General features: G+C 30.7%; 9 protein-coding genes, 1 long non-coding RNA gene and 2 pseudogenes across 21 annotated transcripts in view; 5 read left to right on the forward strand and 7 right to left on the reverse strand.

Moving 5' to 3' along the window:
• The window catches only part of LOC111311022 (putative xyloglucan endotransglucosylase/hydrolase protein 32), a 2,111-nt gene extending 984 nt beyond the window's left edge, over positions 1–1,127 (reverse strand). Inside the window, exons 1-3 of the mRNA XM_022910397.2 lie at positions 800–1,127; positions 565–665; positions 202–419 (exon numbers count right to left, since the gene is read on the reverse strand). Of these exons, the coding sequence (XP_022766132.2) occupies positions 202–419; positions 565–665; positions 800–1,124 (644 nt within the window). The 5' untranslated portion in view covers positions 1,125–1,127. The remainder of the gene's footprint in view (positions 1–201; positions 420–564; positions 666–799) is intronic.
• Positions 1,128–27,790: 26,663 nt separating this feature from the next.
• Positions 27,791–29,769, reverse strand: LOC149520299 (uncharacterized). The gene is made up of 2 exons (XR_016341372.1): positions 29,271–29,769; positions 27,791–29,053 (listed from the first exon to the last, which is right to left on the reverse strand). It is a non-coding gene; the product is annotated as an uncharacterized LOC149520299 (long non-coding RNA).
• A 5,754-nt stretch (positions 29,770–35,523) lies between these two features.
• On the reverse strand, positions 35,524–36,730 carry LOC149520300 (thaumatin-like protein 1b). The gene is made up of 2 exons (XM_089760267.1): positions 36,583–36,730; positions 35,524–36,383 (listed from the first exon to the last, which is right to left on the reverse strand). The coding sequence occupies exons 1-2, from the start codon at positions 36,632–36,634 to the stop codon at positions 35,704–35,706; spliced, it is 732 nt and encodes a 243-aa protein (XP_089616393.1). The 5' UTR covers positions 36,635–36,730; the 3' UTR covers positions 35,524–35,703.
• A 20,476-nt stretch (positions 36,731–57,206) lies between these two features.
• Positions 57,207–60,568, forward strand: LOC111311814 (uncharacterized). 4 transcript variants are annotated; one of them, XM_089760290.1, is made up of 5 exons: positions 57,210–57,368; positions 58,294–58,497; positions 59,187–59,274; positions 60,112–60,178; positions 60,256–60,568. In XM_089760290.1, the coding sequence occupies exons 2-5, from the start codon at positions 58,389–58,391 to the stop codon at positions 60,307–60,309; spliced, it is 318 nt and encodes a 105-aa protein (XP_089616416.1). In that variant the 5' UTR covers positions 57,210–57,368; positions 58,294–58,388; the 3' UTR covers positions 60,310–60,568. The 4 variants fall into 4 exon arrangements, with proteins under 4 accessions (XP_089616413.1, XP_089616409.1, XP_089616416.1 ...); XM_089760287.1 differs by lacking the exons at positions 60,112–60,178; positions 60,256–60,568 and adding an exon at positions 59,820–60,003 and having other exon boundaries at positions 57,207–57,368; positions 58,289–58,497; XM_089760283.1 differs by lacking the exons at positions 60,112–60,178; positions 60,256–60,568 and adding an exon at positions 59,820–60,003 and having other exon boundaries at positions 57,209–57,368.
• Positions 60,569–60,688: 120 nt separating this feature from the next.
• LOC111311813 (pentatricopeptide repeat-containing protein At2g29760, chloroplastic pseudogene) lies at positions 60,689–64,076 on the forward strand (annotated as a pseudogene). Its single transcript, XR_016341895.1, has one exon. The product of XR_016341895.1 is annotated as a pentatricopeptide repeat-containing protein At2g29760, chloroplastic pseudogene (transcript).
• A 1,405-nt stretch (positions 64,077–65,481) lies between these two features.
• LOC111311815 (phosphoadenosine phosphosulfate (PAPS) reductase family protein) lies at positions 65,482–72,263 on the forward strand. Of its 4 annotated transcripts, none has more exons than XM_022911547.2 (17): positions 65,482–65,992; positions 66,174–66,281; positions 68,031–68,076; positions 68,156–68,313; positions 68,404–68,521; positions 68,666–68,748; positions 68,945–69,004; positions 69,196–69,450; positions 69,684–69,780; positions 70,037–70,087; positions 70,202–70,282; positions 70,462–70,533; positions 71,031–71,093; positions 71,227–71,379; positions 71,552–71,609; positions 71,700–71,752; positions 71,854–72,263. In XM_022911547.2, the coding sequence occupies exons 2-17, from the start codon at positions 66,181–66,183 to the stop codon at positions 71,929–71,931; spliced, it is 1,527 nt and encodes a 508-aa protein (XP_022767282.2). In that variant the 5' UTR covers positions 65,482–65,992; positions 66,174–66,180; the 3' UTR covers positions 71,932–72,263. The 4 variants fall into 4 exon arrangements, with proteins under 4 accessions (XP_022767282.2, XP_022767280.2, XP_089616400.1 ...); XM_022911545.2 differs by having other exon boundaries at positions 66,179–66,281; XM_089760274.1 differs by lacking the exon at positions 71,700–71,752 and having other exon boundaries at positions 65,536–65,992.
• A 1,206-nt stretch (positions 72,264–73,469) lies between these two features.
• On the reverse strand, positions 73,470–75,581 carry LOC111311025 (S-adenosylmethionine synthase 3). Its single transcript, XM_022910399.2, has 2 exons — positions 75,404–75,581; positions 73,470–74,985 (listed from the first exon to the last, which is right to left on the reverse strand). Exon 2 carries the CDS (start codon positions 74,981–74,983, stop codon positions 73,811–73,813), a length of 1,173 nt encoding a protein of 390 aa, XP_022766134.2. The 5' UTR covers positions 74,984–74,985; positions 75,404–75,581; the 3' UTR covers positions 73,470–73,810.
• Positions 75,582–76,085: 504 nt separating this feature from the next.
• Positions 76,086–78,183, reverse strand: LOC111311026 (translation initiation factor). Its single transcript, XM_022910400.2, has 6 exons — positions 77,747–78,183; positions 77,129–77,226; positions 76,928–76,999; positions 76,716–76,840; positions 76,547–76,619; positions 76,086–76,399 (listed from the first exon to the last, which is right to left on the reverse strand). The coding sequence occupies exons 1-6, from the start codon at positions 78,048–78,050 to the stop codon at positions 76,295–76,297; spliced, it is 777 nt and encodes a 258-aa protein (XP_022766135.2). The 5' UTR covers positions 78,051–78,183; the 3' UTR covers positions 76,086–76,294.
• A 554-nt stretch (positions 78,184–78,737) lies between these two features.
• LOC111311816 (protein PTST homolog 3, chloroplastic-like) lies at positions 78,738–85,413 on the reverse strand. 2 transcript variants are annotated; one of them, XM_022911548.2, is made up of 13 exons: positions 84,975–85,413; positions 84,761–84,880; positions 84,230–84,384; positions 83,787–84,140; positions 83,282–83,486; positions 82,936–82,999; positions 82,794–82,844; positions 82,617–82,670; positions 82,289–82,408; positions 81,890–82,014; positions 80,968–81,019; positions 79,944–80,092; positions 78,738–79,255 (listed from the first exon to the last, which is right to left on the reverse strand). In XM_022911548.2, the coding sequence occupies exons 1-12, from the start codon at positions 85,127–85,129 to the stop codon at positions 79,994–79,996; spliced, it is 1,554 nt and encodes a 517-aa protein (XP_022767283.2). In that variant the 5' UTR covers positions 85,130–85,413; the 3' UTR covers positions 78,738–79,255; positions 79,944–79,993. The 2 variants fall into 2 exon arrangements, with proteins under 2 accessions (XP_022767283.2, XP_022767286.2); XM_022911551.2 differs by lacking the exons at positions 78,738–79,255; positions 81,890–82,014 and having other exon boundaries at positions 79,954–80,092; positions 84,975–85,344.
• Positions 85,414–89,413: 4,000 nt separating this feature from the next.
• Positions 89,414–91,577, forward strand: LOC111311027 (uncharacterized). Its single transcript, XM_022910402.2, has 3 exons — positions 89,414–90,088; positions 90,226–90,355; positions 90,658–91,577. Exons 1-3 carry the CDS (start codon positions 89,953–89,955, stop codon positions 91,412–91,414), a joined length of 1,023 nt encoding a protein of 340 aa, XP_022766137.2. The 5' UTR covers positions 89,414–89,952; the 3' UTR covers positions 91,415–91,577.
• Positions 91,578–97,400: 5,823 nt separating this feature from the next.
• On the reverse strand, positions 97,401–99,941 carry LOC111311028 (D-tagatose-1,6-bisphosphate aldolase subunit). Of its 3 annotated transcripts, none has more exons than XM_089760311.1 (5): positions 99,600–99,941; positions 99,013–99,218; positions 98,799–98,912; positions 98,608–98,709; positions 97,401–97,752 (listed from the first exon to the last, which is right to left on the reverse strand). In XM_089760311.1, exons 1-5 carry the CDS (start codon positions 99,802–99,804, stop codon positions 97,582–97,584), a joined length of 798 nt encoding a protein of 265 aa, XP_089616437.1. In that variant the 5' UTR covers positions 99,805–99,941; the 3' UTR covers positions 97,401–97,581. The 3 variants fall into 3 exon arrangements, with proteins under 3 accessions (XP_089616437.1, XP_089616433.1, XP_022766138.2); XM_089760307.1 differs by having other exon boundaries at positions 98,799–98,915; positions 99,600–99,940; XM_022910403.2 differs by having other exon boundaries at positions 98,799–98,915; positions 99,118–99,218; positions 99,600–99,937.
• Positions 99,942–109,947: 10,006 nt separating this feature from the next.
• On the forward strand, positions 109,948–112,783 carry LOC111310596 (putative CoA ligase CCL10; annotated as a pseudogene). Its single transcript, XR_016326232.1, has 7 exons — positions 109,948–110,653; positions 111,181–111,328; positions 111,552–111,653; positions 111,798–111,970; positions 112,065–112,132; positions 112,315–112,417; positions 112,506–112,783. The product of XR_016326232.1 is annotated as a putative CoA ligase CCL10 (transcript).
• The last annotated feature ends 9,113 nt before the right edge of the window (positions 112,784–121,896 follow it).

The raw sequence follows: 121,896 nt of genomic DNA on the forward strand, positions 1-121,896 counted from the left end.
AACAACACTTTACAGCCAATAGTGACAACTCCACATCCTCCCCAACACCCATCAATTCCCAAGATATTTTTTATAGTTTTCCTATTAGACATTATAATATGGCTGGTGGTCATTCTTAGTTCAACATTAATTCACGGTAGAATATTAGACCACAATGTTCATAAACATGATTTTAGCATTGGCTGGTTTCTAGATACTTACATGATCTCTTTAGGAAGCCAAAGAATGGCATAGTGGTGAAAGTCTTGGGTTGGATCAAACCAAAGATGAAACTTCATTTCCCTTCCAATGATTTTTCCATCTCCACTCCCTCTGATATACACATTGGTCTGTAAAGTATAAGGCTTCCCAAATGTAGTTCCAAGGAACTCTATGTCCACTTCATCATGGAATCCTGGATGAGCTTCATTGTTTGATAGCTGCCATTTTTATGATCATTTGTTGATTAGAGAGCAGCTGGAAAACCTTATAGTTTCAAGAAGCTTTACAACAGAGCAACTGAAATCAGAACAGTGCGTTAAGGAACAAATGTAGTGAGAAATTATAGGTTAGTTCAATTCTCACATAGAAAGCTGTTATGACCCCTGCGGTGTAACCAGGTTGGACCTTAATAGAGACTCCAAAATAACCAGAACGAAATGGACGAACTGACTTGAATCCACTTCCTGTTAATCAAATAGAAGCAATAAAATAAGGAAAAAGATCAGATTGAATATCCCCATCATCTAAAAACTAAAAAAACATAATCAGATGAAGGGAAGGTATTGATTAATATAAGCTAATAATACTAAGTAAAGACCTGAAGTTCTGTCAAGCCAGATTGTTAATGCATTTTGGTCTACACTTTGATGACCAGGACCCCAAAGATTTCTAAACCCATTATTAAAGCTCATAGACCTAAATTTAGAGCTTGGCCAGTAGCCAGGAGAAGGTGGCCAGTCTGCATTGGTTGAAGGAAACAACAGAATGAGAAGAAGTGAGAGAAAGAGAGCCATGAATAATGAAAGAGGGAAAGCAAAGGTGAGAGAAAGAAACTCAATGGTGAAAGTGGAATGATTGGGAGTGTATAAATGCTTGGGTGTGACTTGTGAGAGAGAGAAAGCAATGGGACAAGCGGTGTACATGGAGGAAGAGTGTGGCAATGTAATTTGATATTTAAAAAGAAAGATAAGTGGGTCCCCAAAGGGAGAGAGCAAATGAGGAAGCTGATGAAAGGGTAAACAGGCTCAAACTAAAACGGATTTCTCATAAATATGGAGATAAACAGGTTTAAGGGTGTCGCATTTACCAACTATAGTTCCTGGAAAGTAGAAAAGTACGTACAAAGTTTTTTTTTTCTTCCCCAGTCACCAACTACTTCCCTTCTCATTCATTATGAGAAAAACTGTTAGCTTGGCTTACATGGTTAGAAAACTAGCAGGAAAAGATGATCGGATCAATCAGATGCAGAAGGGTAGATGGGTATCTCTTAAATGTGTTCTTTTTTTTTTCTTTTTCCGCAGGATATTGTGCTATTCGGTTCTTTTTCTCTCATTGAATGCAATATGCATCTATGTCTCTCATCCTTGAAAGCCAACATCCATTGTTTTTCTTTACCATTCCTCTCTTCTAGTGTGCTGTCCTTAGCTATGGAGGTTTTAGCTAGTGGGTCGCATTCTGATTTTTGGTCAATTTTTTGAATGAAAATGTGAGTAATAGTGCTTTTTGAACCTCTGAACTTAAATGGAGTGGGTCACCAGCTATCCTGTCTGGGGCCCTGTGTTCGATCTTGATTACTGATTGAGAATTCAGATAACTTCAGCTAAGTATACTTATTATCTACAATGAATCAGTAATTTGTTGCAATAAAAAAAAATTAAATCAGATGGAACTTGCCCATCCTTTCTAGTAGAATTGTCATTTTCCAGCTAGTCACGTTTCTATATTTCTATGTCAATGAAAAACACAGCAAACGGACTGCTTTATCTGCCTAAAGTGATTGATAATGAAACTGTTTTCCGATACTCCTGTAATTTTTTTGTGATATTCAATATCGGATGAAGAAAGATTGAAAGAATCCTAAAAACTCTGCCATTTTTAGGACCATTAGTAACTAAAATCAGGATCTCAAGTACATGTATACATACCATAAACATGCACACTTCTCCTTTTCTATGATAAAGAAGGTAAACACAGGCAACATATTCTACCCATTGAGTATTTAATAATACAGATACATGTGACAATCTGAAAACAAATACTTTGATCACATCACTGTATTCAAAGTCTCCATTTGGGAGTCCAGTGAGTATGCTCCCACCGCACCAAATGATTCATTTCAAATTGGACACTATCTTACTGTCTACAACCTACGTCTTTGTCATCAGGACCAGCATCCCAATTTGTACGTAGGTTGCGTATCCAATTTGATTGACTCTATATAGAACTGAAAATCCCCATGTTTAAAACAAAACTATAATACAATGAACGGTGGTCCAAAAAATGTGATGCTATTTTATATATACGTGCCTGCATAAATGTCTATGTGCCCACACGGGATCATAAAATTGCGATCTTATAAATAAATTTCATATATTGTTTTTCAATTAAAATAGCAACACATAAATTTGGTTATCCCACATAAATGGATGCAAGAAGACTTGGTTACGGATCAAAGCCATTTAATTTGGCTTTTGTCCTTATTATATGAGCTTTTCTCAACAGCTCTTTTATGAACTTTGATTTGGTGGACCATTGGCTTTAAGAAATACATATGATCAACGTAGACCGTAAATTCACTTTTTATTTTTTATTTGTCAAATACATATATAGTCTTGAAATAGAGTTCCTTTCATCGACCTATAATTAAGTTAATTATAATAGTATTATAAGAAAATGAAAAGAAAGTCACAATTGGAGGTAAAACTAAACCCTAATTATGGTTAAATACCGTACCAGAGACATAATTATTTCATGGTAACCATATTTTTCTATGAAAAAATGAATGCTTTATGTTGATGCAACGATTGTTGGACTGGTTCATGTTATGAATTATTCTGTCTTGGAGACCGAATGTGATCTCCTTAATGGTTTTGTCCTCTAAGAGAAAGTGCTTCAAGAGGAAAAAAGTGGTACCTTACTTAAAAAACTATAGTCCAATTTTGATTATTAGATATGAAATCCTTTTTCTCGTCAACATTAGTCTTTCTAATCAAGGACTGGTCAGTGGACCGTGTTCTATGAGGAACGGGTGTGGATTCTCGGCTTTTAAACTGAAGAATTTACGTCGTGGTTGTTGGAGGTCTAATTACAGCAGTGGAATTATGTCTTGCATGGTTGCTGGGGTTGTTTTGTTTCTCATCATCCGATGCTGCCACGGACATTCTAGTTGTCTTTCTGTTAGTTGGCATAAATGATGCCGTGGGCACGAAATTGGTGAGTCTTCACAATGGTGAACTGATCAGTTTTGGTGGACGTAGTGGTGGTTTTTCCACCATTTTAGTCTTTGCTGCTTGTTTAAGAAATGGTCTAGTAGAAGCAGCAGCAACGAGAGCCCCAACTAAGCTCAACACATGTACATATGGTGTTTCTGGAGGTAATCCGGGGGTCTCGGGAGCGGGTAACTTGATTAGATCGCACACAGGTGGCTGGCTTGTTGGGCTTTATGGCACATTTGGGTCACTGTTTTAATATTGTTGCGGAGTTGCAAGCTGCTAGGTTTGGAATATTATTCGCTTGGAGTTAAGGTTTTAAACATGTGGAGTGTGAACTTGATGCTAAAGTGGTAATTGAGTTGATAAATGGTGCTGATATTGATTTGCATCCTATGGGAATTTGATTGAAGATATTTGGGAGATTGGTCTCACACTTTTAATTATGCATGTTAACTTTTTTACCCAAGCTTTGGCTAAAGGGTAAGTGAAATATAAGCTAGATTTTGAGATACTACCATGGATTCCGTCGAGTTTTATAACGTCGTTTCTTCAGGCTGATGAGCGATCAGCTGTTGATTCCCAGGAAGCTTTAAAATTTCTTAATTAGTACTGTTTCTTTTATATCCCCTTTTGTAAGCAACAAAATCAAAATGGAAAGTTTCAACATAAATTTAGTAAATGTAGCAAACAATGTAAAATATAAAAATTTAACTATTAACATGAAAAGTAAGAGATTTGATCTCACGAACCTCCTAATAATAGTGTCCGACAATGCCACGTGAATTTGAAGGATCTCCAAAGATAAAAATCAAATAGCTAGCTAGCTTTGTCGTCGTCAATTTCTGACTTTTAAAATCCACCCTTTTCCAATTTCATTGCAATTAAAACACTGGTTATTCCTGTCTAGCTAGGCCTTTGTGGTCACCACTCAACTTGAAAAGGACTAATTCTTAGCTAGTGTTGTGAAAATTCCAGTTGCTTGAGGCCTCCTGCTGGGACGAAAATATTGACAAAATCACATACCTAACTAAAAAAAAATAGTGCCACTATTGTGTCGGTAATTGCTAAAGGGAAGAAGCAATGCCGCATGGATCATCCAGGATGGCAATGAGACTGGGACCCATTTTCGCCGACAAATCTAGGATGCTTATGTATGATGTGGGCAATTTTTATCATAAGTAAAACTTAGGCTCTTCCTCTTGGAGATCATCTAATATTTTTTTAAAAAGTAATTTAAGATAAATTTGTGAATAATTACATGATTTATAATAAAATATTAAAATTTTTAATTTTAAAGGTAAAAGTTTATATTTTGATAATTTTAATTATAAAAAACACTTAAGACAAATTTTGATTTCATTAGCTTTCTTTTTCACTCTTTTTTATTACGTATATCCTTAGGTTTCATTTTATTATGATTTTTATAGGAACTGAGTTTACCTAAAAACCCTTACTTTAAAAAAGTAAAATTTACCATTAATCACCAACAACCTTATATGATTTACAAACATTACCATAAAATCATCAGCAATAACCATATCATAAAGACAAATGTAGACACATAACCATATCATAAAGACAAATGTAGACATCGGATTTTATCCGAGTTTATATTTTTTATAATTGGAAAAAATTAATTAATTAAAAAAATTAAAATTTTAAATAAAAAAAAAAGAAGAAAGAAAGACAAATGAAAAATCCAAACAGAAGAAGAAACAAAATGGAAAGGGCTGGTGCCAACGGGTGTCGTACACGGCACCGCTGGCCACCTACTCCCTGCTAAGCTACCCCAGCCATCATACCACCCTTCGTCCAGTCCCTTTACTCCATTAGCACACGTAACCACCGTTTCTAACCTTATAAAATATTTTATCTCCTTCTTCCAAAATGGTCGAAGATCCCCTCACCAGAACACCAGAAAAAACGCACACTCAAACCAATAGCCACCACAAAAAAAACCTCTCAGACACAAAAAAAATGCAAACCAAACACCCTTCAAATACCCAAACAGATTTATGAAAATACAAAAAAAAAATAAAAAAATAAAACACAGTCCTCCCCACAGGGAAGAACCCAGCGTCGAGTCACTTGCACCAAGAAGAAGGGTATCAGTTAGTTTTCAAAAAAAAAAAAAAAAAGAAAAGAATACCGAAAACTTCAAAACTCTATCTACGCGAATTAAGGCCGTTTCCGGTGATGGAGCACCAAATCTGAGCTCAGGAGATTGAATGAAACCTCCTGGTCAGTTTTGAAGTTTTCGATCACCGACGTCCACCATCGACGATGGACCAGGTGGCGGCCGGTGCGATGCTCTGATGGTCGAACGGTGAGAGCGTCGGACCTTTCCCAGAACCCTTTTTCCCTTTTTTTTCCCTCAGAAACAGAAAAGTGAACTAAAAAAAAAAAGCTGACTTTTATAAAGAAAACATAAAAGCAAAACGATGTCATTTTGAGAATAGGGCCAAAACGACCCCGTTTCAAGCGTAAAATGATCCGCGCGTGGACCGAACCCGACCCCAGATCCACTCAAACCGATTCACCAACCCGTCTCAGCCACCCTCAAGCCGGTTTGGACAAACTGTTAGTGAATCGATCGAGCCGGTCCGAACCGCTGAATCACCCAAACCGCTTATTGAATCGTCGAACTAGTCAGAGCGGTCCAGACCAACATTGACCGAACCATTGACCTGTTGGGTTCAGGTAAAAATTTTTTTTTTTTAAATTTTTTATTTTTTTATACATATTATTATTTTTGTTATTTTAAGTTTTTATATTTATGCATGATAAAAATGTTTAAATTTATTAAGATAAATATCTAATTATTTTTAATAATAATAAATAATAATAAAAGTAAGATAATAATTAAAATATATATATTAAAAATGCTTAAAAAGAAAGAATAATAAGACTTTTGATTATTTCTCTGCCTAGATGTTGGAGGGAATAAAACATATTCTTAAAAAATAATTTTTGTCTAGATGTTAGGGAATTATTATTAATAAATTTTCAAAAAAATAAAATATATAAGAAATTTTTTATTAATTTTCAAAAATTATAGAAATTGAACTTGCTTCGAAAATTCGTCTAGATGTTGAAAATTTTTAAAGATGTTCACGTTTTAATTAAATCCCAAACTTAATCCCTAAACCTTTACCCTAAATCTATTTCAAAACCTTAAAGATACGTGCAAAAATCTCATATGAAATATTTTGTTCCCGAATGCTGCCTAAATGATGGGGTATTTAGGAAACTTTATTTCATTAAGTTTTTCACACGAGTTCTTAATTCACATTAATAATAAGATTAAAAAATAAAAAGTATAATAATTCAGGTAAAAAAAATTTTAAAAAAAAAAATTCTAATTTTTTTATACATATTATTATTTTTGTTATTTTAAGTTTTTATATTTATGCATGATAAAAATGTTTAAATTTATTAGGATAAATATTTAATTATTTTTAATAATAATAAAAGTAAGATAATAATTAAAAAATATATATTAAAAATAATTAAAAAGGAATAATAATAATACTTTTGATTATTTTTCTGCCTAGATATTAGAGAGAATAAAACATATTCCTAAAAAATAATTTCGTTTAGATGTTAGAGAATTATTATTAATAAATTTTTTAAAAAATGAAATATATAAGAAAATTTTGATTAATTTTCAAAAATTATAGAAATTGAACTTGCTCCGAAAATCTGCCTAAATGTTAGAGATTTTTAGAGATGTTCGCGTTTTAATTAAACCCTAAACTTAAACCCTAAACCTTTACCCTAAATCTATTTCAAAATCTTAAAGATACATGCGAAAATCTCACATAAAATGGTTTGTTCCTGAATGTTGCCTAAATGATGAGGTATTTAGAAAACTTCATTTCATTAAAATTTTCACACGAGTTCTTAATTCACATTAATAATAAGATTAATAAATAAAAAGTATAATAATAAATTGAGATCTTAAATATAAATAGTCATACCTAAATTCTGCCTAGATGTTGGAGAGTCGAGGTGGTCTCATTGTACCTAAGAACCCAATTTTTAAATTGCATTTCATTTTACATGACATCCATTAGCATACATATGTTAGCGTGTTATTATCAATAATTATCGACATTATTCTCTCTTTAATTTACTGTTTGATGATAAAATATTTTATAATAAAAAAAGAATAATACATTTTTAAAAAAATTTTTGTGATATTATAAAATAAAATAAAAATAACATTCTGAAGAAAATAATTTTTTGTACTATGTCTAGATATTAGAGAGTTACTAACAATTATCTTCTATAAAGATTGTTATTTCATTTTAAAGATTATCGTGTTAAATCTTAAGCGAAAAGAGTTATTTTAAATTCTGCCTAGATGTTGAAGAATTTTAAAATAATTCTTTAACTTCAAGATTTTCTCGATATTCTTAAATAAAGAGTTTTAGCAAAATTTTATTTTTTCAAATGAAGGGAATTAGTATTAAATTTCAAGTCAAAATCATTTTTATCCAACATCGAAAATAGCACATAATTAAATGGTATCAATTTATGGGCGTTGTGGGGGTGCTAATCTTTTCCCACATGTAACCGACTCCCGGACCCAATTTATTTTTTTCGTAGATCAAAATTTATCTTTTTGATAAACTTTAAATCTGTTTTTATAATTTTATTAAAAAGATAAACTTTTAGGTGACCAATTACACTCTAAAAAAGATTGATGGCGACTCTCTTTTCATTTACTTCGATTTTAAAACTCTTTTACGATCAATTACACTCTAACAAAGATTGGTGGCGACTCTCCTTTCATTTACTTCGATTTTAAAATTCTTTTACGTCTGATGATCTCAAAACCGTTACGACAACAAAAAGTGGCTCATAATAATCATTAATTTCATGATTACATTCATATAATGTGAAGAATTAGGTAAAATATGATGCTTAATATTGATGGGATCCAATCTTAAAATAACAGAATGGTGTGATAAAAATCTCTTTATACCAACCACTCGAATGACGCTTGAGTACATTTTGGATCAACGTTCCAATGTTCTTCAATATAAATTTAAGATAACAATCATTTAAGTAGTTAATTACTACAGGTTATTACCAATGGGAAAAGTGAACTTTTTTTTTCACATTTTTAATGTTGATTATTTATATATATATATATATATATGCAGCTTAGAATATATATAGGATACCGAGAACATCAAATACAGTTCACTAGTAAAAGATTTGCTAAAGAAATTATAAAAGACTGAAACTTCTTTTTTTTTTTTTTTTCTTCAGGTTTGTCTGAATTATTGAAGAAGAAAAAATGCCTTAGCCGACACAAATGTTTCCTTTCCTCTTTGGCAATTTCAAAGTTGCTTCCAAGAGACAATTTAAAATAAAACAATATAAGTTAGACAAAGATTTATTATTCACTAAAATTAGATAAGGCTCACTCTCTCTCGCCTACTTCTCTTTGGGGTCTGAAATCTTAGATTACCTGAAATCCTACACATAAGTCGAGTGTCCTTTAAGCGACCATAATTTTCCCTTGCGAAGGGAACGGGTGGATACAGTAACGAGGGGGAGAGATGGGGGTAACGTCCTTTTTAGTCCCAAGTCCTCTGTTCTTGACCATCTACCTTTTAGGGAAGGAAAAGAATATGCACTTGACCTTATAAACTAGCTGCCTCAAGCCTCTTATTCCATCCGCATACTTTTAAGGGATGAAATAGAAGAGGGACTTGACCGCTTCGTTGTTCTTTGCTTTCTTTCGATCGGTTGTTATCTTTCTTTTTTGTTTTCTCTTCCCTTCCTAAACTATTAAGCCTAAAAACCAAATCCCTCATATTCTAATTTTTTAGAGATATATAATTTATAATATACTAGTGAGTTAACTTGAAGAAAATACGTATTGAAATGACTTAATTTTCGCCACTTCAATAGCTTATAAATAATGATATTGCACCTTTTTTTTTTCATCCAAATGTCAGCATATAATAATGCAATTAGTGGTGATGTCATTTCACTGAGATTTTTCTAATTTGGACTTTGACTTGATCAGATTTATTATATTATGGTGTCTGAGTAAGTTTAGTTTCACGACTCAAGTCATATTAATTCACAAAAATTAAATAAAATCATAAATCAAATAATAAAATAAAAATATATATGATTTTTATTTTTAAATGCTCAAAAATATATTATATGTTTTTTAAAAAAATATTTTTTTTTCCTTCAAAAACTACTGCCTTGGCCTTTAAAAAAACCTATCCATTTCCTTCTCTCTTTAAACAATTTTTTGTCACATATATTTGTTTCTTTTTCCAAGTGTGGGTGTTTGTATTTCTAGTAATAGTAAGTAATAAAAATGTTAAACAAGTAATGAGAACGTTATGGAAGTAGATTTACGACATTTTATCATCTAATAATAAAAAAATACATATTTATTGTATAATCTTTTAAAACTTTTATTGCTTTGTTCAAAATGCACTTAAATTTTGCTCTTTTGTAAAAATGAAAAACGTCCAATAAATTGAATCTCAATTTAAAGATTCTTCCTTTTTTTTTCCTTAAAGGAGTAGTTATAATTCTTTATTTTTTTAGTTTCTTTCATTTTTGAAACTAATATCATATCATGTATAATATTATATTATAATACATATCGTAAATGTTTTGGGATCTTCAGACAAATTTAAAAAGAAAACAGAAGTTGTCACAAATTTTTTTATTAAGTGTGATTGATTACTTATTAAAATTTATCTTTTTAATAAAATCTTAAAATTTATTAAATTTATTAAAAAAATAATTTTTAAGTCTACAAAAATAATTTAGGCTCGAAAATATGTTACGTGTGAGAAAAGATTAGCACTCTCACAACATCTATTTTAAAAATCATACTAATTAATCATGCGTTATCTTTTATTTTTGACAAAGAAGTTTTTATTTTGTATTTAAAAATGATTTTCATAATTTTTCTTGTTATAATAAAAAATATTTTTTTAACTTTTGTTTGAAAAATAAATAAGAACCTTATGTATTGAATATTTTTAAAAATATTCTAATACTTTGACGATATTAGAAGAAATTTTCTTACTTAAGTATCTCTTAAGAATCATTATTAACAATCATTACTCAAAATTCTCAAGAATCTCATCATTAGCGGTTCATATTTATCTTTAAAATTAATATTTACTATGTGCATAATAAAATATGATATTTATAATTTAATCTAAATAAATTTTATAAAAATTCATTTCTTATTTTATTTATTAGAAAAAAAATTTTTATTAAAAATTATTCTAAATACTTGAATACATTAACGGCATTTTAGATAATTTTTCTCACATAAAAATTTTTAAATCATCAATACTCAAACTTTTTTAAAATTTTATCCTCGAAAATTTTCATTTTTGCTTCTTTTTTTAAAATAATCAATTTTTTGCAAATAATATTATTCATGCATTATCATAGATAATTTTATTACTAAACATTTTTTCTTTTGTCAGTTTTTATTTAATTATTTTTATTTTATAAAAATCTTTTATATTGAATATTTTTTAAAATATTCTATTATTTTAATAATATTTTATAAAAACAATCTCACTTCAAGAATTTAAGGAATCACTACTGGGACTTTCTTAATATCTCAATTTTAAAATTTTTTATTTTTTATGTTTTTATTATTTATTATATTTAAAAAATAGAATTTAAAATTTATTTTGGGGCATAAAAAGATTGAAAAAAATAATAATAGTGAAAAGATAAAGAACTAAATTAAAAAAAATTAAAAAAAAAATACTTAAACCAAGCCTCTCAATGGCCTCAACGGTCTGGGCTGTTCGGGTAGTTCGGCTCATCCAGAAGCTTTCTTCTGTTGTTCGATCGATTTTTGAATGGTTTGGGAGTGGCTTAGATCGGTTTGCAATTGGTTTGGTTAGACCGGTTAAAAGTTTGTCAGTAAAGCTGGTCGTGGGTCAGGAGTGCAAATCCAGTGTTGGATCTTGGTCGCCGGGTAGATCCCCTCCCCTTGAAACGACGTTGTTTTCTCCTTTTTTTCATTTCTTTTAAGCTATAAAACCCAAAATTTTTTTGGTTATTTTCTGTTTCTGCTTTCTTTCTCTAAAGGAAAGTGCTTTTCTCTCTACAAAAGAAACCTAGAAACTCTTAAACCTAGTTTTTGGTGGAGTGCAGCTGTGTTGGCTGACGTTTCTCACATTGTCGTGCCGTCATCGATCCTTGCCGGTGCCATTATTGGTTGTCAAAAATTTTCGATAAACCCACAAAAATCCTTTCGACCTCTTGACTCCCAATCTGGCCTTCGTTTCGTCTAAAACTAATCCCAAATTCCTAGATCTAACCTTAAAGGTTTTGGCCAAAAAGATTTTTTTTTCTGGCACTTTTTTGTAGGTTGGTTTCAGATGGTCTTTTTGTGTGTGTGTGTGTGTGTGTGTTTTTTTTTTTTTTTTGGTGGGGGAAAGGCTATAGCGGTAGGTTGTGGTTTTGCATGAGTAGAGTCAATCAAGCATAAATGAGGTTCAGTCAACCTTGATTTTTTTTATGATGGGTGTATGGTGAGCGATGGGCTTGGTTTTGAATTAGTGATGGCAGGAGATGAAAAGAAGGATTGTGGTGGTAGGTTGTTGTTATGGAAGGTCGATTTTAGGAGGGATAAGGTGGGGCTGTGGGTTTGTAAAGGGTGTTGGGTTTGAAAAATAAAAGGGGTTAGGTTGAATTTAGTGGTGGTGTAGGTGGCTGATGATGAAAATGGGGGTTGTCAAGTTTTGGTTCAAGGTAGATGGGCAGTGGGAATTTTCTTAATGGGCATTACTTGTTGTTCAGCTGGGTGGTCAGGGTGAGGCGCTGGGGATTGGTGCGAGCATCAGTGGTGGTCTCGGTTGAAGCCTTAGGAAAGGATGCTAAAGTTTCGAAAAATTTTTGTTTCTCCCCCTTCTGTCTGCGCATTTTTTTTGCTTCCTTCATTGGTACGATCCTTTCTGGGTTCTTGTAGAACCACAAGTCAGATTGGACACAAAAATTAAATTAGTTTCAGAGTTGCAGCAGCAAATGCTGCATTTGAGATAATGTAGCTTGCAGATTTTGAGATACTGGGTTTATGATGGTTTTGGGCTGGGATTAGAGGGTAAAGCTAAAGGTAAAAATTGAAAAGCTAAAAGAATGGTGCAAGGAAGGAAAGAGAACCTAGGAAAGTTGGTTGCCATGGTTGACTAGTTTTAGGTTTTTTTTATTATTATTTTTAAATTTTCAATTAATTAAAATAATTACTTTTAAATAAAATTAAATTGAGCCTTCGAAATTAAAAAGACTCATTAAATTTTAGACTTTTAAACTCGAATAATTTAATTTTGAATCGATTCAAATTAAATTAGATTAAATTTTACATTATGTAAATTGATTCAAAAATAATTAATTTAAGACAAATATGAACGAGTTTAATTTAATTAAATTTAATTAAATTACTTTAAATTAATATGTTAAAATTAAATTTGAATAAATTTAAATTAATTTAGATAAAATTAGATGTTTATAACATATATAAAAATTTGATAAAATATATTTATGAGAACGTTTAAATAGATGATATTTTTTTTCTAACACGTAGAAAAATTCTTAAAATTTTTTTTTGTAATGATATGTAAGATATTTCCTAGTAATATCTAATAATAGTAATAGTAAGCAATAAAAATGATAAACAAGTAATGAGAATATTATAAGTAGATTTACGACATTTTATCATTTAATAATAAAAAAATACATATTTTATGCATAATCTTTTAAAACTTTTATTGCTTTGTTCAAAATGCGCTTAAATTTTGCTCTTTCGAAAAAAATGAAAAATGTCCAATAAATTGAATCTCAATATAGTTGTAATTTTTTTTATTTGTGTTTCTTAAACATTCTTCCTTTTTTCTGAAAAGAATAGTTGTAATTCTTTATTTCTTTAGTTTCTTTCATTTTTGAAACAAAAATCATATCATATATCATATATAATATTATAACACACAGAGAAATCTGATAAGGTCTATTTACACGAATACTTAAATGAATGGTTTCTTTTTTTAACATGTAAAAAAATTCTTAAATTTTCTCTTTATAATGATATGTAAGATATTTCCTAATTGAAGCTATTTATCAAAAAATATATATTAAAAATTATTTAATTATCCAAACTTTCTTTAGTTTCTTTCATTTTTGAAATTAAAATCATATCATATATCATACATATTATTATATTACAACATATATAAAAATATGATAAGATCAGTTTACATAAACACTTAGATTGATAGTTTGTTTTTTAACATGTAAGAAAATTTTTAAAATTTCTCTTTATAATGATATGTAAGATATTTTCTAATTTTAAGTTATTTATAAAAAATATTAATTTAAAAAGTATTTAATTATCCACAACTTTCAAATTTAAGTGGGATCAGTTCAATTATTTTTAAGTTGTTAGGGAAAAAATCTAATTTAAATATATATTTAAAATACATTTCCAAATAATCTAATATATATTTTTCAATTTAAAATTTTCAAATAATGAGATATTATCTTTTAAAATAGGTTTTCTAATAATATAAATATATATCTTTTAAATCTAAAAATTTCAAATATAGTGATATATATTATAAAGTGGATTTCTTAATAATTTAAATATATGTCTTTTTAAATTTGAAAATTTAAAATATGAATTTTATTTTTAGAGATTTGATAATAATCCTTTATTATTTGATTATTTTTAAATTTAAAAAGACCAAATATCACATACATTAGAAGATAGTTTATTCTTTAACAATACTCTCAATGTTTATTTTATTATTATTATTTTTTTACATTTATACTTGTAAAGAAATGATATTTTAACCTATGAGATGCACAAAATTTTTCATTATATTTTTATAATTTTGTATATAAAAGATGCATAATTTTTATTATAGTTTTTTTATTATATGTGCATTACATATTAAAAAGTTAAAATCAATATTTTTTTTATTTTTGAAATTTTTATGAAAACTTTGAATACTCTGTTCGTTCCATACTATATACATGGATTTTATAAAAAAATTTTGACAATTCATGGATGTTGGAGCGAAGAAGGAAAATCGATTAAGCACAATAATGACTTTTTTGAAGTATTTTGACAGTTGATGGTAAAAATTATTAATCTAATTGTTTAGCCATTGTTTGTTGATTTATTTATTTATTTATAAAAAATTGTATAGGCTTATTTTTAATTGTTGATTTTGTTACTCTTTTCTTTTATATTTTTTAATTTATAAATAAAGGAAAATGATTAAAATGTAGTAATAATTCTAACATAATTATTTTATATAAATGGAAAATCATGTTTATTTATTTGAAATTAAGTTTTTATAATTTAATTTTTTTATAAAGTATTATTGGTTTTTTTTTCTTAAAGTGAAACATAAATAGTAAAATATAAATATAAATTCTTTTACCTTTGAAATTGATTATAAAATATCGTGAACGAGAATTGATATCTTCTCGCTGAAACTTTTTTACAATAGATTTTAAAATAATTGTTTAAAATTTAATACTATTACTTAAAATAAAAAACTATTTTATTTTAATTTTTATCGTAATACAATTTTGCATTAAATATAAAACTTAAAATAAGTATAAAAATTAATTTGATAAATTTTATAGATGTTAAAAGTCAATATATTATTAAAACTCATGCAAGAAATGTGCACACAAGTTATTGCGCACATTATTTAAACATTTAAAATTATTATTTTTTAAATAAATAAAATTTATCCTAAAATTATATAAATATGTAGATGTATAAGAATAATTACATAAGATGAAAATAGCATAAATTAAAGAAAGTTAAATTGAAGTGATAAATCTTTTAGTTTTTAATTTAATATTTTGTTGGTGTATTCAATAATACTAGTTATATATATATATATATATATATATATATGTTTTGGATATTTTATTTGTCCCTAAATATTATTACATGTTTTGAATTTTTTAAGTTTTAATTAAAATTAAAATTTTCTTATGTTTTAATATTTTAATTATATTATTTATAGTTTATATATATATTAAATATTTAAATAATATTAATTTATATATATCTAAATTAAATAAATAAAAATAATTTGTGCATTACGTGGATAATAAGTTAATAATTAAATATTTTAAAATTACTTTTATAGTTACAGCATTGGCCAAGTCAATCCAAATCTTGTGCTTAAAACGTGTCTCTAGAGGTGTTCATAGGCCGGGTTCATATTTAATATTAATAGTTTATATGTTTGTCTAGATTCGATTTGGTTCGAAATTTTGGACCTCAAAATTTTTTTAAGCCTAACCCAAATTAAAAAAAATAAATCTCAAACTCACTCATTAAACTTTATTTATATAATAAAAAATAAAAAATGATTAAATTAAATTTAATGGTATTATATTCAATTTACACACATATATATAAATTAAAAATGAAAATTATATATAATTAATAATAAAAATAATATATATAATTTTTGTTATATATGCATGTGAATTAATGTATATATAATTCACATATATATAAATAAATAATTTATATATATATGTGAATTTAGGTTAGAGCCAGATTCGAGTTTTAAATCTTTATCTAAGGCTCAACCTGAAATTTAAACGATTTTAAAAATTACGTCCAAAACTGTTTAATGAGTTTTAATTTTTTTATCCAAACTTTTTCAAAATTTAGAGAAGCTTTTGAACTTGGACAAATTACTCGACCATTGATTAAGTCTACATATCTCCTATTCCTTTCATGTTGACATTTTCTTTTTTATTCTCAAGGTAATATCAAGTTTTATTTTTAACAGATTTTATTTTCCATCCAAATAAAATCTGACATTATCCCTTCATTTGTTTTATATCGTAACCTTCACAGCATACATTTTTTTTAAAGCCAATTGAGCTAACTAGCTGTTAATAACATTGTCTGTCTACACCTTGTTTGTGTAGTTAGCTTTTAACAAGTAACATAAGTAAAAAAAAAATCTTATAATGCATTTGATTCAGGGAAATTCACAAATTTTTCTTAAAATCTTGATGGTGGATATTTATTTCTCATGTTTGGTTTAAAGTAATCCGATCACAGGAGAAAATGTTAGATTCCTAACAGCACCCAAAATCCTATAATCAAAAACTCACATCTTCTTATAGTATTTTAGGATTTTGAAGGAGAAAGTTGCCTTATTTTCAAATTTGACTTAAATAAAAAATTTATTACATATCCGTTATCCATTTAAAAAGTAAGCCTGGAACTTAATTTTAGTTTTTTTTTTAATTTTTCTTATTTAAAATTCAGTTTTAATATGTGGTAATTAAGGTGTTTCAAGGAAGAAACGCCTTAATTGATAAGAAGTTTCAAGGAATAAATGTCTTAATTGATTATCAATTAAGGTATTTGTTCGAACAAATGCCTTATTTGATGCTTTTTTAAGAATCTTTGCAAAAACATTAAAAAAGACATTTTTTTTAAACAAACGCCTTATTTGACCCATTCAAATAAGGTGTTTTCTTTTTACAAATGTCTTATTTGATTTTTTTTCAAAATATTTACAAAAGCATTAAATAAAGTGTTTCTTTGAACAAACATCTTATTTAACCTATTCAAATAAGGTGTTACTTTAAATAAATGCCTAATTTGATTTTTTTTCCCACATATTTACAAAGTCCATTCAAATAAGGCATTTTCTTTTTACAAACTCCTTATTTACTAGACGTTCTTTTAGAATCTTTACAAATTCAAATAAGGCATTTCCTTTGAACAAACACCTTATTTGATAAGTTTTTCCAACATATTTACAAAAACAAATAAGGCACTTAGCTCTTTCAAATGCCATAATTGATTTTTTTTATATTTTAATATAGTAATTATGGCTTGATGGCTAGTTAAAAGCCATAACTAGGTATATTTAATTAAAAATATTAAAATCTTTTTTTCTTTTGCTGCTAAAGACATCATTTGCCATTAAGGTATTTGTTATTAAAAAAAAAATAAAAGGTTGCTCATAGCTTGTCAAAGAGATTATGATAATTATACATGAATTAATAAACCAAGATTTCTCCTAACCAAACAAGTGAATTTGATTAGGGATACCCTAAAAATCAAATAAAACCTTAGGTATCAAACTTTTTCGGGTATCATACTTTACCCTGAAATTTAAGATTTTATAAACCAAATGCCTTCTTAAATTTACTTGGTTGATTTTTTTATAATTTTTAATAAATACAAACTAAAAAAATAAAAAATAAAAAACCAAAAACAAGTAATAAAAAAATTAATCAAACAAAATTTCATATTGACCTTAAGCAACAAACTTCTTTTAAACTCACCCTTTAAATAATGCAATTAATTTTTTATTTTATTTGATCTTCAACACTTACAAATTTTTTTTAGAATTTGATTTTCTATGTAAAAAAAAAAAAAGGCCTAGAAACCATAAAAAAATTAGAAGAATTATGCTTAAAATATGTAATTTTTTAAATAAGAAAATGCATTATTCTACTTTTATGTAATTGTATTTTGTTAAAATTGATGTTATATTTTAATTACTTGTCTATTTTTCAAATCAATTAAGATAGTATTACTTTTACCTTTTACTTTTACTAATGATTTGAAAATAAAAATCAAGTAGTAATCAAGTCATACTTTTCTTAGTTACTTAGATCATGTTTGGTATATAAAATAATTGATGAAATAGGATGATAATCATTTTATATTATGCTTGATTTGTATCTAAAGAAAGAGATAGAATTATAAGAAGAATTAATCATCTTCTTGGTATAGGATGATTCAATACTTCCAAAATGAAAAAGGATTATTTTTAATCCATGGGATTGAAGTTACACATTCTATTATGCCCTTAAAAAGTACTCAATAATTTAAATTGTACAAACTTTAAAGAAGGATAATTTTAATTGATAAATAAATTATGCTATTCTAATCATTGCATATATCAAACACAAGATATAATGACACTATTTAATAATCCTATTTATAATATCATCTTATCTTTTTATTTTATAATCTGATATATCAAACACATCTTTAATTGATCAAACTAAATTTTCTCTTGCATTTTTTAATTAATTATTACATGTATATTTTATCTTCATAATTTTACCATTTTTTTTTATTCTCTGGATTTTTTTTTGGTGTAACTCATTTTTTATATGCACTTGATATGTTGTCAACAGAAATGAATGTCATCAATAATGTTCAAAAAATTATTGGTTAGAATTTATCAGGACTAACTATAAGCAGTCAAATTTGTAGCCCTAGTAGTATGCATCAATATGCATCATGGTGGGGCTTCATTATTTGAAATTAGCTGTTAAAAAAGGCCAGGTTCGAGTATTTCTTCAAATGGTTCTAGAGGACTAAGAGGAAGAATTATTAAAAAATGAATTTGGACCTTTTAAGCTTTAGGTTATTAAGATCATATGACCTAACTTTAAATCAATCCAAATTAAAGTGGATCGGATCTAATTCATTCAAAATGATCTCACAAAATTGATTAATCTAAAATAAAACCCAAACAAGCTCAATTGGATAATCTAATTAAAATGCTTAAATTAGTCCAAATCAAAATGTTTGTCATAACGTATAGATCCATAAACCTATCGTTAAACATAAATTTAAGGAGTCATCACCAATTTTTTTTATTTAGGTGTAATTAGCCACCTAATTGAATTTATCCCATTTTAAAAAGGTGTCTCAAGTTTGACTAGGTATGTTTAAATGGTATATTCTAGTCTATGAAATCATATTTAGGTCCAGAAGTACGGTTACGCATAAGAAAAATTATAGCACCTTCACAACGTTTATCCAAAGAATGGTATCAGTTTGATTTCAAATTATTTAAGCTTTAAAACATCTTTATAATTTACCAAATAATTTAATTATTAAAAATTCATCTTAAAATTATTTGAATAATTTGGTAGTAATTTAAGATAATTTTCTTACCTTAGGAGTATTCACAGAGATTAATGTTTCACTTTAAAGAGACTTCATCATTGGATTCATTAATATATTTTATTTGAAAAATAATCGGTAAATTCTTTCAATAATTTGACAGGATTTTACTTCAATGTAGATCTTCCAATAGTTTGATAAGATTTTATTTGAAAATCATTTTATAAAATTTATTTTAAGAAAACTTCACTAAATTTTTTAATAGTTTGGTAAAATTTAATTCAAGATTTTAATCCTCAAATTATTTGGTAGGAACCAAAAAATATTTTTATTAAAAAATCAATTATGAATTTTTTCAATAGTTTAGTAAAATTCATAATAAAAATAATAAAATTAAAAAATAATAATAAACCTATGAAATTCTTCCAATAGTTTGATAGAAATCATGAATTTATTTAAAAAAATTTTAGAAAAAAATTAATTAAAACAAATAAAATGTAAATCAAATAAATTAAATTAATGTAAACACCATATTTCGTTCTGAGTTATTTGAGCTTTAGATCTAACCCATTTGATTTTATATTTTGTACTCAATGCAAACCCATTTTTTTTATTATTATTTTAGAAATGAAAAAAAAAAAAAAAAAAACAAGTGATAAGATTCGATGGATTAAATTTTTAAAATTCAATTGCTCCTTAAAATCAAAATTCAAATTGAAGAGTATAGGATGTTTAGTTTTTGAAATTGAATTCCTATCATCATTATTGTTATATAAATTGTTGTTCATAATGGGAATTAGAGGGCAAAAAAAAAAAATTTACAAAGAAACATAGAGAACTCAGAGAGGAAGAACATTGTAAATTCAACCTTCACACCAATACAACAACCCGTGTTCATCACTACCACTTTCAATTTTACTATTTTTGACTTCCTCATCAACCGCTCATAACCAAAGACCAATATTTTCACCATTGCCAACACCAATTTCATCACCAATCCTGCAATAAAAACCCAACTTCCAAAACATACCTCAGCTAAAACAATTACACCACTAGTTACTGCAACCCTCCACATAAGCTAAGACCATAGAATCAACAACAACAGCCCATAACAATTCAACATTCAACACAATACTCAACAAGAAACAAATTATAGACAGAAGAAGAATTAGCAAAATACACAGGGTTAATAATCAAAATCAACAATGACGCAAAAACAAAGAACAAAAGTTTGTAGAGATAGCCTTGTTGGCAGTACTTGTTTTGATCTAATTTTGTATGTCATTTTTTTTTTATGTTTGAAGAGTCTATAGTCATGACCAAAATCACCATGGCCAGCTAGCTTTTGGGTGGTCTGATACAGTGAAAGTGGAGATCTGAAGAAGAAGATAAGCATTTCTTGAGTCGGCTACCATCAGAGCAGCAGAGGATGAGTGGAGCTGCAAATTAAATTTGCAGATCTAGGCTATTTTGGACATTTTCAAAGGAAACTAATTCGAGAAAAAGAAATAGGAGACTAAAGTAAGCTTGTGGAGATCTTTTGGGCTTGAACGGTATTAGCGACAGTGGCCAACAGTGACCAGTAATGGCGACGACAGTGATGTCTCACCGGAATCTGAAAACCTATGGAGTTTACAGTCGGTGTTGATATGCTTCCTGTAAAGAAAGGGAGGAAAATATAGAGTTAGAGAGAGAGAGAGAGTAAAAATCTAAGAACTTAAAGGAGAAAGAAAAGATCGGAACAAATCAGAAGAAGTTGAAATTTGGGCATTTTATAAGCAAGGTAAAACGGTGCCATTTGGGTTAAAAGAGGAGCCAAGCAGCTACACTGAGTCACTAGCCAAACTGAGCCAAACTCTGTTTCTAAGGCCGAGCCGCGACAAGTTTTTTAAACCGAGCCGCAATTTATTTTTGGTATTTATTTTTATTTTGGTATTTATTTATTTATTATTTCTCTTGAACAAATTTTTAAATATATAAAAATAAAATATTTCAAAAAACAATGATGAATTTTGGAACACTAATATTTCCTTAATAAAAAATATTTCAAAAAAATATTTGAGGAAAAGTTGAAGTGTCAATTTTTCTTAAATAAAAAAATATTTCACAAAAATATTTTGAGAAAAAGTTGAAATATTAATTTTTCTTAAATAAAAAATTTTTCAAAAAAATGTTTTGACAAATTTTCCTTAAATAAGAAATATTTCAAAAAAAATATTTAAGAAAAAATTAAAGTATCAAATTTTCTTAAAAAAAATTTCAAAAAAAATTTTAAGAAAAAGTTGAATTATCAATTTTCCTAAAATAAAAATATTTCAAAAAATGTTTAAGAAAAAAATTTAAGTATCAATTTTTCTTAAAACAAAAATAATTTCAAAAAGATTTGAGGAAAAGTTTAAATATCAATTTCTCTTAAAACAAAAATTTTCAAGAATTCGAGGAAAAAGTCAAAGTATTGATTTTTCTTTGAAATTAAAATTTTTTAAGAATTTCATAAAAAATAAAATAAATATTAAATGATCTGATAATTGAGTCTTTACAAAAAAAATAATAGTTTTTTTGCATACTCTTGAGATAAGGGAATTCTCTTAATTTTTTACCAAAAGTGTTGGAATAAATTAAGAACAATTTCAAATAATTAACTATTTGGTAATAGTTTTTTAAGGTTCAATGGATAACACGAATCAAGCTAGTACCATCATTTGATAAGCATTGTGAAGGTGCTGAAATCTTTCTCACATATAATCGTACCTTCAGACCTAGTTCTTATTTCATAGATATTGAATCTATCTTTTAATGATACCTGAGTCAAGCTTAAAACTTATCTTTAAAATAAAATCGATTCAGTTAGGTGTCCAATTGCACTTATACAAAAATGATTGATAGCCACTCTTTAAATAAATATCTAGTAATATGTCTATGGATCTATACGTTATGACAGTTTGACGACTTCACTAAGGATATGCACTCTTTAAATAAATTTGTGTTATACAAAAGCCTAATAAAATTAATTTTTTAAAAAAGATTTTTATTCATTTATTTTATTTATTATGTCATCCATATGCATGTACATTACATGAGCTTTATACCTAAGCTTCGTCCCTCTAAGAAAGCGTAAAGTATCTACACTTTCATGAGATTGTAATGCCTCTGTAGTAGCTAACAAAATACTCTCACTCAAATTAATTCTTTTTTTGCTTGAGCCTATAATGGGTGAGGATTTGGGTGTCTTGCTAGTCTGTGATAGACAAAGATACAAGAAACAATTTGGAAACTTTTAGATTATCAACCTTAAACCATATATAGTGACCATAAGGAACCTAACATGTAGTTAGAGTTTTACTTTCCCCTTTGTAGAAAAAATCCAATAGTTAAGTTACATTTTTGCAATGATTAATTTTTCTTGCATGGAAATTAACTTTTTTATACATATCATGTTGCATGAATTGTCATTTTGAGGTATATGATAAAGTGCATGGATTTCTTCCTTCATCTATTTTTCTTTGTTGAAAGCAAGATAATATCAAGTTGCATATATTTTTGCATTCGTTTCATATGTGTTGGCTTGAAATCTTGGTGGTTACATATTAAGATGATTTTTATAATCTTTCCTTCATGGCATAAACATGTAGTAATGCAAGCATCTTAATTTATAGTAATCAAAGGTTTAGGATAGCTCGATTGTTGAAAACTCTTATCCAACCTACCTTTCATTCATACAATACTCAATCACAGATAAGGCAAATGGAACAAAAGTGAAATAGTTGTATGGATAAGATTGAGAAAGCTCAAAAAAAGTTAAAAAGGGAGTTGGCAAAGATGATGAAGATGCCAAAGAGGTTAGATAAATGCAAGATAGTAGAAGAAACCCCTAATTCAAATGAGAAACAAGATATCATGGATCTTTTACACCTTTCTAGGTTTGGCCCAAATCAAGGCCAATCTTCTCAAAACATATAAGCCTCATAGATACCATTTTTTAGGGTATATGTTTACACATATCCTGAAGTATTATTTTGTAAATACACTAACCCTACATTTAGGAAAGAGATGTACGATCCATTTGAAGTTCTTGATTTTGATGACTTTAAAGAGAATGAGATATTGAAAATAAAGACTTCTAAGGTGCTAGAGGATTTAAGCACGTAACAAATGAACCTTTTAGAAGAGAGAGTGTGAGCTATCAAAGAAATGAATTATTTTGGCTCTATGAATGCAGTCGAACTCTGTTTAGTCCTGGATGTGGTCATTCCACCAAAATTTAAAATCTTTGAGTTTGAAAAAAAATGATGAGACAAGATGCTCAACAACTTATATTACTATGTACTATTGCAAAATGTTTGCTAATGCTCAAAATAAGAAGCTGTTAATGTATGCATTCCAAGACAGCCTTACTGGCTTAATTACAAAATGGTACATCTAATTAGATAAAACTCATATACACACTTAGAATAAGTTGGCAAGGGCATTCATTGCCTAATACATGCATTTTATAAACTTAGCTCTAGATCATTTATCTCTAAAAAATATGAAAAAAAACCTTTTGAAAGCTTCAAGGAGTATGCACAAAAGTGGAAAGATGTTGCTGTTCAAGTTTAACCACTTCTCACAGAAAAAAAATCGTAATTTTATTTGTGAGTACTTTGAAATCTTCATATTATGAGAAAATAATCAAGAATGTCACCAAAAATTTTATTTATATGATAATCTATGGGAAAATGATAGAGAACTTCATTAAAAGGAACAAGATTGAAGAAGAAAAGACCTCAGATACAAATAAGGGTGGAATGCCTTAAAAGAAAAAAAAAATAAAGCTCAAGCTGTGAGTTTTAAAGGACAATGGTTTAAAAGTTATGCCCCATAGCCATAGCTAGCATATCCTGCCTATTATCCAGCCATTAATCATGTTGCACCAATCTCTTACCATCATGTTTCACAACCAGCTTACCGACCAACATTCAAACATCTATATATAGGCATAGTCCTATCACTGCACCAGTTTTAAGTTTTAACAACCAAGCAAATGGTTTGAGGAGATCTTGGAATAATTAAAAAAGGGCCCACATTGATCCTATCTCGATCACTTACATTGAGTTATTTTCAGAATTGGTCAAGAATGACTTAGTGTTTTCAATTATTTTAAAATCATTGAAGCCACCTTATCCTAAATGGTCTGATGCTAATCCACATGTAATAGGAAAGTGGGTCATTTTAATGAAACTTATTATGCTTTTAAGCACAAGATGCAAAGTTTGATTCAAAAAAGTTTGGTGAACTTTGACGAATTAGGGGAACCGAATGTCAATAAAAACCTTTCGCCTGATCATATAGGGGCATAATTTTGAAAAGAACAAGGCTGTTAACGCTGGTGAAAGTTGCCTATCATTTTAGGATTTTTTTTTTTTAGTAATGTTAGGTTTTTTATGTAATAGGATTTTATTTTTTTATCATTTTAATAAAAGGCAAGTTAATGCATTTCATTACATTTTTTCTTCATCCAAACCACTATTTTATGCTTTGTTATCTTCTATTTCCTTTTTATTCCCATTCTCTAATTCCAAATGATGAATGTTTGAATAATGATAAACAATAATTCCATGATTTAATTTTAGAAACTCATTCATATGGATTTGTGAAGATTATTTGAGCAAAAAAAAAATCTATGAGCAGATATCATTAATAAAAAATGAAATGGACATGTCGTAGAAGCATCTATCAGTCTGCTTTTATTCAAAATATGGTCTTCAAAGAAAATATTCACATTTAAGATTAAAAATGATCATTTCTCTTTTATTATTAAAAAAAAATCCATTACTACATTTTTTGTGCCTATTATGATTTCTTTTCTAAAAAACCATAATCAAGAATCACCCTCCACACTAAGAAAAAATTTTGAAATGAAACCTACTTGAAAAAGAGAAAAAAAGTAAAAAGTCACCAAAAGTCTTAAAGATGGGGAAGTGAAAAAAAAGGAAAAACCCTCTTTATAAAAAATAGAAAAAGAAAAGCGAATGCCACAAATAACCTGGGATAAAATAATGAGAATTTTTTTTTGAAGAATAAGATGAAAGAAAAAAAAATGTGAAAATGATGTGGAATAAGGCAAAATGCCATGTTACATTGCATGATGAGAAATAATCCTAAGGTTTGACCCTTTAAACATGTATTTTAAACCTATTTTATCCATTTTTTTATGACCCCTTATCATAGCCGATATTACAACCCTTAAAAGTTTATTTTCATCAAATGTGAATGCTCGAATTGAATGATCATATATTGAGCTAAGGCATATTTGTAATGAAGCGATGCAATCATAATCTATTCTCATGTTTTAGAGATTAATATGTGAGGGATATCAATAATGGATGAAGTAAATAAAATAAAATATGAAAAAATAAAAAATATGAAAAAATGAAAATGAAAAATAAGGGAAAACGAAAACTTAAATTGAAAACTCGAAAGGGTGATTTAGGTAAAAAATAATATATCTGAGCTAAAAATTGGATTAGCAATTAAATATAAAGAATATCAATGTCATCTGAAGATCCTTTAAAATTGAGAGGCAAAATTCAATGAGCTCAAAATGATTCTGAAAGTCAATAGAATGAGTTTTTGAAAAAGAATTCTAAAGTACTGTTAAAATTTTTTTGAATATTCATTGCTTAGATATTGTTATATCATTCAAATACAAATCCTAGTGACATGCTTTGAATTTATTCCTTTTTCTATTTGTTTTTGTACAAAACTTGTTTTTGTATTGATTATTTTTTTCTCAATTCACCTTATCCTCTTTCATTTTTGCATCCCTAGAATAAATCAAAGAAATATATGGTTGTGTTATATTTGTCATGAATTGAAATGATAATGAATAAATGACAATGTCCATAAGAGATTTATCCATTCCTTTGCAAAGAAATCCAGAATGATTAGGGCAAAAAAAAAAGATTTGAAAAGGTAAATATGGTGCTTAAGGGGTGAATATGGTGATGGATCAGCCAATATAATATGTGAGTTGTGACCAAGGATCAATTGATGAAATTTGTGAATTGATTCTAAAATTGTTAGTGCTAGGAAGTTAAAAAGGAAATGTGAGATGGTAAAGTTTTGAAAACCTTATTACCACAATCAAATAGAGTTTCATGGTATTGATTTTAGTGACATCTACATTACATTGTTGTTTGAACAATACATGTACATAATTCAATAAATATTTGAATATTTGTTTTGATAATTGCATTTGGATCATGGATTGGTCACACATTTGCATCATGTAGTGAATATTTGAATCATGATTTAGAGTATGCCATTTTTATTATTGTGACAATATGGATTGTTGCATTTGTATCATTATTATACAAAATTTTAACTTTCGTATAAAAATTTTCAACTTTTGAATCATTGAATAAGGAAAATTTTTCATGATGAGATTTTTTTATTAGAAAACATTCTAAATTTTAAAGTTGTGAAGCCTTTTGAAGGAGTATTTTCAATGTTGAGAATGATTTGTAAGACTTCCGAGCATAATCTTTAAGAATTTTCAAATAAAAGTCTTTGAGTTTTAAATAAGAATCTTGAAAATTTTTTATATGAATCTCCAAAGTTTTTGAATTAGAATTTTTGAAATTTTGGATGAAACTCTAAAATTTTTTAATGAGAATCTTTGAAATATTGAATGTGAAACATTACAGTTTTTCAAATAAGGATTTTCGAAATTTTAAATGTAAACCCCTAAAATTTTTAAAAGTGAGTCTCTCGAACATAAATCTTTGAATTTTATAAATCTTCAATTCTTGTGAACAAAAAATTCTTGCAAATCTTTTATTCTTACGAATTTAAGTTCTTACAAATCTTTACATTGTTGCAAACCTTTCATTCTTGCGAATCTGAAAATCTTTCGAATATTAAATCTTGCAAATCTAAAAATTTTATGAATTTAAAATCTTGCAAATCTGAAAATTTTATAAATTTAAATTTTATGAACCTTTCAAAACTTTGTGAATCTTTGAATTACGAATCTTTAAATTTCAAAATTGTAATTTTTTAAACTTAAATTATAAATCTTTGAATTTCAACCTATATTGTGAATTTTCAATTATGAAATTTTTGAGTACTTCAAATTGTGAATATTTGAAGTTTTGAAATTTTTTAGTTATTGTGAAGCCAAATTCGAACATGTTAGGTGTTTATAGTTTTGTGTAATTTTTATTTCACAAAAACAGTGTAAAGATGAACAACTATAAACACCTATTTTATCTTGGGTTATTTGGACTTTGGACCTAACCCATTTGATCTTGTATTTATCATCTAAGTTGATATTTTAAACTCAATGCAAGCCCATTTGCTTTTATTGATTTATAGCCCATTCGCTTTTATTATTATTCTGGAAATGAAAAAAAAAAAAAAAAAGGATAAAACAAGTGACAAAATTCAATGGGTTAAATTTTTTAAATTCAACTGCTCTTTGAAATCAAATTCAAATTACAAAAGATAGGATGCTCAGTTTTTGAAATTGAAATCCTATCATCAATATTGTTATATAAATTGTTGTTCAGGACGGGAGTCGGGGCGCAAAAAAAAATTTATATAGAAACATAGGGAAATAAAAAAGGAAGAACATTGCAAATTCAATCTTCGCACCAACACAACAACCCTAGTTCATCACTGCCACTTTCAATTATACTGTTTCTAACTTCTTCATCAACCGCTCATCCCTAGATACCAATATTTTCACCATTGCCAACACCAATTTCATCACCATTCCTACAATAGAAACCCAGCTTCCAAAACCTACTTTCAGCAAAAACAATTCCACCGCTAGTTACCGTAACCACCATATAAGCTAAGACTACAAAATCAATAACAATAGCCCATAATAATTCAGCATTCAACACAATACTTAGCAAGAAACAAGTTATAGGAAAAAGAGGAATCGACAAAATACAGAGGGTCAGTAATCAAAATCAGCAACGACACATCATCATTATCGCTATATAAATTGTTGTTCAGGACGGGAGTCGGGGCGCAAAAAAAAATTTACAGAGAAACATAGGGAAATAAAAAAGGAAGAACATTGCAAATTCAATCTTCGCACCAACACAACAACCCTAGTTCATCAATGCCACTTTCAATTATACTGTTTCTGACTTCTTCATCAACCGCTCATCCCTAGATACCAATATTTTCACCATTGCCAACACCAATTTCATCACCATTCCTACAATAGAAACCCAGCTTCCAAAACCTACTTTCAGCAAAAACAATTCCACCACTAGTTACCGTAACCACCACATAAGCTAAGACTACAAAATCAATAACAATAGCCCATAATAATTCAGCATTCAACACAATACTTAGCAAGAAACAAATTATAGGCAAAAAAGGAATCGACAAAATACAGAGGGTCAGTAATCAAAATCAGCAACGACACATCATCATTATCGTTATATAAATTGTTGTTCAGGACGGGAGTCGGGGCGCAAAAAAAATTTACAGAGAAACATAGGGAAATAAAAAAGGAAGAACATTGCAAATTCAATCTTCGCACCAACACAACAACCCTAGTTCATCAATGCCACTTTCAATTATACTGTTTCTGACTTCTTCATCAACCGCTCATCCCTAGATACCAATATTTTCACCATTGCCAACATCAATTTCATCACCATTCCTACAATAGAAACCCAGCTTCCAAAACCTACTTTCAGCAAAAACAATTCCACCACTAGTTACCGTAACCACCACATAAGCTAAGACTACAAAATCAATAACAATAGCCCATAATAATTCAGCATTCAACACAATACTTAGCAAGAAACAAATTATAGGCAAAAAAGGGAATCGACAAAATACATGGGTCAATAATCAAAATCAGCAATGACACAAAACAAAGAACAAAAGTTTGCAGAGATAACCTTGTTGGCAGTGCTTGTTTTGTTCTGACTTTATATATCATTTTTTTTTCAGATGCTTGGAAAGTCAACGATCGTGACCAAAATTGAGACGGTCGGCTAGCTTTTGGGTGGTCTAACACAATGAAAGTAGAGATTTGAAAGAGAGGAGAAGCATATCTTGAGCTGGCAACCATCAGAGTGGTGGAGGATGAGTGGAGCCACAAACTAAATATGTAGATCTAGGCTATTTTGGATGTTTTCAAAGGAAACTAATTCTAGAAAAGAAAGAAAAGATCGAAATGAGCTTGTGAAGATTTTTTGGGCTTGAACAATCATTGGTGATAGTGGCCGACGATGACCAATGATGGCAGTGATGGTGGCATCTCGTCGAAATATGAAAACTTGTGGAGTTTACGGTCGGTGTTAATTTATTTCCTGTAAAGAGAGGGAGAAAAATATAGAGTTAGAGAGGGAGAGAGTAAAATTTTGAAAACTTAAAAATAGAGAAAGGGATTAGAACAAAAAAGATGAAGCTGAAATTTAGGCATTTTATAAGCAATGTAAAACAGCGCCATTTTGGTTAAAAGGGGAGCCAAGCTGTTAAACTAAGCTGCAAGTCAAGCTGGGCCAAACTTTGCTTTTTAAGCCAAGCTGCGACGAGTTTTTTGAGCCGAGCCAAAATTTGTTTGTGGTATTTTTTTTTGTTATTTTGTTTATTATTTATTATTTTATTATTTCTTTTGAGTGATTTTTAAATATATATAAATAAAATATTTTTAAAAAATGATGAATTTGGGAATACTAATTTTTCCTTAATAAAAATTGTTTCAAAAAAATATTTAAGGGAAAGTTGAAGTATTAATTTTCTTTAAATAAAAAAATATTTCAGAAAAATGTTTTGAAAAAAAGTTAAAGTATCAATTTTTTTAAATAAAAAATATTCTAAAAAAACGTTTTCAATAAAAATTGAAGTATAAATTTTCCTTAAATCAGAAATATGTCAAAAAAATATTTTAAGAAAAATTGAAATATTAATTTTTGTTAAAAAATATTTCAAAAAATGTTTTAAGGAAAAGTTGAATTATCAATTTTCCTAAAATAAAAAATGTTTCAAAAAATGTTTAAGAAAAAGTTGAAATATCAATTTTCCTTAAAAAAAAAATAATTTCAAAAAGATTTGAGAAAAAAGTTGAAATATCAACTTTTCTTTAAATGAAAATTTTCAAGAATTTAAGGAAAAAATTAAAGTATCAATTTTTTCTTGAAATTAAAATTTTTTAAGAATTTAATAAAAAAATTAAATAAATATTAAATGATCCAAAGATGGAGTCTCTATAAGAAAAATAATAATTTTTTAACATATTCTTGAAGTGAGAGAATTCTCTTAATTTTTTGTTAAAAGTATTGGAATTAATTAAAAATAATTTTTAATAATTAACTATTTGGTAATTTTTTTTTAAGGCTTAAAGGATAAGAAGAATCAAACTGGTACCATTCTTTAATGGGTATTGTGATGTTATAACATTTTTCACACATAATAATACTTCTGAACCTAGTTCTTATTTTGTAAACATTGAATCTATTTTTTAAAGATATTTAAGTCAAGTTTACGATTTCTTTTTAAAACGAGATCGATTCAATTAGGTGACCAATCGTATCTAAATAAAAAAAATTGATGACAACTCCCTAACTAATATCTAGTAATAAGTCTATAATCTAAACGTTATAACAATAAGGAAATAAAAAATTTTACGAAAATAGATTGTACGGCTTGACTAGGCTTCAACGGCTTAAAAAAGCTCGGCTACAGACAAAAAAGGGTAATTCAACTTGGCGGCTTGGCTGATTTAATGGCTCAACTTCAAAGGTTGATAAGAAATGGGTCAGGGGTCGTGCGAGCAAGTCACGTCAATTTTCAGGGCAACACATGGATCTTTCAAATTGAATAATGGTTGAAATAGCGCAATTTTTGTACTAAAATGCTAAAAATCTTTTATTTTCTCAAAATTCTTTTACCCCCTTCTCTCTCTACTTTTTTTTTGTTTCCTCTTTCTACAATAGATAAACATAAGCCACCGGATTCTAGAAAGCATGCTAGAATATGGAATTTTTGCTAGCATCTCACCTGAAACTTCAAATACCGTCTGAAAATTCAACCTTTTAGAAATCCAAAATTCCAAAAATCAAGAATCAAAACACAAATTTCCAGCAAACTCTAACAATCCCCTAGAATCAATTAAAACCCAAAAATAAAATTTAATTCCAAGCAAATCTAAGAACACCCAGAACCTAGAAATCAAAATCAAGCATTCCCAGAACTAAAAACTAAATCTAGAAAACTACGATTGCTGAAATTTTTTTATTGCTTCTCAATTGATTTTTGTATTTTCTTTGTAAAAGTTTTGTATGCTTTTTTCTATGTGTCTTACTGGGTTTTTATATAGAGATTAAAATCCCAATTCAACTAGGAAATCCAACATCTTTAAGATTCATAAAAGTTATTTTCTATGTAATCTTTCCTTTTTCTTCATTAATTGGGAATTAAGTTCTTCCAAAATTATTTAATCAACTAATTTAAGATTTGAGGTTGAATCCAAACTGAATCCTAAATTTTCTGTCAATTGACAATTTCACATGATTTTTTTTTACTTCTTGACTTTGAACTTTTTTTTTTTTTACCAAAATAAACCATTAAATAAAATCTAAATATAAATTAAAATTAAAATCAAAATAAAGATTGAAATTAAAACCAAATTGCAACTTTTATCCTATTGGGCTTAAGTTTCAATCAATGCTCAATTTACATTCAAATGCCCATTTCAATTCCAAAAAATTTTTCAAACAAAATAAAATATCTACATTGTTAAGATCAAATCTAAAAATCGAATAAATTTAAATTGATTTAGACAAAATTGAGTGTCTACATCTGAAAAGATTTGCGCATTACTGAAAATTAAGAATAGAAAAAGATATAGATAATAATTTTGTCCAAGGTTAACGATTTATTAGTTTTTCAATTTTTTTTATTTTTAGAATTTTATAAACCTTTTTTAGGATTTTCTTGAAATTTTATTTTTTTAGATTTTTTTTGAATTTTTTGAATTATTGAAAAACTCCTCTCATTAGAAACTCTAAATCTTTTTTCATTAGAGACTCCACAACTTTTAAAAACAAATCTAAAAGCTTATTTTATTAAAGGCTCTATAACTTTTGAAAATAAATATTATCTCAAAATACTCATTTATACAAAGACTCGACAACTTTAAAAATGTCATATTGAAAAACTTAAAAATTCTCTGACATTTCCTTTTCTAAAAAAACTCTTATAACTAATACCATATATAAATATATATATATATATTCCATTTTCTTCAACAACTTGGAATTTGGCCTAAAAGTATTACAAATCCTTAGGATTCTACTCAGAAGATTCAGAGACTATATCCGAAAGTCTTATAAATCTCGATACTAAAATGGATTCAGCTAAAAAAACTTATGAATTTTATTCGAAAGACTTAAAGACTATACTCAAAGATCTTAGAGACTATGTCCAAAGATCTTATAAATCTCAACATCAAAACAAATTCAACTAAAAAGCTTTACGAATCTTACTCGAAAATCTTATAAATTTCAATACTTATGAATATTCTTCTAAACAGAGATTTCATAATTTTAAAATTACGAGGAGATGAGATGTTTCAAAAATGCAGAGTGGATTTTGAAGCATCAAATCGATGTTAATAATTTGTATTATTTCATGTGAATGTAATTTAAGTTGGGTTTCAGCCACTGTTGTAATTATACAACTGAAAATTTGACGGGACAAGCCTAGCGTTTGCATTTCTAGGTTGGTTACAAGTTTGTATAAATCACGTCGAAGGGTGTAAAGTATTGGCTGCAGTCCTTCCGCACTTTTACTAGTTAGTTAACTTGAAGAAAATACGTATTGGAATGACTAATTTTTTGCCACTTCAATAGGTTATAAATAATGATATATTTCATCCTTTTTTTTTAATCTAAATTAGTGTGCGGTCCCTACTGCATTAGGAATTAAATATTTTATTTTAAAATAAAAAATTTTTATATTTTATTTTAATAAAAATTATAATTATCTATCTCATTTGATCATATAGTTTTGACTATTTTTAATAAAATATCACATGTTTAATTTTATAAATCAATGATAAAGATATTTTAATAATTTAATATATAGTTAATTTTATATTATGTTAAAATTTAATGTGTAATTTAATAAAAATATTATAATAATTTTGAAATAAAATGTCACATGTCAACTTCCTATGAAACACTTATAAGGATATTTATGTAATTATGATATAAGGGGTATTATAATAATTTTGATCAATTATAGTGTAAAGGCTTTTTTGTAAGTATAGTATGAAGGGTATTATAATAATTTTGATCAATTATAGTAGAAGAGACCTTTCTATAATTATGATAAGATGATATTATAATAATTTTAATTAATTATAAAAAGATGAGTATTTTCGTAATTATGTAAAAGGCATTATAGTCAATTTGAATACATGTCAACATTATATTAAATAAACAAAGGCGTTATAGTAATTTTTATAGGAATTATTTTAATATATGTTATCTAACATTCAATAAGTAATTTAATAGGGGCATTATAGTAAATTTTAAATAAAATTCCACATATTAAATATTTATGAAGAAATGGCAAGGGTATTTTAATAATATAATATGTAACTAATTTTATATTATGTTAAAATTTCATATGAAATTTAATATGGTTATTATAGTAATTTTTAAATAAAAAGTCACATGTCAATTTTTTATAAAGCATTGGCAATGGTATATTAATAATTTAATATGTGATTAATTTTATATTATGTTAAAATTTAATATATAATTTAATAGAGCTTATACAAAGGTACATATACAAGATAATTGATTTATCTATATATCAAATTTAATTACCACAGCAAATTGATTATTCATTAATAAAACTTAAAGGTATGTATATTTTTGACAGAAAATGTATGAAAGATAGGTTTAAAAAGATTTTTTTTCAACGAGTCCAAAAACTTGGAGAAGAACAAAATGAATGAGATATTTAAAATGAAATATGAAGACAGATTTAAATAAATTAACATGTACATTCAATAAGTTTGACGCCAAAGTCAAAGTCGTTCCTGAAGAGATATCTTCTCGATCAAGGCCAAATTCTTCCAGCAAACCGCCTTAATTCATAGAAGACTCTTTGTGTAGAACTTAAGATTCCTTGCATGGGAAAGCTATGAGTCGATAAGAATGAGAAAGACCCTAGTTAATATTTACCCACACTTTGGGTTTCTCTTCGTTGTATAGAAAGTGATTGATATAGCTTCCAAGGATTGATGGTGGCATTGAAATTTCAAACTTTGACAAGTTCGACAATGATATATGCAAACTTATTATCATTTTTTCTCGCTATGTTTTCTCATATCAAAGAGCAAGATTTAATAAATCAAGATATCTTGAAAATTCCAATATTCATTTTCTCTGACTGTCTTGCGTAAATGATTCTTATTCTCTAGTTACTTTACACGTAAAATATAATCTTTTACTATTAATTTTGAACATACTATACAAAACTCAAAATTTATTATAGGTGTTTTACACATTTCAGGTGTTTTATACGTTATCTCATCATCAGCAACAAAAGTCTATCTTGATTTGAACATTCTAAAGACTACTCAACTAAAATCAGGCATATATCATTATATTCAATGTTTGCTACTCAAACTTACAATATATATGTACTTACATGTATTTAATGAATTTTTTTTTTATAATGATATGCTCTCATGATAATGATACAATTTTTTTTATAATGATTTAATGATTAATGATATGCTCTCATGAAATTATGAATAGTAAACTTTTTTTTATGTATTGGTTTTAATGATTCATTTTTAATAAAATTTAATTAAAGATGATTATTAAAAAAAAAAATTTGTTTTTTAAATTAAAATATCACTTGCTTTACAATGATCAATCATGCTCGTAGTGGAGTGCAGGTTTTCTTCTAATAATAAATTAAAATCACAAGTAACTATTGCTTAGAATGCTAATCACATAGTTTTTTTTTTTTCCAAAAATTAATTACATTGTATTTAGTTACCTTTCTAATTCTATGACAATTACCGATACAAACATAATTTCAAAACAAAAAAGATTGGTTCTTGCTTGGGGAGAATATGATTTATTAGATATAATTGTAAGCTTGCAACAGGCTGCAAACAAATACTATTTGCAATGTTAAATTTATTTAACGTTCTATCGTATTGACATAAAATTAAAACCAAGAAGGTTTTTATGTCTGTTTATTTGATAATAACCAACAGTAGTGGTTTTCTTTTTTTTTTCCTTTTAAATTCTAGAATCATAAGTATGCAAAGCAATAGAGCCGCTTCCTGCTTGTAAGCCCTCATGGACAGAAAGTGATGAGGTAATTAGGTCCACCAGTGCAGGAGAAAGTGCTAGATTGATCATCATAAGCATAACTATAAGCCTGAGGGCACTGATTCTTGAAGATCATGGAGTAGTTTGTTGGTTGACATGTTTGGGGTGAATCATATTCACCAGTGCAACAATACTGAGGTTGATTGAAAGCCACACATGCACTTTTGCAGGCTATGATATTCCCATCAGATCCTCTAACAGCTAGCTCTGATGGGCAAACTGAATTCACATTTGCCGCACAGCTAGTCGTGGTGCAGGTTGGACCAGAACCGCCTTGTGGGGTTATTGAAACTGGCAAGTTAAAGCCATCTACCAGGCTGACATCATAGAAATCTTGTCCTCCATTTGCTGCTAGAGTGAACTCTGCAAGGGTTGCTGGAGGGGCTGCACCTGCTCCATTGCAGCCAACCTGGCCAGAGCCACAGTCTGCTGTGGCACAAGTGAATCTTCCGGATGAGCTTGAGCATTGTGTTCGAGCCCAAAGCCTGCCTGTCCATGGAGCTGGAACGTTAATGGAATTTGATCCTTGGGGGGCTAACTCGAATCCAGTGTTTGGCAATTGAGATCCACCACCACTAGTAAGGGTTCCTGGCCAGATAGTAAATGGACAGTTGTTTCTGATATTGAGGGTTGCCATGTGAGCCCCTGCATATATACAATACATGCAAAATTGTTTAGATCGAAGAACAAAATGTTAAAAATACATGAGCCAAAAAGTTAAAAAAAAAAATTGGAAATAAAAATGTAAAACCAATTCCATAAATTTGATAAGCTTGAAAATCTTGTCAACAAAATGGCGCGAGGGACTAGAGAAAAAGGAATAATAAAAGGGTTTGTTTATTACCTGAAACAAGCATGGCCAAGGAAAGGGCAAAGACCAAGTAAAGCTTCGACATTGCTTAACAATTAACTGATTAATTGCTTTCTTTGTTATTTGATGTGAATGGTGAAGCTGTGGTACGCAGAAGCAGGTATTTATAGAGTTAAGCAAGGCTTGAAGCGCTTAAGTTCTTGCAGCAAAGGACCATTACGTGGATAAGAATTTTCAAAACCAACATAATCTTCAATGCCGAGTTGGACCGTTATATTAGCATGTACCAAGCTTTTCAACAAGAAGAAAGACAACAATCTAAAACTCTGAAAAGTAATGATTTTACATACAGAATAACGGTTTTATGCTTTTCGCGGAACCATGTAATATAATATGTGTAGACACCCAATTGGGTCCGGGCCCAGATCAATTGGGCCTGACCCAAATGGGTAAGGCCCATTTCAATCCTGTATATTTTTTTTTTCTTCTTTTGTATTTTATGTATTTTATTATTATTATTATTATGTATATATTTATTTATTTTTTTCATTAGAATAGATTTATATGTATATAGTTATATATTTATTATTATTATTTATTTTTTTTTTGTAATATATACTTGGGTTTATCTTATTTTATTATTATTATTATTTTTTTTTTAATTATCTGTTTTGATTTTTCCTGATTATCAGATTTTTTTTATATCTTTTGATTTATCTGATTATTATCTAGTATTTTTTTATTTTTGATTTTGGAGGGCTAAGATTGAAGCTGAAGAATCCTACCGGGAATGGGAATTCAATCAAGAGAGTCTAATTGGATTCAAAGACTGAATTCCCGTCCAAGGAGGAATTGGGATTGATCAGAAACTCCTGATCAATCCCTATATAAAGCACCTCCTGGAACAGTTCAAGAACACACAGACAGAAAACAGTGAGCAAAGCTACTGATTTGAGAGAAAAGATAGAGGAGAAATCCGAATAGGAGAGGGGAGGTAGCAAAAGAAAAGGCCAAACAGAAACCAAGAGGAAAAGAAAACAGAAGCCAAACAAAAAGGGGAAACCCCCATCGCCAACAAGCCCTGGAGGCTTCCCAACCTTCCCTTCATTGACCTTTACTTTCACTCTTACTTTGCTGTACTAGCTCATACCTTCGGGCCAGTTGTGAAACTCCAACTTGGGAGCAGGATTGGTATCCTGGTGACCTCCCCATCCATGACCCGAGAAGTGCTTAAATACCAAGATTTATCCAATGTGGTGGAATTGCTCCAGATTTGAGGGGAAGGGGACCTTTTTGGAGATCTGGAATGTCTGATGATTGGGATTTCTTCGCATTTGGTGCTTTCAGAAATGGGCAAGTTGCTTCAAAAATAATAAATACGTATCTAATAATCGTTTTTTCTCTCAAGTTGTGTTTCTAGTTTTGGCATTTTATTGAATAAGAGGAGATCTGTGGGAGCTGAGTTGAGTTGTTTTATCAGAGATCTGTCAACGTTCCCATTCAATTCGTCGACAGAGTTCTTTCCTTTTTTTTTTTTTTTTTTTTTTCTTATTGATTTAGTGACACTTTTGATTTTCTGTGGGGCCTGTTTTGAATTTGCTGTCTCTGATTGTGTTGACGATTTGCGTAGGCCTTATTGCTGGCTTCTTTGTTTTCTCTTCATTTTTTTTTTTTTTGAGCTGCATAATAACAGTAACACTTGTACAAGCTTTGATATTTCCAGGGGTTCATCTGTGGTGCCAGATAAGTTGAATGAGTCCCGGAAGTTTCGTAACAAAAGCGTGGATTTTGATGATAATCTGTTATGTGCAGAAAATCCAAGGCTGATCTACATTAATGATTCGAGGAGAGATCTGAAGACAAGATACGCTAAGAAGGAAACAGCTTCTTTGTTATTTGAAGGTTGTAATATATCGGGGCTGATCAGATGTGAGCAGCCTAATAGGAATATTTATGAGTTCACAGCCAACATGGAGTTTAATGGACAAAAATTCCCCTTCAGCCAATCAAACATGGTTTTACGTGGTTATCAGCTGAAGAACATGGATTGGATATTAGGCGTGGTGGTTTATGCTGGGCAGGAAACAAAAGCAATGCTAAACAGTGCAGTTTCTCCTTCAAAGCAAAGCAAGTCAATGGAACGACTTTGAAACATCGGAATCTCCGCTCACATCGACTCGGGCAAGACCACGCTAACGGAGTGGATTCTCTATTATACGGGTCGGATCCATGACATCCACGAAGTTCGTGGCAAAGATGGCGTCAGAGCAGAGATGGACTCCATGGATTCAGAAAGAGAGAAAGGAATTACTATCCAATCTGCTGTCACGTGTTGCACCTGAAAGGATTATCAGATTAATATAATTGATACGCCCGGTCATGTTGATTTTACGATTGAAGTGGAGAGGGCGCTGCATGTTCTTGACGGTGCCATTTGGGTTCTGTGTAGTGTTGATGGTATACAAAGTCAGTCAATTACTGTTGATCGACAAATGAGAAGATATGAGGTTTCGAGACTCGCCTTTATTAACAAACTCGATCGAATGGGAGCTGATCCATGGAAAGTTCTCAACCAGTGGAGAAAAAGTTGATGCTGAAAAAGTACAGCAGAAATGGAGGCCACAGTTGCAGAAAAAGATGGGAACTGATTGAAATGGTTTCTGAAGTGGATGATAAACTTGCTGAAGCATTTCTAAATGTTTTCTGAAAACAGTCAGTTGCTGCTACCCTTTGCTCAGAAGGACGTGGAGACTGTTCGTGTGTCATCTCCAGAATTGACGTTAGCACCAGACATCTCTGCATTTATTCGAAGAAGGGTAGCTGCCTATCTTATGTTTGTGATGATAGAGAGAGGAATACAGTTAGCAAAAACAGCTTCAAGACAGGCTCACCCAAGACCTTAAACCCGAGCCATTCACTAATCAAAACCAAAGCCTTGAGTTGAAACTCATTCAAGAAACTAGGCTTGATTCAGAAAGTTGACTAAAATGGGTTTTGATCCGAGATTAAGCTCAATTTTTGGTAAGATATTTTCTTTCCCATTTTGATTTTTTTTTTTGGCTGTAGCATGTCATTTATTCACTCATTTTATTTTATGTTTTCATGATTTAAAAACATTGGTTAATAATAAAAATAATAATTTCAAGGAAAAAAATATTTTTGAGGAAAAGTTGAAAGTATCAATTTTCCCTGAACAAAAAAAAATCCTTCTTTTCTTATATTCTGATTTTGATTTTGATTTTTTCTTTAAATAATCCGACGACGGAGCCTCTGCAAGTGAAACAGTAGTTTTTCTTGCATACTCTTGAGGTGAGGGAATTTTCTCAATTTTCTGCTAAAAGTATTAGAGTCAATTGAGAATAATTTCCAATAATTAATTACTTGGTAAAATTTTAAGGCTTTTGGATAACACAAATTTAAGCTGGTACCATCTTTTGATGGGCGTTGTGAGGGTGCTATAACCTTCCTCACACGTAACCGAACTCCCGAACCCTGTTCTGGTTAGCAGACCTGAACCTATTCTTTTAGGGACCCTTAAACTTAGGTGTTCCCTGAAAGGACAGATTCTTTAGGTGGCCAATCGCACCTAGATAAAAAAGATTGGTGGCGACTCCCTTCAGTTAATGTCTAGCGATAGATCCCCGGATCTAGACGTTATGACAGCTTGGCGACTCCGCTGGGGACTTTGAGAGTCAGGCCAGCAAATGAATTTGTGTTATCCAAAAGCCTAATAAAATTGAACCTTTTTGTATATATGTGTATTATTCATTCATGTTTTATTTACCTTGTTAATTATGTCATTCATGTGCATGTGCATAACATGAGCTCTACACCCGAGCTCTGTCCCTCTAGGAGGGAGTAAAGTACCTATTGCTTTCGTGAGGTCTAATGCCTCCGCAGTGGCTAGCGAAATACTCCCACTCAAATTGAACATTTTCTGCTTGTAGCCTGTAATGGGTGAGGATTATGGTGCCTTACTAGTCTGTGATGGACAAGGATGTAAGAAACAATTTGAGGACCTTTAGACTCTGACTTTAAAACCACATGTAGTGAACCTTAAGAGTGCCTAACCCTAGGATAGAGTCCTTTCTACCCAATGATAGATATACCCTGAAATTAGGACACAAAAAAGGTGTTTATCTAATCATTTTGATTGCTTAACTTTGTGTATTATTTTTTTGTAATGTTATGCATCAGCATTACTTTCATTTCATTCATGAAACTAACTATGTTGTTTGTCTGATTGTATGCATCTGTATTCTTTTCATGATCATGTTTCAACACAATCATTTGCATTCATTTCATGCTAGATTTCATTCAAAAAAATGTACATTTCATTTGTGTATCAAAGCATCATACATAAGGCACAGCATAACATTTCTAATCATGAGTATGGTACTCAAGGTCCGAGGATAGCTCCATCTAGCGAAAACCTTGCTCATCCATACAACACAAGATCCAGAGCAAGGCAAATGGAGGAGGAAAGTTCTCATAGATTTGAAAAGCTAGAAAAAGCTCAGGAGAAGATTGAAAATGAACTTAGCAAAATTCTGGAGGCCCTCAATAACATGAATAAGGGGAAAGGGGTTGAAGGAAATACAAGCCAACAAGTTCCCCATTTACAAGAAGTAGCTGACCCTTTGTACCCTCCAGGTTTTGGCCCATCTCAAGCCCAGTCTGCCCAAGAGGTCCCGCCACAACATTTCGCCTATCCTGGAATGCCATCAGCTTTCAACCCAGGGCAGTATAATAGCTATATAAATCCTGTCTTCACTGAAAAGGCAGCGGAACCAATTCCTGATCTAGATGATTTAAAAGAGAAGGAGAAGGAAAAGATGAGAGTAGAGGCTGAGGAAAGTTCCAAGATTAGCATGTTAGAGCAGAGGCTACGGGCTGTAGAAGGATTTAGCTTTTATGGGTCAGTTGATGCTGCTGGGCTCTGCCTAGTTCCTGATGTGGTTATCCCTTATAAATTCAAAATACCGAAATTTGAAAAATATGACGGTACAAAGTGCCCTAAAATCCACATCACCATGTATTGTAGGAAGATGGCAGCTCATGCACATGATGAAAAACTCTTGATGCATGTCTTTCAGGATAGTCTTACTGGTTCTGCTGCCAGGTGGTATGTTCAGTTGGATAGAACCCACATTCGCTCCTGGAGCGATATGGCTCATGACTTCATCAGCCAATATCGACACATCATCGATTTGGCCCCTGATCGTTTATCTTTGCAAAACTTGGAGAAAAAGTCAAATGAGTCTTTTAAAGAATACGCCCAGAGATGGAGGGATATTGCTTCACAGGTACAACCTCCACTGACAGAGAAAGAGACCACAGTGCTGTTTGTTAGCACTTTAAAGCCTCCATATTATGAAAAGATGATAGGGAATGCAACAAAGAATTTTGCTGACATGGTAATCTCTGGAGAAATTATTGAAAGTGCCATAAAAAATGGCAAGTTGAGAGGAGGAGAAACCAAGAAGACATCAGAAAAGAAAGAAGCTGAAGCTCAAGCTGTGAGCTCTGATAGACAACAATTCGACGGATATCAACCCTATCCATCCCAAGGCTACTCTCCATACTATCCCGCTGTGAGTAATGCCTCATCCTACCCATACCAGTTAGCTTCACAACCATCTCATTCATCCACTTACCGCCTTAACATTCAAGCTCCTGTAAGAACTCAAGTTCGCCCTACTAACCCAACAAGTGGCTCGCGAGAACAACGGACTGCTCGAGAAAAACCTGTATTTGATCCAATCCCTATGACTTATACAGAGTTATATCGAGAGCTTTATAATAGCCACTTGATTGCCCCCAGCCATGTGGAACCTCTTAAACCACCCTACCCAAAGTGGTATGATCCTACAGCCCACTGCGACTATCACTATGGAATTACTGGCCATTCTACTGAAAATTGCACTGCTTTAAAGTATAAGGTGCAACGGTTGATCAATGATGGAATGGTAAGTTTTGATCAAGGAAAAGCAACAACATTCAATGTTAACACCCTAAGTGAAAGTCAAGAACAGAAAGGATCTGGAGAGTCACAATGAATTGAGGGGCAAGACGTCAATGGGGATTTCTTCACCTGATCATATAGGGGGCTAATTTTTAATGGAGATAAGGCGGGTTGAAAGTTTTTTTGTCACTTTAAGATTTCTTTTCAAGTAATGTTGGATTTCTTTTTGCAATATGACTTTACTTGTTATCATTTTAATAAAGGCAAGTCAATGCATTTCATTACATTTTTCTCTTTCATTTGACCATTATTCCATACCCTGCTACCCTTCATAACTTCACATTCCCATTCTTAAATTTCAGATGATGAATATTTAGACAATGATAACAATAATTCTGGAATTTAATTTTGAGAACTCATTCACAGAGGAGATGATTTGAGCGAAAATAAAGAGGGTAAGCCATCACCAGAGATGAAAGAGATATATCTTGAAGGTGTGCAATATTTTATGAGCTCTGTTCAATAGATGATGTTCAAGAAAGGTATTCACAATTGAGATGAAAAATGGCCACCTTTCTTTTACCATTGGAAAAACCATTTATTGCTACCCCTTTGAGCCAATCATGATTTTTTTTCTTGAAGAACCCCAACCAAGGATCACCCTCTACACTGGAGGGTAATTTTTGAAAAAAAAAAAAAAAAAAAAAAAAAACACCACAAAAGGTCTCAAAAATGAAAAAAAAAAGAAAAAACAAATGCCACACATGACTTAGGGCAAAGTAATGAGAATCCTTTGTGTGATGAAAGAAAAAAGTAGTGAAATGATGTGGGGGCAAAATGCCAAGCTGCATCAAATGATCCTTTGGTTTTGAACCTTTTTAATACATGTTTTGAGCCTATTATATCCATTTCTTTTATGACCCTTCCCCTTGGCCTACGTTACAACCTTGAAAAGTCCATTTGGATCAAGTGTGAATACTCAACTTGAATGATCATATGTTGAGCGAATGTATGCTCATGATGAAGCAATGAAATCATGCTACATTGCTCTAAAGTTGGATGTATGAAAGATATCAACAATGGATGAAAAATGAGAAAAAAAGAAGATGATGAAAAAAAAGAAAAAAATAGAAAAAAAAGGAAAAAATGAGAAAATGAAAAAAAGAGATTCAAATTGAAAACCTGAAAGGGTGATCTTGGTAGAAAAAAAGATCCAGAGCAAATGGCTCACATGAATGAAAGGTCAAAGACATCTGAAGATCCCTCAAAGACTGGGGCAAAGTTCGACAAGCTCAAGATGACTTCAACAGTAAATGAATGAGTTTTTGAAAAAGAATCCTAGATTAATGTTGAAAATTGTCTGAATATTCATCATTTGGACATACCATTCACCTCAATGACATCCAATTTATTTCCTTTCCCATTTATTTTCTACCAAAATAGATCTCCATTGATTATCTTTACCATAATTCACTTTCTGTCCTCTTATTGTTACACCCTTAGAATGAATTGAGAAAATGCTTGATTGCATTGTATTTGTCAAAATTTGAAATGATAATGAATGAATGAACATGTACTTAAAAGAATCTTACATTCATTTGAAAAGAAATCTAAGATGATGAAGAAATGGTAGAAACCTAAAAGAGATGATGGGGCAAATCTGGAAAAGTGATGAATTGATCGATATGACTTGCAAGTTATGATTGAATGATGAAGACAATCAGTGGACAGAGTTTGTTTTGGAATGGTTGATGCTGAGGCAAGGACCCAGTGATGGTGGATGAAATTTGTTTTAAAATTTGTTATGAAATTTGCTAGCGCTGAAAAATTCATTGAATGATGGTCAAGGGATGATCGATTGATGAAGCTTATTCCAAAGTATTGAAAAACAGAACAAAGAAGAATCTGAGCGGAAGAGACAATTAAGAGTTACACTGGTTCGATCCTAGAAGAGCAGTGTAATTGGATCCTTGAGGAATCAAAGGGCTTGACACCCAAAAAAAGAGCTTGAAAAACTTGAGTACCATACATTGAACAGGAATTAATTGGCCAACATTTGCATGGCATGCATTGAAATTTATATGCATTGCACAGCATACACTACTTTCAGGAGAATATAGTGTACAAATTCAAGAAGCAGGGGTGTTCCAACATCCCACATGAAAAAGACAGATATGAAAAGACTTTGCGAGTTTGAGAAGAAACTTGTCAGGTAAGTTCCTAATCCTTGAAATAGGATGTCTCTTGGTATCAGGGTTGATTTATAAGACCTTTGGGCATAATCTCCTGAAATCCCTTCAAACACAACTTTCAACTCCTTCGGACATGATTGTCTAGGAGTATTTACTTTTCAAAGTTCGTTGCCTCTATTTAGAGGAGCAATTTACTTTTCAAAGTTCGTTGCCTCTGTTTAGAGGAGCAATTTACTTTTCAAAGTCGTGGTGCCTCTGTTGAGAGGAGCAATTTATTTTTCCAAAGTCGTGGTGCCTCTGTTTAGAGGAGCAATTTACTTTTCAAAAGTCGTGGTGCCTCTGTTTAGAGGAGCAATTTACTTTTCCAAAGTCGTGGTGCCTCTGTTTAGAGGAGCAATTTACTTTTCAAAGTTCGTTGCCTCTGTTTAGAGGAGCAATTTACTTTTCCAAAGTCGTGGTGCCTCTGTTTAGAGGAGCAATTTACTTTTCAAAAGTCGTGGTGCCTCTGTTTAGAGGAGCAATTTACTTTTCAAAAGTCGTGGTGCCTCTGTTTAGAGGAGCAATTTACTTTTCCAAAGTCGTGGTGCCTCTGTTTAGAGGAGCAATTTACTTTTCAAAGTTCGTTGCCTCTGTTTAGAGGAGCAATTTACTTTTCAAAAGTCGTGGTGCCTCTGTTTAGAGGAGCAATTTACTTTTCCAAAGTCGTGGTGCCTCTGTTTAGAGGAGCAATTTACTTTTCAAAGTTCGTTGCCTCTGTTTAGAGGAGCAATTTACTTTTCAAAGTTCGTTGCCTCTGTTTAGAGGAGCAATTTACTTTTCAAAGTCGTGGTGCCTCTGTTGAGAGGAGCAATTTATTTTTCCAAAGTCGAGGTGCCTCTGTTTAGAGGAGCAATTTACTTTTCAAAGTCGTGGTGCCTCTGTTGAGATGAGCAATTTATTTTTCCAAAGTCGTGGTGCCTCTGTTGAGAGGAGCAATTTACTTTCCAAAGTCCGTTGCCTCTGTTTAGAGGAGCAATTTACTTTCAAAAGTCGTTGAGTCTCTGTTTAGAGGAGCTTCGGCCAAAAAAAAAAACAAAAAAAAAAAAACAAAAACAAAAAAACAAAAAAATCAAAAAAATCAAAAAAATCAAAAAAAAAAAAACAAAAATAAAAAAAATCAAAAATAAAAATGTTGAGTTGAGTCTTGATTGGGTGTCTACGTCTTTGCGCAATTTCTGTTTCACAGAAAATGTGCAAAGAGGGGCAGCTGTAGACACCCAATTGGGTCCGGGCCCAGATCAATTGGGCCTGACCCAAATGGGTAAGGCCCATTTCAATCCTGTATATTTTTTTTTTCTTCTTTTGTATTTTATGTATTTTATTATTATTATTATTATGTATATATTTATTTATTTTTTTCATTAGAATAGATTTATATGTATATAGTTATATATTTATTATTATTATTTATTTTTTTTTTGTAATATATACTTGGGTTTATCTTATTTTATTATTATTATTATTTTTTTTTTAATTATCTGTTTTGATTTTTCCTGATTATCAGATTTTTTTTATATCTTTTGATTTATCTGATTATTATCTAGTATTTTTTTATTTTTGATTTTGGAGGGCTAAGATTGAAGCTGAAGAATCCTACCGGGAATGGGAATTCAATCAAGAGAGTCTAATTGGATTCAAAGACTGAATTCCCGTCCAAGGAGGAATTGGGATTGATCAGAAACTCCTGATCAATCCCTATATAAAGCACCTCCTGGAACAGTTCAAGAACACACAGACAGAAAACAGTGAGCAAAGCTACTGATTTGAGAGAAAAGATAGAGGAGAAATCCGAATAGGAGAGGGGAGGTAGCAAAAGAAAAGGCCAAACAGAAACCAAGAGGAAAAGAAAACAGAAGCCAAACAAAAAGGGGAAACCCCCATCGCCAACAAGCCCTGGAGGCTTCCCAACCTTCCCTTCATTGACCTTTACTTTCACTCTTACTTTGCTGTACTAGCTCATACCTTCGGGCCAGTTGTGAAACTCCAACTTGGGAGCAGGATTGGTATCCTGGTGACCTCCCCATCCATGACCCGAGAAGTGCTTAAATACCAAGATTTATCCAATGTGGTGGAATTGCTCCAGATTTGAGGGGAAGGGGACCTTTTTGGAGATCTGGAATGTCTGATGATTGGGATTTCTTCGCATTTGGTGCTTTCAGAAATGGGCAAGTTGCTTCAAAAATAATAAATACGTATCTAATAATCGTTTTTTCTCTCAAGTTGTGTTTCTAGTTTTGGCATTTTATTGAATAAGAGGAGATCTGTGGGAGCTGAGTTGAGTTGTTTTATCAGAGATCTGTCAACGTTCCCATTCAATTCGTCGACAGAGTTCTTTCCTTTTTTTTTTTTTTTTTTTTTTCTTATTGATTTAGTGACACTTTTGATTTTCTGTGGGGCCTGTTTTGAATTTGCTGTCTCTGATTGTGTTGACGATTTGCGTAGGCCTTATTGCTGGCTTCTTTGTTTTCTCTTCATTTTTTTTTTTTTTGAGCTGCATAATAACAGTAACACTTGTACAAGCTTTGATATTTCCAGGGGTTCATCTGTGGTGCCAGATAAGTTGAATGAGTCCCGGAAGTTTCGTAACAAAAGCGTGGATTTTGATGATAATCTGTTATGTGCAGAAAATCCAAGGCTGATCTACATTAATGATTCGAGGAGAGATCTGAAGACAAGATACGCTAAGAAGGAAACAGCTTCTTTGTTATTTGAAGGTTGTAATATATCGGGGCTGATCAGATGTGAGCAGCCTAATAGGAATATTTATGAGTTCACAGCCAACATGGAGTTTAATGGACAAAAATTCCCCTTCAGCCAATCAAACATGGTTTTACGTGGTTATCAGCTGAAGAACATGGATTGGATATTAGGCGTGGTGGTTTATGCTGGGCAGGAAACAAAAGCAATGCTAAACAGTGCAGTTTCTCCTTCAAAGCAAAGCAAGTCAATGGAACGACTTTGAAACATCGGAATCTCCGCTCACATCGACTCGGGCAAGACCACGCTAACGGAGTGGATTCTCTATTATACGGGTCGGATCCATGACATCCACGAAGTTCGTGGCAAAGATGGCGTCAGAGCAGAGATGGACTCCATGGATTCAGAAAGAGAGAAAGGAATTACTATCCAATCTGCTGTCACGTGTTGCACCTGAAAGGATTATCAGATTAATATAATTGATACGCCCGGTCATGTTGATTTTACGATTGAAGTGGAGAGGGCGCTGCATGTTCTTGACGGTGCCATTTGGGTTCTGTGTAGTGTTGATGGTATACAAAGTCAGTCAATTACTGTTGATCGACAAATGAGAAGATATGAGGTTTCGAGACTCGCCTTTATTAACAAACTCGATCGAATGGGAGCTGATCCATGGAAAGTTCTCAACCAGTGGAGAAAAAGTTGATGCTGAAAAAGTACAGCAGAAATGGAGGCCACAGTTGCAGAAAAAGATGGGAACTGATTGAAATGGTTTCTGAAGTGGATGATAAACTTGCTGAAGCATTTCTAAATGTTTTCTGAAAACAGTCAGTTGCTGCTACCCTTTGCTCAGAAGGACGTGGAGACTGTTCGTGTGTCATCTCCAGAATTGACGTTAGCACCAGACATCTCTGCATTTATTCGAAGAAGGGTAGCTGCCTATCTTATGTTTGTGATGATAGAGAGAGGAATACAGTTAGCAAAAACAGCTTCAAGACAGGCTCACCCAAGACCTTAAACCCGAGCCATTCACTAATCAAAACCAAAGCCTTGAGTTGAAACTCATTCAAGAAACTAGGCTTGATTCAGAAAGTTGACTAAAATGGGTTTTGATCCGAGATTAAGCTCAATTTTTGGTAAGATATTTTCTTTCCCATTTTGATTTTTTTTTTTGGCTGTAGCATGTCATTTATTCACTCATTTTATTTTATGTTTTCATGATTTAAAAACATTGGTTAATAATAAAAATAATAATTTCAAGGAAAAAAATATTTTTGAGGAAAAGTTGAAAGTATCAATTTTCCCTGAACAAAAAAAAATCCTTCTTTTCTTATATTCTGATTTTGATTTTGATTTTTTCTTTAAATAATCCGACGACGGAGCCTCTGCAAGTGAAACAGTAGTTTTTCTTGCATACTCTTGAGGTGAGGGAATTTTCTCAATTTTCTGCTAAAAGTATTAGAGTCAATTGAGAATAATTTCCAATAATTAATTACTTGGTAAAATTTTAAGGCTTTTGGATAACACAAATTTAAGCTGGTACCATCTTTTGATGGGCGTTGTGAGGGTGCTATAACCTTCCTCACACGTAACCGAACTCCCGAACCCTGTTCTGGTTAGCAGACCTGAACCTATTCTTTTAGGGACCCTTAAACTTAGGTGTTCCCTGAAAGGACAGATTCTTTAGGTGGCCAATCGCACCTAGATAAAAAAGATTGGTGGCGACTCCCTTCAGTTAATGTCTAGCGATAGATCCCCGGATCTAGACGTTATGACAATATGAAAGTACTTATTAGTTTAATTTTTCCTTTATTTCTGTTAACGAAATCTAAAAATTTACCATGAAATATGAGAATGAGATAAATTTTAAAAAAAATACCTATTTCTATTTAGACAAAGTAAATAATAAAACATTTAATTGACGCATATGATAATATTAAATTTAATTGATTTAATTTTCAACGTTTCAAAAAAAAAACAGATAAGGTGAAATTTATCAACGTGATTGTCTACGTTTAGAAAAATACCAACGCATTTGAAGGTATGAGATTTTGAATTTTAAATAAAAACAAAATATTTAGAAAGATTTTTGTAACTTGTAGGGCCACAAGAGAGGAAAATATAGCATATTCAAATGGCACCTAGCTAGTGATTTTCATGGTGATCGTACACGCAATCAAAGTTTTATTTTGAACCATAAAACTTTTCCTTGGATTCAGCTGTTTTATCAAATTGTTAGAAAAAAAAAACTATTTGATCAAATTACGACTCTATTTCACGAAAAATAATTTTCAAAAATTGATTTTTATATTTATAAGTATTTATTTGATAAAAAAATTAATTGATAATTAAAAAAAAACTTATTGGTCAATAAAAAATGAGATCATCTTTTTGAAAATTATCTTATGAATTTGAAAAAAAGAAGATATTTTTCGAACAAAATTATCTATGAATTTAACTATTTATTAATATTTTTTAAAATAATTTTACTTAATAAATAATATTATATTAATATAATATTATATAAATAATATACTATTAATATAATATATTGATAAATAATATTATAATATATTAATAAATAATATTATAATATATTCATAAATAATATTATATTAATAAACAATATTATTATATATTAATAAATACTATTATAAATAAATATATACTAATATATTAATATTAATAAATAATATATTATTAATATAAGATATTAATAAATAATATTAAGAAATAATATTATAATATATTAATAAATAATATAATAATAAATATTATTAATTTAATTAATAAATATTATAATAATACATGAACAAATAATATATCATTAATAAATAACATACTATTAATATAATATATTAATAAATAATATATTAATAAATAATATAAAGAATAATAAATAGTTTTATTTTAAGTATTTTTTATATTAACATAATATTTTAATATTAAATATTATTTTTAAAATATAATTATTTTAGAACATTAATAATTTTAATAATAAATAATTTCAATATATTTTAATAATAAATAATTTTTAATATTTTAATAATTATATTAATAATATTTGAAAAAATAGATTTCTCAAAAAATAACCAAACAATAGAAAATATTTTTCATTAACTCATCCAAATAATAAAAAATTTCTTTCAATTTAGAAAATATAAATAATTTCCAAAAATTATCTTGTAGTTATTTTTTGTGAAATAAACAGAGCCTACATAAATCATGCAGTGCAATGCCTTTATGCTCATTCATGTCTTTACTTTTTATAATTATTTTATAATATAACTTGAATTCTACTTTAACTACATGTAATTATACACTAAATAAATATATGACAAAATCAACAGTCGTACAATTTATTAATAGAATACATTTAGTTTGAGAAATTTTTTTTTTATTTTTTAGAAAATATTTTTAATTTTTGTTTTCTAAAAAATATATTTGATAAACAAAAATAAGAATTATTTTTTAAAAATGCAAAAATAAAAAATAAATAAAATATTCAATAATATTACTATTAATGGCATCTAATTATAAATATAATATATATTTATTAATTAATGACATTAAAAAGTATTCAAATATAATTACTTGCAAAATACAAGAAAAAAATAATGTACATCTTTTATTTTCTCAATTGAAAATATTTTTTTTGTTTATATATTTCAACCTATTTTCATTTTTAATTTCTAAAAAATTGTTTTATTTATAAAATGAAAAATATTAGTGAAAATGTGTTTGGTAAACAAAAAATGGTTTTATTTTTTGAAACCAAATATTAATTTTTTAAATTTCAATAATCAGGATCCAATCCAATTCCTGTCAATTTTAAATATATATATATATATATATAAAAGATTTGTACTTACTCGATGAAATTAACTTGAAGCTAAACTTGGTAAATTCATGTACTTTGTGGTTTCTCGTATCAAAGTAAAACGTGATCAAGTCAAATTCCTTCATGGATTTCCTTCATAAACAACAATTAATATTTCTACAAATTCACATTGGCAGTGGGAAAAATCTAATTGATCATTTTGACAATTGAGCCTCCTCTCTGTATCCAGCCAACTCCTAACTCATATCAAGTCTATACACGAATTAAGACTCGTGCCTAATGCACCTGCGTATACGTTAAGCTAACTTATCCAAGTTAATTTCAACATGGAATTACAAGTTACCACTTAGTTGTTCTTCCTTACACAATCAACACATAACTTGGTTGACAGATCCGACTTTTCTCCAATTCATTTAACGGTCACTTTAACTATTTGAAAAAAAATTATGTTCAGAGTATATATATATATATATATATATGTATGTATGTATTTGTTTATTAATTTTTTGCATAATGTAACCAGATTTCTACCTTCCTTGACAATTACAATGCTGCCACTTCTAATTTTTGATAGTCTGAAATGGAAAAAATAACAAAATACTTTTGACATTTCTTGATCTACCCTCTACGGTTATGTTCATCAAAATTGGGTAGTTCAATCTTGAGTCTTGAGGCATATGCATTTATAGCAATATGAGAGTTATTACCCTCAATAAATATATGGTTCTTGATGTGAATTCCAAAATTCTATTTTATGTAAAATTGTGAATTTCAAAAATAAAAAATATTAATTTAAATATCATCATCAATTTATTAAAATAAAAAATAATAATTTATTTGAACCATTATCAATTAAATTTTTTATTTAGATTTGTAATGAAAATAGTGAAATAAAATAAATTAATTACAACAAAAATGATTTAGGGAATAAATGCTTAGTTATATATTTATAAACTAGTTTTTGGCATGTGCATGATATATGTGTAATTCTTATCTTTAACATTTATTTCAATAAATAATTTTTTTGATACTATGATAATAATGATAGATACTAATAATTTAATTTTAATTTTAGTATAATATAAGTAAAATTTTATAATGCTTTTATATAATTTTGATTTTGATAGTTTTTCATAAAATTTTGATAACCTTCGATACAATATTGATAACTTATAATATAATTTTGGTAATTTTTGATAAAATTTTAGTACCCTCTTGATATAATTTTAGTAATCTTTTGATAACTTATGATATACTTTTTAATAATTATTGTCAAAATTTGTGTCATCATATATTTAACAATGAATTCATGTAGGAAAGGAATGATTCAATTTTAGTATAAGATAATTTTCTTTTTATATAATAACATTATTGTTTTATTCAAATTTAGAAAATTTTCATTAAATTTTTTTATTAAATAGGTTGATAATAGGTTTATCCTAATTTTTCAAGATAAAATTTTTAGCTCAATTTCTGCTAGTAACCAAGATTCATTTCCTGATAACTTCAAATTTTTTAAAAAAATTATCAATAATTGATAATTATCATTATTTTATTATTGTGTTATTAACGATTTACTACTAAACTATCAATAAAATACTACTAAGTTATAACTGATTGACTATTAAATTGTTGATAATTTATTACTAAGTTGCTGATTATTTGTTATAAAATTATAACTGATTTACTATTAATTTATCGATAATTTACTACAAAGTTATCAATAATTAACTAATTTGTTATTAAATTATCTCTTATTTACAAGTAAATTATTAATAATTTACCATTAAGTTATTAATAATTTACATCTAAATTATCAATAATTTACTATTATATTATAATATATTTACTACTATGTTATCATTGATTTACTACTTAATTTTTGATTATTTACTACAAAATCAACATAGATTTATTATTAAATTAACAATAATTTATTATCAAGTTATCATTATTTTATACTAAATTATATATGATTTACTGTTAAGTTATCATTAATTTCATTTTAAGTTTCAAATGATTAACTACTAAATTATCATTAATTTACTATTAAATTAATTAATTAATTATTATTAAATTGAAACTGATTTATTGTTATCATTAATTTATTATTAAGTTATCAATATTTAACTACTAAGTTATCACTTATTTTTTAGTTAACCTATCATTGATTTACTAATATATACTTATGTATCTACAACTAGGGGTGTAATTGAGCCGAATAGTGAGAAGTTCGAGCTCAACTCATAACTCGAAGCTCGATACTCGACTCGAATTCGATCGAATTTTATTTTTCAAGCTCGAGCTCGATTCGTGATCGAATTCGAGTTACTCGAGCTCGCTCGATTAGGCTCGATTAATATGTAAAAATAAACTTGATTCGTATACTCGATAAGAGTTAGATTATTCATACTCAAATTCGAACTCGGACTTAAAATATTTTATTAATTAAAATAATAAAAATATATTTAAATATAAAATTTCGATTAGGCTCGCGAGCTACTCGAATCGGATATAAGAATACTCGAATTTGGTTCAATCGATAAGTCGAGCTACTCGAGCTTGACTCGATAATAATCGAACCGAATTTAAGTTTTCTTCGAATCGAACCCGAGTAGCTTGTGAATACTAATGTATCATTTACACCCCTATCTACAAATATGAAATATGAAATTTAAAAATCCACTAATTTACTATTAAATTATTATTAATTTACTATTAAATTATCAATAATTATTTTTAAGTTATATTGATTACATTTAAGTTTTCAATAATTAATTACTAATTTACTAATTATCTATTACTATGTTATCATTAATTTATGTATATCAAAAAAGAAAATAATCGCAATGTATGCTACATGATGTAATTTATAAAGTAGAGAAATAAAGAAGAAAAATTTCAAGTGTAAATTACTTAAAAAACATGAGTAAATACTTTTAATTTACTATAGTAGTTTAACACATAATAATAAATTTAAATCATAATTTTTTATACTAATGCAAATATTGAAACTAAACTAAATAAATATATACAATATATATTAAACCAACATTTCTAAGATATTTTTTAAATTTTTTAGTTCATGATAAAATAATACATATCAAAATAAGTTTTATTAATGATTTAATTGAATTATTAGTGTATATATTTTTATACTTATTAATGAAGTACAATTGCATATAAAAGATTAAAAATTTTAAAATATTTTATCACCAATGAAAATAATAAATTTACTTTATGTTTCTATTTTTAAGTGTATAATTTTGGATAAAAATTTTGTTATATATGTGATAAAAATAATGATAACAAATTTATTAAATAAAATTTATAAAAATTAAATAGACCATAATTTTTAAAAATATTAAATTTACAATAATTACTTTTGTATTCTTCATAAAATTTTTCTTATACTAAATAAAAGGATGGTATATTTTTAATTATTATTTTATTGTTATTACCATAATTCAAAATGACTTTTTTGATATTTTGATACCAATCAACTTTCTCCGTTAGGAAAGAGTAAAAATATTCTAAGGGGTTATAACAACTTAATAATGTTTAACTCTATGCTATATTTAAGGGTGAGCAAAAGTTGGTTTGAACCGACTAGACTGACTAAAATCGAGTGAATTTAGCTGAATTGGTTCGGTTTATTCGGTTTTAGTTATAATTGATTTTTTAAATAGGTTAAATTGATTAATTCGATCGATTTTTAATTTTTAAAATTGATAACCGAACTGACTGAATTAACTGATTTTCTAATCAGTAAAGGTAAAAAAAATTGAGATAAATATTTTTATTTTTTTCTTGTAAAATATTGTTAAAATTATTAAATTTTTTAGTCATTTAGTTTGAATGATACTTGAGTTTAAGTTTTATTGAATTGAATTTGTGGTTAAATAATTATTCATTATAGGAACAAAAATAATAAAAAAATTGGTTATTTAATTGACCAATTTTGATCGATTTAGTTATAGTAAGTTATTTAATAATATTTGATTGGTTCGATTATTTGTTAAATGAAAGACGGTTAAGTTAATTATTTATTTTTTCAAACCGAACCAACTGATTACTCACCTCTAGCTATATTCTTAAATGAGTACGAATTATGATATCCCTTTTAAATAAAATGTTTGAATTGTTTCGTTCAACCTATATAATAGCAACTTGATCAACAAATGAACAATAATAAACTTGTTGATCTAAATTAACATTTATACAATATGAATTTCAAAATCCTCAAAAGAATATTTATCCTTAAATCTTTGTAAGACTTTGGCATAAGAATTTTCTTCTAGAATTATTATTAATCAACTTAAGCTTAAAACAATTCAAAACTCAAATTAAATATAAATAAATTTTTTATTCATTTTAAATTTTAATTTAATTAAAAATAATATAATACACATAATTATAAAAATGAACTAACTTGACTCTATTTTAATTGATTTTAAAAGTCAACAACTTAGTAGTTATTTAAAACCCTAAATGATTGAATATAACCAAAATTCAAATTGAAATAGTAACTCAATCAAAATCTAATATTTCTTATTCATCTTCAGTAACAATTTAAAAGTTTCTTATTTAAACTTTTTTTCCTTTATCTTCAATGTCTTATTTTTATTGTTTTATGGTTGAATTAGTTAATTAATTTTAAAAGTATTTTTAAAATGAAATTATAATTATAAATAATTTAATATACTTTTTTTATTTGAATTTAAGACGATTTGAATCAAACTTTTTAAATAAAGAGAAACATAAATCAATTATTGAGTCAAATTTGTTTAGTTGCACAAATAAATAATTGAGTACGTTATGAATAAAAATAAATAATAAAACTTGACTCAATCTAATTAGCCACTAATTCTAAGAATTTGAAAAAATTTGAATGGAAGAAGTAAAGAAAAGAATTTTGGATGAAATAGAATAGGAAAACTCTGATATATTTTCAATTTTACATCCAATATTTTAAAGTATAAATAATTGAATATGTTTTTATCCGTTTATTTAATGGATGTTTTTATCCATTTATTTAATTGGAGATTTAAAAATTTTATTAAGATAAAGATTTATAAAATTTTAAACCAAAAATTTTAAATAGTAATTCATGCATATATTTATCAATTTAAACAAATTTAAATATTTTAAATGGATTTAAATAATACTAAATAAAGTAAATAATCATATATCCTTTTATGTTTTTTTAAATTAATATTTGAATATTTATTATTATATAAGGATTTAGTTTTAAAATTTTTTATATTTGATTATTTTGATAATATTTAATATAATTATTTATTATTATCTTATGTATCATAAAAAAATTATCCACTTAAATGTTCATGTAAATAAATCTTATCAAGTTTTTATGTAGATAATGATATAATATTATATATGATTATCCTTTTAAAATTTTATTATTATAAATATTAGTATTAAAATTTATTCAATTTATAAATAAGAATTCTACTTTTATTAAAAGACTATCATTAAATAAGTTTAATTTATAAATAAAAACTCTATTCTCATTTAAATTTACCATTAAATAAATTTATTTGATAAATAAAAATCAGCTCAAGTTTACATTCAATTACTTTTTTCACAGTTTTAATTTTAGGTACATAAAAGCAAATTTTATTTATACTTTATTAATTTTGATTATTTATACAATATACAACTACACATATACATATAATAAATAAGATAAAGTTGATAAAAACAAACGCGCTGGCGGTCCATTTTCCATTTACCCCATTAATTACCATTTTTATCATTTTTACAAGATTTCCTGGTACGTCCCAATTCTATCCAATGCAATCAGATAAGGCCACGTTTCACACTCGTTAGTTACCTGGAGTTGATCCCATGTGAGCGCTATAGATCCCAGGCTATCCTTGTAAAATGGAATCTTCTTTCTTTTATAGTCTTTAGTTATATTTCATCACTAAAAATTCTCGAATCTCCATAGGAGGTCTCTTTTTCTTTGCTTAACATATTCAACAACAAAGAAACCAAAAAAGACCAAAGCCACCAGAGTCTTCTTTCACAGCCCTTACAGTTCAAAGTTGAAACTACTTTCAAGGTAAAGTCTCCTTTTTCCTCATAAAGATGCTTTTTTTTTGCCTTAAAAGCATTGACATTTTGATTTGGGTTTTCGTTTTTCAGCTTAATTTTGTGTTTTTGATGTTTATACCGGTTTCCATCGCTGTTTAAAATTCTGGGTGTTTGTGGGTTTGGCTTTCTATTTGCATAGTGGTAATTTCTTTCTCTTTGAGTGTAGTTGGTTTTTTGCTTGTTCTTGTTATTGTTTAAGTTGGAAGTAAAACTATTATGTAAGGAGGAAACGGAAGTAAAAAAAAGAGTAGAATGAAGTTGTTGTTATGCTGATTAGAACCATTTTGTCAGTGTCTTTTAGGAATTGAATAGGCTTGCATTGAGGTTGTCGGAGTCCAGAAGATTCTGAGAAAATTAATGGTCGTTGCATTGTGTAATTTGTTCCATGTGTTTGAAGGTGCAGAACCAATCAACATTGGAGCTTATATAGGGTGCATGAAGAGCCCCTTTTCCTCTCTTTCTTTATCTCTATGTCTCTTTGCTCTAGATGGTCTTCCTTCACTGAGGTTGTTCCCTGAAAATTTTCTTATACTAGGTTAGGGGAAAAAGGTTTAGGTTTGGGTTATGTGTCACCATGTTGATCATCAATTAGAAATCGTTTTATAGAGTAAGGTATTTGGTCCTTCCCTTCTTTTCTATTTTTGATGCAGCTGTTGTGGAGTGGAAATAGAAGGGTAGTTGTTGCTTAAAAGCTAATATTCCTAACTGTATGGAGCTCTGTTTAACGTGAATGGATATAAGTGTCGGAAAAAAGATGTAACTGGTATGGTTATAAATGTTGGTTAATGGTTATATGCTAGAGATTTTTTCAAATTATCATCATCTGCATGAGCCGTTCTTTTTCCTGCCATCCAAATTACCGATATAATTGGTTTTTCTCTTATGAAGCTCAGGGACTGTGTATATTACAGAGACTTTTCCAATTTCTTCCCCTCAATGTGATCAATGGTTGTAGTTTAGAAGGCAATGGTTGCCCAACCTGAAGCAAATGGAGACCAATGGTAGCATTCACCATTCCCATGAAAATCATCCATCAATGTGTTCAAATAATGCTAACAAAGATCAATCCACTGAGAAGGAGGTTTTTGTCAACCATGGTAAGTTCTTGTTAAAGTGTTAAAGGATATCAATTTTCTCCCTGGAAGCCTGTCATTCTGATTATATCTGTCTTCCTTGTGACTGTTGAATGGTAAAACTGATTTTTTTTAAGATCTTACTAGAACTAAAAGCAAGTAGTTTAGATTTGTGCATACTCAACTCATACTTCATAACTCAATGTGATTTCCTGCACTCATTTTGCAAGAAGCTAGTTTAAGTTTTTAATATTGCTATTACACTGCTAGGCAAGCAATGAATCCATTTATTGTCTTTGTTATAATGTAGTCAGAGGATTGAGAAACTCAAATGTTTATAAGAAGATAGTTTTAGGTTCTGGGCTAGGAAGTCAATGTTTTTTGGTGAGTAAATATAGTTTAATTATGCCTTTTTCTAGTGCCCTTATCTGAATATGAACTTCAGTAACTGAGTGTTTATCAACATATGAGATTGGGTGTGAAGTGGCTATCATTTTACTTACCATCTAGACTTAAGGTTGGAGGGTGTCTGAGGTTCCTTAATAAAGGCGCTACATGCTAAAATTAGATTGTGGTTATGGAGTTATGGGTACTTTCCTTATGCAAATTATTGCTTTTATTGAACTCTAATTATGAGATTACTTTAAATTAATATTTTATTCTATTTTTCACAACTTTAATGTGCAAAAGTTGTGCACAATCTTACTGTGCAGCTGAAATAATTTGGCATGAGATTAGAAGACAGTGGATTGGGGATCAGTCTCAAAAATCAAAAAGAACGCCCCAGGAACCAATAGTGAGGTATACGACTAAAGTTTTTTTCCCTGCTTTGTTAGAATCTTCTAATCTCAAAGTATTGAGTACCATTGTTGAGTTATTGTTCACTAAATTCTCAAAACCTAGCTTTTAGATGATTGAAACTGTAAAAAGACAATTTAATTTTTTTAAACCTTGGCCTCTATATAGTGCATAATCTAGTTTCTGATGCTGCTTTATGTCAGCTTTCAGACATTTGGTTTTCTCTCTTCTCATACTGCTTTGTTGGAATCTCAACTTAAAGTAACGAGTACTATCAGTGATTTTAACTTTTCAGTAATCAATCTTATTAAAATATAGCTTTTAAACTCTTAAGTTGTAAGATGGGCAGTTAATTCTTGAAACCAAGCAAAGTATATCTCTTGGTGCTGCTTTAAGTACCTCTTGGATACACCCCTTCCCCTCGTTATGAACCAAATAGGGTGCATGAAGTTCTTGTATCCACTCAAATATGTCCTACTTGTTGACATTCTTTCAGATGCAATTTGGAAAGCAATATTCTCAGATTCTTTCTGTTTCTTCCTCTACAGGGCAGCCGCATGGTATCCCTTGGTTCTTCGGTTGAATGTTCACCTTCCGTATATTCAGTTTTTTTGCGGTAAACCATGGATACATACAATATCTTATATGCACCTAGAAGGAGGAGGATCTTTTCTTTCTTTTCTCTTTAATAGTTAAGGGCGTAATTGTCACACCTTTTGGAAGTCATTTCATGCATTGGTAACCATCAAAGCGCTTCCCGGAATATAATCATACACCTAACAGTATAGGTATCTAGACGTTTAGTTCCTCATAACTTAATCTCGGAATCTTCTTTTGCAGCTGGACCGCAACTTATGAGGATTTGCTTTGTTCGACTGAACTTTTTCAACAGCCAATCCCATTAGCTGTAAGTGTCTCAGAACATCTTCCTTCAACTTTCAGTTTTGGGCTAATATTGATGTGTCATCTGTCGTGAAAATGCAGGAGATGGTGGATTTTTTAGTTGACATCTGGCATGAGGAAGGCCTCTATGACTAGAAACTTGGGAAATTTATTATTTTAGTTGCACGTTTTTGGTGCAAGATTGATCAAGATGAAGCAAAAGTACACATAGGTTATACAGATTTTCACTGTCTAAACTGATTGAATGATATTACCTTGTTGGATTGTCTTGTTCTTGATTAGATGAACATGAGTCACTAAAATCAATCCCCTGTAGCGTTTAACGACACTTGGGGGACTTTTAGTTCATATATTTGTCTAATCTTCTCGAGTAAGATTATTGCTGTTTTTGCTATTTGCGCTTTGTTTTTTTTTTTTCTTCAAATGTTGTTGTAAAGCAAGAAGCAACCACCTAAAAATAGAATCTTCTTATTTGATTAAAAATATGTGATTAAATAAAACTGAAACTTGAATTTAAGCCAATTTATCCTTTTTTTTTTGCGGGGTGTAGCTTGGGCCTTGGAAGAGGCTGTTAAGGCCTCACAAAAGTGTCCCCCATGAGCATGGGCTAACAACAGCAGTTGAGTAGACTCCCATGAGAGGAATGTTTCTTCCAAACCAAGGTCCCTGGACTAATCGACTGACCACGGCCTGGAAGGGAAGTTTTTTAGATGATTAGCCCTTTCCATACCAACTCGGAAAAAACAACTGAAAGGCATCCAAATGTGAAGAAATATCGATGAAGCAAGACCATAGACGAAAGCGTCCGGGGCTCTTTGTTTTTCCTGGGAATTCAACTTTTGCCTTCACACCAATATGGAAAGAAGCCTTGAGAAATTTCCAACTCGAACATGAAAGCCAGGGCTTCATTATTACATGGGTCATAAACACTTGGGAGGGAAAAAGAAAGTTTCAATTTTGATTGATGATCAAGATTTGTTGCCGGTCATAAAAATTGAGAATTTGGTAGTACTGGTATTTTGGAACAATGAAAAAGCTACCTTTTGAAGTCTCACAACTGTTGCCCTTGTTAGAATCATGTAAAACCATAAAACAAGCATTTCAAGTTCATGCTGAAATAATCCTCCATGGCTTTCACCACCATTTCTTCCCCATCAGCAGACTCATCTCTTTCTTTGCCTTACTGGATTCCAAAGATGGTCTTGATTACTCCCAGATTCTCTTCTGCCAAATTGAACATCCAAATCAGTTCATATATAACACTATGATAAGAGGCTTTTCCCATAGTGAATTCCCCGAAAAAGCACTTGTCTTTTACTCGTCCATGCTCCACCAAGAAAACCGATCTCCAAACAACTTCACTTTCCCATTTTTACTCAATTCTTGTGCAAGATTATCAACCCTTAAACCCGGAATTCAAGTTCACAGTCATATAATAAAAATGGGTTTCGACTCGGATGTTTTTGTTAGGAATGCTTTGATGCATTTTTATTCAGTTTTTAAACGTTTAAAAGATGCCCAGATTGTATTTGAAGGAAGTCTTGTTAGAGACCTTGTTTCTTATAATACTATGATAAATGGGTTTGCTTTGGTCGGCCAACCTGGCCCTGCTCTGCGTCTATTTAGAAAAATGCAAGATTTTGGTATTCAGCCTGATGAGTTCACTTTTGTTGCTTTGTTGTCTGCTTTTTCATCATTGAATGATTCTAGGATTGGAAAACAGATTCATGGTTTTGTTTACAGGAATCTATATTGTATTGACTCTAATGTATTACTTCAGACTGCTATTCTTGATATGTATGCAAAATGTGGGTTGATGGATTTGGCTGAGAGGGTGTTTAGCTCGATGCCAAGTAGCAAAAATACTGCAGCTTGGAGTTCCATGTTATCGGGATATGCTCGACGTGGAGAAACGGAGGCTGCTAGAAGAATGTTTGATCAGATGGACCAACGAGATGTGATTTGTTGGACAGCTATGATTAGTGGTTATTCTCAGTCAGGACAGTACAGTGAAGCATTGGAACTTTTTGTGCAAATGGAAAGTTTGGGAATAAGACCTGATGAAGTGACTATGGCTGCTGTTCTTTCAGCCTGTGCCAGACTTGGAGCTCTTACTTTTGGTAAGAGACTTCATAGCAGGTACATTGAGGGTGAGTTATGCAGCCAAAATATTATTCTTTCAACTGCATTAATAGATATGTATTCAAAATGCGGAAATATAGATTCTGCTCTGGATATGTTTCACAGGATTCCAAAGGATTTAAAGACTGTTTCACTTTTCAATTCCATGATCTCTGGTTTAGCTCAGCATGGGCTTGGTGATTCTGCTTTAGCTGCTTTTAGGGAAATGGAATCGATAGGGCTGATACCAGATAGCGTTACCTTTGTGGCAGTTTTATCTGCTTGCAGCCACAGTGGGCTAATTGAAGAGGGCAAAGAGTTATTTAGATTGATGCCGGATGTCTATGGCATTAAACCACATATGGAACATTATGGTTGCATGGTTGACCTCCTTGGCAGAAATGGTTGCTTGGATGAAGCTTATGATTTAATTCAAAGTATGCCATTTGAGGCCAACTCAGTAATATGGAGAGCTTTATTGGGTGCTTGCAAACTCCTTGGAAATGTTAAGATTGGTGATGTTGCTAGCCAAAAACTTATTGAACTGGAGCCTGATCATGGAGCTCGTTATGTTTTGTTGTCCAACATGCTTGCCAACACAAACCAGTGGGAACAAGCTGGGAGAGTGAGGAAGGTGATGGAGTATAGAGGCATCCAGAAGCCTCCTGGGTGGAGCTATATCGAGTTGCAGGGAACTCTTCATCGGTTTATGGCTAGTGACAAGTCTCACTTGCAAGACAAAGGGATTGAATCCATGCTCCAGGATATGGCAATGCGTCTTAAATATGCTGGGTATGTTCCCAATACAGAACAAGTAGTGTTTGATATAGATGAAGAAGAGAAGGAAACTGTTGTCTCTTATCACAGTGAGAAATTGGCATTGGCATTTGGGTTAATCCACTCCGGCAGTGGAGAAACTATAAGAATAATGAAGAATCTTCGTGTTTGTGGAGACTGTCACTCGGCCTTTAAGCTTCTGTCTGAAATTTACTGTCAAGAAATCATTGTTAGGGATGCCATCAGATTCCACCATTTTAAGAGCGGATCTTGCTCTTGTAAGGGTTTTTGGTGATTAGAAATAGCAGAATGTGGTTTCTTACAGATTCTATTTTGGTACGGATGGTATAAATCCTATCTGTTATTGATAACTGTGTGAGTGAAATTGAGGGTGAAGGTATCTCACACGAGGTAATCTGATTGGTTAACGTGAAATGCCCTATTTTTTATGCGACACTGAATTGTGACACATTGCTCTCTGCTTTGCTTTCAAGATGAGAATGGTAGTTTGACAACAAGTCTTAATTAGAGGATTGAGATTTTAGACGGAGTTGCACTTGTGGATGCAATGGCTATCTGGTAACTTTGCAGCTTGCAGCTAGGATTGAGATTGATTCAACATATCTTGTTCGAGAGTGATCCAGTGGATGTTATTCATGAATTGAACTGTCTTCTGAGTTTATCCAACTAATCTTTTGGTTGAGATTGGACAGCCAATTTCAGGTTTTATTTGCTGCATTTTTAGCCATGTCCTGACCTCATGCAACTTGGTTGCTCATTGTCTTGCGAAATATGTTCTTCTAAACTGGAGTTTTATAGAATGGAGAAAAGCTGTCCTTGATTCATTTCTGATCCCGTATTGGAGGATTCATGTTAGCACATATGTTTTTCTTTAAAAAAAAAAAAAATCTGGTGTATACATTAGGCAAGAGCCAAGAGGATGAACACCATCTAATCCAGTGGAACTGCTTGGACCAAGTTAAATGTGATTCTTTTGGTAGCCAGATGTGAATTTTTCTCAATCATCATGTTATTCTAAGAAAATTAGACAAATCTTTCTCGGATTGCTAGTACATCTTTGTATGCTAATTTTGTAGGAATACTAATAGCTATGGTCAATCACAAATACAATGTACTTAATCCTAACATTTCAACTGTCTTACCTCAAAAAAAAAAAAAAAAATTCAACTGTCTTACACGTTTTCATGTGTTTCAGCAAAAGCATGTATATGCATGAACAGTGGACATATGCTCAGCAGTCAGCACAAATTTATGGAATCAAGTAACCTTTTTCTTTTCCTCTTCTTATGGGTTGTAGTTCTCTCATTGGACAAAGTACTCCCAATTCCCAACGGATTGGGTTAACATCACATGCGGCCATATTCCATGTCTCGTTCTTATCTTAAAATAAATCTTATTCTTGTCATTGTTCTTTCAGGATTTTGTCTACGATTTTTTTCCATATTTTCATAGGATCACAATGGAAAAGCATAAAGGAAGAAAAAGGAAAGTACGGTTGAAATTTGGTATGGAAGAAGGGCTGAAGGATTGACTAGTCAAAGTCAACGGAAAATTTGAAGGTTGAACTCTGAATTGTCTCAGCCTCCATTTCCCTTGAAGTTTCTTGATGTGGAGGCTAAGAACAAAACAACAATCAAGACCAGAGAAAACAAAACATTTGTTGGAAAAAATGGAAAATCTCGCTTTTATTGTTAGAAATAGATAAAATATTCAGCTTGAAATTCAAAGACTATTTCCTGTCTATCAAGGAAAGCATTCTAGAACATTTTAAGACGAGATAAGTGATTGTAACAAGATATAGTAGTATCTGACAAAGATTTTGAAATTCCTTCAAAAATTACCATATCTTTGTCAAAAAAAAAAAAAAGTTACAATCATTATTCATGAATTTATAATTTTTCTTAGAGAAGGCTATTACTATCTTGAAAAAAGTAAAAGAGCTAAAAATTTTATAATCTTTGATATTTATAGATATGATAAATTTTTAGATTTTATTAACATAGATAAGAGGGTCATTACTTGTTTCTTAAGATGTGTTGAAATTTTTTTAAATTAATATAATAAAAAATTGCACTAACAATTTTTTAATATCATATTAGACTCATCAAAGATATTATATTATTTTATAAAATCATTTGATTCTTTCAATTTAAATCAATCAAGTAAAATTTTATAAAATTTAAAAATTTTATCAATAATTTTAAAAAAATCAAACTCTTATGTTATTTTCTTAGACTTGTACTTTTTATTTTCAAATTTAAAATATTACTATTAATAGGTTATAGAAAAAGATTGTTTAGGTATAAAAGCAATGCCTAAGTTGTATTTTTGGCCAGTGATTAGTAAGTTTGTTAGACACGTTTTGGTGACGATGTAAGAAGTTGTCACTTTCCTGATTCAATGAAAGCATATTATTCTGTGGCAAACTCATTATTCCATAAACTTTTGGGGCCATAATTTATAACAGTCAAAACTTTATTCTTTTAATTATCACAATTCGCAAGCCAAAAGCACAATCTCCAAATTCAGTTTTTTTTTCTGTCAGATCAAATTCAGTTTCAACGATTTTGTTTTTCTTGTTAAAATTAGTTTTTTTTTTCTTTTTTTGCATTTTATTATTTTTTTAATAATATTCAAACAAAGACATAGAAACTTGAAAACCCTTCTTAGATAAACAACTTGTGGCGTCCAAAAGAATCCCATCCTTTTTATTGTCTTTATATTTGATATATTTGCTTCTTCAACAAAAACCAAAATATCTTTTAATTTTGTTTTTCGTTTTTTATTCTAACAAATACCCATTGAAGAAAAGGCACAAGGAAGAGGAAAGGAGGATTCTTCATTTGGTTTTAGAGCTTTCTTTAGCTTTGAAGTCTAAAGAAAGCCATTTCCTTAAAAGGTAAAATTTTTTATTTTAAAGAATTCATACCAAAAAAGGCAAAATTTTTTGGCAATCTGGTGAATATCCATTTTGCTTAATTTGCCAATGATTAATTTTTATAAACCCCATTTGCTTAAAAAAATTGTTCTTCCTTTTTTTTTTTTTTTTTTTTTATGAAATGAGATCTTTGATGTGGCAGTGAAGATATGGAGATCGATAAATCAATCAGAGAAAGTGATGATAGGAGGCTTAAGACCAAATACAACAACGCCATCTATGTTATTAAAAGAGCTCTTGCTCTTTATTCGTGAGTTCTTCATTTCTTTCTTTCTTTCTTTCTTTTTTTTTTTTTAATTTTTTTCCCTGCTTCTGGGGTTTGCTTGATTCTTTGTAAAGTCTATAGCTTTGTCATTCATGGAATTTTCTGTGAACTGGGTTCTGAGTGTTGTAACGCAAAGGGATTTGATTGACTCCTCCATTTGGTTGTCTATAGAAATTCAGGAAACAAGGGACAGTAAATTGTTTAATGTTGAATTTTATTTGTTTTTATTTTCTGGAGGAAAAACTTGGTGACCTTGTTTAAACCCTAGAATCTGGAGGTTCTTTTGGTGCTCTGGTCTCAGATAGTGAAAACTTAATGAATCATATTTTTTGTCCCGCATTTTCCAGCAAACAAATGTTTGAAATTACAATCAATGTATATCTTTGTCCTGTGCCAGTAGAAGTTATCTGCTTTTGGATGTTTGCAATAGCTGCATGCGTTTAACTCTTCAATCCAAAATGTTTGACTTGTTAGTTTTGGCATTTAGGAATGTGTTTAATGTTAAACCCTGGAAGATTTTATTCATTTTAGCTCTATATTAGGAAATGTTTTAATTGTGAGTTGTCGTAGTGCAATATAGCCTAGGAGAACACATTTTTTATTTTATTCGTTTTAGCTTTATATTAGGAAATGTTTGAATTGTGAGTTGTCGTGATGCAATATAGCATAGGAGAACACATTTTTGATTTGATGCATAAAGGACAGATGAAAAGATTCAGATGCGGATGCTTGAAATTATTTTGGTTAGTCTTGATCAGATCTGAATGAATGGTGGTTTGACATGTTGCTTGTTAATGCATTCTAGTTATTGATATTTGTCTGGTTTGTTGCTGTACTCCTAAGATGCTTTTAGTGCAGTTGCTGCAAGTATTAGTGTTGTGAGAATTGCAAATGAGATATGAAGATAATTTCTTTTTCTTTTTTTACTGCCTTTTGAGTTTGCACGTGTGGAGGGAGGGTGTTTTTGTGTTTTTGTAAAATTCTTTTTGTGTGTATAAGCATGCCTGCAAGCTGAGGGAAAGTGGTGGTGGCGGGTAGGGCATGGTAGGACTGGTATAACTTGCTTAGTTATGTGGAGTTTCTGGCCATCTTTGGTATAAGGAAAGCACTAACATATTAATTTTTCCTCTGCTAAATATTTTTCTGACACATTTTTGTAAAGTTTGAACGGTAGATACAAATAAGTGGCCAGTTCATTGGTAATCAATTCATATGCAAAAAAAGAAATATAAGAATAATATAATGATATCAATGCAATGAAAATTTCTGAAATACTGACTGGTTCATTGGCTGCCATTTTTTTAGTATTCTATCTTACTTTGGTTATGTGGAAGGAATAATATGATTAAACTTTGGGAGTTATTTAAAAATTTAAACAAGTTTAGGCTTGTCTCAATTGTGCCAGTGAAAATTTTCTAACGTGTTATTGGAAATCTTGAATGGTGTTTGCAACACAGAATATAGTTTATGCTGAAATTTTCTGTGTAGTTTTAATCATGCCAAATTGGAAGACAACAATAAACTCTATGTACTTTAAATGCCTAGCTAAGGTGGTTGGCAAGTGGTTGTCATGGAGGTTATAGGTTTGAGCAATAGTGCTTGCCTATTTTACCAGAAAAATGTATATCATATACTTAATGGACTTGCAAAGTAATATTAATTAAGTCTTATTTGTTTGTTAACTAGTAAATATGCTGATGCTTGTAAGTTCCAAAAAATTTTTTTCCTCTGCAGTATTGAAGAGGTTGCTTTCAGCTTCAATGGAGGAAAGGATTCTACTGTAAGTGAAACATGCATTTTTCTTAAGTAATCCATCTGTTTTTTTGTGTTAATAGTGACAGTGACCTCTGATGTTATAGGTTTTGCTGCACCTTCTTAGGGCTGGCTATTTTCTGCATAGAGCAGAACAAAGCTGTTGTAATGGGGTTTTGACAGATTTTCCAATTCGAACAATATATTTTGAGAGCACTTCTGTTTTCCCGGAAATAAATACATTTACCTATGATACAGCAAAGACGTGAGAAAAGCTTTTCTTCAATATTATCACTCTATACTACAGTATGTTTCACAGGTTCTTACGCATAGCTATGTTTTTTTCTATAAGCAGTTATGGCTTGCAAATGGATATTATCCGCACAGATTTCAAGTCTGGTTTAGAGGCTTTGCTGAAGGCTAAACCAATCAGAGCAATATTTCTTGGTGTAAGAATTGGTGATCCAACCGCGGTAATATTTCATCATACGATTATATCTGAGCTACATCTTTTCCCATTCATTTTCTATTACTCCATCTGGTAAAATTCTATACTTTAATTCTATATGTTGAAAAAAGCTTATACTTGACATATATATGGTTTTAAAATCTTACAGGTAGGCCAAGAGCAGTTTTCCCCTAGTTCACCAGGATGGCCGCCTTTCATGAGAGTAAATCCAATCTTGGATTGGTCATACAGGTCTCTCAATAAATTATCCTCTTTATTGTTAAATGAAAAAAAAAAAACTCACGGGACCTAAAAGAGAGGGGAAAATGGAGAAATGTTGCTCAGACTATATTGCTATTACTTTTTCTATGCTGATGGGCGAGTAATGTTGTGATGTTACTGCACTTTGCATGGTTTTGGTCTGAGATAAATTTTGGCTTTTTGGCAGAGATGTGTGGGCTTTCCTCTTAACTTGCAAGGTTCAATACTGCAGTCTTTATGATCAGGGGTAATGATTCTTCTATTTTGTGTGAAATATTAGCTCTATTGCTCTTGTTTTTTTCAGCTATGTTTTTAAGTTTTACCGGTTTGACCTTAGTTGCAAACATATAAGATGTGTACATATAACTTATAATTAGTTCCCTATTAATTTGTTACTATCAAACTATTCTCTATTTGATTTTCATCTATGTTTCACAGTTATACTTCGATTGGAAGCATATATGATACGGTGCCAAATGCCTTGCTTTCTATCAGCAACACCACCAGCAAAGAAAAATTTAAACCTGCATATTTGCTTTCTGATGGAAGACTAGAGAGGGCTGGGAGAGTTAAAAAAAAATCTCCTTTAGATGGCACTCATTTTCCTGCTGTCAACAATGGCTTAGACAGTGTCGATTCACATAGAAACAGGATGTTTACTGCCTCAGTAATTGGTGTGGGGGATGAGATTCTGTAAGTCCTTCTTAGTCTTCATTTTTTTCTTTTAAGAGGGGTGGTTTGGGTAGGGGGTTTGAATCAGTGTTAGTAAACAGGGAAAGGAACTATAACTGCCAGATATAAAAATTTAACAAATGGGTGACTGCAAAGTATAGATGCTTCCCCTTCTTGTCCCCTCTATCAACCTTTTTCTTCTTCTCTATGTACTGCTATTGCTGAAATCCTATGGTGTCTGTTACATAGCTCAGGTTTGGCACTGTTGAGGATCAGTTGGGGCCTTCAATGTGCAGAAAGCTCCATTCCATTGGTTGGTTGACATCACAAACTGCTGTTGTCAGGAATGATGTGAGTTTACAATCTCTATTCTTCCCCTTAATTAAAACTCATTTTGTGTGTCTTTGCTTATTTAATGAACTAGTATGTTGTACCCTATACATATAGGGTAGGCCTCTCAATTCATAATCTACATTGGACATTGAAATCTAATTATAAGCTTTATGTTCAGTTAGGAAATTTTTGTGAAGCATTGTGGAAACTGTACAGTCTTCATCTATTGAGCGTGTCTTACAATTCTATCTTTTTTTACTTTTCTTTAAATCAGATAGATTCTGTGGCTGAAGAGGTTGAACGATGTAAATCTACCAGTGACATGGTAAACTTTTGACAGTTCTTTGAAGAGCCATCTAGTGTTTGTTTGTGGTGATGACATCAAACAAATAAGGATTGTTGATTTTTAAGATGGTCTATGCTTTTCATGTCCATGTAGGTATTTTTGTATGGAGGTGTGGGCCCATTGCATTCTGATGTTACTTTAGCTGGTGTGGCAAAGGCATTCGGGGTTCGCCTGGTGCGTGGTTTTATTTGAAGTAAATGTTTTAGATTGACAGATTGTGTGTCATAGAGCTTAGCAATCTATTTCATCAGTTTCTGAATTTTGCCTAAAATCTGCTTTCTTGACGATTGAAACCATATGGTTTATTTACGAGAAATATCGTTTAAATTTTGTAAGCCACCCTGTTTCTGTAGGCTCCTGATGAAGAGTTTGAGGAATTTCTAAGGCATCTTATTGGTGATCACTGCACTGGCGATAGAAATGAGGTAAAGACTATGAAGATTGATTTACACCCTAAATATTGCTAGATTTCATTGCATATGCATTTATATCTAAGGATGAGATTTCAATATCCAGCAGACAGAATATCTTGTCGCCACTATAGAGCTTGACTCTGCTATTGAGAGATTATTTTGTGGTTGACTGAAACCAATTCGTTTTGAGGTTCTTGGTCTACTGGCTTAGAAAGACATGTAAGGTGGGAGTTCAAACCCCACCATCCCCATTCCTTATCCCCTATCCGGTGGACCAAAAAAAAAAAAAAATTCTGCCTGTTCAAATGGGAAATTTAATCACCCATGGACATCTACTTTTCTAGATTAGCGCTTTCATATAAGGAAATACAGTTTGAGAAGGAAAGCTTGAATTTTACCATAGTTCTGCCGTAATCTGCTTTTAGTGATTACTTTGCACATTTATTTCATTATTTGTGTTGGTTTTTTGTATCCTAAATGTGATCTCATCATTGGGTTTTCTTCTCCAGATGGCTCAATTACCTGAAGGCATCACTGAACTATTGCATCACGAAAAGCTGCCTGTGCCTCTGGTAGGTGTAGAACCTCACATGAAAAATATATGACAGCAATTATTGCTTCTTGGCCATGTTGACTGTCATATATTTTATATGGTAGATGAAATGTTAACTTGAATCATTAATTATCTAATGATCCTTTGTGTAGATCAAATGTCATAATGTAATCATACTTTCTGCAACAAATGCTACTGAGCTGGACAAGCTGTGGGATTGTCTGATTGAATTAACAAGATCTGATGACTGCTTGGTGACAATGGAACCATACTCATCAAAGCGCTTGATAACAAATCTAACTGATGTATGTCTTACAATCTCTTGCTGTTGTTGATAATTTTGCTTTTTAAGTTACAGTGTGCTTTCCTTTTAGAGTTGATTTATAATCCAATGCTTTGGTTTTATTTTTTTAATATGATTTCTTTTTAAAATCATTAATCTTTTGCTTTTAACATCATTTGTTTGGCAAATCGCAGGTAGAAACTGCTCAACCCCTTTCAAAACTTTGTCTTGAATTTCCAGACCTTTACATTGGTAAGGGTATTCACAATCATTTATTTTCTGGAAAATATGATATTTTCTTCTATCTTTTGCTAAGTGTTACTCTTTTTGTGCGACATCAAGGTTGTTTCCGCAAATCTAGACAAGGGCCTCTAGTAATTAGCTTTGAAGGCAAGGTACAGGAGAATATCACGAGGATATCAAGCATTTCTCATTAAATTACATACTGGTGTTGTACTCCCTTCCATACGTTAATACTTTACTAATTTGGTTACAGGACCCAGCTAGAATTCAAGCAGCTGTAGAAGCTTTGTGCAAGAAGTTCCATCCAGGGGCATTCTCTGAAGTCAACTAGATAAATCTGCTAATCATTCAAGCTTTGCTCGGCAAGCTTCAAAATCCAAGAAGCTTCCGCAAGTTCCAGTTTCCAGAGTATATGCGGTGGAAACGTGCATTTGGATAGTTGCAACTGAGAAGGGAGAAGGAAAGTTAGAAGGGGAAGATCACATAAAGATAGATGCTCCATAAATTGTCTGGTGAAAACCGAAGTGACAGTTAAGGACTTAAACAATTTGTATTTGTTCTTTAGCCAAGATCAATGAATCCGACAGCTCTATTCTCAACGATCAAGGGTGTTTCAGCGAAGAGCAAAGTGAACACTCTTTTTGAATGATTCTTTTGTTTGAATCGCCAGTCTTTCTTATTCGAGTGATGTCTTCCATTGCTTGCTTGGTTTATTTGCATTTAAAATTTCTTCCACTCTGAACTTCGTATCCGGTGTTTTGCATAAACCAAGCAGGAGCTGATAGATAGTCAGTCATTGGCATTGATTAAAGATATCGTAAAAAGATATTATTTGAAAAATTATATTTATTATATTATTTCGATCAAATTCAGAAAAATAATATATTAATTAAAATTTTCATTCCTTAAAAAGGTTGGCATTTCCTTTTTCAAACTCGAAAGTCTCAGACCTCACTTTTGTGTTTATTTTTTTTTAAATGAAGGAAAGATTTTCAAAATGAAATTATTTTTATAAAATTTTATTTTTAAATTTTTTTCCTTTTTCCTTTTTTTTTGTTTTTTTAAAAATTATTTTAAAATTATGACATATGTCATGAGATAAGATAAATAACAAAATATACCCTATATATTATAATGTGATTGGATCAGGGGCACATTATCGTCTTTAGTTAACAGCATTTTTCAGATGTCATAATATATATATATATATATATATAATCATCACACATTTTAAAAGTAAAAATATCGTTTTAAAAACTTTCACTTTTGCTTGGGGCTAAATATGATATTGCCCTTTGGAAAACAATGTCTTTTCATAAATCTCCTTTGTCATATTATGCGAATCTAAGCATCCTAATTATTGAACTTCACTTTATTGTAGTTGCTTTCAATCCAGTATTCTTTTATTTCTCGTTTCAAAATATACATATGGAAAGAGATTAATTTACACAAAAAATTTTATATTTTTCAATTATTAATTTTAATAAATCTAAAAAATGAGATTAATTCTTTTTTTATTTGATTATCTTATTTTTTGAATCTATTAAAATTATTGATTAAAAAATAAAAAGTAAAATTATTAATTTTACACTGACATATATATATATGAGAAATATCAATTTATGTCAGATTTTAATAGATTATAACAACACGTATGCATATCCATGTATATGTATACATAGTTATGTATGTATGAATACATGTACAAATATTAAATGTGCATCCACCTCCATCACTTGAACTGAGTTCAAGCAAAAATCGATAGCGATCCTTGCACCGAAACAAACTTTGGGAATACAGGACAACACGAATCATCCAGCAGGTGAAGCATACTAGCACAAATGGTAATACTTCATACGCTCAGCAATATTTGAATAAATGAAAAAAAAAATTGCATTGAATAATAGACAAGATACAATCCCCGACAACCAACGTGGATGGTTGCGGAAAAAAATAATGTCCTGAAAAGGAAATAGAAAGTAAAGAATGTAAAATGAAACAAATGACTGATGCCACAAATACTATGCGGATCTAAAACTTTGCTAACACCTTAATTTGATAGCACACATCTAGAATCCCGCCTTTGACCTAAGCCCTTTTAGCATCCAATGTATGTATGCATCGAAGGTTTCTTTATTCTTCTCCTGTATATCAGTATCCTGGCTACGATAGTAACCATTTGTTGAAGATTTTTATCTAGCCAGACCAACTTATGCCTTTGGCTTAAGAGGCTTAACAATCTCCCAAGTGAAATCTGGGTCATCGCGGCCAAAATGACCATAAGCAGCAGTCTTTTGATACCTAAACTTGCCTCCTCTCATCAAGTCAAGATTGAGAGAGATCATTCCTGGCCTGAAGTCAAAATTCTCCTTAATTAATTCCAAAATATCCTTATCTGGGATCTTGCCTGTCTTGTATGTATCTACAAAAACCGACAATGGTTCTGGCACACCAATTGCATATGATACTTGCACAATACAGCGACGCGCAAGCCCCGAGGCCACCACACTCTTTGCTGCTTGTCTAACAATGTACGCACCACTACGGTCCACCTTAGTAGGATCCTTCCCTGAGAAGGCACCTCCACCATGAGCACCCCAGCCACCATAGGTATCAATAATAATCTTTCGGCCGGTGAGTCCTGCATCTCCGTGAGGTCCACCAATAACAAACCTGCCAGATGGGTTGAGGTGGAAAATGGTATTGTCATCGAGATACTCTGCTGGAATAACAGGCTTAATGACATGCTCTTTCAAGTCCGCCGCAATCTGCTCATTGGTGACAGTCTCATCATGTTGCGTTGAAATGAGAACAGTGTGAACACGAATAGGGACCATGGCTCCACCCTCATTACGATACTCAACAGTTACTTGGGTCTTACCATCAGGCCTCAACCATGGACATGTCTTGTTCTTTCTCACTTCAGTAAGCTTGGCACCAAGCTTAGTTGCAAGCACATGGGTTAGAGGCATTAACTCAGGGGTTTCATCGGTGGCATAACCGAACATGTGACCCTGGTCACCAGCCCCAATTTCCTCAGGTTTCTTGGTGAGGTGGCCATGAACTCCTTGAGCAATATCAGGGCTCTGTTGCTCAATATTTACTAGAACTTTGCAGTTGTCAGCATCGAGACCAACATCAGGAGATATGAACCCTATACCTCTGCAAGTATCCCGAACAATTTTCTCATAGTTAACCTTGGCCTTGGTTGTGATCTCACCGAAGACCATAACCATGTTAGTCTTGGTGCACGTCTCACAAGCCACTTTGCTTTCTGGGTCTTGCTCTAGGCAGGCATCAAGGATAGCATCTGAAACCTGGTCACAGATCTTGTCAGGGTGGCCTTCATTGACAGATTCGGAAGTGAATAGGAAGGTATCCATATCTGCACTTGACCACATCACAATGCATTAGATTAAATTCACTTCAATTAAAATTCAAAGGTAACAAAAAAAAATCATGCATTTTGTTCTTCAAAATAATCAAAATTTTAACATTTTATTTCAATGAATCAACATTACTTAAGAAATTCATAAAATCAAGCAATTTATGGACCTAGAAACCTAGTGATAATTAGCATTCCATTACAGATTAACTAAATCTTATCTTTAAATATTTCGCAAATCCGATAAATGGAAACAGACTCACTGAATTTAAATACTAAATCTTATCTTTAATCTACGAACCGTTCAGATCTAAAAAAAAAATCTTTGTCAATAAGAAATCTAAAGACAAGATGTAGCACAAATTCAAATTAAATTCTGAGAGAATAAAGAAAATAAAAAGAGGGGATTGGAGCCTACCGCTTTTTGAGATCTGAAAGAAGAGAAAATGAGAGTGACACGACAAGAGGAAGGTTGAAGAGGAATTGAATTATAGGGGAAATGGGGATTTATCTATAGAACCGAACGACTAGTCTTTTGACTCGCTCTTACTCTTCTTCTCTCCCTCTCTCTCGCTCGGTTTCCCGCTCTTTTCGGTGTTTGGCTTTGCCTCTGTTTTTTCAGGGTTTTATAGCCTCACAAAAATATTATCTTCTGCTTGTCGCCACAGATGTTTGAAACAATATTGACCGTCTAGATTATGACCAGATCTAGTTGAGGAAAACGGAGGGCCGGGATGAGATGTAGTGGTTATGGGAGCGTAAGAGATGAGAAGGTGCGGATTGGTGAGAAATGGGTCCCACCCGCACCGACATTCCAACGTGGACCCGGGGCTCCATTCTTTTCAGTTTCAGATGCCATCTTGCTATTTTTGTTGCCTGGCCTCTCACATGGGTTGGGCCACTTCTTCATCTTTTTACTATTTTCATTCACTTTCCCTTTTTAATGTTAAAATATAGAATCCACCTTGAAAATTGGCATGGGTTGGAACATCCTGTTATTTATTGAGGCATGGGCCTAACCTGGTTACGCAATGTGATGATTGTATGTTTGGGTGATAACAGTTGAAGTGAAGACTTTGAAAGAGTATGCTAGGTATTCGTGCAAAATACATAACTCTGCTTATGATTATAAGTAAATTTTGCTACAAAATTGCACGTACATGTCATTTTACAATGCATCTTTCAAAGAAAAAAGAAATTCTGATATCGATGGGAATATTATACCCATTCCAGAAGAAACAATGTGTGTATATATAAATAAGCAGAAGAAGTTTGTGACTGCTATATATAGCCAGAGGCAGAGCTGTGATCAGTAACTAAGGCCCAGTTGAAGCCCAAGGGCAGCATGGACAAGAAACAGTGTCATGATCCCACTGCCTAAAATTCCATGCACATTCCTCAATCCGGGATTACCCTACAAATGATTAGAAGAGGGAGAAAAACCCATCAGGGAGTAGCAGAGAAAAAGAACATAAGAATGATAAGATATTCAAATATCAGGATTATTGCTACTGTAATCTTATTGTTCGTTTTAGGAGCAAATCAATGTTTCATCAATCACCTCAAATAATGTTGGCAAAATGGTTTGAATTGTCAGGAGAGTAAGACCAATGAAACCTGTAACTGCATGTGGACTGCAAAGAAAGATGCAAAAAGTTTATTCATTCTAGGTAGGTACTGATAGATATTTGATTGGATAAAAACATTTCAGGAAATAAAAGATGGAGTACCTTTCAAATATAGGTTTGTCTGAAGTTAGCAGAGATGTTATTCCACCAGTTGCTCCTAGAGCAAAGAAGAAAAACATACCACCTAGAAGCTTTGGGTGCAAATCTTTAGCATTGGCTTTTTCCTCCTGAAATGATCAGAGTGATATCACGGTAAGAAAAGGAGATTGAAGAAATCACAACTAAGATTTTTCTTTTCCTAATAAATTTCTTACCATATCGTCAGAATAGCGAATGCGGAAGCCTAGATATGTTCCATACCCTCCCATGGCGAAAAGCACAACTGCCTAAGAATAACAGGAACAAAACAAACCATTTGCATCAATTCAGAGACATTAGGGAAAATGTTGCTAAGAATGTTGTAAGGCAAGCAGTTTCCAACAGATAATTCAGAGCGGAAGCACAGAATCTTATACCATGTTTCCAGGGTGCCCCCAATGCACAAGCCAATCAGGCAGACTCCATGATTTCACTAGCTCAACAAAAGGACCAAAGAGAGACCTTACAGTCCCAGCTGTTGTAAAAGATATTCGAGCTTGGAATAAGTAATCAGGAGAAATACGAAAATTAGAGTAAAGACAAACTTTGCTTTGGATCTCTCACAGCAAACCACTAGCCTGTCTTGAAAAACAAATCTGTTAAATGCTAGTATATCTACCTTAGCAAAAAAACCCAAATTCTACCTCTCCACCAGTTTATACAACATATCAATCAATTCTAGGGCATTTACAACAACCATGCCCTTTAAATTAACAGGAGGTGACATTCACATATTATGTTTTGCCTCAAAACTTGTTATACATTCACGTATTATGTCAACATTCTCGATTTGCTTCTCTAGAGAACCATTCGAGAGATCATTGGTTTGGCTTGTTGTGCATAATAACTCAACAGGAGGTGACATTCTAGGAAGAGGATATAAGCCTCCATGAACTAATCAGTAAGTCATAGTGAAGAGCAGCCACAGGATAAAGCAACAGAGGAATTTGATTAAAAGATGCTGAAATGCAAATGCAACATATATTAGTTATTACCTCCAGGAAGAGCCGCCACAACGAGCAAAGGTAAAGGAATGAAGGAGTACAGTAATGTTTCTGTAGGCCCCCTCAATTCTTCCACTTTCGCATCCGTTCCATCATCAGCTTCGCTTAACTCATTCTTTACTGCAAAAGATTGACTGAACAGAATTTTTCTCTTTCTTGTTGCTTGCAATTCGAAAGGCAAGCACTTAGTTGGAGTGCCAAAAGAAGTAGGCGTGCGATAAGGAAATGAAGGGGCAGCAGGGAGGATAGAAGTAGTCCTTAGAGTAAAGGCAGTGGAAGCATTTGCCAAAGCCATTTAAGAAACAGGAAAAACAGCAAAGAAATGAAAGAATGTCTGTGTTTACTGAAGTTTCAAATCAGGACTCTGTTATTTGGCTTAGGCCACAGCGGGATTAGAGAAAAGAGTATATTGAAGGATGACAGGACGTGAAGAAGGAAAGGTGAGGAAACGGACACGCCTATAGATATGGAACCTTTCCACGTGATCTCAACTCTCAACACGCTTGCCTTCCTAGAATCTTGATTGTTTCAACCTTCCACTTTCCTACGGCCCCATTGGAGAAGCCAAAACAACATATAAGTACAAAAACTACCGTTCAGTAGTTGCCATTGAGCAATTTTAGCACCATCTCATGATGCAATATCAGGATTCAGGAACTTAAGCCTTAAATTCTTTGCTTTACTAAATGGAAAAAAGTTGTCAATGATAAACGAAAATTGGGAACTGTTTTGAACATGCAAAAATTTTTATTTCCAGAGTAATAACGTAACTCATTCAAAAAATATTCCTGTATAGAAGAAAATTGCTGATTCTCCTTTATATGTAATCTTTGGGATTTGCTCATCTTATTTTCTTGGAGGGAACTTTACTAAGCTGGTTAGCGATGACAAGAATCGGCCAATGCAATCCTATCTTAATCATCGCAACTAGCACAACAGGTAAAATCCTCTGGATATGCAAAAAGAAATTTTGCACTGGAAACTAACCGAACTGCAACTGTAAGTTCACATGTTTCAAATTCCCAACTCACTGAATCTTTACAGCTCTGAAGTCACATGTTAACATGGACAATAATGGTGACAAGATTCTACCTAAAGTTCGTAGGAAACCTCCTACAGAATTCAGAGTTCTCAATGTTTACAAGAACCAGAGATATAAATAGGTAGCTACAAATCATTTTTACATTGGTAGTACCAGACTTGGAGAAAATCTATTGCTTCAATGTGTTCTACTGTAAGTCAATGAAACTTACACATCCTTTGCTAACTATTACCTTATCCTATCAAAAGTTTATGCATGTTGGCATGTAATGCACGGCTATATCACAAGGAAAATGTTGAAGTCCATATTTTGTGTGACGCTAACAGCTCATCTTAAATCTAAATCTCATGGTCATGCATGACACGAGCCACCTTCCTCAATGCAGGCAGTGTGCTTCTCTATTCCAACTGACATCACCGGATGCCAAATAAATCTGCTACTTTACTCTGAGCAACAATCTGCAACCACAAGTATAAATTAACAATGAATTTCACTAGCTTTTTGTTTTTGGTACAATGATGTCCACTAGCTAGTTCAGGAGAAAGAAGCCACAATATCACATTTTAACTTCTCTAGTTGTGTATATTACATAGTGATATCGAGTATAAGCCAACTCATGTATCGCATGCAATAAGTCTTCAATCGATAAGAGAATGACAATAAGATTTTTTACTATCTACTGTTTTTACACTGTCTATAAAAGCCATGTCTAAAATCTTAATACCAGCAGGCATAAACTTTTTTTTCAATATTAGGCACAAATGAGTCACTAGTTCATGCTAAGGTTTAGAATGCACATTTAAATAAATTTATGGTTAATATTTGTTCAAATCATTTTCTCTTTTTAAATTAATTTTCATGCATCTTCCTACTAGGTTTAATACCACTAAATTTCAGCAAGAGATTAACTTCAAAATGCATTCTAAACCTTAAGATGAAGTAGCGGACATCTCCACTACTTATTACATAGTGAAGGGGATCCTTACGCCATGTTGGGACTATAAGAGTTTAGGCCCACATCAGTTTAGATTTAAATGCTGGTTCATTATTTAAGGTCGTCCTAGAGTATCAAATATAATGTCACCATCAGAATTAAGATTTTGCATTGATTACAGCGAAGCAACTAATAATGGAAAAGCCATTTACCTTACTGTTATGCAGTATGTAACGAATCTCCCTCTTCCACCCATCCAAAATTAACTATCAACTCGGAGAATGTTGTTACATATTCCACTGTCATTAGTTGACTCTCTCTGAGGATCAATCTTCCATTTACCATCAACGATAAATTTTATCTGCAATTAAACAAAATGATGAAATGAAAGTCAGAAGGGGTTCATTCCTTTTATCAGACAGGCACAGTATGATCTTTAATTACAACATTAGATCCAAAAATCATGTACATTCAAAATTTAAAGCAGTCACTTCTATGCCACTCACATTTCAAAGGGATCTTCTGTTTTTCAATTGGAAATAGAAAGGAAGAATTTAGGGGTAGATATAAAGTAAAAGCTTCCCTTATTTTTCATTGTTTTCCAGAATACTGTTCTTAGAAGAAAGAATTGTGAACTTTCAGATTTTTAATGGATTCCTTAAGCAAGCATTAAAGAAGGTTCTGATAATAAAGGGCACTTTTGATCCTAAACCACAGGGGCCTTTTGACTAATTGGACATAATTGTGGTGTAGATTCATGCCCCTCACCTCAGCAATTGGTAGTGTAGTTTTGGATCTAAGAATTCTATTTAAACAATAAACCGAAGTGAACAGAATAGTTTTCACTTTTGTTTTATAGTTAGTTTTGAACAGCAAGCTATTCGGTTTGGTTTTGGTTTTTGAAAGCTAAATAGTATGGTATAGTTTCAAAAGTTATAAAAAAAACTAATTTGTGTTGCAACAAGCATCTAATTTTTGCTTGCTATCATTATGAAACACAAAATATAGCTCTAGGATATATCTAGGAACCTAATCGGCATAACTTGAGCAGGCAGCACTATGAATAGCACTGCTTCTGGAGTGAAGTGCATTGAAAACCAAATGGTTTCAATATATGACAGTAAATCTGTAGAAGTAAGCACATTAATATGTCGGTTGCAATGTAGCCATAACTAGATAATTCTCTCCAGATATTATGCTAAAGTTAGTATGTTATTTGGTAGATAAATTCCATACCTCATATATCCCAGGATAAAGCCATAGCACTGTTGACCAGATTTTGGACTTCCTGGTAAGTGTGTAAACATAGTAAGTTCATTTTTCTTCTAACAATTATAAGCAGAAGTATACAATCTAGAGAAAAAAGATAGCATGAAGAACCTACAAAAAGATTGAGTTACGCTTGCCTCAAGTCCAATGAAACATCATTTGCTAGTAATAATAACAGAAAATATTGTGCAATTCAGATGACATATCACATATGAACATATAAGTGAGGTGTCAATTCATTTTAACATGCCAGAAACAAACTTGAGGAATGAATATCATAGGAGTGCACCAGAAAGGAGACATTTTCTTTCAGAAAGGCAGCCAAACTGAATCAGGAATGAGTATCATAGGTGTTTATTCAAAATTTTGCCAAAGCATTAGGCAAGTACAACAATATGCACCAATTCAACTTTGGGAAGCTCATTTACACACTTTGTCTACCAGTTGATTTTCTGATATATTTCAAGCTAAGCAGAATGATTAAGAAGTGAGAAGTAAGAAAGCCACTGTAAGCCTAATATAGAAGATACAGTTCGAAGGGAAAAACAGAAAATAGTCTTGAACTAAGCTTCAAGTCAAGCTATGACATGGCCTACCTCTACATGGTTTCTTCAATATGCTGGTTGTTAAATTTTTCACACCTCCTTCTGATAAATGAACATGCTGTAGAAAACTCTAGTAGAAAGGAGTTGATTTTCTAGTCCTACTACAAGGTTTCAATTAATAAAGGGAACAGTGGGATATTAGTGAACACCAACTTACCGGTTAAATATAACAAGTTGAGTAACTCAAGCTAAAACTAACAAATGTGATCACCCAGAAGATATAATTCAATCTAAAGACCAACACTCTAGCAGAAAATTATTCCATGAAAGAGAACTTTGAAAACCTTGATTCAATGGGGTTTTTTATGGTAGAAGATGGCTTAGGATCCATTTTAATCCGATGATGCCAACCATTGAAGCTACCAGCTACCTCCACAATTTCACCATCTCCAGAGTATTCGAGTTGGACCTATTATAGAAGTCCAAATTTCAGTTTCATTTGGTTTGATATTTACTTTTTTTGAAGAAACTACAATAACAAGGAACAGGAAAATGCTGGGGGAGATTGACAGCAAAAGGATAACATAATCTTCCTCTCTGAATGATTATAGTAAGAGAAAATTACCATGCTCATTAAACATATAAAAAAAGGAAAAACAAAAAGAAAGAAGGCACCAAGCAAGTCTGGTTGCAAATGTACCAAAGGCACATGGTAACAGCCAAGCAAAGTGACAGATAATTACCTCCTCTAGTCCTGAGAGGCTTTCCTCAGCAGCATGCAATTCAGCATCTTTCTCAGAGACAAGTTTTTGAGCTTTGTGAATCTCTGTTTCAGACTTGGTTTGCAGGGTAGACAAAGCATTCTGGGGAAAAGAGTGATAAGCAAAATATTTAAGATTTACTGATGTGAACCCTCAAGAAATGCATAGCATTTCAATCTGTTATAGTCCGACTTTATATGGTATACAGACAGGGAAGTTAAATCAAGCTCTAACAATACTCCCTTATATATGTGCAAGAACCATATAAATGCCTTACAAGGAAACATGCCTTCGAAAATAGCTAATGTACCTTTTCCTTTTCAATCTGCTCCTTCAAACAGGACAGTTCTAATTCCTTCTGGTGCTATGCACGCAAAGAGAAACAGTAAAGATTCTACACGGTTAATTTATGTAACAAAACTTTATATACAGACAAAATCATGAGACTAGTCAGTAATGAGAGACAAAAGACATTAAAATTATATACCAGCATAAGCTTGAGATGATTAATCTCAATTTGAGTCTCTCTTTCAGCGATCTGTAACATAGAGGAACATACACTATGAGATTATATGCGAAAATTAACACTGAATTTAAACCAAATTAGAACAACAGGGCACTGAAACAACCTCAGAATTCAAAGCCTCCCGCAAATCATCACCTTTTAGAATTTGAGCTTCCCTATTATCATGACTGCAAATAAATTAAATACCAGAAGACTTAAGCCTTAGTTGATAGAGCCAAAACGAAAGGATTAAAGCAAGGCAATTATTTAAATTTACTCCAGTTGAATGGGGTGCAATATGAAATTTTATCATCCATGTCTCCCTGTTTTTCAACAGTAAGTGTAATGCCACTAAACCACTCACGATCACAAAATAGCAGAGAAAAGTATTTTAAATAATCATAGACTTTAAGCAAAAAGTAATTAGAGTTGTAGATCTAGTGCTTTAAACTGATGTACGCTATGCTAACCTCCAAGGAAGGTAATCCACTGCTACAGGAGGAGCAACCTGCTTGGCGAATGTTGTACGTCCATTCAATGCGATGGCAGTACCATAGGCATGTTCAGAGCATTCTCGACTTTTGGTCCTAGACTGAGTTGGTACTTCATTATTAGTTCCAACAACTTCCTTGCTTTCTTCATCACCACTTTCATTTAATATCCCATAAACATTATCTGCATGGCGAGCAGCATCAGATACTAAACTTCGTGTTTCAACCCCACCAAATAAATAATGGGGCAATTTTCTGAATTTAGAAAAAAGCGCCAGGGACCATCTTGGAGTTTTGACTTTAGAAAACAAGCATCAGACATTATCATTCTTTCTAAGAATATGCTAGCAAATTGAGGAAGTACTAACAGCTGCATTTTGTGTTTTACATGTTCAAACCAAAAGTAAAATTCATCCTCATTACATGAAAAACAACAATGACCACTGAAACAAACTAACAAAAGAGTTTATCTACTGAGACTTACACTCAATTGCATCCAAATCTCCGTTCTGAACAAATTTTGCAACTTTTTCTTCCAAAGTTGACATGGCTAGAGATTCTTTAGGCATGAAACTACTATTATCAGAATTATGATCTGGATTAACATTCAAACTCCCCAAATAATTTTCCTCAACTGAGTGAAAGGCTGATGGGGAAACATCTCCGACCATAGTCTCTTCCATTTCCCTTTGATCTCCTGAAGTGTGAATGGTATTTTCCTTTGTGCAATTATAGTCATTACAGTCAAAATCCTCTCCAATTAAATAATTCTCCATGCTGAAAACTTCAGTTGGCAAGGAAACATCTTGGATTGCATTCTTCCCCCTTTGATTATGACCTTTAAAATAATAGAAATAGTTTACAACAACAGCCAAAGTTTAATTAGAATGAAAGGATTCATGAAAGGTTAAAGAAATTTATATTGACCTTCAAAAATATCTTCTGAATCACCAGTTGCATCATGCTTTTGAACTACACTTTTCTCCATAATAAATCCATCAATATCTGTTTCAGGTGAGCTCGTAAGAAGCTTGTTGATAATTTTTAACCCTCTCCTTCTAACAATGTTAGCCAGATCATTCCTACATAACAGTTAGGCAACAAGTAAAACAAAGCACATCAATAAGGGCCATTTTAAAGATTGAAGAGTTTCTCTCCCCTCTCACCCATCCCTTTTTTCTCTTTTGTCTTCAGTACATAATTTGACATCACAATAAATTGCATTGAATAATAGAATAACATTAACCTAGGACCATAGGTGATTCCTTCCTTTCAATCATTAGTAGTTTAGAAAAACATATATCCCCAAAATCAGAACTTGATTTCAATGCAGGCCAAAAGATTAAACTTTTCATACAACCCACAAATTTCCTAACAATCCAAATAACCCATTTTCAAGTGAAACAAAAAATTAAACAGAAAAAGAACAAAGAGTTTGAGTTTTAACTGTTTAAATACCTTCCATGCTGAGAAAGCTCCTTCATGGAGGGAACATGACCCTCTGGAAGCCCAACTGCAGCTACAAATTCCCTTATGTCCTTACACAGTTCCTCATTACTCTTTACCTTTCTCCCACTCCTGAAATAAGAAACAAATAACAAAACCAATGAGATAAAATGACAAAAAAGTTGAACCATTAATAAAATAAAAACATTATATATAAAGTATAAACCTGGTTCGTCTAATAGAAAAGGCCCATATTTTTAAGTTTCTTCTAGGTGTATATTCAGGGATTTTCCAGCTTGGCCATTGCTGTGGCTTTGATGAGAAGAGGGGTTTATGAGAAGAGACGGATAGGGAAGTTGGCAAGTGAAACAAGGTTACCATTATGGGTGAAACCTTGTTGCAGCATTGAAGAATTTAGCACTACAATTTTTATATGGAGGAGTCATTGAAAGTCGGACAAAGGCAATCTTAGAGTTGGGAAAGTACAAGGTTTTTTGATACTGAGTTTGCTGAAAACAAGGTGGTGTAGTGTTGATGTCTAGAGGAATTTTAGTATACTACTATTGAGTTTTTCAACTGTCAATATTCTGATGATTGAAACGAAATCTCAGTAAGCATTATCTTAAGATTTTTTTTTTCCCATATTTTTTGAGTTTTTTCCTCATATTTTTTAGAAAAAATAAGATTGACCAAAAATTTTATAATTAGGCCCATTCAACTCATTAGTATTTGGAAAGCCCAAAAGGAACGAAAGTTGGGTCTTTTTTGCCAACAATCCAAAAACTTTAGAGCTGCTGTAATGTTTGAATATGATCGAAATCTTAAGAATAATATTGCATGGATCTTAAAATCTCCTCTTGGCCATCAAGGATCTACGACTAAACGCTAAATGGATTAAACCCTCCACTCAATCTGCTTCGATCCAAATCAAAAGAATACTACATGGTGACAAGAAAACTCTACTTATGGATTTGCCATCACTCTGCTAATCTATCAGTTAAGTCGCCATGATAGCTGATGCATGCAGTGAAGTAAGAAAGGGCAAAGAAATGTACATTAATTGTTAATACAAAATCTTTATTAAAAAGGATTTGATGTTAATCAGACTTACTAAAATTGAAACACCCCTTCGCCCTCTTTCTCAAAAGAAACCATCCCAATTGCAGTAGGGTCAGGGTGGGGCGAAGTTCCTAGTACGTAGGCCTGTTTTGCCATTCATTGGTAGATAATATTTTGTCTATTACCCTGACCAAAAAGCCTTGTAAATTTATTAAATAGTTTGAAACCTACACTTTTAGCTCAAAGAATCAGTTGAACTTTGGGAGTCTGCTTTTCACAATTGCAAGGAGATAGAAACTACTAACAGAAATGAAAACCCATGACCATTTTTTTCTTCAATTGCAAGAATTTGAATGTGATAACTGAAATTATGAGTCTAATATTCTACGAACAATCTACAAGGATGTCAGCCATGATCATTTTCTTCTAGAAAAACATGTTCGAAAATAATTGACATTTGCAATTTCCTTATTACTGTTGTAACCCAGGTTGGAAAATCAACAGATTCTTGAACTTCGAGAAAATTGTTCTTACAAAGTCATTGAATGAATTTATTAAGGAGAAAACGAAAGTTCCATCTCAAGAGACAGAGGTCAAAACTTCTTGTATGTAACGTTTCGGAAAAGAACGTAACGACAGCATAGCATCAAACACATTTTCAATAACTTAAAAGAAAGATTGTTGAAAAAATAAACCTTGACATATATAATTATATATGGACCAAAACTTTTTCCCAATAAAAAAAATTAATCTATAGATATAAAAAAAAAATGTTATGATATGGTCTTTTTCGTTCAAAATTCATGTGTTAGGACCACAAATTAATCAACTTTATTAGGAGTTTCTATATAAGCAGGGAAAATATGGGAATCAAACGAAGTCGGTGTTTTGTTTTAAGTGGGTAATATTTAAAGAAGATGGGGCCATATTTGAGTTATAAATCTTGGGGATAAGTCTTTCCCCAGTGTTTAGCTTTTTTCCATCAGAAAAGATTGTCTTTTGAAATGAAAAATATAAATAATGCATATTGGGTCTAAAAATGCAGGTTATCTTACACTACATTACCACATGTTTCAAGTGCAATAATAAAAAATTAAAAAAAAAAAGTTTTGAAAAAACAGTTAATGCCTAATGGTTCCTTCGGTTGGTCAATGAAAAATAAAAATCATTATGCCATCGTATCATTATGGGACTTAACCTTTCGGTGAGATTGTTAAAAGCTTACTCTTCCGTTTTTAATATGTTTGGGTATAAAGGAAAACATGTGTTATCACCCTCCATGGTTGTTGCGCATTTACTTCTTAATTTGGTTAATTCCAAATTATTGCTTTTCCCATTGAAAATAAATTTATAAATCAATTGAAGTTTAATTTTTAAAACCCAAATTTATTATTCGTTGATTTTGTTTGTTTTTGGTAATCAACGCTAATCAAGAATAGCCAAATTATACATAATAAAAAAACAAGAGTTGAGATTCCAAACCAACTTCAATGAAGATATAGGTATCTTTAATAATTGATTTTCTTTTTTAACTTCAAAGAATAAAGGATTAATGGGAAATTAATTATTGGGTTTAGTTTAATAGTATACAATAAAATATGTAGTATTCTAGCAATAAATGTGTTACCATATTTTTTTATATGTTGCCATGAAAAAATGTGTGGCCAATGTTCAGTTCACCTCATGAGTTCCTCAGAAAATGCCTTGTCCATTTGACTAGACCAAACATTGATAAATCAGAAAGCATAAGTTTAATAATTTGCCGATGGATACAAGGATAATAAACCCTAAACTTTTCGCTTTAAATTTTGCTTCCTTGTCATAAACCCTAAACTAGTTGAACCTGTCTGGAATAAAAATTAACCAATTCAAAAACGGATGCCAATATTCTGCAAATGACTCAGCACAAAATATATCTGACAAATAATAATGCATTGATTCCTATTGCAATTCATAATGTTTAAAAGTGACTGGATCTGAATTCTGATGGCTAATCAAGATTGTTCTAGTTAATTAGTCAAGGTCTTTCTTTTTTTTTTTTTTTTACTTTTTAATGTTTAACAAGAACTTGGAGATTTTTTTTTTTTTAATTTTAGGAAGATCAAACTTGGTTAATAAGAAAACAGACTCATCTTCTTTTCAACTACATTAATTCTTGTGAATTTTGAAGAACTTTAACTACCTATACGCAGACCTTACGCAATTTAATTAATATTTTTGATGCGTTAAATCATATAGTTAAGACATGATATTTAACAACAATTACATCAGCCACGTTCATGAAAATCAAATCGATATTTAGTATTAAATTGGTTTACAAATGGCCAATTAAACTCTATAAAGACTTTTTAAAATTGTTTGAAAATTGTAAAGTTTGGCCCCAGGGACTGAAAATTTTTCGTTGCTTCTCAACTTCTTTTTTGCCCATTTTAAGTTTCCTTTCGTGGCCATAAACTTAAGTTTAGACCGGTCCAAGGCTGGGACGCGAATTAATTGAACTACAGCAAGGTTTAATTTCACTAGGCCCTACTTGTCTCTCAGATTTGTGTTTGACCCAATTGAAGGTTTTTTTTTTTTTTTTAAAGAAAAATAACAGATTTTATAAACAAGGTCTTGTCTGAACAGTGATGCATAGGTAGTTAATATCTTATATTTAATTTTTATTATAAGTAAATTGTATTTAATTTTATAATATGAGTTTTATATTGATTTAGATATTTGATAATTAATTTCTTCTATATATCATTGCTCCCAGAGTAATTGAAATTTGTAAATGAAATTTCTACATAAGAATAATCTTCTCAAAGAAGAAAGTTAAAAAATATATATAAAATTGAAATATTTTAGCTACATTATAAACATTTTTTTAACAAAAGGAAATATATATATATATATAAAAAAAAAGCTCTTGCCAACATGTTTTTTTAACATAGGAGGATTAATTAATACTATCAAGTAACTTAAATTTTTATGCAAACCTCATTCCATCTTTACCATTTGAGTTAATTCGAAATTACTTCGTAAAACAAAAACATTTATTAATATTTTATTGTAATTATATATACACCAGCACGATCATATAGAACTTTTACCAAGAAATTTACATGTAAAGACAAAATGAAAGTGACATAATGATTGGAGATGTATATACTTTATGTGTATCTCTACCAAACATAATTTTGGAATTTGGCCTCCTACATTTTTCTTTTACGTAATAAAATACAAACCGTATTTCCTGATTTTATTATCCAAATAAAACATTATATATTATAGTTGTATATATTTATAGTATGATGCTGAAATTATAGAGGTCCAATCTCATAATTAACTACCAAAAATAATAAATTAGTCTATGAATTTGAAAGGTCATATCGACATAAATATTTTATCAAAATTCATGTACTGGATGAAGAATTAATTGGAGTGTCCACATTGACAAATGACAATGGCAGCCCCAAGACTAGACCTAAGAATATATTTTTTTGAAAAAAAATCTAATATTTAATACTCCCTTCATCTCATTTTTTTTGCTATTTTGATTTTGCACAAATTTGAAAAAAATTTTAGTTGAATTTTGATTGATTATAAAGTTTTTTTTCTCAAATTAGCCATATTCCAAAATATAATAAAGGTAAGAATTTTTTTTTTACTTTTCAAAAGTGATAATTTTTTGAGATAAATAAAACTATATAAATAAGACATTAGAGGAAGTAATAATCTATTGGGTGGTATCATGTTGAATGCAAATTGTATCTCATTACATGTAGTTTAGCGGACTTTGGATTCTTTTGAGTGAGGAAGGAGGAGACCATTTAGGCGTAGTTATTTGGTCCTGTAAGAGGGAAGGGTCTCCTTTTCGCCATGATTAATTTATGATGGAGGAAACTTCTCTCAGCTAATCAATGAACAAGACTCATAGAAAAATGGATGATTGATTTGAAATAGAAGGCCTGCCTGCTGACTTCTGTTTTTCTATCTCTCTCTATATATTAATATCTTCCTCAGTGCCCCAAACTAATTTTGAGTCTTCTTTGGGAACAAAGCTAGCTAGACAGCAGCCTACTTCACAACCATAACCTTTCACCATTAATAATTTTGAAAGAAGCTCTTGTTTTCAATACCCAAAGAGACAGAGAGAGTAAAAGATGGGAAGGGCTCCTTGCTGTGACAAGGCTAATGTGAAGAAAGGGTCCTGGTCACCTGAAGAAGATGCAAAGCTGAAAGAGTACATAGAGAAACATGGAAGTGGAGCGAACTGGATTGCTCTCCCACAAAAAGCTGGTACCAACTCTTTTTCTTTTTCCTCCTTTTTTTTTTGTCTTCCTGGTGAGTTTGAAGGAAGATGGTAACTGAAACTGTAAAAATTAAAGGGTCCTTTCTTGTTTGTGATCTTGAATGTGTTTGGTTTTTGTATTTAGGTCTTAGGAGATGTGGGAAAAGTTGCAGATTAAGATGGCTTAATTATCTCAGGCCGAATATTAAACATGGAGACTTCTCTGATGATGAAGATAGGATAATCTGCACCCTCTTTGCAAGCATTGGTAGCAGGTATTAATCACCCTTTCTTTTCCAAATAAATGTCCATTTTTGTCATATCATTTCTTTTTTTTTTGCTCTTGTATCTTTTCTAAGATTTTTGTTTCTTGAGAAATTAACACAAGGAAAGACTTGCTTTGTCCTTTCAAGGAAAAACTTGTAGATTCCAAGGATATGCTAGCTTTAGATCATTTTTTTTTCTCTAATTCTGTCCTTGCATGCCGTGTTTAGTTTCTCAAGTGTTGAGATAGAGTTTCAAAAGCAGCTCACTTAAATTTCCTCTAATGGAACTTTACTCATATCATGAACTATAGGTGGTCAATTATAGCGGCTCAGTTGCCAGGCAGGACTGATAATGATATCAAGAACTACTGGAACACAAAGCTGAAGAAGAAACTTTTTGGCATGGTTCCCCAATCTCAAAGAAAACCTCATAACCTTCACCATGCTAGCTCCTCATCTCTTTTTCAATCATCTTCACCTTCATCCCTATCACCATCACCTCTGTTTTCATCACCATCATCAAGATTATTCTACAATTGCAGCAACAACACCTATCACACACCAACTAGATCTTTTTCAGGCTTTGAAGTATCATATTCCTCAAGTTTTTCAAACAGCAGTGCTTCTTGTATAACAGCTGCACCAGTCCTTCAACCACTACAGGAGAGTTTATTGGGTCCTATGCAGCATTATCAGCTGCAGGATGGTCTCCAAATGTTTGGAGGTGAAGCTACTTGTAGTTCTTCTGATGGGAGTTCCGGCAACCAAATGAGTCAGTGCAAAGAATTAGAGTATGAATTTGCTGATGGCCGAGGTAGCAATGGTGCAAATAATGTTGATCAACAAATTGGCATGCACAGTTATTTCTACAATGATCGTGATGAAAACCAGGAGCTCATGGCATCAAATGGGGATGGTGTTAATGGATGGTCAGAGAAGGCATCAAGTGGATTATGGGGTGAAACACCGTTAAATTATGGGCTAGAGGAAATTAAGCAGCTAATTAGTACTAGCAGTTGTAACAGCTTTATTTTTTATGAAAACAAGGCAGAGGAAAAAGTTATGTAATTGATCTGACTATGACTGTCTGTAAAATCTGATGGATTTGAACAGTGAGGGGTGGGAATGGGCTCAAGATTTTCAGATTTAGACCGACTTATGAGCTGAGTGGTGGATTTCTGATGGAAACAGTTTTTTTGACAGTACATGGCAAAAAAGTTTCCTTTGTGCACTTCTTTTTGGGAAATGATGTAATTTGCAAGTAGCCATGGTTTAACTGAAATATTCAGAAATAATTCATTAAATGCCGTGGAAACTAGAGAAGCTATCATCTTTTCAAGGACCAAACTTGAAAACTAAGCATACAACTATTCTAATCCAATTTTTAATTAATTTCCCATTTCTAAATTGTTTTCTTTTAAATGAATTTTCATTGATTAATTTTGAATCTAGTCAAGCCCAAGGTAAGGGAATTTGGATCTTTGTGGATATTATCTCTCAAGGTTTAAAACTGACTTGATGTCAATCTTATTAAACAAGTCTGTCAATTTTATATATTAATAAAATTAATATATACTATTCTATGAAATGCAGGCGCATTAAGCCAAAATTGATATATTACAATAAGTTAAGATGGGATGGTGTGCGTCCCATTATATTATTCTAGGTTACTGGCCAACGTTGATTATTGCATGATTTTGATGAGCTTACGAAGAGTAAAACAATTTAATTTGGTCAATGACTGTGTGATTTGTTAATAAAATATTAGATTTTTAGTTTCATCCATAAGAATTTGATAATCTCAAATAGTAAAAAAATAAAAAATAATATTAATTTAACCTTTTTTTTTTCCTAAATAGAAGCTTGTTTCAATTATATAATAACAAGGGATGAATTTATTTCATCACATTTTTCCTTTTGTAGTGAGCGAACAAAATGTTGAAAATTTTGAGTTTTAATTTGGTTGACAATTAGCAGCAATGCACATGTGAGGCAGGTTTCACTTGTTGATTACCCAATTGATTAGGACCGGGTGCGGCATGGAGAGGCAAAAAGGTTGATTAGCAAATGAGAGAGAAATGATAAACAAATCCAACTGGCTCAGGGAAAATGGATATGCTAACGATGGAAAAATTCAAGGCCATATATATAATGTAAAGTAGGAGAGAATCCTCATGGGGAAGCAGTCCAAAGAGCTCCAAAATCATATGATCTCAGGAAAATGATGCCTTGGGGTTTATCAATTATATTGGCTAAATCAAAGAGAGTGAGTATTTTATTCTTCTTCCATGAGAAACAGAAAACCAAAAATATTATTGAAAAGATGAATCCATTATTGACCTTTTCACCATTTTGTTTTCTTATGCCATTGAATTAGATTTAATGGGTTTTGCCAGCTATAGGCATTGTTTATTTTAAAATAAAAAGTCCGATGGGGTTTTAAAGATATGGGGAAAGACTTTCCAGGAATGTCTGTTTCTAGTGGTGTGTAAAAAAGGTCCAAAGGTGTGGCACCTAATAATCCATGAAATTTTAATCTATCTTGAGAAAATTTTAGATCCAATAAATAATTACAAGTTCTTCATTTACCTTTGATGTTTGGTAGTGATCAGTATCAAATTTCAAGCTCCTACTTAAGTCATTACACATAAATTCCCTTCACAAAGCTTAATTAAATCATCCATCTTGTAGTAAAGCTTGAAGGTAGCTGACCATGCAAACAATTATTGGATCAAGAGGATGAAAAAAAAAAAGAAAAAATATTAAATTTTAATTAGTTCATATAACTACACACATATACTTACATTTAAAAGGTGATTATCCAATCTTAAATTCAAATTTTAACACTTATAATATTTTCCTTTATTTTCAGATTATGATTTTTTTTGTATTAAGAAAAAAAAATCATCATTTTTTTAGCTAAAAAATATCCATCCTTATGATATTTTTTAGCTAAAAAAATAATGTTAGTAAAGAATCTAAATATGCAAATATAAGCTCAACATCTTTTTGCATGGGCCATGAACCCCACACTCAAAAGAAGAAAAAATTTGAAGAAAGTCGAATTATAATTTGATTCTTTCATAATTTTTTAATACAATCAAGGATATTTTTAAGTTTTATTTAAATTTATTCTTTGTTTTTCAAAAGATTTTAAGATTGCACTCTCCGGAACCCTTTCATAAAAAGTTAATAATCCAAAATTTATAAGTACTATTGTCATTTAAGCAAATTTACTGGTCATAACCTAACACATCCAATCATACTTTAATTTTGGGTAAAAATCATACATTTTAATATTGTTGATACATCAGAGAGGCATTGATGTAACCTCTAGTTTCCAAATTGTCCGAATATAATAAGCATGCATATGAAGCCTTTATATATTATAATCTTTAATTTCTAGTGCTTTTCACATTTGAAGTTTGAATTTCCCAACCCTTTTAAAGTTATGAGCATAAAATTCTCAATTATAACATGAAAACAAACAGTTGAACCATTAGAGGGTGTCGACTACCGACAATTAACTAGGATTAAGGTCATTTTTTTCAACAAAAAGATTTTGAGTTCGAGTTCTGTTGATGATCATTTATTGAGATCATTTCGAATTGCAATAACTTCTTTTAGGCTGTCATGTACGATATATTTTACCCTGATTTGAGGAATTGAGCAGCTTATCTACTCTCAAATTTTTTCTTACCAAAAAAAAAAAACTAAGATTATCAAATTTCTTTCTTAGGCTGCGGTGGCAAATTAATTTTTGATCTATAGTACACATTTTGACAGGAAAATGTTAATGCCAATCCAGCCAAAAAAAAAATCAAATAAGTGATATTCCCATCATATGAATTAACATGTGAATCATATGAATGCTTCAATAAATTTCACGTTTTTCTTGATAGATTAATATAAAGTAAATCCAATTTGCGAGATAGTGATACATGGATTAACATGTGAATCAAATTCAATAAATCAATGAAGTTTTATATATGAATGGTTCAACGTAGAGAAATTTAATTAGAATAATCCAAAATTTATTTGTACGAATTGTGAAAAAATACGTTTCAAAAAATCATATGAAAAACAGATTAAACCAAGTAAATGAAGACATTTTTATCGTATTATTACAAAAAAAAAAATTTCCAATAAAGATAAATGGAAAATATTGTTAATTCATTTTTATGTACTTTGCTATGGTAAAATTTAATTTCAAACTGCTATTTTTTTTTAATTAAATAGCATTTTGCAGACCAATATTTATTATGACATAACAATTTGGTCAATCGTAGCTTTTTTTTTCGAAGCATAGAAGACAGAAGAGAAATCTTTAGTTTGTTCAATGCATTCAATGCGACAAAAGGTCATTTCCAGGGTTGAGAAAAAAAGAAAAATCAATGGTCCATTTAAAAGTGTAGTATTTGGTTTTATTTATTTTTCATATGAATATCAAATGTTATAACTCGATTCAATTTAATTTTTCAGTTGTGAAATGAAAAATTAATTTAATCAAAATTGAATTATATTTTTATTATTTTTATATAATTTAAATTTTTATAAATAAAAATAATTAGTTTATATTTAAATCCTTTTAAATATGTTAAAAATAATAATTTTTTAAAAAATATAATTCTAAAAACCAATAACCAAATCAATAAAATTTAATTCAATTTTAAATAATTTTATTTAGAATGTTTTTTAAAAATTCAAAATTTTATATGGTAATCAAAATAATCAAATCAAAACCACATACAACCTAATTATTATCGCTCATGTCGCATTCCCTTTGTTTCTTTATTCACTTTTTGGGATGAAAATAATTTTTTTTTTTTGAAATTACAAGTATTAAATAAATTTTTTATATACCAATATTAAATAAATTACAATCACAATCAAATATTAAATTATATAAAAAAATTATTTCATAATCAATTAATAAATTAAAATATAATTAAACTTATTCAACACTTAAAAAAAATCTCCAATAGATAGTTCGTATACTAATGCCACAGGGGCTTAAGCTATGGTTTGGGCGGAAACAGCGGCCCCTGGAAGGCCCTACTTTGGTGCCCTTTATTTCACGATATGAACGTTGAAACTTTGGACAAACAGCATTTCCCAAGAATTGATACTATAAAATTAATGATTAAAAGGTAAAATGCCTACAAAATTAGCACTTAGCAATAAAGTAAAGTAGGGAATCACGTTTACACTAGATTATGGAAATGAATACCAAGAAAAAGATGAGCTGAAATTGAAAGGTTCAATATTAAAAGTCATTTCTTTGAAAGTGTGAGTCACGGGTTCATATTAATTAACTCGACTTCACAGTTAGTCAATGGCTGGCTGCTGCTCTAGAACTGATAAGAAAGATCATATTTGTTTGGCCGGGTGCTAAAACAGAGGAAGATCTTTGCCTTTTGGAGGTCTTCAACTTTTTTTCACATTGCAACAAAAGAGGTTGTCTTTGTCACGGGTCGAGATTTAAGCTTTGAATTCGTGCGATTTCGAAACTCGATTATTCATCCTTTCGACGTTTTAGATCAATCTTCTTATCACGGTTCACATCTTTGTAAGGTTTTATCCGCTCTGATCCTCCTGACCTCACGGTTTTATCCTACAAAAAGCGTGAAGAATTGGTGTGAATCTTTTTTATATCTTAGTAACCTTCATATTATGTTTGATGTGAGATTCAAGGCTTTTCTTTATGTTCGTGACATTTTTCCTCACCTAACCCCATGACGCCCTCGTTACGGAGGTTGATCACCCTGACTACCTCCCTCGAGGCACTTGGCATGGATCGAACGGTTTAGGGTTGGCTCTGATACCACTTGTCACGAGTCGAGACTTAAACTTTGAACCCGCGCGGCTCCGGGACCAGGGCATTCATCCTTCCGGGCCAGATCAGCCTTCTTGCCACGGTTCATACCCTTGTAAGGCTTTGTCCCGCTCTGACCCTCCTGACCTCACAATTTTATCTTACAAAAGGCGTCTTTAAAAAAAGATGTCTCACAAAAAAGAAGTAATGTGAACCCTTTTATACCTCAGTAACCCTCTTATTATGTTCAATATAATATTCATGATTCTTCTTTAAGTCCGTGATATCTTGTCCACTTTTGGGGTGAAAAGTTTCAAACAATGGAGGTATAATTAATTGCATGAGTTGATTTTCTATTCGATAAAGTTTTTAAATTTTACAAAAAATGTTAGAAAACTTACATGCAAATATTTTTTATATTTTTAATTTATCTTAAAAGACATATTTGGTAAAATAATTATATTCCACTTATAATATACAGAATTTTATTATTGTCAAAAAAAATTTTAAGTGAAGCAAATTATCTTATTTGAATTTATAGATCGATCATCCATAAAAATATAATTAATAACTGAAATAAAACGTAAACTTTAAAAGTATTCTATTCTTATCAATTTAATCAATCTGGTTAGCATATATCAATAGTTTTTTTAATTGCATACACCAATGGACTTACATTGGATTTTTTACTTGCATATACCAATGTCAGTGTTTTATTTATTCTTCCTTTATTTCTTCTAGTATTGGGTTTAGGGTGACTGTTTCTTCAGGGTAAGTAAGGAACTTGGCAGACTTGGCTCTATTGGTTCTTTCATTAAAGAAGCATAAATAATCAGTACAAGAGTTATATTCAAGCAAAAGAAAAAAAATTACCATATTTAACTGTATATGGATGATTCCCTACATCATCCGACATTGACAATTGACATGGAAGCCTAACAAAAGACAGACAAAAATAGTAGTAACATACACCAGCTAATAGCCTGCAACTGTTTGTCACCATGTTATAGACGTAACCATTGCTTTACCTGGCTTTTGAATATTCTATGATCTGTACAGTTTACTATATAGGCCAAAAAGGATCAAGAAGAAAATAATTTAATGGTTGCATCATATTATGAAATGAATAAAAAGGGATTTTGAGAATCTTAATAGTACTGCATTTTGATGTAATCTGATTATGTTGACCATTGCAAATTCTGCATATCTGATATGGGATATGGCATTATTCGTAGGGTATAAACAGAAAACTGAGAATAATCAATTGGATATTAATAATAAATTCCCAAACAATGATGGGGTCAGTGACTTGGAATACAACATTCAGTTTTGTACATAGGAATACAACAATTTTATGTACAGAATGCACATAGGATTTATGAATACAACAAGTGATGGTTAGAAGAAAGTGATGAATTATTTACAAAAAATCCCATTGCCAATAAACCTTCTCCACAATCCCTCCACCACTCCTTACAGCAAGGTGAAGTGTATCAGAAGCAGGGGGAACACCCCAGAGATATGGCACGGCAACCTTCATGGTAAGCTTTTCATGTAAACCACCTTTGCTGGCCTTCTCTGCCGCAACAACCTGAACATTATCAATAGGCAAATTTCAAAATTACAACTACACGGGAAGGTCAATCCTCAAAAAGATTCACTGCACCATGACCATACCAATGCAACACACAACAGAAAGAAGTATACTGCCAAGCTTGTAAGAGAACCGTTTAAAAAGGCAGATTTGAAACAGTATTTCCGACGTCAACCAAGAGATTGAATAATAACATATTGCTTTGGATTCACAGTATAAGAAGATACTAAAAAGGAAGATCACTGAAACCTCGTGGTGCTACTTGGAAAACTCAGCAAACACATTGTCATTGTTTGTTCAGTAATTAGATCGCTGATTAAATCCGAAAATAGGGAGTCAAAAACCACCAATTGTAAACTAATAAGTTGCTTAGGTTGCTGTGTGGGAGTCAAGGGAAAGGTCCACTCATAAAAGTTCCAACACAAACCAAAAAACTATTGTTTTAATTGGTAAAGTTTATAGGACTTTAACGGAATTTGGAGTTATCTTTATATAAGTAAACAAGGTCCCTGATCAAACAAACAAACAAAAAGATCATTTACTCCCTGTTTCAGCCACTAGTCGACTAGTTCCGTCAAGCATTCAAGATACTAACTAAAACTTTCCTCTGCTAAATGTCAGTGCTAAACATTAACATAAACTATGCACCCTGATTAAAAAAAGGAACAAAGAGCTAAAACTGAAGATATGGTGATAAGTTCTTGAAAGTTGAGGCTGTGTGATTAAAAGATGATTTTTTAAAGTTTAATGTAATATTTTAAACTATGATTTTCAATTCAATATCTTCATGTACGCAAAAATGCAATATAGTAATAATTAAAGAAAAGATGATGCTGGTACAATGCTGCATACCTCCCCACCATGCTCTAAAACCGTATCTTCTACAACATCACTAAGCATCTCAATGGAGCGACAAAAGCCAATGATACAAAGCCTTCTACCCATGTCAAGTCCCTAGATTGACCAAATCACGAAAGTGTAAGTCATTTACAATTGAAACATCGAGTTTATGACACAATAACAGCAGCATACAAGTTCCTTACATTTGTTGCCGCAATGTCAAAAAGAGCACCTAGACATAAGCCTTGGTTGGGATCCATGTAATCACTCTCTTGAAACCGTTGAAATCTTTGAGAAGTTTTTGATTTTCCCCGTTTCTTCTGCCCAAATAACAAAATTCTTCAGCCAACTAACACCAGATTCTAAATGATGCACAACATAAAAAATAATAATAATAAATAACAGAGTCCCATATACCATCAAAGTTCGAAATTCCATTTTCATTTGGTCAATAAAGCATTGATCACTCTGAAATATTTGAACAATGAAAGGTTTATAAATGAGTAATAACAAGATACTTGCATCTGCAAAAGTTATACGCCGTGCAACCATTGAACCTCCTATTTGAATTAGTCCATCTGCTGTGAACAAAGTGACTCTCTCCTCTTGAACCCATTCCACGTCTGCAAATTTGAATAAATTACAAACAATTTTAATAGTCCATCAACATACAATCACAATGAAACACTTACAAAATTTCATCTTTAACTTAAATAAATTAACCTTAACACCTACGACCCTTTAATCAGTTCAATTAAATCATCTAGTTTGTGACATAAAAGAAGAAACTTTAATCTATAAAATATATATGTTACCCCTGTTCCATTGACTGCAAATTTTCGATTTTTATGAAAAAAATGGCAAAAAAACTATATTTAACGATTTGGGTATGAAACATTTTGGTATGAATCATTTGATTTGACTATTTTAAACCAAGTCAACAAAGAAAAATATGGAGAATTAAGGATGGTTAAAGTGAAAAACATGGGTTTTTTCTTCTTTACCGCTGTCACCAGGGGACCAAGGAAAGAAACCAAAAGAATCGTCACTAAAGAAGCTGCCGGAATCTGAAGCCTTGGAAGAGAGACGAAGGAAACGTGAGGGACGATTAGAGAATCTGAAGGAAGTTGGGAGAAAAGAATGGGTTTCTCTCCCACGAGAAAGGGAAGGAAACGAAGAGAAAGAAGAGACAGTAGATGTTTTAGCCATTAAAGAGATTTTTTTTTTTTCAGAAGAGGGAACCTATGGGAATTGAAGGAACAGTTTTTATCGGAGGGGAAAAGGAAAGCGAAAGAGAAAGGAAAGAGTTTCGACGCCACATATGTTAAAATGGACAAGTGGCGTAAGGGAATGAGCTCTTTTGGTTTCTTATTAAGCTGGGAATCCGGGTTTGAAACGATTGGTCTATAACTTCTCTGTACCTTTGTGTTTCTTTGGTCGGTGAAATTTGGTTCTTTGGGGAGAAAATTTATTCACAGGATCTTTATTTTTGGATTTAATAATCTTAATGGAATTTTTATGGCGTTAAATGGAAATTCAATTGGAGTATCTTTGATGGGCTTTGTGTTCCTGTGTTCCTTGGACCTTCAACGTGTTGGTGTGATAGGTGTGATAGACTAAATTTTCTCTTAACAAAGTAATAGGTTGTGCAGCACTTAAATGGATATTTTCCACCTAAGTCAATTAAAATAGTTCAAAATTTGAACAATAACAAGCGAGTTATAAGTTAATTTCAATGATACATAATGATATATTAAGACTTAATTAGTACACACCAGCTCGACTTTTGGTGCCTTTAAAAAAAATATTTTATTAATAATAATAAAATCACAACGATTATAAAAGGAATTCAAGTTTTTTATCATTGTTAGGGTCAGAAAGATAACCCTAGATGGGTGGTTTAACACATATCTTAATTAGTAAAGTAATTCAACAATCCATCAACCACTCACTATTTTTAAAAAGCAAAAAAGCTTTTATAAGAATACTATCATGAACTATTATAATGTTTAAAATAAAGACACTTTTTTCTAGCATCTAAAATCTACCTCCCATTGGCTTTTCTATTCGATCTTGGCCTCATGCAAAAGTGGATCATAACATCTTATGCCTGATTATGACCCTATACAAAGTTGGTTCATGACACTTTCCCCTGTTTAGTTTGTCGGCATCCTCATTGACTTGATAGCTTAAAATTCTTTAATCTTCTATTTGAAAGCTCGTAGATCATGTTCTCTCTCCCACCTGATCTCTTTTAGTCCTAAGCCCTCCCACTTGACTAAGTATTTTCGGATCAATCTTTTAGAAATTATTTTTATCAATCTTTTAGAAATTATTTTTATCCTATTAGCTAGAATTTCTTCCACTTTATGTTCTGATGGCGATTTCATACGAATGGCGGCTCTGGTGGCTTTACTACGGCTTACATTTGATGGGTCTACATAATAAGGCTTTAAGTTACTCACATGGAACATTAGATGCACATTCATCCATTTTGGTAGGTAAATCTTGTATAAGGCATTTTTTACTTTGGAAAGAATTGTCATTAGACCTTTATATTTGTGCACCAACTTACGATCCTATTTTTGTAAGAACCTCGTTTGCTTAGGCACTAACCTGATAAACACAAAATCACCAACCTTAAAGTCCTTGTTTTTCAACCTTTATCCGTCTACTTTTTCATGTGCTTTAATGCATTCTCTAAGTACACTTGGGTAATTTTTGTGGTTTAGCTCCATTCTTTGGTAAGGTTAAAAGCTCGAGGGCTTTTTCCTCGATAAGGTTCAAGCGAGGTATGAGGTAGCTTCAATTGTTGCCCTATGACCACTTTAAAGGGGCTTTTGTTTGAACTGATACTTTTCTTGAAATTGAAGCAAAATCGAGCCACATTTAACAATGGAGGCCAATTCTTTGATTTGCTTGTATTAAGTGTCTCAGGTATTCTCTAGCAATCTATTAAACTGTTTAGTTTGGTCATCAGTTTACGGGTGATAACTGAAAAAGATATTGAGTTGAGACCCTAAAATCTTAAAAAGTTTTTTCCAAAATGACCTAATAAATCTCGAATCTCTGTCACTGATAATGCTTTATAAGATACCTTAATATTTGATCACATTCTTGAAGATTAGGCTAGTCGAGTCTTTCATAATGTAATACTTTTGTGCGAGGGTGAACGTGGCATACTTTGAGAAATGATCACTCACTTTTAATATAGACCCAAATTCACCAATTCTAGGAAGGCTTACTATGAAGTTGAAGGAGATATTTTTAAAAGGTCTAGTAGGCATGGGTAATGGTTCAAGTAAGCCTACTGGAATCTTCTTTTTAACCTTGTCTTGTTTACGAATGAAACAAGTCTTTGTGTAGTCTATCACATCTTGTCACATATGGGACCAATAGTAGCCTTGATTTAATATGACAAAAGAGCATTGCCAACCAAAATGCCCAACCTAAAGTGTAATATGGCATTCTCGCATTAGTATCTATCTTAAGCCCCTTGCTCTTAGCAAAAACAACCATATACCTTTTATCACTAAAACCCCACTCTCTACCAAAAAATATTTATACTTCCCTTTTTCTCCCAACTTTATGATGAAATTGGCTTATGGATTTTTCTTTAAATTTTTCTCAATTAACTTACAAATATTTGTTATAACCTTACTAGCTGACATCAGGGCAATCTTCCTAAAAGCTGCACATAATGTCCCATTTACTTAACGTATATGCCATTTGGTTAGTTTTTTTAGCTTTGTGCTTGAAGCAAAAATCAAACTTAACTAAAAACTTTTACCATCTAGCCTGCTTGGCTATAAGCCTCGGTTAAGTGAGAAAATAACTAGCCTTCGTATTATCAGTCTTGACAACAAATTAGAAACTCAGAAAGTAGTGCCGTCATGCCCTTAAATAATGAATCACCGTTAAGAGCTCCTTTCTTGAGCCATATATTTCTTTTTTACTTTACTCAATGTTTGACTTTCCAAAACGATTCGATTGGATGCCACTCTTGCAAAAGCACTCCTTCAATAGCAAAATCTAATGCATTTGTTTGAACTTCAAAAGGCTTCCTAATGTTGGGAAGAACTAAGATATGATCTTTCATCATGGCTTTCTTTAGACCCTCAAAAGTTTCTTGCCATTTGCTTGTCCAACACTATTTATGTCTTTTTTTCAATAACTTAGTTAGAGCTGTTATTCTATAAGAATACTCTTCCATAAATCTTTCTTCAAATCCACTTGAATATGGCCCTGTTTAATAATATGGCCTAAGAAATGTGTACATGTTTGTGCAAATGCACACTTCTCTCTTTTGGAACACAAGACGTAAACACTTATGATATTCCTCCAAGGTAAAATTATAAACCACTATATCATTTAAGTAGATTACTACGAACTTGTCAAAGTAATCATAAAATACCTAGTTTATCAAAGTACAAAACGTGGCAGGGCCCTGTAATCCGCACACAATCATAAACTCCCAGCATGTTTTCTTTAAAATAGCATTGTCGCCCCAAAAAATATTTTTGATGGCCTGATGAATCCCGTTTATAGTAGCTCATCTAATTATTTTTTTTAGTTCGACCAATTCTGGTGGAGCCATTTGACAAAGACCTTTAGCCAGATGTTTAACTCTTGGAAGAAGTTCGATTTCATGGTTTACCAATCATCGAGGAGATAGAATTTAGGCAATTGCTCAAGCATTTTGTTTTCAAACTCTTTCAACATCTTTTTCACACTATTGGGCACTCGTTCTAACCTTGACTCATCTTTATAAATCGGTATGGCCACGTAAGAGGGCTCTCATTTCTTCATTCCTTTCTTAAACTAAAGTGTTAATATTACTTTCTTCCTACTCTTATGGAGGATTGTGGTAGGCACCATACACTAACATTTCCTCATGAGCACTAAGCAACTGGAGACAATAATGGGGATCACCTAAGCCACTATCATAAAATTCAATCCTAAGACAACATCAAAGTCATCCGTGAAAGAAATCGTGAAGTTTATGCCTCATTTCCATGGCCCAAGCTTGGTTATCACATTCTTGAAGTTTTTACTGATCGCAAAAGCTAGCAAGTTTATCACTTTCATTTACCCATAGTTCTAGTAACCTTATGACAACACATTTTAGCCTTTTTAGATGTGATGAAAGTATCGGTTGCATACATGCTACTATGACCTTTGTTGTCTTACTATTGAGCACCACTACTACATATATGAAACCTTTCTTGGGCTCTTTCTTTATCATGCTCAGTTGAGATTGGAGGGCATTAAGAAACATTATGGAACCCATCCTCATAAGCTCATCTTTAATTTTTTCAAGTTTGGGAGCATTTGGGATAATTCTTGGGAAAAGGTTATTAAAATATTAAAGGCACATTTATGCAAGCATTCAACCACCTGGTGCAATCCTTAACATAAAAAGCAAGCTAATGGTTGTCTGGGCTTGAAGTTTGATGCATTGTTTGTCTTGGTTTGAGGAAGTCTCTACCAGAGGCCTCTTATCCGCTCATTCACTTGATAGTTTATCTAATCAAGCCATCTTTTCTCCATTCTTAAAATTGAAATTGCTATTACCTAATGAAAGGTTCTTTCACTTCGATGGACCATTATTATAATCATTAAGACGTTTGATGATAGCCATAGTAGTGGTTACATCTTGTCTTCATAATTTCTTTCTAGCCTAAGGTTTAAGGCCTTCAAGAAAATAAAATATCTTATCTTTTTAGACATGTCCATAATATCCAACATTAGGTATAAAATCTCTTTACAAACTCCTACATCGTCCCTATTTACACCAATTTTTGAAACTTCATTCAAACCATATACTCCACAATCTAAGGAAAAAATTGATTTTTTAGCTTTTGTTTTAAATCTATCCAAGTTTTAATAGGGCACTCATCATTAACAAATTTTGAACACCATCATAATTTGGCATCCCCAACAAGATATGTTACAGTAATGGCAACCTTATCTTCATCTGAGTTTGTGTACATGGCTCAAAAGTATATTTCATGTCAAACAAGAAATTTTCAAACTCTTTGACGTCTCTTACTCTCTTGAAGCATCAAGGTTTTAGCACTTTAGCCTTTTTCTCTTTTTTTATAGAGCTAAAATCAAATCTGGTTATAGTCAACTGTAGAATGCTAACTTAAGCCTTGAACTCCTCAAATTCTTTTTAGATGATGCTTATAAAGTCTCTTGTCTTATCAGTTAAACCATTCAGAATATCAAATAGCTCCCGTTAGACTGCCTCGACTCTCTCAATCGATCATGAATTACACATGAGCTTTTAAGGTGACCTTAAGTTTTTCAATCCTTTGGCGATCCTCCAATCCACCACCTAATGTAACCATATTCACTTTAATTCTAGCACTTCTCAACCGTCTTTTGATATCACATATCACAAACTAAGATTTTTCCATGAAGCAATAACCTGTGCGACACTTGAATGGATGTTTTCCATACAAATCAACCAAGATAGCTCAAAATCTGAACAAGCAACAAGTAAGCCACAAGTTAATCTCAATGATACGCAATGATACATCAGGGCCTAATGGATGCACACTAGCTTGACCACCTGTCCCTCAAAGAAAAAAATGTTTTATTAATAGCAATAAGATTACAACTTACAAAAAGAGCATCGAGTTTTTCCACCATCGTTAGGGTTAAAGGGGCAGCCCTAAATGGGTGGTTTAACATGTACCTTAATCAATGAGACAACCCAATAATTCACTGACTGCTAACTCATTCTAAAGAGTAAAAAAGCTTTTATAAGGATGCTATCATGAACTATTATAATGTTTAAAATGGAAACACTTTTTTGTAACACATAAAATTTATCCTTTGGTCCTCTACCCAATCATGGCCCTATACAAGGGTGGCTCATAACATCCTATGCTTGATCATGACCCTATACAATGGTGGCTCTTAACATCCTATGTCCGATCATGACCTTATATAATGGTGGCTCATAACATTCTATGCTTGGTCATAACCCTATACAAAATTAACTCATGACACTTAGGTTGTTTTTGTCGATCTCATCTCAAGGCAATTTAAATATTGCTGAGGAGAGATGAGAATGACAAGATGGCTAAAGCTCTAACCAAATCACAATCTAAAAGCTCAAGAAGCAAGAAAATGGTCTATCAATAGCATTTCATAATCATCTTTGTTCTACATACATGAGGAAAAAAAAAAGATATTGGAACCATGATTTGCTTTTTCCAAGAAATGATAAATAAGTGCATATATGGAAGATTCATAATCAGAATTGCAAGTTGCTACAAAAGTTTCACAAAGTAAAAAACGAGTACGAGTAGTCAATTGGTATATAAACTACCATTATTACACTATTATATATATATATATAAATGTATGTATGTGGTTATCATTCACATAAAAAGAGGTTACAATAAAAATGGGAACCAACATGAATTCTTTTCTATGTTCTTTTGGTTGTTTATTATAGAATTTTTTAATTTCTTTAACGGGCTTAATTTTGATTATTTAATCAATAATTTTATTAAATAGGAAATATGTTTGTAAAGTAAAACTCTCTAATTCTATATATATAAAAACTCTTTAAATTGAGTTAATTATACACAAACACAAATCTACACAGGGTCTTTAGAAGATAATTATCTCTTTTAACTTTTAAAATCTATTAAAAATATATTAAAAAAACTTTAAATTTTAATAAAATACTAATTTTCTTTCACAAAAATTTTAATGAAAATAATAGTTTTGCCCTCACAAAATTAAAAATTTTAATGAAAATAGCAATTTTGCCTAGAGATAACAATAGGTAGAGAGTATAGAACGGTTAGAGTATTCTCCATCTCCATTTTTAGATTTTTATATTGTACACATTCTCATACTCATACCCAACAGATATTTCAAATTTATCTTAGTCCCAACGGCTATTTAATAGATATGGGTAATCTTATACCTATAACTTTTAAAAAAATAAAAACCAAATTTATTTTTTATCTTTTTTATTTTTATCTTGTATATTTACGTAATTTTTTTATAAATATATATTAATATATATGTTTTAATAGAAATATATTAGTTTTAATTAATTTAAAATAATAATTTATATTATTTAATAAAATTTTATTTATTAAATATATTTAAATATATATAAAAAGTATGGGTACAAGGTGAATGCGATATTATACATCTTTATTTTCGTATTCGATAAAAAATTTAAAATCATACAAATCCCAATCCTTACAATTTAATGTCCATCCACGTACCCATTTGGATAAAAATAAAATTCCCCATTAAGTATAAAAAAAATTGACATCTCTAATTTTGGCCTCATAAAATTAAAAATTTTAATGAAGACACTACTTTAATTTCCCTAGTTAAATTTATCAAAATTTAAAAGTTTTAATATAAATCTTTTTTAGAACCATCAACTTATTTTCACGTTTTATTCTTGTATAAGAAATATGTATCCTTGCTAAACAAGGTTTAAATTCCTAAATAAAAAATCAAAGTTATTGATTATTCTATAGTCTCAACTAAGAACTAGCTTAGTATTGATGTTGTAGTTGAAAAAAATTTGAGTTCAAAAACATATATTTAAAAAATACAATAAAAAAATATTGTTAAAATTTTTAAGAGTTTAATATTACAATGAAACATGTTGTGAGTAACTAAAATATCTAAAAATATATATAATAATAAAATATTTAAAATACAGGGTAATATAGTGATTTCCATCTAAAAATACTTTTTTCGTATAAAAATATCTCTTAAGTAATTTTTTGTTTGGGTTGTAAAATTAGACTTTTAGAATGAAAAAGTGAAGAACCATGTTTTTTTTGTTGTTTGGTATTAAGGTTGGGTCAAAATAACTTTTGAACTACTTTCAATAGTAATGTTAAACTAAGCCTAAAACACGCAAAAAAGGAAAAAAAAAAAAAAAAAAAGCTTTGAATTATCTTCCTATGTGATTGACTTGATCAGAAATGAAAATAAAAAACAGCCTAATGACCAAACCAGCACCACCAATTCAACAAGGTGGACAATTGGTGTGTATTCATGTGCATTATGCTAGCTATGTAATTCCAACACCACATCTACCCTATATTATTAAACGACAAAATCTAAGAAAAATGAAATTAAACTTAATAAATTTCTTCATCAATTTATATTTGTGAAAAATTAGAATTTAGTTCTTATACTATATTTCATATAAATTTAATACTCGTATTATTTTGATTAAATAATCTTAAATCAATCATTAATTCTATCAAATTTTTATCGTTAAAAATATTGATATGACTGATGACTTTACTGATGTGATATTAACTTTATTAATATGACGTTGATTTACTGATGTTATAATTAAAATTGATAAAATCAATTGATAAATTATGTAAATGATCTTTGTACTCATATGAAATTTAAAATTTAGTTCCTATACTCACACGAAATTTAAAATTTACTTCCAATATTTATATGAAATTTAAAATTTAATCCTTCTAATGCAAAAAATATTTTAAACTTTTTAAAAATTTTCTAGTTTTTGAAAATATTAAATTTTAAAAATTGATCAATATTCTTTCATAATATTTGTCACAATATTAAAAAATCTATCACAATATTCTATCACAATTTTCATATATTGTCACTAAATTTATCATAATTTTTTGTCAATCATGTGAAATATTGTTACTAGTTCTGTTACTATTTCTTTTACATTTCGTCATAAAATATAAATCTGTTACTAATTTTATCGTACATTTCTGTCACAATTTTAATATATTGTGACCATATGGAAAAAAATCTTACACAAATCTATTAAAAATCTATCACAAATTTGTTAATATATGATAAAAATTTGTCACTAACTAATTTTAATAAAACTATTATTTTTTATTAATTTATTAAATAAATTATAATTATAATTATATCCCATAAGAGTAAAATTAGCCATCAAATAGTATTTCTATTCCTTTAAATTAAATCTCATTTAACTTATTTTTTATAATCAAATCTAAATTCAAGATTTTAAATACGTTAAAGTAATTTACTAAATTTAATGTGTATTGATTTTAAAATTAATTTTATTATTTAATTTAACATAATTATTTAGATAAGTTTTTTTGTGAACACCTAAAAATTAAAATTTCTCATTATGATACATGATATTGATGTGTCGATTTATCAAATAAATCATTTTCTCATTTCGTTTTGTTATGATTCAAAATTTATGCTTTAAAAAGACAAGAGCTTGTTCTTCATAAAAATTTAAGTTTGAATCTCTTATTTTGTTTGGTTGAATAAAATGATCATTTCATTCATAATTTATTTATAATTCATTACAAATGCAACTCTATTTAATAGTTTAGTTCATTATAAATTTTATCATATGATACATTTAAACTAATTAAAGTAATATTAATTTTGATATATTAATTTAAATTATTAATATTATAATTGACTAATATAAATAATAATAATAATAATAATTAATTGTATATAAGAAATTTTAATATATTTCAAAAAAATATTTTTATATTAGAAGGACTATTATATTTTTAAATTTTAATATTTTTTAAAAATTAAAAAATTTTAAAAAATTCAAAATATTTTTGTATTAAAGGGATTAAATTTTAAATTTGGTGGTGCCAATACAAGAATTAAATTTTAAATTTCGTGCGAATATAATTGCTAAATTTTAAATTTCGTGTGAATATATGGACCATTTATATAATTTCATAACTGATTTTATACATTTAAGTTACCACGTCGGTAAGTCAATACTATGTCAACAAAGTTAATACCCATATCATCAAGTCAACAATAATGTCAATATTTTTAATGATAAAAAATTAACAGAGTTAGTGATTGAACTAAAATCATCAAATTATAATAGCATGAGAATTAAATTTTTTTGAATTATAATATAAAGACTAAATTTCATATTTTCATAAAATATAAGGACTTACGATATAATTTGGTTTTTCTTTATTGTTTGATATTAAAATTGAGTCAAAACTCTTGAATTACTTTCAAGACTAATGGTAAACTATATCTAAACATACACAGAAAAAAAAAATTGCATTATCTTCCCATGTGATTGACTTAATCAGAAATGAAAATAGGAAACCAGCTTAATGACCGGACCACCACCACCAATTCAGCAAGGTGGACAATTTAGTGTGCATTCATGTGCATGATTGCTAGCTATGTAATTCCAACACCACATCTACCCTATATTATTGAACTATAAAATCTAAGAAAAATTAAATTAAACTTAATAAATTTCTTCATCAATTTATATTTAATTACCAGTAACCCCACTACTCTACATTCTATTTATACTTCACAATCTCTGAACAACAAATTCTAAATGCATTCAAGTACTCCAATTAGAAACACAAACATCCCAAAGAAGTGCTAAGTCCAATCTTCTGAACCAGCAAACGCAGCAATGGCAAATTCATTCAATCCAAAAACCCAAACTTACACCTCCCCAAGGACCCCTATCAAGCTCCCAACAAACCCTGACCTCTTCCTCACCTCCTTTATTTTCCAAATCACTTCCTCCATCCCTCGTCACACCGCTCTCGTCGATTCTAATTCCAATGAAACCTTAACTTTTCTCCAACTCACAGCTCATGTTTCAAGTCTTGCCTGTGCACTGCACCACGAATTTCAAATTGCTAGAAATGATGTCGTCCTCATCTTTGCTCCAAACTCGATTCGTTTCCCCATTTTTTTCCTTGCAATCGTCTCTCTTGGTGCTGTTGCCAACACAGCCAACCCTTCTTATACATTCAATGAGATATCGAAACAAGTCAAAGACTCGAATCCTAAGCTTATCAGTACAATCCCTGAACTTCATAACAAAGTCAGCGAATTCGATGTTCCAATTGCCTTCTTACAATCATCAAGCTCCACCAACTTCTCACCAAATCCAAAATTCTCTTATTACTTGGATATTATAAAAAACTACTCTGATCAACCTTCGAATTTTCGACCCAATAACGATGTAAAGCAAAACGATGTGGCGGCATTGATGATTGGGATACCAAACACCTAATTATTCCTAATAACTTTTGTCAAACAATATCGCGTGGGCCGATGCGATTTGCTTATTTGTATAGAATAAGTAGCAAACGCCGCATGGCCCACCTGCTTTTATTTGTTGTCTCTTAGTGTTGAAGGTATAAAAATGAAAGGGAAATATTGATAAATAACTTTAGGTTTTTTTTTTATATTTGATATTTTTAGATTTTGAATTTTGATTATTAAAATTAAAATTTTAATATTTTACTAATAAATCATATGATTATTATTAATTTTAGTCTTTTATTACACATGACATGGAGAAACTTATACAAATAATACTATGTATTTCATGTATATTAACTTAAATAAAAATTTGGGTTCAATTAGTTCTTGTTAATTGGCTTGTGTATCTTTATAAATGTGCATTAGTTTATGGCCGAAGTGGGTTATTGTAAAATCAGGTGCCTAAGCATATGATGATTTGAAATATAAATATACAAATATGGTGCAGGGATATGGTATGACAGAAGCTTGTGGAAAATTTCACTGTAGAATCCCAAGGAAGGGCCTCGTTTTTCTGGTTCAACCGGAACACTCATGCCTCCAATACAATCCAAATTTGTTAGTGTAAATACAATGAAACCCCTTCCACCAAATCAGATTGGAGAAATATGGGTTCGAGGAACCACTGTTACTCAAGGTAATTAAGCTTAATTAATTTGGTGAATAATTCTAAATTTATTTTTTGTTACTTTCTCCAATTAAAAAGGATCAATTTATCAATAACAAGATGATCTGTTGTAATAAAATTTTAATTTTTGTATTCAGAATTTAATTTATAATAACTTCAAATATAAAAAGAAATGACATAATTTCTGATCCTTAATCATAAGCTATGCTTCTTATTTATAAAATTATTACAGGTCTGCGGTCTTGTATGGGAGAATCAAGTAGCGATGGAGGCAATGATAGTACTGCCAATGATCTATATAAATTTGTTTACTTACAATTTACAAGACATGCATGTATAGCACATTGCTTATGGCTATCCTTTTTATCTTTTGACAACATTAAATATGACGGCTTCTAATTCTTTTTTTTTTTTTTTTACTTCAAACGAAAATTGATTTTTTTTTTTTTAAGGTTAACATGATTTATGATTTTTTAAGGTTACTTTAACAATCCAGAGGCTACGAAGTTAGCCATATATGAACAAGGGTGGCAGCATACAGAGGACGTTGGATATTTTGATGAACAAGGACAATTATTTGTTGTAGAACGGATAAAGGAGCTTATAAAATGTAATGGTTTTCAAGTAATAATTTTTTGTTTTTTGGGGGGGGTTAGTATTCTCAGACACCCTCAACTTTTGTCATGTTCTATTAATATTCTCTGCTTTGTGTTTATGGATTATATGGCCATTTGTAATTTGTTAGGTCGCACCAGCAGAACTAGAGGAATTGCTACTTTCTCATCCTGAATTTGTGGATGCGGTTGTTGTTCCGTAAGTAGCATTAATACTGATTATTCAAATTTAAAATTCAGTATTATATTAACAAACTACGCGATTGATGGTCTGAATTTGCTTCAGTTAATGTAGCCTAGCTACAAATTGGATATGTTATCTTTAATTACCAAACTATCCATATGGAAATTATAGATATTATTATCTCCATTTTCATTTAGATTCCCTGATGTTAAAGCTGGAGAGGTTCCAATCGCATACATTGTTCCTGCTGTGAAAAGCTCACTGACTGAAGAAGATGTTAAACAATTCATTGCAAAAAAGGTTTGAGATTCCTTTTTTTCACGCCTCATACTGTTTTGATGGGCACATAAATTTATTTGTTTTATGTTTTTATTGTTCATATATATAGGTTGCACCTTTCAAGGATTGAGAACAGTCAGTTTCCTGAATAGCGTCCCAAGGTCAGTTTCTGGAAAGATTTTGAGAAGAAAGCTCAGGGAGAAAGTTCGATCCAATATACAAAAATACCATTTGATCACTTTGAGAAAAACGGGGTTCAATTCATTACATATGTTTTACAAATTCTTGGTTTATGAATATTTGTTATCCCACTGTAACATTTAAAGCTTTTTCACATAAGTTTCCATTGTGCTATTATTGCTGTTTTACAAATATTATATTTTTCAAAGAAGCTTCCATTATTATACTATTATTGTTGGAATTTTATCGTATTTTAATTTGGGATAAAAAGGGAGTCCTTTGTGAAAAAAAAAAAAAAAGAAAGGAAAATATCAACTTTCTATTTTTGGTATTCCAAGCTTATATTTTTCATTTTAACACCTAAAACTACTATCTGTTTCTATTTTCATTTTTCACCACTTTTTTGGGCAATAAAAAATAAAAAATAAAAAGAAGAAGAAACCCCGATCTCCCAGACAAACCCAATCCATGGCTAAGCTTTTCAACCCAACAGCCCAATCCTATCCATGGCAAAGGCCCCCTAAGGACCTCCAACAAGGCCAGGCCTCTCTCTCCCTTACCTTCAAACTCAGTGCTTTTCCCAATTTGCTTCCTTGCAATAGTCTTTTTGAGTTTTGGTGCCATTGCCAACTTCAAGAAGCTATCAGAACAAGTTAATGACTATAATTTCAAACTTATCAGTTATCATCTCAACCCATGGTTGTTAATTTTTCCACACACCTAGGACATTGCCAAGTCAATTTATATGCAGCTTAGATAATATTAGTTGGATATATGTTAGTAGTAACATATTTGCTCTGATCAATAAGTTATGATTAAATGATTTTCTTGGTTAAAAGATATGGGGAATGCAAAAGCTGGCAGGTTGGCATCAAGGAAGCATGTTGTTCATTGCCTGTGAAAATTTGTTCTATGTTTTTGTCAGTATTTAGGTTTTGTTGGCTTTAGGGCAGTTCATATTTTACCTAAAGCCAGAGGATGTTGATGACCATATGTATCAGACAAGAGGGAAAATGTCCTTTGCTTTGAGAAAAGCATCTATTGAAGAGTCAAAGGAATATAATTATCACTTGGATAAAAGCTGGTGAATGTTGGAGAACAAAACCTGAAAAATATGGACAGATGAGAAGGTTAGATGTTTTTGAGTACCAATGTGGTCGTGGCCTCTTCTTTAGCATGCAAGCTATGATACACTGACAATTTTTACAACCTCGGCCTCTCTGGAATCCTTTCAGCACATTTCTCAGCAGCAGCAGCAGAAATTGCAGGAGAAAATTCAAAGGACATGCCTGAGGGCCTTGAAAAGCCAAACCATCGTATTGTCTATCACACTTTTGCATCTTTTACCATTGTTGCCAAGTGCATTACACAACACCCAGCAACAAACTAACAAAAAAAGTGCATGCCTTCCTGGCTGTTTTTCAGTCCAAATGCTTCTTTGGACTGACTCGCTTTTTCTCACAGTTTGCTTTTCTGTTTCATTTTTCCTTTTTTTTTTTTTTTGCGTTTGCATTACATCAATACATCTCCTTTATGCAAATCATTGTCTTTAGGGATCATATGCAATTGCCAAAGCTTTATGTCTAGATTTGAAAGGGGAATACAAATACAAATGTCTTCCTTTTCTTGAAGGATGAAAACCCAAAAAGCCTAAATGTTGTTTATCCCAGTTTGGGCTTTTGCTCAAGGGCCCAATCATAGTGTAAATCACTTGGACCAGGTGAAGGTAAATTGGAAAAGGGGTCAAAGAAAATACAAGAAGCAAATTTAGAGTCAAGGATGATATGATGCCAAGAACTCAATTCCATCAACTATCTCAACATTTATGGCTGATTTAATTCCAATCTTTTCCATCACTTCAGATTTAATGAAGGACAAGAAAATTAGAGAGAAGTCCTTGTACCAAGTATCTTATGGCCTTAAGCAAGATTTTTATTTTTTTGAGCGCACGCAATAGCTGGATAATCAAATCATTCATGTCAAATGTCTCTGAAACCAAAAAAAAAAAAAAAATCCAGTAAAATTACGGGTCGCATCACTTATCATACTAATTAATTTCCAGGAATATGAAAATTGTTGATGGATACAAGATAAGGATCCATAATTGAGAAATTTAAGGGAAGGGCACACAATCTTTTCTATTATCGTATCAATATTGGACCAAAAAATATCTTCTGGCTGGCACAATATCTTCAACAAATTAAATCCTCCTGTGAAAAAGATGGCAATAGCCAACAAGCATATTTTGATCCATATATATATATATATATATATATCTACTTTATGCGAGAACAAAGTTTTGCATTATGGAGAATTCAGTGCTAATCATCCTCAGTCCACTGACTACATTCTCTTTCCCATTTCCCCTTCACACATTATCTTTTTGTTTTTGTCATTCTCCTCCAAGCACTTTTCCATTAATGTTCCACCCCATCTATCCCAATTTGATGACTCTAATAGACAAGTTTCTTCTCTCTTCCTCTTTTTTTTTCCTTGTTTTTGGGGCACTAGTAAACAGTAGTGTAATTTGAGCAGAGAATTCTAACCAAGAAGTGATCCTATCACTTAGAATGACACAACATCATGTTGGGCGCAAAGTTTGATTCCAAAGGGAGGGATTACGTTCCAAGAAATTCAAAATTTTAGTGGACAGTTCTCCTTTTTTCTGTAGGATTTTGACATAAGATGCTAAGTTCAATAATTCATCGGGCACATGCACCACAAATCCCTTTTCTAGACTAACTACTGAGTCTTCGAAAACGTTGTCCACAAATCTTTTTCGATTTTTATTTGTTTTTTGCTTTGGTCCCATCTCGGGTTAATCAGACAGTGTAACTAACTTCAGAGCTTAGGTCCTTATTTCTTGCTTTGCTTTAGCCTTTGCTTTGCCCGAACATGTACCAGTTTTCACATGCTTCTCGTACATTGGGACTTCTCTGATTAGAGTCCACTGATCTTTATAAAAGTTAGATTTTTAATGTCCTAATCAGTTGGAAAATGGAAAACTACTATTCGAGCTTCGAATTGTCACCCAATTGCCCATGAAATATCTTTAAATTAGGCACTTGGTCTTTTAGCTGCAAATAAACTAAAATTAGGTGTTATCTATTATTTTTTTAAAAGATGAAATTGAAAATACAATATATATTTTTTATAATGTCACGAATAATTTTTTAATAATCGTCAAATATTAAATGTAATATTTTAATGTGATATTTAAATTATATATTTATTAATTAATATGATATTTAAAAAATTATTTACTAATTACATATCATTATTGAGAACTAATAATTTGAGAAATGAGTATTATATTATTTAATATATTTATAATTTTTAAATTAAAATATTATATTAAATATTTTATTATTATTTAAATATTATTAAAATTTTATAGATTAATATTATAAATTATTTTAAATTATAATAAATATTTAATATAATATCTAAATTTTAAAAATATATAATATAATACATAAATTATAAATTTATTAATTAATATAATATTTATTTTTAACGAAATTAATACTAAATGATGACATATGATATATAAATAATTTTTTAAATATCACATTAATTAATAAATTTATAATTTAAATATTATATTAAAAAATTTTAAATTTAAATATAATATTAAATGTTTTATTATAATTTAAAAATCATAATATTAATATTTTTTTTCTTTTCAATGAACTACTTAAAACCCAAGGAATAGATCCTGTGGATATTTCTTTTCTTACTTTCTCTTTCTTTTTTTTTTGGCAATAATGAAAATTCCTAACCTACCCCAGTCTCACACATCCTACACCCCATCGTAAGTGGGGGACATGCATGAAAACTCTAGATCTCCCTTGCTTCCCCAGGTAATTATAGGTTGCCACTAGCAGTCTCAAGACAAAATAATTTAGTTTGTGTCTAATCACAGTACTTCATTGTCCTTTATTTATTTCAGTTTTTAATGCTCGTAATTTTGGAAATATACTTTGGTGAAAAGTGAACTAACATATTTGTTTGGTGAAGGGCATTTCTGTATAAACCTTATTATCTTCTCTCATTTACAATGAAAATTACTCGTCTATTTCTGGTTTGATAATATTTATTTATTTTTTAAGAAAAATTTGAAATAGGTAAATTGTTTAATTTTTTAAATTAGAGTAAAATATATCATATTTAATAATTTAAGATAAATAATTATAAATTATGTATTTAAAATAATTTTAATAAATAATTATCAATAAAATTTAAATTTAAAATTTTTTCTTAAAAAAATTAATTTTAATTAATTAAATCAATTATTTATTAATGATTTGATAATATTTAAGGTACATAGGTGAAGGTACCTCAAAAAAATGCAAGGGGCTTTCGTTTCATTACATCACTATGGCAAGATATGTCTACCATGAGATGACACATGTCTTATTTTGGCATTATCAAACATCGTTTTCTCAAAGAAAGCTTTAGTTCCATTGATAAAAACTGACCCGCTCCTTCCTCTCTTTTTTTCTTTTTTTGCTTTCAATTTTTTCCTTGCAAGATCCGCGATCCTCCACCAAATCATGGTAGGGTAGCAGCGCACATGTCAGGCATATGCCAAGGGCCAGCTCTTGTTTCTTTTAGTCATTAGATTTTTGGGTTTTCCTCGAGGCTAGGCTTATTAAACGAATAGAACATAAATAAATGAATATATATTTATATTTGTATTTTTATTGTTAAAAATATTTGTATTTGATTTATATTTATTTAAATAATAAATTATTCATATTTAATTTATATTCGTTTAATTAAATTAAATAAATTTACTTATGAATATTAAATAAATATATTCACAAATATATATAAAAATAAATATATTTATAAATTATAATTAAATAAATTTAAATAAACAAATCTTAAATAAATATAAATGAATCAAAATAAACATTAATAAATCTTAAAATAAGATTAAAATAAATTATAAAAATATAATTTAATTCATATTATTGTAAATAAATAATAAACGACGAGTTTTAAATCAACCATAAACGATATTATTTGTAAATATAAATGAATCAATAAATACATATTAATGTTCAACTTATTTAATAAATGAATGTATAAATGATGTTTAAAATTATTTATTAAATTTAATAAATAAATATAAACAAACAAAAATAGAAAATATTCACGTGTAATTCATAAAAAATTTTGTTCACTTATACTATTATTCAAGGGCTGGTAATTTTACAAATGAACAATCAGCTTTTGATTACGATAATTAATGATTTTTTTTATCAAATTTATTGTTTAAATAAAAATTACAATTGTAATTAAATAATTCTCATACTATTAATATATATAGTCTATTAAAATAATGAAACAAGGGTGAAGTAATTAATGAATCAACTTATAACTGAAAAGAATTTTCATATATAACGAAATTTGAACTTATAAAATCTATTAAAGCTCCAATTTTTAAGTGCGAGAGAGTGTGGGAAATTTTTCCTTTTATTTTTCACCGCAGTAGCCTGTGCTTCCAAACAGGTTGTAAGTATAAAAATAATGGATGGTATGCTGTAATCTGCAAATGAAATATTGGTGGAATAACCTGTAATAGAATCCATACATAGCAAAGTTTAACTGTGAAGAGGAAAATAAAGTAGTTGTAGCATGCCAAAGGGGAAGCTTTTGGGAGGAAGACCCTTTTTTTTAGTTCCTGGTGACATACAGCTTAGCTTCAACAATCAGCTTCCATGACCCAACGTTACACAAAAGCAAAGGCCATCTCATGGCCGTACAATCAAAAATTTAGACTGAAGGCTATATGACAAAAAGAAGTGATTTGGAAATCTGGCTGGAGCATCTTCTCAAATGAAAAAGGATTAATTAAAGAAGAAAATGCAAAGAAAAAAAAAAGGGAAAAGGAGAAAATAATGGAAGAGTGCATGAACAAGAAAATAGTTAGGACAAAAAGGAGATGGGGGCCATAAGAGGAATTGGGCTTGAATAAAAAGAATGTACATGCCATATGATCAAATAACATGAACACATGGGAAGTGAAACCAATTTCCATTATGGAACATATAATCATTCATCATTAAAAACACAAACAAACTCAACCCTTTTTGTCAAAGGTCAACTTTCATTAATTCCCTCTACTCCAATCTTCAATTTCTTTCTTTCTTTTTTTTTTTTATCTTCAATTAATTAACCCTATTTTAGTCTCCTCCAAATTATTTTGTCCCTCACATCCCCAACCTGTGTTAATTACATGTGTAAAAAGTCAAGTGTGCTGTTAATGATTTGAACCTATCTGATTTTCCATCATGCCTTACTCTTCACTCTCATAGTTGTTTTAACTTTTTTTTTCTTGCCCTCTCCGTTATAAAGTGAGATGGGCTGTCAAAGTTTGTTAAAAAAACCAAATCTTTGCATGTACGGTTCTGCAATTACGTACGAAATTTCCCAACAAATTAAATACTATACATACATTAAATAAAATTGCATCCACTTTATCCCGAAATAATCTAGATTAATTTTATATAAATTAACAATGTAATTTTAAAATTTCATAAGTAGGATTTAAAAACTATCAATTTTTTAATTAATTATTTGTATTTTTTATTATATTTTAAAGACTATATGCTATTTTATTAATTCCAATAATGAAAATTTTGAACTTCACTATCAGTTGATGTGATAATTTCTCAAATTTAATAATTAAAATTACTAAAGATTGAATGACATGTTAAAGCATGTGAGATGAACATTTTCCCTTTAAATGTGGAAATATGGCCACGGTTGCTTGAAGCATGTTAAGATGTCGTGGAAACCACCTAGGATTGTAGAAAATGGGATTCCTTTAATTATAATTATTAATTAATTGTAAGATTTAATTGGTTTAATTTCGTGTTGGTTTGCTACCGTTAAGGATACCAGTTTAAATAAAAGCAAGACTTTTAAATGATACTTCCAAATGGGATTCCCACTCCACCATATTAAGGAATTGAAAATTAAATCTCAATTGAATAATAAACCACTTTAAATCAAAAGCCTATTTAGAAGGGAATGGCAATTTCTATAAGTTATAAAATAGAAAAAAAATTCCGTACAAAAATAAATTATTGGTTGGGCTGGATTGTAGCTGAAATTTTATGCTTATCAACTTTAAGGAAACGAAAAGCCAAATTGATTCATAATTTGACATGAATTAAAAAGTTAATGATGCTTCAAATCAATTGATTTTTTAAATCGTAATTTAAAATAAAAATAATTACGGTTTAAATTTAAAATTTAAACATATTGAATATTATATTTTAAAAATAATAATATAAATAAATTGAATTAAATTTTATATTTAATTAAATTGAATTTTGAGTGGGTAATAATTGTGATTAAATCTTATACAATTTGCATTATTGGATGTACGTTTTAGAAATGTTATTTAATGTGCTAAATGTAATAGCCACCCAATTAAGACCTTTTATAAATATATATATATATATATATATATATTTATGAGTTAGGCCTTGGAAGAGGAGAAAGAGCTTCCATCGAAGCAGCTAAAAGCTTTCAGGTGCAAACCTGGAAAGTATGGAATATTCCCTTGCTTGATTACAATCCAAAGAATCAGAACTTTCGTAAGCAGCTTCAGGAGAGAATCACCTTTTTTCATATGCCATCTTTTACATTAAAAAAAAAAAAAAGGAAAGAAAAGAAAAAATCAGCGATGTTCACCCATATTGCCATCTAGACCTTGAAACCAATATATATCCCAAGATATTTTTAATTTAAAGTAGTTGATTTTGATCTAATTTCCTTTGTGATTTTGTAATCAAATGTTTAATCAGCCTGTTAACTTGGAACTTATTGCAAAATGGGATTCCTAAGAGCTAATGACTTTGGTTAATACCAAATGCAGTCTTTGAAGCAACTTTAGTTCTTTTTTAATGTAAAAGATTCCTATCTTAAACAAAATATGGACTTTGGAGACAAACTTCAGTACAAAGTTCTCCCCCTCCGAAGGAATTTCTTACCATCAGTGATATGATTTATTAATAAAATATTTAATTTTTAATTTTAATGATTAAAATTTAAAATTTGATATCTCAAATAAGAAATTTATGTTTTGAATGAAATGATAAATTTTATTTATATATATTTTTTGGCATGTCATTAATTTTGAGTAATTTCATCTTTCACTTCCAATATTTGAACATAAAGCCTGAAAATTAATTAGAAGATTAAAGTTTTAATCAATAGCTGTTTATTTGGGACCCATCAAAGATAAACCTTATGCATAATGATTGATTAAAATCAAACGATGTTTTCAAACAATTGATTTATCAAAATTGTAGTTAAGGAAGTCAAGATTTCTGTACATGAAATGAAAGGAGAAGGATTATTAGTTTGACTTTCTAGCCCCCCCCCCCCCTTTTTTTCTCCCAGCTGTCGGCTTTCCACGCAAGATTTGTTAATTCAAGTGGGTAGTAATTTTCCTTTTTCATGGATAAATCAAAATCCTTTTTTTCTTTTTTTTTTTCTGGCTGAGAAAAATCCAAATCTTTCAGTGGCTATCAGCTCTGATGCTTATACGTATAGGCTAGGCTGGCATTTGTTTATTTGAAGAGCCTTGGTACAATTTCTCCAACAAACCCAAATCTTGTTATTGAGATTTCCCACTTCCTGGTGTTAGGATTTTGATATTATTTCATACTACTATATTCTCTGGAAAAAGATTGATAGAATCATTAAAGCAAAAAGTTAACTTCTAAATTATAGAGAAAACGAATAAACTATATTCTATTACTCAACCAAATTCCATGCTTCGGGTTTTTGTGCTTTCAAGCTCAAGATTTCGGTTCAGTGAAATCTGATCAAAATGCGACATGCTCATATCCTGTTGGATTTTGCTCCCATGAAATACATAATCAGTGAATTTTTCTTTTTTTCTTTTACATAAGCAATAAATTTTCTTACAAATACTTGATTTTCCAATAAGTGGAATAATTTATTTATCCAAAACCCAAACGAGAAAAACTATAATAGGGACTTTCCTTAAAAAATTAATTGATATTATTATTCAAACTCAAAATTCCCACAATGAAGTGCATGATTAACCTGACTATGATGACAAAGTGAAGTGAGAGGATAATATGTCTATGACCCTTTCATGTATAAAACATCACCAACTTGTAACGCAGATGAATAAGGGTTTAGGGTTTTACATAATAATCAAACACAAAAAATCAAGTGAAGGATAATCAAATTATTAAAGCAGAGACAAAAGCTATACCTGAAATAAAGGAAATTTCAGTGGCTCAGAATAAGATAGTATTAAAGAG

This window comes from Durio zibethinus, chromosome 1 (genome assembly GCF_047325235.1).
Source record: "Durio zibethinus cultivar Kanyao isolate XHJ-2024 chromosome 1, ASM4732523v1, whole genome shotgun sequence".
NCBI lineage: Eukaryota > Viridiplantae > Streptophyta > Magnoliopsida > Malvales > Malvaceae > Durio > Durio zibethinus.

Coding starts and splice junctions, on each gene's coding strand:
- LOC149520300 (XM_089760267.1), bottom strand. CDS start 36,634: ATGTCGAAGCTTTACTTGGTCTTTGCCCTTTCCTTGGCCATGCTTGTT. Junction 36,384..36,582: donor CTTGGCCATGCTTGTTTCAG/GTAATAAACAAA, acceptor GTATATATGCAG/GGGCTCACATGGCAACCCTC.
- LOC111311814 (XM_089760287.1), top strand. CDS start 58,389: ATGGAGACCAATGGTAGCATTCACCATTCCCATGAAAATCATCCATCA. Junction 58,498..59,186: donor GGAGGTTTTTGTCAACCATG/GTAAGTTCTTGT, acceptor CTTACTGTGCAG/CTGAAATAATTTGGCATGAG. Junction 59,275..59,819: donor CCCCAGGAACCAATAGTGAG/GTATACGACTAA, acceptor CTTCCTCTACAG/GGCAGCCGCATGGTATCCCT.
- LOC111311815 (XM_022911547.2), top strand. CDS start 66,181: ATGGAGATCGATAAATCAATCAGAGAAAGTGATGATAGGAGGCTTAAG. Junction 66,282..68,030: donor AGAGCTCTTGCTCTTTATTC/GTGAGTTCTTCA, acceptor TTTCCTCTGCAG/TATTGAAGAGGTTGCTTTCA. Junction 70,283..70,461: donor AGGCATTCGGGGTTCGCCTG/GTGCGTGGTTTT, acceptor CTGTTTCTGTAG/GCTCCTGATGAAGAGTTTGA.
- LOC111311025 (XM_022910399.2), bottom strand. CDS start 74,983: ATGGATACCTTCCTATTCACTTCCGAATCTGTCAATGAAGGCCACCCT.
- LOC111311026 (XM_022910400.2), bottom strand. CDS start 78,050: ATGGCTTTGGCAAATGCTTCCACTGCCTTTACTCTAAGGACTACTTCT. Junction 77,227..77,746: donor TGTGGCGGCTCTTCCTGGAG/GTAATAACTAAT, acceptor CTTTTACAACAG/CTGGGACTGTAAGGTCTCTC. Junction 76,620..76,715: donor GACAAACCTATATTTGAAAG/GTACTCCATCTT, acceptor CTTTCTTTGCAG/TCCACATGCAGTTACAGGTT.
- LOC111311816 (XM_022911548.2), bottom strand. CDS start 85,129: ATGGTAACCTTGTTTCACTTGCCAACTTCCCTATCCGTCTCTTCTCAT. Junction 84,881..84,974: donor TTTTCTATTAGACGAACCAG/GTTTATACTTTA, acceptor TTCTTATTTCAG/GAGTGGGAGAAAGGTAAAGA. Junction 82,671..82,793: donor ATCATCTCAAGCTTATGCTG/GTATATAATTTT, acceptor TTGCGTGCATAG/CACCAGAAGGAATTAGAACT.
- LOC111311027 (XM_022910402.2), top strand. CDS start 89,953: ATGGGAAGGGCTCCTTGCTGTGACAAGGCTAATGTGAAGAAAGGGTCC. Junction 90,089..90,225: donor TGCTCTCCCACAAAAAGCTG/GTACCAACTCTT, acceptor TTTTGTATTTAG/GTCTTAGGAGATGTGGGAAA. Junction 90,356..90,657: donor TTTGCAAGCATTGGTAGCAG/GTATTAATCACC, acceptor CATGAACTATAG/GTGGTCAATTATAGCGGCTC.
- LOC111311028 (XM_089760307.1), bottom strand. CDS start 99,804: ATGGCTAAAACATCTACTGTCTCTTCTTTCTCTTCGTTTCCTTCCCTT. Junction 99,219..99,599: donor TTGGTCCCCTGGTGACAGCG/GTAAAGAAGAAA, acceptor TCAAATTTGCAG/ACGTGGAATGGGTTCAAGAG. Junction 98,710..98,798: donor TTGACATTGCGGCAACAAAT/GTAAGGAACTTG, acceptor TGGTCAATCTAG/GGACTTGACATGGGTAGAAG.